Source organism: Melospiza georgiana, chromosome 5, assembly GCF_028018845.1.
Source record: "Melospiza georgiana isolate bMelGeo1 chromosome 5, bMelGeo1.pri, whole genome shotgun sequence".
In the NCBI taxonomy this organism is placed as follows: Eukaryota; Metazoa; Chordata; class Aves; order Passeriformes; family Passerellidae; genus Melospiza; species Melospiza georgiana.
In genome coordinates, this window is record NC_080434.1 from 12,510,213 (window position 1) to 12,654,391 (window position 144,179).

The window sequence follows — 144,179 nt, forward strand, 5'->3', positions numbered from 1 at the left end:
TCTCCATATTGTTATTATTACTATTTAGCACATTAAATCTAAATTACTCTCCATAGAGGATTTAAAAACCTATTGTAAAATGGATTTCACTTCACATGCACAGACAGAAACTGACAGAAAAGGAAAGCTTGGGCTTGCAGCCCCCTGCAAACCAGCTTACTCATCCTTCACTGAAACATTACATAACTTGAGCTGTTGCTGCAGCAACTTTCCCCAGCCCCTGAACAGAGCCACAAAAGTGCTGCCATAATACAGATAAGTAGTTTCACTGCCTTTTTACATGGAACACATATTCAGTTAGAAACAAAAGAGAGTTTGTAGGGAAATATTAATTTAATTGTTTCAAAGTTTCTGGGAAATATTGATGTGTGTTATGAAACATGTAATTTTCAATAGTCTTTGGTGTTAAAAGCAAAGAGAATGGCCAGATGAGGAATGTCTTCTTTTAATCACCAAAATATAAATATCAAGTAATATGGAGAGAATTGGCTTGTGTGAAGGTGATAAGTACAGTCCTCTGTACTACTGTACATAAGTATCTTGTCAAATTTCCTAAAGCAAGGGTACACTACCTTTTCCCCCAGAAGAGCCTAAAAATGTACATACCTGTGAATGTTCAAACACTTGTTTAGAACCTGGTTTTGTTCCTCTTTTCAGTAAAGCTCTTAGCATTGGTAAATTGTATTTGTAAGTCTCCTGCACAGGACTCCATCCAGAGTCTAGCTGGAAATCCTTGTGTCCTTGATTTTCAATGGTGAAATCTGCCATGGGCCTTCCTGTTTGTTGGCTGCACTCTTGTCTTTAACTCGATGCAGATGTAGCTCACCTGGAACTCCATCCTACCCACATTAGGTGCAGACCAAAACCATTTTCTACATAAGAAAGACTGCAGTTGTCATAATTGATAATTCAGTACCTTTTGGTGGTAACTGTGATAAAAAGGCATTTACATGAAATTGCAATAATATCAGGACATACATTTGTATCAAAACTGGGGACAGAAATTTAGCAGCAAAACTGATAGCCTGCAATGCTGCAGCAGTGACCAGCAGCTAGCTGACATCTTGGGCCTTTCCTTGAAAGCCATGGCTTCCACTGTTATCAAGAAGTCACAGGCACCCTCTTCCATGCCTCCTCACATCCTAAGTTCCTAAGCACTAATCTGAATATTTGTGTCTAAAACATGTTTTAAGCAGACCAAAAATTTATAGCAAAAAAAGTCTGCTTATTCTTGCTTGGATCTTAACCATTTCTTCAGGGATCAGCATCTCTGAAAGTTAGTGACAAGTGAATGCATGACTTTATTTTCAGTTTCTGTCATGTCATCTCTGTGTGGAAAATTTTCTTTTTAAAACATCCTCAGACAAGAACATGTAGTTCTTTCATTGTTGAACACTGCATTTTTACTCAGCTTAGAGACATCTGCACTATTTAGTAACTGCTCAGAATCAGTTTAATCTGGGCCCTCTTTATTAAATTTTATGCAGAAAAAGACTTGGTGCAGGTGGGTAACAATAAACCTGATGGTGAAAAACCAGATTTATTTTTCCTGTCTCGTGTGTCTCTCATGAAGGTGACATGCTTGATGTGCCAGGTCACATGGGAATAGCACATGATGCACCCTGTGTGTCACAGGGCACAGGGAAGGCTGAGTGGCTGCTCTTTCACAGCCAGCAGTGAAAGCATCCTTTCCAAGAATGTTTGCATGTTGGGAGCTTCTTGATAGCTGTTCTGAAAAGCTGATGAGCTATGTGTTTGAGTTGCTTGTCAGATGGATCCCATCAGTACTGCACCACATTCTGAAGCTGCGGTTCAGTCCAATGAGAACCTCACATATGATTACTTCTGTACAAAGCAAAATGGCTTTTAATATCCTTAGACAAGGCAGTGCTGCACTGAGCCAAAACACTCACTTTCCAGTGGAATTAGCATATTTAAGCCTCTCTTTTCTTTACAGTGTCAAATACAGATTTAAAGGTGAAAAAAGCAAGAAAAACAAAAAGAAAAAAAATCCTAGTCTGTATGTGTGCACATTTGCCCATCTTAACACAATCTGCAACAACTATACATAATCTCTATTTTGCAGTTTATTCTTTCATGAATGCAAATTGACAGGCTAGAATAATTATGAAATAAAACCACTTATTGTGTATTCCATCAGAGTCCCAGTTTTAGAATTACATATGTATTTCTCTGCATTTATCAATGATTGCTTGGTTATTCAGTCAGTGAAGGATGAAGAGGTAAAACCAAAGATTTTATAACAGGCTGATCTTTGAGTGTAATTAGACTGGAGGGTCATACTCCAGCAAATATGATGTACTTGGTAGAAGGGGGACCTGTACTTGAAGCCATTTGCTTCAGGATTTTAGGGCTCACAGCTCATTTATCTATTGATAATACTCAGACTACTTTACTGGAAAAATAAATATGTGAATTAAAAAATTACCAGACAGTTCAGTTATAGTGAGTATTTTCAATGTACTGTTTTACATGCATTTACTACATAAACTATTGGAAGTATCAAAAGAAAAGAGGTATTTTGGTGATAGGAAATATTTTTAAATTACAAGATCACAAAGGATTAGAGGATCACGGGAGATTTTACTGCTTGAAAACAGATTTTAGAGGACTTCATAATGGAAGTTGGACTTTGTAAAAAGTTATTTGTATATAAGTTCAGTGTATAATTTAATATATGAATTTGAACATGAAATCACTCAGTAAGTTCTTGACAGAAGTCACATTATGCTTGTTTTTTACAATCTGTCAATGACTATAAATTAATGTGAAACTAATTGTGCTACTGCAGTGCTTGGGAGATATTAATTCAGCTCACATATTTTCCAGAATCTCCTACTGACACTGAGAAAATCACTTGATTTCTCTCTTGTTCAGCTCACATCTCCAAATTATCATGAGATGCGTCTTTCTTTGTACCGCTAAAGGATGTTTCATAGGGACTTCCAAGCAACTAGTGTAAAAAGAATTACTCATCTAGAATCTAGACTATTCCAACTTCACCAGCAAAAGACCCAGTAGGGACTGAATAAGTCTACTCCTGGAAGAATGAATCATTGCTTCTTCCTGAGAGGAAGCTGCCAACAGCTCTTGCGGGGGACACACACCAACAACACACACTTTACTCTGCTGTCTGCTACAGAAATCTCTTATAGACTCTACTCACTTGGCTAGCAACTGACTCACTGAGATCATAGAATATTTTAGGTTGGGAGGGACTTTTAAAGGTCTTCTAGTCCAACTCCCCTGCAATGAGCAAGGACATCTTCAATTAGTCTAGGTAGTGCAGACCTATTCAAGGCCCATCCTGGCCTTGAATGTTTCCAGGGATGATGTATCTGCCACTTCTTGGGGCAACCTTTTCCAGTCTTTCACCATCCTCACTGTAACACCTTTCTTTCTTTTATCTAATCTAAATTGACCCTTCCTCTGTTTAAAACCAATAGCCCCTGCCATATCACAACAGGCCCTACTAAAAAGTTTGTCCCTGTCTTTCTTATAGGCTCCCTCAAGTGCTGCTCCATTAAGTGCTCCCCCAGAGCCTTCTCTTCTCCAGGCTGAACAATCCCAGCTCCCTCATCCCTTCCTCCTAGAAGAGGTCCTCTAATCATCCCTTCATCCTTTACACGATCTTGGTGTCCTTCCTCTGGACTCTCTCTAACAGGCTGTCATCCTTCCTGTGCTGGGGACCCCAGAGGTGGGTGCAGCACTGCAGGTGGGGTCTCACAAGGGCAGGGCAGAAGGGCAGAACAGTCTCCCTGGCCCTGCTGGCCACACTGCTTTAAACGTAGCCCAGGACATGGTTGGCTTACAGGGTGGCAAGTGCACGTTGCTGGTGTGAGACCACACCACTGCACCTCATCTAGGCTACGCATAATGATAAAAATATCTCAGCCAGTGAACGTGGCCAAATGCCTCGTGAATTACAGATGACTCAAAGCTTTGGTGGCCTCTGACATCGTGGAGCATGTGAAATCCCTGACACAGCTGCATGACCTGGCTCAGAGAGAGAAATGCCTCAGTGTGGTTCCACTGATTTCTCACTAAGTGTTCCCAGATGGCAGCAGATGGCTTTTCCTTCTGTTAAGGGTTCCCAGATGCAATGTGTAACAGCACTCCGTGCCGATCACCTCTCCTACCCAACATCTGTACAGATGTGTGGGAAAGATTACAATGCAGTATATGGACTGCAGTGATTAATATAAATGCTACTTTATATTTTCTTTCAATCTGGGAATTACAACTGCCCTCTGACACATCCAATATTGAGAACATGCTGAGAGAGAGATGAAAACCAGCTTGATGAAGCTCAAGTCCAGACATATAGACATGAATTACAGGAGAAAGCCTTCAGAGAACACAACGAATCAAAGAATGAGAGGTTTCTAGGATGGATTAGAAGAGTCCAAGAAATAAAGAGGCTCATTTTGATCAGCAGCATTCCCAGAAGGACTATAACTTTGCAGAAGTCAGACCCCAGAACTCTTCTGCCCCTTCTGTTTTTGCCACAGGTACCTTGCCTCCATGATACCATTGAGTACAGGACACGGCCATGTTGCACCATTCATCTGCCTGGGAATCAAGGAGCACCCTGAGGAGCCCAAACCAAGTGTATTGATAGTATGTCCATTAGTCAACACAAATGTCCGAAAGAGATTGTTGGCCTTGGAGAAATTATTGTGACATTCATCCTTTGGGATGAAACATATTTTGTTTTCAGACCTTGGGAAGGCTGGATATTCTGCATTTCTAAATATTCATGGGATAATAGTCACTTCGGACAATTTGCCCATTTTACCACGGTTCACCACTTTCCACGCAGCCTGCCATTTCTCTCATAAAATATAAACCCAGGCAAAACCTAAAGTCTCTCTCCTTCCCCCTATTTCCAGGCCTCGTGCGTGTGTATAACCTCGAGAAAGCAATGGTCCTTCTCTGCAGATTATCCCCGAGTCACTTAAGGCCGCCGAGAGGCAGGCCCAGGGGCGGGCCAGCGCCGCAGCCATCGCGGGCTCCCGGGGCCCGGCCGCCCGCCCCCGCCGGTGGGCGGAGCGCCGAGCGGCCCCGACCCGCGGGCGGCCGGGATCGCGGGCGGCGCCACCGCGCCAGCGGGCAGCTGCGGCATGTCGCACCCGTCCCCTGTCGCCCGGCCCGGCAAGGCCAGCAACCCCCGCGCCTTCTTCGATGTGGACATCGGGGGCGAGCGAGGTGGGGAGGGGGCGCGACGGAGCCCGGGCGAGCGCCCCGGGCCGGGGCGCAGTGCGGGCCGCGCGGGGCCCGGGCCCGGCTGCAGGAGCGGCTCCGGGCCGGGCCGGGCCGCAGCGCTCAGGACGTGGGGGGACCCTGGGCCGGGCCGGGCCGGGCGCTGCCCTGCGGGCTGCGAGCGCACAGCCCCGGCAGCGGGAGGAGGAGGAGGGCGTCCCGCCGCGAACGGGCCTCCCCCGCCAGAGCGAACGGGCCCGAGGAACATGGCGAGAAAGGCAACATGGCAGCACAGGGCCCGGCCGGGGGCCCCGGTGGCGATGCCGGGGGTCGGGCACGGCGTTCCCATGGCAGCCGGCGCTGCCCGGCCTCGGCTCCCGGCGCTGCCCACGTGTGCGGCCGCTCTCCACGTGCTGCGCCGTGCCGAGCGCGGCCTCGCCCGCTCGGAGCCGCCCCCGCCCCCCGTGGCTGGGCCCCGCGGAGCTGCCGCGGCACGGCCAGCCTGGCCTGGGGCCGCGCCGGCAGCGGGGGCTGTGCGGGGAAAGCTCGGGGAAACCGCAGCCCTGGTTCTCTTGGCAGCGCCAGTGCTGCCAGAGGTCACTCAGAAATCTGGGCAAACGGTCAAAATCGAAAGAAGGAAACAACAGCAAGTTAGCTGGGGTACTACGTGAAAGGCTTAAAAATTTTACATGGAAAAAGATAGGGACTGCCTAAATCATGTCAGGATACTGCTTTTCACTTATTCATTCTGTTACTCAGAAGAATAGAAGAAGAAAGTATGAGATGATTTGCCTTTTATTGCCTTTCAGTTGTCTAATTTGTTTTCATTCCTGTATTAATTAGAATCAATATATTTACATTTAGCTACCGGTAGAGTGAAGTTATGTTAATTAATTGACTGTGAGGCTGATGAGAAAACAGGAGCGTCAACTGATGGAGGCTGCTAGGAGTGAGAAATAGTTCTGTGAGAAGCCAGTTAGTGAAGGAATGACAATTCAGCACAGAATCCATTTATCAGCATTTACGGGATCTGTTTGCTACTCAAGTTTAATTCCCTTCAGTTAAAACATGTACAGCAATTGTTAAACAATTGCTTGTGGTGTCTCCAATTGTAAATAGCCATTATTCATATGCATATAAAGTGTATCACTGTGTCTTAGTCAAATTCAGGTTTAAGAGAGTGAGGGGTAAGGGATGTGTTTAGCATGAGCTTTTTTATGGATTAAAAGTCTCCACAAAACAGTCATTGTATTGTATCTACTTATGATTGAACAAACTACATAAATCCTAAAATTGACATAAGTGTGCATATTAAAATTCATAATTTGGCTTTAATATATGTATGTGTGATTTCCCACACACCTTTTTTTTGTCAGAAAATGCGTTTGGCATTTTCATTAGTTTTTGGCAGAATCTGCCTTTATTCCTGCTACATTATTCTTGACAGGGGAATTCATTGTTGGTAATAATATTGCTAAAACCCCAATGTAACTCTGCAAGCAATTGCCACAGAGCAACTCCAAGATGGAAATTGAATAGTAATTGAAATAATAATAATAATAAAGCTTGAAACATTAATTTCTTTTGACATACAATGCTCAACGCGTCACCGTGCCTAGGACAAGACTTAAAAATGTCTTATTCTCTCTTTGTCGTTTCAGTTGGACGCATTGTCTTTGAATTATTTGCTGACGTTGTACCTAAAACTGCTGAGAATTTCCGTGCGCTGTGTACAGGAGAAAAAGGAACAGGACCTACCACTGGAAAACCTCTCCATTATAAAGGATGTCCTTTCCACAGGAGTAAGTTCTGGGAAATCCTCTGTGTTCCTATTGGTAACAAAAGTTGTCTACCATTGAAATAATATTAAAAAATATTTCAAGTACTTGTTAAAGAAACAACTTTACTGAAGGAAAGTTTTTCACTTTTTGATCCTCCAAATGATTATGTGTTCTTACCATGCACTGACAATAGTAAATTATAAATTTAGTAGGAATTTTGCAAAACTAGTTTACTCTGAGTTGTAAACAGGTTGAAATGAATTTCAGGTAAAGGTTTAAATATCAAGTGATAACCACATAACTGGAAAGGAGTACTTAGGTGACTTGGTAAATAAAAGACGGATTTTGGTTCCATTTAGGTGCTGGCGACAAGGATTGCTTTTCATCTTAGAGTTGTTTAGCTTTTGGGGTTTTTTCCTTGTGCCTTGCTGAGACATTTCATAACTATTTTCTTTTACAGTTATTAAGGAATTTATGGTTCAAGGTGGAGATTTCTCAAACCAAAATGGCACAGGTGGAGAAAGTATATATGGTGAAAAATTTGAAGATGAAAACTTTCATTATCAGGTACTCTGTTAAAAACACTGATTGTATTCAGTTGTTGTGTTTCAGTGATGTTACTCCTGCTGCAGTAATAACAATTGCCAGCATGGGCACTAACCATTTTCATGTCATGTTGTATGTGGTAGCACATGACAGACTCTAAACAACACTGACTAAAACCTTACACATATCACTGTCCCATGGTTAAAGCAAAGCCCTGAATGCAGTTGTACTTGCCCCCAGACAGTATTTTAGGAGAAGAAAATACAGCAATCCTCCACTAATCAGATAACAAAATCCTGTATCAGATTGACAAAATCACAGAGTCTGTTAGGTTGGAAAACACTTGTAGCATCAACGAGTCCAAGCCTTGACCAAACAGCACCTTGTCAAGTGGAGTATAGCACTAAGTGCCATATATAGACAGGTCTTGAACACCTCCAGGGATGATGACTCCACCACATCCCTGGGCAGCGCATTCCCTTCTGTCAAGAAATTCCTCACAAGGCCCAACCTTAACCTCTCCTTGTGCAACTTGAGGCCATTTCCTCCTATCCTGTTGCTGATTGCCTGGGAGAACAGACTGACCCCCCACCTTGCTTTCAGGTAGTTGTAGGGAGTGATAAGGTCACCCTTGAACATTCTTTTCTCAAAAACCTCAGCTCCCTCAGCCACGCCTCACAAGACTGAAAGGACTTAAGTTTGGAGCAGTAACTGGCAATGTTACTCCAGTGTTCATCATAAAGATAATTCCAGTTGTGTTCTCTGAAGTCTGACACTCTGGTGGTGCCCACAGCACTGCTGCTAACAGTGTCTGTCTGTTGGTACTGTCACAGGATCACATCCCTGAAGATGACTTTGTGTCATTATGTGTTTGGTTGTTTCTTGAGATCAAGAGGTAGTTGTGAATATGATACAAATGATTCCCGTTTCTGTACTTCTCAGCTCTAACAAATGTTGTCAGAGTGCCAGAGATATGTTGAAGAACGCATTTGGATCCTGTACAGAGTCTTAAGAGCATGATTCCTGTTATCTATTTGCCAAGTATGTTAGGATTTCACAGGGAATTTAAATGTCTCTGTTAGGTAGAAATTCACTAGCTCTTGCATTTAATCCAGCAGCCCTGCAGTGTTCTCACCCACTATCTCAGAAAACAGAGTTGTTTTTGTTGATATTTGAGGACACTGGAACTGTTTGTTCTTGTGCTGGTTGCATGGACTGTTGCAAATTGCAGTAAACTGCAAAACTTTTGTCAGTAGTCAGTTTATCATCTCAGATCAGTCCCACTAGGCTTTTCTTGATGCCACTTCTCCAGCTAATGGCTCTGCTGTTGGGGAACACCCAACTTACACAACCCCAAGCACTGTTACTATGGCATAGTTTTGCAAGCCTTGGATCTGTCAGAGAATCTGATTTTGTCCAGATTTTTTGCTTGCTTTATAAGCTTACAAAATGAACACAGAAGCCATAATGAGAAAGACACTCCATCTGTCTGCAGTGCTTTTCAAAACACAGCAAGAAAATTCATGAGTGACAAGAGTTTTCTTTATAGAGGCTCTGATAATTTGGGACTAAAGTTGATAGTTGGTCCCAGACAAAATGGGGTTGGGTATAAGTGGGGAGACTGAAGGCACCAGACTGCTCTCTGTAATTTCCAACTTGTGCCCCCACATCTTTACAGACAAAAGGTAAACCTGCAGGTTTAAGGCAACACCAGAACTTACTGTTACTTGTTGTTTTTGTTTACAAACTATTGCTGTCTAGCACTAGCTGTAACTGGGGAGAGGGGGAGGAAAAGCTAAGATTTACAGGGCTTAGGCAGTGAAGCAGTGACCAGCCTCAAATGGTATTTGCAAAAATCTGCTGTGGGGCAACCCTTCTGTTTAACTTGTTTGCCAGCAACTACAATGCAAAGTGTCAGATATTTGTTTTGGAGGCTGCAATCCTACCAGCTGCCTTCTCTTGCTCTGGGACACAGGCTCCTCTGTCATTTGCCATCTCTGACTCCCAGGGCAAGTTTCAAGGTTAGAACAGATAAAGCCAAGATTCCAGTAGCTTTCTGTTGGCTGGGTGTGATTCTGGCTCATAGCTGTGGAACCGTTTCCCAGAGTTCCTAAGCCAAATCCTGACTGAAAAGATTCAGACTTACTGTGCCTTAGGACCAGGTAAACAGTTCAGGCAAGGAGGTCTCCCTACCTACCACTATGGAAATCCAAACACTACGTGGGAAAACAGTTTTCAAAACAACAGGTTCTTGAAGTTGGTACAGAATGTAGGGAAAAAGCAGATGCTTAAATACACCAGGCTCAGACTGTTATCTCAAACTAATCAACCTCTCATTGAGCTCTGAAATCTGTTTCTATGTCCTCTGTGCTATCATCACTTTTTGTTCCTCCTCTCCTTCCCACAGTACCAAGTTTCTTAACAGTACCACAGCATGAATGCTTTAGATGTGTACCAGTGTCTAGGTATAACATCCTCACTTAGATTAAATGGAGTTCCTTGCACTTAGTAACCAGACCAACTTGGGGAGAGTAACAACTTCATGGCTGGGTTGTGCCACTTAAACAAGACATTCACAACATGTAATAAAACATACATTTTTGCAGTGCAGAATAATCTATGTGCTGGGACAAGAAAAGTCTTAGTTCAAAAAAGGAAAAAGTTCTTGCAAGAAACAGGATAAACAATATCTTCTTACATCAGGCTGTTTAACAATTTTCTTTTAGATTGAGGCCTGGTGGCCTAAGTGGCAGAACAATTATATGGTTAAAAATCCCAACAGACTAAAAACTGCATCTCTGGGAAAGGGAAGGAGATTAAAAATCCCCAAACAAAATGACCAAATCATGAATTTCAAAGACCACAGTCCTCTAAACTCCATAGTTCTACACCATACTTTGTGTGCATAATCCTTTTAAAATTCATATCACATACCCATCTTAGCAGCTCAACATTAAAGTTGGTTTCAGTGGTGTGTAGCCTCACTTCTTAAGGCCAGTGGTCTTAAATAATTCAGTGAGGAACTTCACTTCTTTCTCAGGTGATCTGCCTAAACTCATCAGCTGTGTAGGGGGTGGATTGTAGAAGCAGGAGACAGGTGTTACAACATTAAGTCACACGTGGCTGTGCTTGCTGGATTGGTAGGGGGCAGGTAAAGACCCTGAGCTGAGCATTTGCCCTCTTCAGTCAGGGTGGGTAAAATTAGTTGGCACCTGAATGCAATTGGTTTACGAAGTTGCTATGGCTGTCATGGCTATGTTTATGATCAGCCTTACAGAACCTTCCATATGATTTTATAACATATTTTAAATGCTGATGGTGATTTTTTCCCCCCCCAATGCAGCATGACAAACCAGGTCTGCTGAGCATGGCAAATGCAGGACCTGGTACTAATGGCTCTCAGTTCTTTATTACAACGGTGCCTACTCCTCACCTGGATGGGAAACATGTGGTGTTTGGCCAAGTGATCAAAGGAATGGGTGTAGTTAAAATACTAGAAAATGTTGAAGTGAAAGGAGAAAATCCTGCTAAGGTAAGCAAAAGGCAAAGCACTGAGGGATGATGTTTATTATTTCATTATATGATGTGTAATCATTTCTTCTAAATTCCTGGTGTAGTATTTAGAACTATTAAATGTTAGTTATTTTTGCTAACTGGTAATTTCCATTTTACTGTCCTTGTTAAGAGGCTTTTGTTCTTGCACTGTACATTTTCCTTGCACAAACCATTTATTGTTCAACATAGCTGTGAGGGTGGAAGCCTTTGCCAGAAGTGTAGGATGGGTGATGAAATGAAAAGGTGGAATTCACAATCCCACCTAAATGATACGTAATTCTTATAATTTTTATGTCAGAAGTCATGTTTCTGAAAAAGCAATTGGTCATAGCAGCTTGTGGGTGTTGGATGAATTAATACATCTAACTTTAAAAGTCTTGCCAGTTGAAGAAAGAACCATCTTCTCTAATGTAGAAGAGTTTCCATGTCTTGTTTTTTGCTGCACTTCAGCTTGCTGCCAGTTCCTCTCGCAGCCTCCCCGTGAAGCGTGGGTATGGTGTTTTAGGAATGCTGATCCTCTGAACACAACACTTGGTGTGATAAAAGCCTTTTGATGAGGATAGGCTAATGATGTGATGGGTTTCTGAAATAAATGCACCCAAACAACAGATGAAAAAGCCTTTTTATGGACTTTCAAAAATTTCAAAGAGCACTTGGAAGTTACTGCTTTTTTAAAAATTATCTTAATAAGCAATACTACTATTTACACTTCATTTTTTCAGTTGTGTGTCATAGCCGAATGTGGAGAGCTAAAGGAAGGAGATGACTGGGGAATTACTCCCCAGGATGGATCTGGAGATGCTCATCCAGATTTTCCTGAAGATTCAGATATAGACTTAAAAGATGTAAGTATTTTTCTTCTTGGGTATTTTACAGATAGCAAGACTTGTAGGTGATCTGAGTTACATGGTGTGTGTGATGATGTTAATTAAGCTTTTTTTCTTAAGAATGGAATGAGGCCCTGGTTAAATGGTGACATTCCATTTTAAGAAAGGGAAGGCTGTGTGGGAAGGGATTGTTACCTCTTTTTTTTTCAGTGCTAATTTTTTCCCCCCAGTAACTAAAACCTCACTTAAAATTGTCACACTTATTTTCTGTTCTTGATTTCTTTTTATTTCTGTTTGTGCTGTAATGTCAGGTTGCAATTACTAGAACTCCATCCTGCAGACAACTAACTTAATGTTGTTATCTACACACTTTTAAAAATACTCAGCCTTTAACAGACTCTGCCCCACTTATTAGAAATAAAGGATTGGCCTTTTTAAAAGGTTTTTAGTACATCAGAGGTAGTTGTTCATTATTCCCAGTAGTTGTTTACTTTTTAGATTGTTCAAACCTGCAGAAGATCTGTTGTTGGAAGTCAGGGAGCAGACTGGTGAAAGCAGCTCTTCTCCAGGGTTTTAATTTCTCATGTAGGCGAACTAGACAAACTGTGTAAGTCAAACAGTGATTTCTGAGAGGGGGAAGAAAAGGGGGCTGTATGAGTAGATTCCAAATAGAGAATTAGAATAGTAAAAATCCATTTGAGCTAGAAAACAAACTCCTTAGCTTTTGAGAAGCACTTCAACTTATGAAAATGCTTTTGGATAGCCTTTGATGTGGTGTAGAATTGAAGTTGGCAATTGCCTGTGCCCTTTAACTTAAAACTTGTTCATATAAACCAACTACAGAAACCATGGTAAGATTGGTCTCACACTGATCACTTTTTGCCAAGGTTACTGATTCTAGTAGGGTAAAATAGACAGCTGTAATGATAAACTATTTATAATTACCACTAGAGAAGTAACTTGAAGTGTATACAGTTGTGGAAGTAGAAATGATGGACTTGATAAAGACAGGCAGTTCTTTTCTCCTTCCATTGATAACGTTAAGTGTTCAGAGAGAAGGAGAATTGTGTTGACATGACTTCCACTTTGAGCGTGTGCAGGGTTCACGTGAGTGATACTGTTTTGAGAAGCAGAAGACATTTCGTCAGGAATAAGGCAGTCTTGGTTGAATACTTTGCTTGTAAATTTATCTTCTTTCCTTTGAATAATGGTCAACACCTTTATATATAGCTCTATGTGGGTAGCAGCATTTGGAGAAAAGAGTTGGACTACTCTGTCTTCTCTAGTATTTTCTCACCATTTATATTGTAGAAAAGCCACTAGGAATTTCATCTTTCAGATCTTTGTGTTACATAAAGTAGAGGATATTACAGAAGTAGTTTGAAGGTAGTATTTTGTTTGAAATTGGAGTATTTCTATTCTGAGGTCTTATAAACCTTAAAAGAGGATGGGCCTGGGATCGTACTGTTAAACATTAGTTAATTCATGACTTCTTTCATAAATACATTCATCCTTTATATTTCCCATCTATTTCAATAGGTTGACAAGATTGTGGCCATAGCAGAAGACACAAAGAATATAGGAAATACTTTCTTCAAATCGCAAAATTGGGCAATGGCAGCTAAAAAGTATAGTAAAAGTTTACGGTAAGGCTCTCATCCCTCAATCAGGTGGTTCCTGTAACCCAAATGAATCTCACTCTTAAGCAATCATTTGTGCCTTTAAAAGGTGCCTGGTGCAGTGCTCTTTTCTTTTCTTTTTTAAACAAAGATCCTTCTGAATCTTGAAAACATCTGGTTGATTTTTAGCTACCTAATCAAGTAAGTCTTCCGCTCTGTGCTAGGTAAGAAGTATTGCTGAGAACTGCCTAAATACTCTTTATAATACTGCCACTGTGCAGGTACATACCTGGGAAGAAAAGCATAGTAGTATCCAGGGTAGTTAATGGACAGCAAGGAAGGGAAATGATTTTCTATGATTTATAAAAAGCAGTAGCTTTAGGAAATTGAGAAGTTCAAAAGACCAATGTGGCCCTTACTCATTCATTATTGTTTTTTTTTTTTCTGTGGGTCCATACCATCATCCTGACTTCATTAATAATTCAGACTTGCCTTCAAAATCATAGTCTTTCTGCTTTTGCTTCCATACTGTTCCTTTCATATTTTTATGCTTTTTGTTTTAAGTATGTGAACATCTCTTAAAAATAAAGTTATACTTACTGACCTTTATCCAAACCTTCTTAATGAGCAGTGGTTAAGCAACAGTGACAAAAATGTAAGAAAAAAAAATCAGTAATATTTAATGCTTCAGCTGAGATTTTATCAGACTGGGTTTCAAATAAATGTCACCTTTCTGAACCATAAAATGAATCCTTTAATTGCAGATATTAACCCAAGATGCAGTGTCTCAACCTGCCCTTAAAAAGCCCATCACAGAAACAGAAACCCCAAAGTAAAAAGGATTTCTATGCAAACCTTTTGGAAACTGTACATAAAAAAGGCTGGAATGGATCTTGAAGGATCTTTGTTGTATCTGTCCATTTTTTCTCCCCATTCTTACGTAAATGCCAGGTATAATTACACCATCCCTTCCAGTTAGGTGTCTTGCTCACTTTTAAGCACATCCAGTGAAAGCTCTTCCTGTTTGAGCTGCTTTGGTGCTTATTTGTCCTTGTAGGTGGAAATCATAGTAATTTTCTAGACTAAATGAATCTGATCTTTCCAGCTTTTCCTTATAGGCCATACTTTTATGGACATGCCCTGTAAAATGTAGCTTAGAATCTAATATTTCATGTAGGATGGTGACCTTTAGCTGGCACTTCACTAGAACTGATAGGAAGAGAATAGCTCTTGCCAGGGTATCCCATGGCTTAGGTGCAATCTACCTGGCACACCATCTGAAAATGCTTTTTTCTTTTCACCTACAGTAACAATTCCAATCTTATGTTCTTTTTCTTGTTTTATTGCTTCTTAGCATTTTTAAAAAAATACATTTTACATGTTAGAATTGACACCTTTTTTTTTTTAAACAAAAAGAAAGTATTACTTCCTATTATCTCCCTTGATACTTACTCCACTGATTCTTTAACTTGGAAGCTCTAACCTTATGTCCAGAATGGTTGCAGTCTTTAATGTTTTGGTGTGATTTATAAATATTATACATGTGTTCCATTTGTTTTGAACATAATACTGATTTGTGTTATAACTCACCTTTTACATGTTTGCTCTTTCTTCTTGTTCTCATCTTCAGCAAGTGGAACAAGCACTAGGACTGCATCTAATTTAGAAGCACAAAGCTTCTAATTTACTTTTTAAGTATTGCTAATTTTTGTGATACAAAGGTTGCATATGAACAACAAAAAAGACAGGGCATGCAAAAAGTGAACTTCCATAGGCCCTGATCTGCAAAGACTACATTAATTCATACCATGCTTAAAATGTGAATGTATGCAAGCACAATTTTTGTTTTTTAAATAGAACTCAGAGAAGTTCTATCAAATAGACCATTAAGGAGTTAAAACTTTGTATCCACAGCAGACCTTTGCCACTGAAAATAAAAACCAGACAGTATTAGCACATTGTAAATTAAGAAATGTGCTTTCAAAACAGAGATGTAATAACTGCTGTGGCTCTATCCTGAACCAGTGTCAGTTTTGAAGTTCAGGAAAAGTCATGAAGGAGGACAGTGGGAAGAAGGTGATGTTACTAATGCTCATAAACCACACTCCTTTACAAAGTAAAGTTAGCTTCAGATTTTAGCTACAAATGCCTAACCTAATTAAAAGGTTATTGAGGGAACTCAAGAAGAGATGAAGCTTCTCATGAACATGGAAGGTGCAGTGGTGGTGTTGATTTTCTAGCACTGATGAGCAACGTGTTTTTTGAGAGTAAACTTGAGATAAAGTCTGATGTTTTCCTGCAGTAGAATAGTGCATTTGTCTAAGAAAAAGAGTGTGCTAATACAGTGGAGGACTAAGAGTTGCAGGTAAACATTCCTTAGTGAGAGTTGATTGGTTTTTTAGGGCAGGGTTTATGTATTTAGTTTAATAAGGATTTGTAACAGTTGAATTGAAGCTGCTTTAGAAGTAGTGTGGATTGGTTGGTTCAGACATATCTGTGGAGAGATAGCTAAGGGCAGGACAAAAACTGAAGTTGCAACACTAACCCATGTTGTGTATGAATCTGTTTTTCTGCAGGTATGTAGAAGCTTCTGAAGAAGTGGCAGAGGAGGCAGACAAGCCCAAGTTAAAGACTGTTGCTTTGACCTGTGTTCTAAACATTGGTGCTTGCAAACTAAAACTGTCAGATTGGCAGGGAGCCATTGACAGCTGTTCAGAGGTAAATGTAATGTTCAGTATCTTGGTCAAGAATTGGCCTGTGTAGACACAAGACCACAAAGCTTTTTAAAGTCTTTGGACAAGCTTATGATTTGAAAGTAAACAAGTAGAAGCTTATGGTGAAGTTAGTACTAACTTTCCAATATGTGGCTTTTTAAAAAGATTCTGAAATTGAAATGAATCATTAGAAACAAACAAAAGAGGGCTGTTGCTTACTGCCAGGAAAAAAGCACATCATTGTCAGTTTGGATTGTAGAGCTACTTCTTACATTACAAAGAGTTAAACTGTTTTTCCTCTTTTGAGTGAAAGAGGAGTACTTTTCTCTGGAAGACAAATATGAGCAAAATGTTTTACTTGCCTCTTGATTTGATGGCCTTGTATTTTATTCATGGCAGAGACTTTAACTAAATAACTAACCTTCCAGGTAGGCTTAATAGTAAAATAAAATGACTGAATAGCAAGAAAGAAACAAGATAATGATAAATCTGGAAAAAAAGAAAACCAGTAGAATTAAAGGAAAAAAAAAAAAAAAGGAACCATGACATGGGCAGAGTGAAAAAGTAAATTTGAGGAAACTAAATAATTCAGTAAAATTCCAATAATATGAAGAAAACAGAGGAAAGAATGCTCTTATCTGTTAGCAAAGGATCCTGAGCAGCATCTCCTAGGGCCTTGTGCTGAAAGCAGGAGTCTCACCTTATCTGTGTGTGAGGTCATTAGAATGCTGCCTTGCTTTCTAGCTTGCTGATGGTGGAAAACCTTCATAAACCTATATTTAGAATGGACAAATGGGGAAGGAGGAAAGAAGAAAATAGTAAAAATATTGTGTAATGTGATATCTGTCACCTAGAAAATGGTAAAAACTGAAACAGTGTTACAGGTAGAAATTACTATAACTAATAATACTTGCCATTGTGGGAAGAAAATTGCACTTCCTTTTTTAAGAGTAAACAATTGTTAGATGAACGCAACTCCACAGCTATAATAGACTTCTGTAAGTCATTCAGCTTATGTCTAATAACTGTGTCAGTGCTTTAATCAGAACACCAGTTTCCTAAAATTAGCTAGTAAAGTTCTAGGTAATTATTAATGAGAAACTGTACACTTTTACTTTTATGATTTCATAAGGCCAAAAGCAATTTAAATTAACAGCCTGGAATACATGCATTGTTTGGTGTAAATAATGAATTATGAACAGCTGAACCTGTTCAAACAAACTTTGCATTGAAATAGTTGTAAGCACAATGGTCAAAGTAAAACCAAAGAATGCTACTTCTCTGTATACAATCCAGACTAATTCTTAGCACAGAAGAGGCTGAAGGCTTTATACTAGGTAGATCAATAGGAGCACCCACAGTAACACTTCCTTTCTATTAACAGCCAATACCCAAGTGATTTAAAAAATATGGATGTGTTGTCTATTAATGACTTAAGGTTAGTAAATTAAATTATTAAAGCAACACATTGCTGTGAAGACATTTCCTCTAAACACTGAGAAGCTATATTCTTTAAATTAAAGACACACAATAGAACTAACTGCAGTAAAAATGTGATCTTCACAGGCAAGATAAGGTAACAGCTAGCTGACCAAATTATCTGAGGTATTCTGAAAAAATGATCAAAGTAATCAAATAGTGGAACAATCTTTTTGCCCAGCCATTGTATTTCCTATTTTGATATTGTCATATTAGAGCTGGCATATACACATTATTGAAAACATTCAGCTCAAAAAAGGCGTAATGACTGGAACTTGGCAAAGTTCCTGAAGCATGATGAGATGGATTGCTTGCATGTATTTTTCTAGCCCACAGTGAAAAAAATCTTTACAGGAAATCTCTTTATTTCTGATGCCATTTGAGGAGGTTTGGTGCGAAGGAAGGAGCTGCAATAGAGAGATGCCCTGTGAGACTCGAGGTTAGGATAATTTGAACTGCAGCAACTCCTCAGCCCTGACAGCTCTCTATATATACACACACACAGCAGCTGTTCCATTTGGGCCTCGTGTGTGCTCATCCTTCACAAAAGACCACTTTTGCTGCAGCGATACTGAAGCTGATTACTTGCTATTCAGTGTGCTGCATTATAGCATTCCTTTTTACACAGTTAATGTTTTGACAGCTTACCCTCAAACCAACTGTGAAGATTGTCTGCTGGTGTGAATTGTGCCATTTGTGGAGATGGGAGGCTGTGAAGTATAAGAAATGTTAATGTGACAATTTTATTAAATTTACAGGCTCTTAAAATAGATCCAGCAAATACTAAAGCTCTCTACAGACGGGCTCAAGGATGGCAGGGAATAAAAGATCTTGATCAAGCACTGGTAATGATCACTTCTTTTTGTCTTTTTAAATTTAAAGTTCTGTCAGATCATTAATTTATATTTTTCTTTTATTTAAGGCTGATCTTAAAAAGGCTCATGAAATAGCCCCTGAAGACAAAGGTAAAATAAGCTGTTTCTTTAAAAATTCCCTTAAGAATTTAGCAAAGTATCCAGGGTAGTATTCAGTTGGAATTAATACGAGTGTGATGCCTAAAATGCTAGCTTCTTAAACACTGATATTCTCTAAGCACAGAACCCACTGAAGTGGAAAACCTGATTTTATACAGCAGTGATGCTTCTGTTGCACTGGAAAACCTGCTTATGTAGGTCAGCAGCATTCCTCTTGAACTGTGTCTGTATCTCACAGGGCTCTAACTAGCTTAATTTCCTCCTCTAATTGGGTGAGATTTTTATCTCCTAAGTTCTGTATTGGCACCCACACCATCCTTGCTGCAGGCTCCTCGATGTGGTTGCCTTACTAGTTGAAAAGTCCCTTACACAAAGCAAGGGACAAGGCCTTTGGTGCTAGTATCTAACCTAATCAAAGATTAAATGCAGTTTTATGAAATACAACATAGGTAAATTCCAGCAGGTGTTAACCTATGAGGAGACCTAATTTAAAGAGATTACTGTAACTCTGTCATTTTCTTTTTGAGCAGCTATCCAGACGGAAACACTCAAAATCAAGCAGAAGATAAAAGCCCAAAGGGAGAAAGAGAAAGCAGCTTATGCTAAAATGTTTGCTTGATTTCTTTTTTCCCCTAAACATTTCAATCTATGCACTAATTCATGCAAAAGGATAAATGGAGTTGCTTCTTTCATTTGCCCTCTGCTGCAGTTTTCAGTGTTTACAACACAAAAGTCTAATAATAAAGACAAACTGTTCAAAGTTGATGTGGTTTTCTCCTTTTTAAGCTGTAGTAACTTGTGTTTTGCACCTCAGGTATTTTTCTGATGTATAAAGCAATGGTGGTTTTCACAGCTTAATGGTGCTTCCTGAGCAGCTTGGTTTCACATGAAGAGAATGTAGGCATTTTCACAGTTCCCATTAGAGCAGGTCTGATTTCTTGTCTACCAGCATTTTTATTCCTTACATAGAATGAAGATGCAGATTTATTTTTTTTTAGAACCACTTTACAAGAGGTATTCCCTATTATCATCATCAGAAAAAAATCCCCAAAACCCCACCCCAAACTGAAAATTTGATATAAAATATAACACTTTAAAGCAGTGACAATTTTCTAGACTGATTTATTTCCCTGACTGCCAGGTATGATTACATGTAAATCACTCCATCTAGAGAGAGAAAATATTTTTTTAAAGGTGGGTACTAAATTATTCCACCATAATACGCACAGTTCTGGATATGGCTCCTGCTATCACTGAACTTCAGCAGTACATCCAAGATCCAAAGCTCCTCTGTCAGTCCTGATAAGAACTTTTGCCTGCAATACAGCTCCTGTAAAGAAGTGCTATTAAATAAGGCTAGGGTTTAACCAGAAGGCACCAACTTTGTATTTAATGCAACAGTCAAATGTAAAATTCAGAATGGCACATTAGTCTCAAACTCTTTTAACATTCAAGTCAGTGCTGTACATTAATTATGCTGCAGCATAAATTACTCCAACATATTTGTTGGTGATCAGAAGTCACTGAATTGATCTGTTAGTTTACATTCCATTATAAGCTGGTCCTCCTCCACCTTCAGGTACTACCCAGTTAATGTTCTGACTTGGGTCTTTAATATCACATGTTTTGCAGTGGACACAGTTCTGAGCATTTATTTGCAGCCTTGATCCTTCTCCTGATTCCAGAGGAACATACTCATAGACTCCTGCAAAGACAAGAAGGGAGCTATCACTTTGCTGAACAGCTTCCCCCCTACATGTATATTCTACTTACCAGCAAGTGTAACAAGAGAAGAATATTACTAATGTGACTTAATTCCCTTCTAACACATTTAACAGTTATTTCATCACAAAAGTACTGCTAACATGTTTTAAGACTTTCAACTGAACCTCCTTCTTGGAGGAAAATTGGGATGGAATGCTTGAAGTATGTAGGAGGTCAGGTGGACCCTTCCTGAAGTACTTAGTCTTTCCTGTTGCAGAAACAGCTGACACACACATTTTTGTTACCTACCTGCAGGACAAAACCTTTGCTCCGGTCCATCGAATACAGCCAGGTTCCTGCTCACAGGGACGCTGTCATCTTTGAGAGTTAAGTGAGGGGGCTGGTCATCTTCATGGTTTGTACCACTTAAAGCCACAGATGACAGGAGATCAAAACTGATTTTTCCATCGGGCTTTGGGTATTCAATAGGGGTGCAGTCTTTGGCTGGCTTGAGCTGAGCATAATCTGGTCCTAAATACATTTTTAATAAATTTTAGTATAGAATTATTGTAATTTGCAGTTACTCAAGAACAATTTAACTAAACTGTTTTAACTTCCCTTGTCATCAGAATGAAGTACTTCATAGAAGACAGCCTTTTTCACGAGACAAATATCTATACCAAGTTATACTAAGCAATGTTTTAATGTCTTAATTTACATTGTATGGTAGCTGGTACGAGGGTCTACTTCAATTTTATCATCCATTTCTTTTGTACACTTTAAGGCCTCATGACTGGACCAGATGTGCACTAGCTGAAACAGACCAGAAAAGACTGACATATAAATTCAAAATCTTCTTCAGGAGATAATGAAATTACCTGGATGTTTTAATGTCCATGGTTCCATTCCTCTCAGTATCCAATAAAATATGCCTGTATATATCATTCCTCCATACACACCAAGTACAGTATGGCAGGATGGTCGGATGTTTCTCACTGCATACAGCTCTTTCCACACCCAGGACTTCTTCAGGTTCTCTTCATATTCTTGCACATCAAGTCCTAAGGCAGTACATTACTTGTTAGGTACCTACAGTGCATCAAGACTATCCTCGAAATAAAAGAATAAATGCTGAATAAAAGCAACTGCTAGCAATGAAATCAGCAACATGAGAATTTCAGAACTGTAAGCTAGGAATATACTAGACAACATGTTTCAGCTTCTCGAATCAAGAGATGTGTTTTGTTGGCAGACATGTACTGTTCCTTTGTAGCCTCTATTAAATGAGCCACAAGCAGCATTACATTGTCTCAAAACTCAGCAAAATATAATCAGGCAGGTGGCTCCATTGGCACCTCTGTGGGAAAGCAGCTACTCACAGAATTTGAGTGCTGACCAGGACAGTCCACCTGTGATCCAAACCCAGGTTTGCAATTCTAATGTCAAGTTCTAAAGCTTTTTCCAGAGAAGTTTTGCAACCAAAGTCCCATTTCAGTAACTATAGCTATGGCCCAACAGATAATGCCAATTCTAGATAATTTCTCCCTTTGTAATCAGCACATGAATGAGATGTATTTGACTGCAAACTTTTGATTTAAACTCTTTGTATTCTTTACAAATACTAGACATTTCACACTTGATACATCTACCACCGTGTAGTTAAAGTCAAGTAATTATATTTAAAAAAATCTTTCTTCAAATGAAGATTATTTGAGAGCTTTCTCTTCACCGCTCTCTATTACTACTGTATAGGAATAAATGTTCTAAATAATGAATTTTAAGTCCTGTCTACATAGGAAAAGCATGCTTCAGTCCATATTTCCCATAAAGTCCATTATCTCTGCAAAGAGAAGGAAGTGGGCTGTAGCAGTCCAGCCTTGACAAGACTGAAAAACAGCATATAAAACATGTCCATAATCAAACAGGAGTGGCACACTACCCACCAACAGTGTTTATAGCTTCAGATGGATTCTAAGCATTTTAGCATGTCTAGCTGAAGTTTTAATTGTTCAGCACACCTTCTGTGTATGGTGTGTTTCAGCTGAATGAGAGCTCATTAGGTCTCAATCCACCAGTACAGACAGAAAATTTCTAAAATAATCATCATGTGGCACCTGTGTATAGTCTTGGCTCCAGAGTGACCAAAACTCTAGTCTCTCTCCCTACAGATTTTATTAACAGATTTAAGAGGACAACCAAGGCTTAAACAAATCACTACAAGGTGGTCAGGACCAGGTAATTACTACAATGTGCTTGTATTATGTCTAAAATAAAATACACATAGTCTCAAACTGAGACAACTAAAAGATTAAAAGACAGAAAAAAGGACTGGATGAAAACAGGATCCTAACAACAGTAAGAGCATATTTGAAAAATCTCGTGCTGTTTTGCTTCATCTAATCTATTCCCTTTTTTTTTTCTGGTTTCAGCAGGCTTTCTGTAGCACTTTTGGAATCATTAAGCACTACTTTTTATTGTGTTTGTAGGAACAAAACTATTCTTGTTTACTTACACAGGAAGCATAAGCTTACTTTTCAGATGGTCATTAGAGCTTCTAGCAGTAGGATCAATACTTATGAATAACAGCAAATATTAATTTCTTTAATAAATAATTTGACATTATCAATAGTAAATAATAAAATATATTTTAAACACACTCATTTCATTATTGATTCACATTTCCAACTAATTTGTTCAGCCTAATTAATTACTGCTGTTGGTTGGTGGTGGTTCTAATTGAACACAAGGTAATTACAAATCAAAGTAAAATGATCTTACCTATTGTCTTTGATTGGAGATTTTCATTGGTTAGTCGACTAAAAATGGCTTCTGAAGCCAACATGCCACTTTTCATTGCAGTATGTGTTCCTTTGATCTTGGGAACATTCAAGAGTCCAGGACTGCAACCAATTAATAATCCACCTGGGAAGGTGAGTTTGGGTATTGACTGAAGGGAAAACAGAACGAAAGGTTTTGTTCTTGTTTGGTTTTGTTTGTTGAAGTGAAAATAACATTCTGAAATTAAACTGGCATAAGGCTTGAGTGTCCTTTCCATTTTCAGACCTGGCACATGTACTCTCTAAACATACACCAGTTACTCCACTTATTCATGGAATTTGAGCACAGTATGCACATAGGAATAGAGATAATTTACTTGTGCTGAGTAAGAAAGTGATATTTTCCTTATATCCTCTCCACAGCTGCCTTATCTGCAGCAAAACTCCAGTAGTCACCCACCGATATGGTGTTCCTCCTTCAAGCTCAAGTAAATTTTTAAAAATAAAAACCCCAAACTCCCATTTGTTTCCCTGATTTCCACACAGTAAGTTGTAGTCACCTCACCTCACAGTGCTTTTTTCCACAAATTTTTTTCTGTGAAACTGCACACTGCTATCATACCTGCCCCCCTCCTCCTTATTTTAGAAGTTGCTCACAGTCAGCAAATATATTTTGGTGCAAAATCACCATCTTACTCCCATTCTGTAAGCATAATGTCATAGAGTATGGTCAACTCACAAACCTAACACAGCCAAGATGATTTGGTCAGGTCAATAGTATTAATATACTACGTTATACACCTATATTGACTGAGGAATACCTCAGCTACCAAGGTGATTAAGATTTTACACTGGAAACAGCTTCAAAGTGCAGACTGACTGCAGAACTTTGAGCAGAGAGCTCTGATCAAAGCCTAAGTCACAAATTGCTGAAGTTTTGAACATACCCTTCCTCCTAACGTCTTTAGTGCTGAGCAGTACATCTTAATCTAGCATCCTGCTTTTATTAATACTGTCTGAAAGAATTAATTTTGCAGTAACCTAAATACTAAACAAGTAGTTGAATTTCATGAAAAATGTCAAAAAAATGTATCCCTTGGAATTTAGGGTAACCCAAATCAAAAGTTTTGTTTCTTCTGCTTGTTCAATTGTTACCTCTTTACTAGTCACCCAGGACTGCTTACTTTTGTATAGTCATATAGCAATCACTAAAAAGTTAAATTACACAGCATTTCCTCTGTGTTTTGTGCAGTTTGTTTAATCAGAGACCTAGCGATTTGGTTCACAGAAAAGGTAATTCAGGCTGAAAACGCAACTACAACTTACTTTTCTGGGAAAAGAAGTTTCAAGTTCAGCTACATAACACTATTTCAAAGAGATTAAGTATGTGGGATGTTCTCTCTTTTCTCAGAAAACAGCCATCCTATGTTATCTATTAGGATTCAATGGTGCAGCACTGACATAAGGATAGAAAGACTTCTTGACTGACTCCAAATTGCATAGGAAGATGGTGATCAAGTACTTTTCTTCTGCAAACACTGTTTCATGTAATATGCACAGTGACCCACCACACTGCTAAAGAATAAATGAGATTAAAGATGAGTCATGTAACACAAAAGGTAGCACATACTGCAGCTTTGGTAGTAATTCTCATTATTAGTACTATGGCACTTGGAGCCTGCTTTCATAGTCAGTGGAAGAAACACATCATGCCTCTGAGATACAGAAACAAAACAAGACTGCTTTAGGGAAGGGGAGACACCTGCTCCCTGCAGAGTCTTTCCTGCTGGCAGACAGGAAACCTCATGTTCTTCCTCCCCTTAGCTCCAGACCAGGGCTTACAATCTGTTAGGTGAGTCTAATGTTTGACACTTAAATGGGTTGTCAGGTTTTCCCTCCCGATATTCACAGCATACACTGCTCAATAACTGCAACACCTTTTTCTCCACAAAACTCTTAAACCTTTCAAAAGATTTTGATAAAATAGAGACCAAATAGAGGGTGCATGGGAATTTAGGTGCTTTGTTTTGTAGTTTTAATAAATATTATAAATAGTAGCTACAGAGATTAAGTTACTAAACTCTTATCTTTCCTTCCAGAGACATTAAAAAACACATGCACTCTCTCTCCCCCTTCACTCTGTGCTAAAGATTGAAGATCATGGTCATTTGGTTATCTATAACAAAAAAGCTGAAGTTGGTGGTAACTCTATACACCTATTTGATGCAATTCTGTTACCAAAATCAAAAAGTGGAGCTATGGAATGACTTACATAAGAAAATATTCCTGGACTACAGTGATACAAATGAGTCAGACTGCTACAGTTATTAATCAAAGCAACACATGCAAAAGAAGAGCTAATCTTAAAACTCTTCCTAAGTGAATCATCAATAAAGCTTTTTTTTACAGAAGGCATGTATTAAAAAAAGTCTTTTAGAAGAGTGACTTCATGATCACCTAATCAAATCTATCTACAGGAAATTAAAAAACCCCACCAAAAAACCAATGAAGCAAAACATGCTTTTATATTAGGAACAATGGAAAGTAAGAGACATATTGGTTTAAATCCAACAAAGATGTTCAAAGATGAGGCAGAGATGTGCAAGGTCTGTAGTTCTACTATGTAACTTAGCACAATGTCTGTAAGTGACTTAAAAATACTGTATTCTTTCAGCTATAGGTTTTGAGTATAAGGAGGATACAACTAGTCACACTCTGGCTACTTCACCAAAGCCAGAAATTCTATGTGAGAAACCAGGGCACAGGGTGGAAAAAGAAGCCCCTCTTGCATAAAAGTCCAGATTAGAGCATCTTGGTATTTTTCATGGTGTCTGTGCTAATAGTGGAGTGGCAATGGTTTTTGAAATAAGCTGTGTTACAATGTGATATGACACATTTCCACTGCAGAGTGGACAAAATCAACGCTCAGATTGATTAGATGTGCAGCATGGGTGTAATCAAGAAGCTGCTTCCCAAACTCACATGACTCACTGCCAGGAATGCACACTGGGGTCAAAGCCTAACTCCACATGACTGTGACAAGAGTGAAGCTGTGATGAAATTCTGCTTGTATTGCAAGAACCTCGTGAAGCCACGTTTATACTGAGAAGAGGTTCAAAAAGGAAAGGCAAAGTAGTCAGAGGGCAGAGTGGCATGGCCCCACACACAGGCTGCAGATCATGGACACTCAAGCTAGTTTTAAGGTCCAAACTGAAAGGAGCATCTGGAAGATGGATCTGGGAGTACAGAACATACTGCCACACTCTGTGTTTCAAGATGAGAAGCTAACAGGTTGGATGTACTTTAAAACTGTTAAATATAAACTCCAGACCATTTTTTTGCAAGCTTTTCCAGCCCTTTCAGCTGACCTTAGTCAGAAAGGTCAGCATTTGAAAGGAAATGTATCAATCAGACAGTCTTAAATAATACATATTCAAAATTTTACCTTTTGCACTACTTAAGTTAACAAAATGAACACCTCCCAAGAAAGCAGAAACTCAAAGTTGAGCATAAAAGAAACTCAAGGTATTCGTATTTGAAGAGGTAAAGATTTACCTGCCAAATTACATTACAGTTTCAGCACCATCAGTGACTTAAGGCTCAAGCACTGAAAAGGAGTTCTTTTTGCTGGGATAAATAAGTAATTTGGAAGACCCTAAAAGAACAGATCAGTGGTACTACCCCGTCTTCCCCAAGATTCCAGGCAAAGCAAAAGATATATGGCATCTTTGCTGCTGAACGTTCTTGACTGCAATATAAATTCCACTTCACTGGCTGCTCATAGCTTGGGCAAACACTCTGCTGGGTAAAAACTCTGGATGTCTGGGCTCAGAGAGTGTTGGTGAGTGTAGTTACATCCAGCTGGCAGCCAGCCACTAGTAGGATTCTGCAGGGCTCAGTACTGGGGCCAGACCTGGTCAATATCTTTATCAATGACCTGGACAAGGGGATTGAGTGAACCCTCAGTCAGTCTGCAGGCAGCACAAAGATGGGTGGGAATGCTGATCTGCTGCAGAGGGATCTGGACAGGATGGTTCTATGGACCAAGGCTGATTATACTGACATCAGTAAGGCAAAGTGCTGTGTCCTGTCCTTGGGTTAAAACAGCTCCATGCAGTGCCTTAGGCCAGGGCAGAGTGACTGGAAAACTGCCCAGCAAAAAGGACATGAGCCAGCATGTGCCCAGGTGGCCAAGAAGGCCAATGGCATCCTAGCTTGGATCACAAATAGTGCAGCCAGCAGGACCAGGGCAGTGATTATTTCCCTGTAGTCAGCACTGGTGATGCTGTATCTTGAATCCTTTGCCCAGTTCTGGGCCCCTCACAAGACACTGAAATGCTGGAGTGTGTCCAGGGAAGGGCAATGGAATTTATGAAGGGCCTGGAGCTCAGGTCTTATGAGGAGCAGCTGAGGGAGCTGGGGGTGTTTAACCTGGAGAAAAGGAGACTCAGGGGTGACCTGACTGCTCTCTACAACCACCTGAAAGGAGCGTGCACTGAGGTGAGGATCAGTCTCTTCTCACAAGTGGCAGGAAGAGAGGAAAGGGCTCAAGTTGTGCCAGAGGAGGTTTAGATTGGGTGTTAGGAAAAATATCTTCACAGGAAGGGTTGTCAAGCACTTGCACAAGCTGCCCAGTGAAGTGGTTGAGTTGCCATGCCTGGATAAGACATACAGATGTGGCACTTGGGGACATGGTTTAGTGGTGGACTTGGCAGTGGTGGACTAGTTATTGGACTAAATGATGTAAATGGTTTTTTCCAATCAAAATGTTTCTATGTTCTGTATTTCATTCAGAAAGTAAAGTGATCATGTCAGAAGATTTTCAGTACGACAGAGCCTAAGACTAGCTAATCTCAGCAGCCAGTACCCAGCAAGACAAGAAGCTTTTTCTGTCCAGCAAAACATTTGGTATGGCATGCAAACCAAATCTACAGCACTAAATATATGGCTATAGAAAACTCAAAGATTAAAGCTTTGCAAAAAAAAATTACCTGGATACCACCTTCATTTAATGCTCTGGCACCATAGGCTATCCTTGTTCCACCCTCCAAAATAGGCTGTACACTAGGATGATGCTTCCACCTCTGAAATTCTCTAAATGGATTCAAATAGGGATTTTGATAATCTAAACCAACCTTAAAAAAGGAAAAAAAGTGCACATCAATAAAAACAAGGTATGAAATTTCAACAAAAAATTGAAATCCAAGCAATTGCATATTACCACATCAAGTCTTTAAATGTATTTTATTCTAAAGCAACCTCAGGATCATTCTACTTAATCTACTGCCAAAAAAAAATATTTTATTAATGGTACAGCAGGAGCAAATCTAAAAATTTGTTGCTACAAGTCTGCTCTTGTCCCCACCTGAAATATGGAAAATATTTAATTGCATTGTAACCTCCTTTCACCTGTCTTTTGTATAAAAAGGATTAAATTAAGCATGATTTAATGGGTGGGACAAGCAGCAAAGCTTGTTTTAAATTTGCATTTCATACCTCTGCCCAAAAATAGCTGAAAAAAGAGGTAAACAATTATTTTTTGATTGTTATGTCCTTGAGCTCTCATACTTTAAACAGTTCTTCAAATTGTTTAGTAGTCAGTTATAATTTCCAATTAGGTGAACCATTGTAATAAAGCACAGGGGAGTGATGATGAAAGCAGAAAATAGGGTAAAATAGATTGCCAGTGGGCTGGATGCTCAGGATTCTTATACATTTGAGAATTTGACCAAATATATACTCTGCATTTCCCATCTTTAAGATATTCTTAAAAAGAATTCTCTTGTTGAATTTTTCTCTTTTGAGAAAGGGATTATTTCTGGTTCCTGTGAGCTTTATTGGAGATAAGTAACAAAATACATCATGAGTCAGCAGCAATCAAGACTTTGGTACCTGTGGCAGCTCTCTGCTTTTAGAGCAGTGCTTGCATCTGCGTTGCTGACAAGACAAAATTAATGAACAAGTTCCAAAATAAGGGTAAAATAAAATAACCCTACTACAAGAATCATCTGAGACTGAAATAGGTATAAAGTTCAAAGACAAAAAAGTGATTGTGTGTTCACACAGAAGTTGATTTTTTCCTCTCTGGAGAGAATATGAATGTTACTGATTACCTACCATTCTCTGCAAGAATCAGAGCTCTCAGCCCTTCTAAAATCAAACAGAAATTGAGTATCTACTGTATGTACTTATTAATTCCAATATTGGAAATCTTTACAGGTCAAGTATCCGTGTCTGAGAAAGCTAGTGAATTTTTTTCAATGCTTCTTACAAAGCAGTTAGACAAAAGTAGAATTTTTCCACACACTCTGTAATCCTTCTGAAATCTAGGAGACAGAATGTCAGCTCAGTCCCATGCTGCTGAAAGTCCCATTTGTATTCTTGACTTCTAGAACATCTGTGTTGAGGCATGTGAACAGGGTAAATAGTGAATTTTTCATTTTGAACTGTAGGCGACAGAGCATTTCCAATCCCTGCTCCTCCTTGCATCACCTGGCTGCCACAATGACACCAGACTATCTCTGGAGATCTCACACTTCTGATAAGTGGCAATAAGCAGGAAGAAGTTGCCTGCCCAATTCAGAAAGGCAGTTGCTAAAGAGGACAATGCCAGCAGGGGTGGAGAATACCAAAACCAAAGTGAAGAGCTCAGAAATGAAAGGGACATTGCTAGTAGCATTGCAGTGCTTCCATTTTAGACACTTCTCTCAAAAAGTGGAGTTACACACAGGTTTGACACATGGATTAGGAAACAGAACTGTAAAAAGTGCATGTGATTTAGATTTCCTAACTTACAAGAAATTTTTGAGCACAGTTTTGATTAGTCATTTGGTTTTGCCATTACCAAAATTTGCTTTGTTTGCAAAGAAATTATGAGGAAGTTTTCTAGTTGGTCTCAATAAAAGACATTGGATTAAAGACAGATTAATATGACAAATTAGCCTTCCCTAGTATGGGCATAACCACACTTAAGATTGAAAAAGGACTAAATTTGGTCAATTCCTATTCTTGTATTGACATTTTCTCATTAAAACAGAGAAAAGCAACTGCATAAAATGAAGATCAAACAACATCTAAGAATTAAAAAAACTAACTTCACTTACCACAAATCCAAGAGCAACTAAAGGCTCAGGCTCATTTAAGTGATAAAGAAAGGATCCTCCATATGTATGTCTGTCTAATGGCCAGCCTACAGTATGTTCCACTCTTCCTGGTTTCCATTTTGTTTTATCAATAGTCCATAACTGAAATGAGGATGACCAAAAAATCACTTCACATTGTAAAGTAATGGCTTTTCAATAATACATTAAGAGACAAACACACAATTACATATAGGAGAAACTTAATTTACTCCTATGAGCAATGCAAAAATTCATACAGCAAAATACCAACTGTTCAGTAAAGTTTTTTGGATTACTATTTGAGGTTTTCCCAATACCTCTCTTAAAATGCTGTCTATCAGAAAATGTGACTGAGACTCCAGTACTACACCCAAAATTTTCATTCCAAGATTCCTAATATTAGTGACTTTGACAGATACTTCTGCCACAGAATGCAATGCTTATGTTGACTTTTTTCTTTGAAAGTATGATTTTTTCATACAATTCTATGAATTATCTTGTGAGTTTTTCAAGGTCAGGACAAAGCAATATGCCTGAGTTGATCTAAATATTTTCTGCCAAACAAATTGTCTCATCTCTGCTGTCTTCTACACGTTTTCAGTGCTCCACTGACCCATGGTGAACTCAGAGAAGCATTTTCATGTTTTCAAGATTGAGTCAATTTTCTGCTCATTTCACAAAACATCTTTGCACCATGGAGGTACATCCTAGGCACAGTCTAATGGCAGAAGGGCAGTTGAGCACCACAGATCAGCCCAAGCATTGAGGGCACACCTACAATAATGCTGCAGTTTAGATTAAAGAGCACATTTTTGAGTGGGACTTCTGATTCCTCCCACTTACTGCGTTTTGACTCACATCATACAGCAGCCAAAGCATGAACTGGATTCCTTCAATGTGAAACTCAAAGACAGGGTCCTAAAAGTCCATCTAAAACATTCCAGTCATGCAAGGGCACTCAGTCCATGGGACCAGATGACAGCTAGTCCAAAGTAAAAATAAACCTGAGGCGTGCATAGTATGGACAACAGCTCCTCAGCACCAACTACTTCAGATCCACTCCTACTGGACTGCACTATTTGCTAAAGCAGACAGTCTCACCTGGAAGTAAGGGAACTCTACAGGAAAACCCTTCTTTAATGACAATTTCAGTATTAGAGACTGTAGCTAAGATTATGTCATATTTACAGAATGGTTATTCTCTACAGAGTGTAAACTAATAATTTAACTAGTACGTGCTTACAGCTACAAAATAGTTAAGTAATTCTGTTACAGTCAAAACTCTGAATATATTCTAAAATAATACAGCTCTTTTTCATGAGTGATATTTCCTGAGTATAGAATATTTTAAAAAGGAAACCTCATTCCTATCCCAATTTTATATGCCCAATGTAGGGAGTTTTTTTTTAAAGAAAGGCTCATCCAGAAGGTGCTTCAGAGACCACGATTCATCATCTGAAACAGCTCCCCTCTCTCCCTTTTACTAACATACAGAAAGCCCACAGTTTTCTTCCTTCTTCATGTACTAAAGGCCCCCCAAAATTAGGCAGCACAAATTCCTTCCTTGTTTAGCAGATATACGGAAAACAGGTATCACAAATGACTGTAATTTGAAAATGTTACAGAGCAGATTCACAGGCACCTCTAGTTAAAACAGATACAAGAGAAGCAGCAGCTGAAGTGGAACAGTCACAACATTCAGAGAGGATCTGCTCTGATCAGCCTCAGAACAGCAAAGATTCTGAATTTTCAAGGTGTAACTCAAATTCTTTAATTCTTATGTCTTACAAAAATTAGCTAGAAAGCAAACAGAATCTAACTTTAAGTCTTAAGCTATTTTCTTTAATTGTTAAAATTATGCAAGTGGTACCTCTTTCAATCCAATGCCGTAGCTCTGGGGTTGACAATTGTCCCTTAGATTGTATCTTTTGTACAGCTGTTTGGCTAGATGTCCATGACAACCTTCAGCAAAGACCGTGACTTTAGCATGGAGTTCCAAGCCTCTTTCAAAGGTAGCCTGCAAAAGTACAGCATTTCATCAGCAGTTAGGTCTGTGCCACACCAAACTCACAGCAAGAAAATGGAGAGTAATAAAGTGATTTTACACTACTTGGTGACACAGCTCAGACACTACAGACCATGGCAAATTATGGCTCTAGTTCAGTTGTCTTTTCCACCCAACCAGGATGCACCCCTGGCAAGTCTTGGAAGGGGATTCCAGTAGAGCAGCCCCACAGTGAACCGCTATTCATCACTGAAAGAGAGAATCTTTCCAGGTCAGAGAATGCTTACACCAAATCTGCTCCTTCACAAGGTGCAAAGGAGCTCTGACAAAGAATCTTTACCTGTAACATCACACTTTAATTTTTGCTCATGAAGTCACATTACATTGTAAGGTTTTGTGCCCCAACACAAATGTTACAGGCTAGACAGAGCTACCATATCTGAAAAACCTGAATCACCCCTGCTCCCAAAAGGACCCACCACATGACATTATCCCAATCTGGCACGTTAAAACATACAATAAAATTAAACTAAATAAAATACAACTATAAAAAATTCTCATTAAAAATTCCAACAAGGATTGAGAACCAGGTAAGGGTAATTGGGATACTGCTGTATGAGTACATCACCTGCATCTGTGAGCACACTGGACAAGAATATAGATTATGTTTACAAATTTTTCATAATGAAAAAACCTTGATTTCAGTCAGAAAGTTTGATGTTGAAAAAGACAAGGACAACAGTTTTGGATTGACCTCATCAACTGTACTCAATTAAACCATCTCAAGGTAAGCCAGCATAGGTTTAAAAGAAGTTTACTGCTTTGGTTTTTAATTGTGTCTCAGGTGCAATCTGCTTGTAACTCACAAATGAAAATGTTCCCTCTAGTTGAGAATTACATTTAAAGAGGAGTCACAGGATTTTGTGAAATTCTTGTACTCTTTGAATTTCTGATTGTCAATGTGAACTTGAATTAATTTTACAAAATTCTAAACAAGAGTTACCTCTTGAATATATAGTGTCCACTTTGAAAACTCAAAGCTTTATATAAAACAAACTACAGCTTTATATAAAACAAACAAACTACAACTCCACATTGTAAATATTAGAAATCCATTAATTTGAAACATTTCACCAATGTGACACAGCTGTATTTCACATTTAACAACCTTCTCCAGTATCTACACAAGAATTAACATGCAACTTACTACAATGTTTTTTGACCACTGTCATTTTTATTTGGTTGGTGCTGACTGCAAGGTATCTATTCATTCACCACAGTCTATTTGATTAGGCTCTGTATAAACATGTTGAAGATACTCTTGCCTTGGAGCTTATACAAACTACACCAATTTACCTGAGCCTTTATGCACTGGAGGTAATAGCAATTGACAAAACTGACAGCTAAAAAACTTGAATTGAGTGACAGTCCAGTAAAAAAAGCTGCAGTAGAGGCACACTCATATGTACATGAAAGAAGTTAAGAGATGCATTCTCCCAGAACAAATGGAGAAAAAAAATGAATCTATGTTTTGAGGATGTTAAGAAATACATCTAAAATGTTCCTTCCCATCTTAAAACAAACCCAAATTCCCAATGAAGCTGCACACGTTACTTGTGCCACCTTCTGGACAAAGCATGCACTGGAAAATGAGAGCTGTCTGTGTGCCTGTCCCCTACATTTCACATATGCCAAAACACCCTTACATAATCTTCTTCAAGACAACTTTTATGAAAAGGCTTTTTCTACTAATCTCAGAAGAATTTTATAATGTTCTGAGATGAGAACACAATCAATCAAATTAAATAGAGAGGGAAGACAGGTACTGAATTTTACAACTTTTCTTATGCTGCAGCTAGACTACTGATGGCAGTAGAAGCAGATGTACCACAATTTTCATAATCAGACTCCTAGCTATGGGGAAGATAGATACTCACTTTAGGTGCTCCATCCTTCTGAATGCCTACATCATTAGTTGCTATCCCTTTCACGCTACCATCTTCATGAAAAAGTACCTTTGGAAATATTTAAACAAACAAACAAAAAACATTGTAATGAAACTGTACTCTGAATCTATTAATTAAAAGTTCTAAAGCAGAACTTCGAAACACTATGACTTAAATGAAGATTATGTATTTATTCATGTATTGTGTGCACTTTGCTGGATCTGAGCCAGGGAATTGAGATAGAGAAATACAATTTTCACAATACATATCAGTTAAAATGAATGTTGCACATGTAAAAATGATCATGACTGCACTGAAGGGAGTTCCAAAGCCACTCTTCACAAACACACACTGATGTCATTAGTACCTCAGCTGCTGCATAGCCTGGATATATCTCAACACCCAAAGCTTCTGCTTGTTCACCTAGCCAGCTCACAAGGTGGCCCAGACGTACTATGTAATTTCCATGATTAACCATCGGGAGCCCTAGGCAGAAAAAGACACACACACAAATAACACATGGGACACTAAGCAAAATAACCAAAGCTGTCACCTCTACAGCTACTACCTTCAAGCTAGTCTCATGTGTTATCAGAGCCATCACCTACACAGAGTGTATCACTGTAACCTATTATAGTCTACATACACTTGCTGCACTACACCAACTCAAACTTCTTTTGATTCATGGAGAAGTTCAAAAAGACACAGAGGAAGCTGACTCTCTTCTCCCTCACTAAACTTTACCTGGAAGGATTGGCACTGGAATTCTAGATGTCTTTGTTAAAATTCCAAACTTGTCTTCAGTTACAGGAGTATTAAGTGGAGCCTACAAAAAATTAAATAGAAGAAGTAGAGGGTTATGTTTTCTCAGCCAATCCAACAGAAACAACAGAAACAACAAAATCGAACAAAATCAAACAAACTACAGGTTTAGTATAGCACCTCTTTAGGAAGGCACCACAAGAGAGAAGATAAAATACTTTATGAGGCAGTCATCAGGCAAGAATCAACACAACTACTGAGGTTTAAAAAAACAAAATTTGCAAATAACATCTATTGTACACAGGCCTGTTCTACATCAATAGTCTAGACCTTTTTAAAGAAGGCAGCTCAACCTGCAGATTTATCACCATAAAGCAAACTAAAGAGTTGACAGCTGACTTCTTGCAGCTCTCAGGTGATAGCAGGCAGCTGACTGCAGGTCAGACAGCTATTCTGGGACCTCTCTCCTAAAATCATCTTAGGCCTTTGCTACACCAGGGTGTCTGCACAGAATTCAGTATCAGTCATCTCCAGGAAGAGCAATTGTACAGATCCAGCACATCTGTCATTGGTAAGGACCAAACATCTTCCTGTTTGAACACAGGAGCTGGACTTTGCACACAGGCAGCAAGTGCAGGGCACCCCAGGCTGCAGCAGATATATTGTGTACGTGCAGTAGGACTACTGCAGAAAAGAGCAAAGGCCACAGCATATCTGTGTAGACAGAAAACATCCAGCATTGTTGAACTACAGGAAACAGACTTAAAAAGAAGGTGCCCATTTTTGTTTTGTTCCATCAATGTATTTTAAAATGGTGCTTATTACCAACGGTACCAGGGACTAACTCATACCAGAATGAGTCAGATATGAAGTTCCTTACACTCTAGCAATGAACTTTGGTGTTTACATGCTCATACATACCCCTCGCTCTTTCCAGTCTGGAAAGAGTTCTTCTAAGGCCCTTGGCTCGACACAAGCACCAGACAAGGTGTGTGCACCAATCTGAGAAGCCTTTTCCACCAGACACACACGCACTTCCCTGCTGTGCTCAGCAGCCAACTGCTTGAGTCGAATGGCTGCAGAAAGGCCTGCAGGGCCTGCTCCAACAACGACCACATCAGCTTCCTCTGCAAATCTTTCCATGTTTACCCCTTCAATAGAAAAAAATGATAATAACATAAGCCAATCTCCAATTTCTTCCAGCCTCTCTCTCACTAAAACCAAACCCTCATGGTAAGAACATCTGAAAAAATCAAGCAGATACATACTGAACAGAACTAAATCTTGTTGTGATAATCACTAAACCAAAAGCTGCTTGTATATCTTCTTTATTAAAACAAGCATAAAGTTTCCTCTGATATTATATTATAGCACTAAAGACACTCATTGTGAGATAGCAAGCAAAAATTTCATTTGAAATATTAGTACTGTATGTAAGCACAGAGAATTTCCATAATGAGAAAAAACCAGCAACACATTTTAATGTCTTTAAGACTCAGCAATGAAAATTGTAATAACAATGATAATAACAATAAAGCAGCTTTTAAAGAAGGCAGTGCTTGTACCTTGCCATCGTTTGTCTTTGTCCCGAGGATGAATGGTGTAGTGTGTGGTTATGCGAGGCACAGCAGCAGTAGAGGCACATCGTGAGACACGCAGCGATTGAAGGCAATCCTTCTTCATCAACTTCAGAGCATGAAAGCACTGACGTGCTGCAAAAACCAGAAACAACAACATCAAATCTGTAGTTTCTCAAATTTTTCAAAGTTTCAGAGATGCTAGAAGCACAACAAATATGACAGCTTCCCCCTCCCAAAGGCTACCAGGTGATGTGAAGATGAGAAACCATAAACACAGATTTTAAAATTTTCAAGTAAGGAGGATGCTGTGTAATTTTTTTATTAGTAGCTTCCCCTTTAAGCATTCTTTACTCAGTACACAGGCCAGCCATGCATAGCTGACACAGGATAATATACACAGGTGCCAAACACACTTTAAGTTCTGATTTAATTTTGAACTTCAAAAGGTTTATTTCAAACTGCATTAAAAGTGACTAAACAATGGTAGAAACGGGACATGCAAGTTTAGCTCTGACGTCTCAACACGTGTTGAGACACAGAGCTTGAGGCTACTAACACAAGGCAGTTCACCTAAAGTACATGCCATGGTCTGCAGTAAAAGCACAGACCTGAACCCAAGTGTGCTTAGCCAAAGCTAGGAACAGTAGATACAGGTAACCATTACCTTTGCTGCAGATACAGCAATTGTTGTGAAAACAAATTAGAATTTCTGCGTAATCAAACGGACGGAAAATAAAGTTTCAAATTATCAAACCTATCAGGACTCTTTTCAGAGAGTTATTACATGTCATATTTTCCCTTCTTTAGAAACAAATAATAAATGTGTGTGATTTATATTAGAAAACCTAGTATCATTAGTATGAAAGTGAGTTAGTTAAAAGGTCTGTGAACTAAAATGTGCCTTCCTTAATAATATTCCTTCCTTAAAGAATTTGTTTTGTTCAGGGATGAAGAATACCATATTTAAAGGGGAGTATTTCTGCAAAATGATATAAATAAAATCACCAGTGTGCTTTGACTGAAATGTTTAGTTGAGAATGGCAATTGGCAAGGCCAGCACAAGCATCCTGTGTCACAACCCTGCCCGGTGACAATTAGGCCAGAGGTCACTACATGCAAGGTAGCAAGTACAATCCATGTTGGTTCCTTAACAGGAATTCTATACCTAAACAAGGTGGTACAGAATAATAATACCACATAAAAGGTGGTATTATCATACCACCTTATGATTCTTAGTTATCCTTTACCTGCAACCAGGCAGGATCTGAGAACAGGTACTGTATAAGGTTGATAATAACTACATATATATATATATATATATATATATATATATATATATATATATATAATGAAACTTTAACTTAACTTTCAGGATTTGATAATAACAGAGGGCAGATTCTTGCCCAGCGAGCGCACAGGGCCTGGGCCACGACTATTGAGAGCTCAGGGACTCGGAAAGCGATGGGAAACGCCGGCACGACCCAGGCAAGCCCCAAGGAGAAACTTCGCGGCAGCTCTTCAGTAACAGCTGTCGGGATGCTGTCTCCACAACTACTTCCCAAGTTTGGACACTCGTTCCGCTGCTTTATTTCACCCTTTAAAGCAGGTGACACCTAGCGTCCCGCCCATGTTTTTAGGCACCCGGCTGCAGGTGAATAACCCACGTCAATATCACGGAGCCGGGCCGCGGGCACCGCTCACGCACAGCGCTGTCCTCCGGCCCTCGGGCGCACAGAGGCCCCGGGCAGGGCGAGCCCCGGGCAGGGCGAGCCCCGGGTTCCCGCCCGCCGGCCCCGCGCCCGCCCGGACACCGGCGCGACCCAGCCGCGACCTTTGCTCCGCCTCGGCGCCGCGCCAGCCGCCGGCCCCACCCGCCGAGCCCAGCCCAGCCCAGCCCGCCCCAGCCCGGGCCGAGGCCCCGGGCGCTCCCGCCGGGCACGGCGCGTTACCTCGGCCGGCGGCCGGGCAGCGGTGGAACAGCATCGCAGCGGGCCCGGCACCGTCCGCTTCCCGCGACCGCCCCGCGCTCACCCCGCCGGCCTCGCCCCGCCGCGCCTGCGCGCCCGGCCACGGCCCCGCCCCGGCGGGCGGCAGGACTACAGCTCCCAGGGCCGCCCGCCGGGACGGTGACCGCGGCCGCCGCCCGCCCATCCGCGGCCGGGGCGGTGCTCGGCGGGAGGGGCCTGGGCGGGCCGTGGGCGGTGCTCGGCGGGAGGGGCCTGGGCGGGCCGTGGGCGGCGCTCGGCGGGAGCGGGGCCTGGGCGGGCCGTGGGCGGCGCTCGGGCGGGAGGAGCTCCCGGCGCGGGAGAGCCGAGCGGGACATGGCCGAGGCGGGGCCGCTGCCGCCCGCCGCGGTGCCCGAGGGATCGCCCGGCGCCCGACCCCGGAGGGTCCGCGGCGGGAGCGAGGGGTCGGGGTCGCCGGAGCTGCCCGGCGGCGACACGCGGGAGCTGCTGGAGGAGGTGGAGATGCAGATCGGCGACGTGAGTGCGGCGCGCTGCCCCCGGGCGGGCTCCGGGGCCCCCTCGGGGACGCTGCCGGGCGCCGGTGACCCCCAACCTCTCTGCCGTCCCTCCAGGCCGCCTTCTCGCTGGCGAAGATCCTGGAGGCGACGTCGGCCGTGTCGGCCCAGGTGGAGGAGCTGGCCACCAAGTGCTCGGAGAACGCCCGGTTCCTCAGGACGTGGCGGGACCTGCTCAGGGAGGGCTACGAGTCGCTGAAGCCCAGCGGGTGAGGCCGGCCCGGCCCGCGCTGCGGCGGGGCGCTCCTCGACCGCCGCCTCAGGGACCTCACGTGGAGCTTTGTTTTCCCCCAGAGGGCTCTCGTATGGATGTTTTATGGTCGTCTACCGAATAAAAAAACTTAGTTTAGGGAATCAGTTTTGACTTTTAGATTCTTCGTTGAAGCTCAAGCGATCTCTGACTCCCCTATTTTTTCCTCTCTCTTTTGTGCTAGCGTGGTAGATACAAAGTCAGTATGTGTGCTACGTTCAGAACTCCTTACTGGTAGGGAGGTGGTGTCCTATGATAAAGAATTGTCAGCCCTCCTCTTTAAGACCCGTCACCAGCAGAAACCCTGCCAACCCCAGAGAAACTTCAACTTCAGTTTTTTGTTACACACTTTTTTATTTTAATGTTAAGTATGGGATAATGCGACAAGTTGTGGCTTATTTATGAGCTGTAGAAAAACCCTATATCCCAAACCTTACTATTTTCAGCAGTATCGCAATGTATGTCTATAAAGCTGCAGATTATTTTTTGCAAGATGTTTTATTACTGCAAACAATTTTACCCAACCTTTTGTTGTAATAAAGTGCCTTATGATGAACCCTGTATCTCTGTAGGGTAGACATTTAGCAGCATTGTTTAATGATAGGCTGGATTATTTTGAACTGTAAGTAAAAGCTTCTGTTAGTTAGAATAGAATCTGTGACATTTATTCTCCTATCCCTGGGGAAGCACCTCAGAGCTTTTTCAGTGTTTGGTTTTTTATCTTTGCCTTAAGCAGTGGCTAGTTTGATAGTCTAGAGCTTACTGTTAATACAACCTTTTGGTCTGAAGGGTGGCTGATCTGTAATAAATAGCTTCCCTGACACTCCTTTACCTTAACCAGGCGCTGTGGAAAAAAGGAATACTGAGGTGCAAGGGCAGGCTGCAGGAGAATGTGACTCTGCCATAACTTATTAGCAGGCCTTATTTTTACTTATAGGACTTTGAGAAAGACCCACTGTAGCTTGCTTACCAAAACAATAAAGAAGTTGCAAAATTATGAAGTATTGACTGTTATTGTGTTATTGATAGAAACAAAGGTGACAGTGAATATAACCATAATCCTGTGTAGTGAAAAACAGGTAGTGGTAAGGTCAGGCATCCTTGCACATCTCACCAAAGGCAGTTGCAGCCCTTGAGAGAGCTTGACCCATGAGTAAGGAACTTCCATTGAATTAAGTTCTAATTGTCCTAGTTAAAGACAATCCATGTGGCAGGATTTTGCTCAGGTGTTTTTAACCCCAACAACCCAAAATGTTGCTGAACAGCTTGGAAAAGAAGTCATTTTGTTTAGCAGATTAAATTTTATTTCAGTAGAACATACAGTAGTGGAAACAAGATGCTTAACAATCTTCAGTTTCCAATCAAAAGATAATCCAAAGTTCTGTAAACAGTTGAAGTGTGAGCCACACTTTTTCAAAATTTTACTTCTTATACCGCTAAGAAGTTAAGTGCAAACATTGGAAGTATCTTTTAACTTAATTTTAAATAGTTTCAAATCAATACAAAAAAGAAGCTGTTTTTACCTTTTTGGGCTTCTAGGCCATCAGACTGAATACGGTACTGAAAGAAGAAGGGAAGTTGTAATAATTCATAATAGAAAACATTCTCTTCATTAAGAATGTGTGAAGGAACTGCCTCTAGGGGATTGATTCAGATGGGATATTTTTTATTTTACCCTGTAATTCTGGGAAGTAAAATAATGCTTCAAAAAGTGCTGAATGGCTGTGGTCTTTAAATTACTTCAACTGTAATGCATCCAGTCATGTACAAAGTGATTAAAATGTACATGTCATGACACCTATTAAGACTGATAATTTTCTATTTGACCATCTCCCTTGCACATAGAGAGACATCTAAAGACTGGTATTTGTTGAAGTCTGCAAGCTGTGGTGAGCTACTTTTGGTAGCCTGTTAAGAAAAGTGAGGGAAAGAGCAGCAGCAAGGTGCTGGGATACTCAGTCCAGTCTTTCCAGAGTAAGAAGGGAGAAACTGCCACTAGTTAAAGCTGGGGGACTCACTTGGGGAAAAAGAAAAACCAACCAAACAAACCAAATCCCTTATTTTTATTTTTTTCTTCACCACAGTTCTGGTTCTGCTTGAATTAGAATCTTAAAGATCATCTAGTCCCAGCCTCTCCCTGCCATGGCCAGGGACACCTCCCAGTAGACCAGGCTGATCAAGGCCTTGTCCAACCTGGCAACTGCCTTAGAACTATCATTACCACTTCACTATTGCCTTTACATGAGTTAAATAGTCGGTAAATTTATAAAAGGAATATAATTTTCATTTGTTTGGCTTTGACAAAAATAGTTAACTGACCTAATTATGAAACTTGAATGTTTTTCTTACAGCTATTGCTCCTTAAAGCTTTTAAGAGATGATGCAGCCTAAATAGAGCCAGTCAGAAACTTTGAGAAGAGAATACATTTCTTAATGAGGAAACTTTTAACTGTTAAAAAATCACCTGTTGAAATGGGAACTTACAAAAAGAAAAAAAGAAAACACACACACACACACACACACACACACACACACTTCCCCATAAATAGATGATTTTCAAACAATCTGCTTTCAGGGTGAGATGTTTCAAATGACAATTCATGCTTTTTCCACACTCTTGGCTTCTGGAAGAAAAAAAATCCCCAAATATCTGATTTCTCATTCTGATCTAGGATGAGCTGTCGAAATGTCAGGTGCTGCTGTGAGATGGTGAAATGCCAGTTCTACCTGCAAACAGACACCCGGCTCCCTCTCCTTCCCGCAGTGGTTCAGGTGAGTGCTGATGTCACACCTCCCCATTTCCCTCGTGGCGGTAAAGCAGCAAGCCCTCGGATGTGACACTAACAGTGCCCATGTCACCGTGAGGACTCAAACGTCATTACGTGCAGGAATTCAGTCTTGTTGACTGCGTAGTCACTGAAGCATCAGAAGAGTCTGTACAAAGCACAGGCTTTGTAACCTTTGGCGTGATTTCATGCATCGGCCACATCTCTACCCAAATGAATGATGGACCATACGGTTTCTGGCTGCCTTTACCTCTTTTGGATCTTCTCTGTCTGTAGTTGTACCAAACCTGGTGAATCATTTCTTTGAAAGGTCGTGTAGTCAAAGTGTAGAGAAGAGGATTCAGAGCACTATTTATTGGCAGTATAAAAATCACCACCCAAGAAGTTATGGTACCTTAGGGAGGGAAAAAGAGAGGCAGCTGTAATATGCACCCCAGTGTTTGCATTCTTTAGTTAGCATAAGCACTTGATGCCAATGCAGCATAGCTTGTTGGTGAGAGGGGGAGATCATGTGCTCTTAGGCTCAGCTCCTGGCACAACAGGTGCTTTGCTTTTTCTTCTTTCTGTTACACTTGCACTGCTTCTTATCTCCCTCTGTTTTCAGTACTCCCTGCAAAAGCTGACATTTATTATTCTCCCAGTAGTTCCATTTATCCCTCTTTTCTATCCCACAGCTCCCTATCTGCCCTGACAGACTTCTTGTTCTGGCTGAGCCCCTTTTTTTTGCCCCAAAGCCTTTTATCTCTGCTTTGCTCCTTATCTCTTCCTGTGATCTCCATTCCCCGTCCTCTTCCCAGGACTGATAACATGCAGTCCGAATCATGCCCCTGATGTTCTGTCCTGCAAAGCTATCCTCCATTCCCTGTATCCCCTCAGAGCCTGGTTTTCTCTTCTGCACCAGGACTTCTCCATTCCTCTTCCTGAAAAAGAGCGTTGTATACATCTTCCTGATTTCCTTCTTTTCCTGTTGGTAAGAGTTTCTGTGTTCACTGTCTGCCTATGTCAGTCTGTGCACCTTTACAACATCCCTTTGTCGTCCTTTAGTGTTTGGGAGATAAGTTACCTGAGGAGCAGGTGGAGAAGGGACAGGATTAAAGTGCTGAAAGATGTCAGTGGGCGCCCTCCCTTGTGTAGTTTGATTTATAAAATTGTTACAGAACTGTTCCAAGAGGCATAAAAACCTTAATTGACTCTCTCCTTCCCGGACTCCTCTCCATGCCCCTCTCCACATTTACAACTTTGTTGCAATATCGAGACATTCCTGTTGACACCCATCAGATTGGCTACAATTTTGGACACAAGCAGGTGCTTAGTTCTAAAACTGTCACATTGTATCACCAACACAAAGCAAATGCTGTCAAAGGAGGTTTACAATTTGTGTCAATTTGAACAGCTAGCTGTCACGTCTTTAGTCTCACAAATTGAGTAATCTTTAATCTGGTTCATCTATCACAGGACACCAATTTGCTGAACCCAAGATCACCCTGTAGTTCAGCAAGATTTCTTCAAGGTTTCTTGACTTATAGTACACCTGCTTCTACTTTTGAAAATATTTTCTTTCAAATATCATAGGTGGTTTGAGAGCTTCTTGAAGAACAATTTAAAAATATTTGAAATAACTGAATATTTAACATAATCAGTGTAACTTCCAGACATTTGAGATGCAAGCCCAAACTTTGAAAATTTCAACTCCCAACCCTCCTGGTCAGCACATAAGGCAAAATCATCTGAGCTAAAACATTTTCTTGCCAATGTAATATTGTGACATACATCTGTACACTGAGTCTGAATCCGCTGCTGCTGATTGTTCTGTTCATGCTCACATGTCCTTTCTAACAGGGTTAACAAGCCCCACACGAAGAGGCTTTTTTCTGGCATCTACTGGTATTGCAAAGAGAAGGAAAAAATTAAAGTGCAATTTTAGTCTTTTAGGTTACACTATTTTTACATGGGAATATATTCACAGCATGAAGAAGATAAGCAGGTCTTTATATGACTTAATGATTTGAGCTATAAATACTAGTTTGTAAAATAAAATAATTTTTTCAGAATAAGTTATGTTATTAAATCAAGATAGAAAACACTATATTGTCCTAAGACATTTAGGCAACAGAAACAGCAAAAGTCCTAAGATGAGAAAAGCCAATGGAACTCAGTCTTGATTTTCAAATATATTTGTACACTTTATAGATATTATATGCAGATAGACTTGAATGATTTGAATTTTGGAGATTTTTATGTAACTCAAAGGGGGCTAATCTTTCATTATTATAGTAATAGAGTTTAATCAAATAACAAAACTATATTGTTCATTATATTGTGTGTAAATATATATATATATATATAGATAGAGAACATTAAGTTAATTTCAGCAACATAGTTCTTTCATTAAATTATTTTTCTTCTGAAGTAGAAGGAACATTTCATGCAGGCACTGTTGAAACAGCCTCATAAAAGAAAGGACATACCTGGTATTTCTACTCGAAGTAAAGAAAGGAGTTTCAAAATAAAAATAGGTATCCAACATAGTGCATCAGTAAATACAATGAAGAAAAAACGTTTAGCAAGGATCATCTCTTTTTTAATATGATTCCGAATTTCAGTAGCCATAATAGCTGTCTGGTGAACACTGTAGAACATACTCCCATAGGAAAACACAATGATGACAAAAGCTGCCAAGTTTACACCTGTTTAAAAGTTAAAATTAATTATACCTTAAAAGAATAATTGCAATTCTACATCACCTATTTGCATTCTGGATAATAAAGAAGAATATTTCATCTAAACTGCTAGTCCCATGGAATTAAGTGGCCAGAAAATCTGAGTCTGTTCTCATCCTGAAGAGTGAATTTTTGTCTCTACTCAGGTATTCATTTTATTCACTGATAACTGGCAAAAGATTGCCATCTGATTAAAACTAAATAGTTCTTCTCTAGCCTTACCATTGCTCTACTTCCCTAACATAGTCTATTAATTCAAGAACATAATGAACAATAATTTCTTTCTACTTTCTCATCCCTTCATGCATTTTAAGATAAGTAGGCACACATCTAACACAGTAAAGTATTTATATTGGAAATAGTCTTTAAATGCTTGCTGAAGCATCTAAATCCAAGGAGGTGTGAACATCACAGCTATCTTAATTGTTTGAAAACTTGGTTCCTTTGCAGCTCTAGTAATACATAAAGAAGAAAAGCAACTTACCTAAGAAAATCACAACAGAATAAATCTGACTTCCTGAACTTTCTGATTGTTCTGAGTGAAGAGGAAAACAGACGCCATTGGTGCCATAGTAGTTCCTGAAAAATTCCTTATTGCTCAGTGGGATAAAAGCAACAGCAAACCCGATTATCCAGATAAGAACCAAAATGGAAATTGTCCTGCATTTTCTGGGCTTCAAACACCTAAAAGGATAAACTATGCAGATGTATTTTTCCAAAGTCAGATAAGTCAACAGTAAGACTGACACCTCTGTAGACAGAATAGCCAGCGATCCAACCAATTGACAGTGGATACTGTCCATCCACAACTGAGCGTGCTTGTTGTATTCTCCACGATATTTAAGATCAAAAGCTCCAATCACAAATAAATATATCCCCATCAGACAGTCAGCACCTGTGGGCACAGTGCTTAACATCATTATTTACACATCTGAATTTCCCATTCTCTCTGCACATGTATCTTGGAAAGCAGACACACACACATACACACATAAATAAATATATAAGTATCTACTTACAAGTAAGCTACTACACAGTTATAGATATAAAATAGATATTAGATATCAAATCAATATTACATCTGGAATAGTACTATAAATTACAATTATATAATGAATTACAATGAATTAATTGTAATTACTTAATTATAGTAATTACTTAGTAATTAAGTAATTATGTTACTTTTTCCTTTTTTTGTTTTCCTTTTGATTTGGTCTGACAGTTCATGTTTCATACTTGTTTCCATTTTTTAAAGCTCTGGTAAAATTGTTTTGCAGATAGAAAAATATACAGCTTTATTTATAGAAATATTCTTGCAACCCTTTTTTATTAGGTGTTATTTCTTTATTTATTTCTATATTAACATTTGGCTTAAGAGATAATTTTCTTTCAGTAGGCCATCTCTGCTGAATTCAAGGTTATTTTTTCCACCTTTTGCTAGTTCAAAGTTCATGTGCATAGTCTTCTAAGACTAGTAAGGGGAGATGACCTGTCAACACAGCTGAAGTCTTCGTGGGTATTTTGCTAAAAATTTTGCATAGTATTCAGATTGTTTCATGGGAAAAACAAAGTTTCAAAATCACCAGCATGCTGCATTTAGAAATGTTGCAATAATTTTAGACAATGTTGACAGCTACCTCTCAAAATGCATCTAATTGCATTTGTGCAATACTTATCAACTCTTCTGTGTTGAGAGACTCAGGATTGTAGTGATTGTATTGCCAAGTACTTAATCAATAAACTTGTCGTGCTTTCAGGATTAAAATAAAAAAAAATCACCCCAATTCCTAATATTGGGGTGTAAGGACAAATTAATTTTCTATATTTGCATAAGCAACCTTTTGTTTGTGCAAAGAATAGAATATTTGAACACAGTAATTACATGCAGAAATCACTACTTACTGAGAAATGCATAGTAAAATATAGGGGTTTGGGCATTTGAAATATTGGAATTTTATTTCTTCTTGCTGAAAAAAGTGGGAATTTGACAGAATTCCCACGGCATGAAAATCAAACATGAAACCTTCGGAATGTCCCAGCTGGCAAAGGCAGCATTTAACGAGACTTCTTGGTATATAAACCACAACATTTTGTGTTTTCATTTGCAAGGTCACAAAAGCAGAGTTAACCTAATGCTGGAAATACATCACTTTACCATAATAACAAATATCATACACACTACAAGCAGACTAAAAATATATTGTAGATATGGAGTACTCACAGCAGAGAGACATGATGGAGATGGCATGCAGCTTGTTCTCTGATCTGATGTAAGGCCTCATGCAGATAACAAAAATGTTCCCAAAGCAGGTAATGGCAGATACAACCCAGACAAACACTCTCTGTATGATGCTAGCTAAAAGATTCTCGAGGGAGGAAATGCCATCAGTGTTGGGCTTGCAGCTGCGCACGTGAGGAGCATACCCACAGTACTGGAATTTCTTAAAATATCTGGTTGTGAGAAACAGATGAGAGATCATTCTGGATTGGTTGTCAGAATACCAAAATTATCTAGTAACTACTCAGAAAACATATTCTGAAAGAAGAAAAGTAAATAAAAAAAGGTCAAAATTTGACAACTGCTAACGTGCTGCTTTTCAAACATCTTTTGAAAAGATGTTTTCAATTATCCAGTATTCTGTAATTGTAAAATTCAGGCCAAAGAAAGCAAACTTTCTAAAATAATCTACTTACATGTGGGAAAGGTTTCTCAAGGGACTGAACATTCTCCTCTGGATGTTTGCAATTTCAATGCCCTCCAAGCTGCTGTAAAAATACATTCTCAGTAAAAGGCCATAGAAACTCAGTGGCAAAACTCCAAATTTTATGAGCATTGAGTTGTGATTTTATGATAATAGGAAACTAAAGAAGAACTTTACTCCATCTAATCTGTCAACCCTTTGTAACCTGACCAAAAATTCCTTGTAAAATCTGGAGTGGACCAAGAAGGAATTGCAAATAATTTTAATAAACTCACTGTTCTTCCAGATTCATGAAGAAAACTCTTAGTGCTGCACTTAGTCATGAGAATTAATGAATGTCTGATTAATATGTCGCCCTTTCAAAGTACTATTCTACTGATGTTCTTTCATTATCTCTGGGGAAATAAAAACTTGTTCTAGTAATATTTTTACACACCTCTTCTCTCTTTTGTCCCAGGGACTGCTTTACTAGACAAACAAACCAACCCGAGAACTCAGTCTCTTCTTTTTGTCAAAACCAGCAGGAAGCTGGGACACAGAACACAGCATGTAAGAAAAAATGCTGGCTTTTTTGTGACACACAGGTGGGACTCCTTATTTTAAATTTTATACCTATATATATGAAAGCAGTAATATTTTTTCCCCTGCAGTGCTAGATCAATAAAATTTAACTCTGTAAGATGTTCTTTTAGAACTTCAGGTTCTGTATCCTTCCAGTCCCTCCTATTCCCTGGTTAGATGTGCACCTGATCAAGGGTCTTTGGTTCTCCTTGTGGGGAGCCTTAATTGGATTTATTGTTCAAAGATTTGAATGTAATATTCCTGCGCGTTCTGAATTCATCTGGGCAAAAATGGAGAACTGGTTAGTTGATGTGCCTTGGTGGGCAGTTTTGCTGGCAGATGTGAGAAAGTCCCAACAAGGAATTGTGCCACTTTTATTTAAGTGCTGCAATGAATCCTCGGGAGTGCTTTCCCCAACTATTTCCACTATTTCAAACAGATAAAGAGGGAACTGGTATCCTATAAACTGCCAAAACACAGTTGTCTGTTGATCTATCTCAAGATTTAATAGTTTTTTTTTAACTAAAACAGGATGAAGGCCATGATCACTGATTTGTATGAGTTCTTTGGTGTTAAATAATAGATAAAATGATAAAATCATGCTGTAGCTTGACTGTTAGGGAGATAATTGCTTATTATGTTCTGTGCTCAGCTCCTTATTTTCATAACACTTATAGATTTAGTATTTTCAGTTCATTAGCCTTTTACCAAATTTAGTTGAATTTGGCCAGGGGATTCCAGTCACTGTGAGGAAGCTGGTTTGATCAAAAAAGGTATGTGCAGTGCTGGCTACAGCTCACACATAATCACATCAGGCCAAACCATAAACTCCTACTGCACTGCTGTCCAAGAAAACCTCTGGTTTTTAATCTCCACAACCATTGCTAGTAGGGTCTGTTGCAATAGGACAAGGGGTAATGGTTTTAAATTAAAAAAGGTTGATTTAGACCCGATATTAGGAAAAAAATTCTTTATGAATAGGTGGTGAAACACTGGAGTAAGTGGCCTAGAAAGGTGGGAGATACCCCCTGCCTGGGAACATCCCTGGTCAGGCTGGACAGAGCTCTGAGCAACCTGACCTAGTTGAAGGTGTCCCTGCTCATTGCAGGGGAGTTGAACTAGAGGACGTTTAATGGTCACTTCCAGAACAAACTTTTCTATGATTTTGAAGTGATGTCTGACAAGAACCAATGCTGTGCTACATACCAAGTTGGTTCCTTCAGAGCTGAAGTGACCAGTGAAGAGGCACTTAAATCTACTGCAGGATCACTTCAGAGCTGCAAGATTGTTGCTGCACTCTCTCAGAGTTTTAGGAAGAGCTCTGCTGGCAGAATTCAAGTTAGAGCTACTGTATTAGTGCACCTGCAAAACTCCTCCTAAACTCTTCAGGGACAATTTCTTACAAAACATATTCTGGATCATGTTTGACTGAGGGAGATGTGCAAATCACAAAGAAAATATAGCTAAAATATAAAAACTTGATACTTACAGGGATTTGAGTTTAATTAGAAAATCAAACTGGTCTATTTGTATTTTCTTGATGGGGTTGTAAGAAAGGTTCCTGTAAACACAACAAAAATAATTTTGGCCACATTCCTTACAGCTTGTTCTAAAAATAAAGTCAATCTACTTTTAAATTCTGATATCATGTTAAGTGTTTCCATGAAATTATTAATTTCTTATGATGTAGCTAGCATAGCTCATCTTGTATGGACTAACAAGATCTAGAAAAAGGTAGAATTTGAACATGCTGTCTTTTGGGACATGAAAATGCACATCTTTGACAAAATTATTCTGGACAAAATGCTATATAAAATTGCTTTTGGTCTGTTTTTTAGGCAGAGCTTAAATGATGCATACAAACAAATGTACTCTTTTTTGACACATATGACTGAAAGCATCATATCAAATGAGGAATGTACAGTTATGTATAATAATAAACAAGAATCCTTACAGTTGTGAAAGCTCCTTTAGTTCCTTAAATATATATGGAGGAAGTGATTCAATCTTGTTGCTACCCAAATCTCTGCAGAAACACACAGATCACAGTAAGTTCTTACTACACACAGTAATTTTACTGAATAGTTTTGCAGTTTCATTATACACAATTTTATTTGTCATATAGGATATAATTTATTCTATAGGTTATCTGAAATCTGGACTATAAAAGAATGATGTTAAAACACGGTGGGAAGCTAGAGCTATCAGATCTTGCTTTGTCTCATTAGTTCAGATATACTGTTAGATGCATAATTTATTGTTATGTTATTTCCATTGAAAAGAAAGTAAAATACCATTAATTTGACTTGCAGAAGCTTACAAATTAATTAAACATATTGTTTCATGATGGGAATGTATCCACATGGGCTAAACTGCATTTATTTCTACCTTTTATCTTACTTTCGCTGTGCAGAAATCCTAATAAAAGAGGAATAAAGGTCTCAGTCCAACCAAAACTGTCAAACTGGCCTAAAAGACACTGAAGGCACACATGCACCTAGATTGTAATGATAAAAGGATAATTAATATTATTATATTCAGGGAACATAATGTGAGAAAAGCCCCAATATGATTGGTACAGATGATGTATTTTATTGATTATTTCTTTCCTGTTAAATATATCTTTAAAATATAGTCTAAGGAAGGATGCCATCTCCAGAGCATATAGGAAATAGAATTTATGATGAATGATATTTATATTATAAATCACAAAACTGTGTGATTTATACAAATATGAGAAGAAATCTACTCACAATTCATCTAACATCTGGAGAGAAGAAAAGCTGTTTTCATTTAGGGAACTGATTTTATTTCGTCTCATCACCCTGAAAGAATAAAACAAACTTTTGTTTCTTCTTCTTGGTGTCTATTTAATTTTGAATATAAGATTTTATAAACTTTAAAAGTTCTCTGTTCTCTGCATCTTCAAATATTTGCTCAATTCAGTTAACAAGCTAATTGCATCTAGAAGTTTGCCATTTTATCATTTGGTAAATAACTTTTTTTTTTTTTTTGCCTATACATGCATGTACTTCTACATATATATATGTACACATACACACACGTGCATCCATGGAAGGCTGATGCAAACTGCCTGAGGGCAGGAGGAAGATTAAGTGGGCTGAAAGACTTGTGACCTAATCCTGTCTCAGACACAGGTACACGGCTGTGAAATTTTTCATTCACCCTTGTTTCATCTGCCACTGAGCTTAGAAAGCCAAGAACATGGGTACTGGGGAAGGGCTAAGAATTGAAAGTGACAGCATGGAGCCTACTGATCTACCAAAAAGTAGAAGGGATTTTCTGAAGATGGTTACATCATCACTGAAGAAACTTTGGAGAAAATTCTAAAATTGACAAGGCAGTCAACCCACCAGCCAATCAAAATAACCAACAAGCTATGTATTTTTTCTGTTTGCTAGTTCTCATTATGAGATCTTTGACTCCAATACAAAGGATATAATGAAAATTTCTGAATTTTAGTATCACCTAAAGTCTCTTCAATGAAATCTTTTTATATATTTCAATGCTGAACTTCGCTGTAAAATATAAACAGTGGATATTCTGTGTGGTGCTCACTTCAAACCAAACATTTTAATTTAATATCCTCAAGAGATGAATAACCACCATACTCAGGAAACTTTTCTATTAGCTGTAATGAACCACTTGACTGTTCAGCATAAGCACATCTCACTCTGGCTAGCCAGCATATGCAATTACTTACAGTACAGTTAGAGTGCTGCAGGACATGAAAGTGGCGTTTTTCACGTGATGGATATGGTTGCCTTCAAGGTCTCTGGGATACAAAATAACCCCATCAGTCACTGAAAATAAACTCAGGCACTTATTCTAAGGTAATTGAAGAAAACTACTACCAGAATTTGACTACACAGAAGAGAGTGGGAGGCAGACATGTAACACTTCTGCACACTCAGCTGATGACTTCAGGCCATCAGCCCTGCAGTGACCCAGCGGGCGCTCTGCAAGATCCAGCTCCCCATAAGAAAAAGTGGTGTGGAACTGCCCTACAAAGACAACAAAATATTATTTTCCCACTGAAATTAGGTAGACTTACAGCCAGTTTAATCTTGGCATATATTGGCATAGAGGTTTGTCAGGCAAACGAGCTAGGGAATTATTCATCATCTCTCTGAAAAAAAAAAAAAAAAAAAAAAAGAGGATTAGTACAGCTGGTTATATTTGCACAGTTACATCATAGAAAAATGCATGTCTCTTGTGCACTTCTGAAAAAAAAAATACAATTTTGAATAATTTTGAAATTTCTTTAATGTTCACGTATTTTCTCTGTGGCGTTCTGTGCAGCAATATTTTATCCTTAGCTTGCTAACGTCCAGGTAAAGGAAAGATGTTCACTCCACATCACTGCTATTGAAATGAAATATAGAAACCCCGTACAAAGTCAGTCAGAACATGTAACTTCTATGGGTGATGGAGGAAGTGGGATGTGGGGGGAGGTAGACATTCCATGTCCCCTGCTGCCAAAATCCTCCCACTCTAGCACATTTTGCCTGGGGTAAGGGAAAGCTGCAGGGGTACTGCCAGCACCCTGAGGTGAGCAAGCATAGTTGGTCTAAAAAGGTTTTTACATCTGTATGCCCTTCTTATTCTGTTCTTTTAAATAGCACCTTTTGTCTCTTGTTTCATACTTACAGAAGAATAAGGGATTTGAGTCCGTAGAATGTTAATGGATAGATCCGATTTATCCTGTTGTTTTCAATTATCCTATAAATTACAGCAAAATATGTATCAGATTGATAATTGACTGCAGTCTTAAATTGAAGAGATAATAAAAGTTAACAAGCTTTGTAGTGAATTTCTTCAAAAGTCCAGTCAAACTACTTATAAAAATGAGCACACTATTCCTTGATGGTTTAAGATATTAATTTCCTTTCAGAAAAAATTAATAAAAAAAGGTAACTTGGGGAAAATAATTTCTTTCAACTTAGAAAAATGTGTTTTCTTTTGAGGCTTTTAAATCCTTTGATCAAGACACTTTGATAGTATTCTCTGTAAAAACAAAGCAGCCCAACTTAACATTATTCTGTGGCAATCCAACAGTCGCCAAACAGGCAGGAGAATGTAAGACAGTATTTGCTTATTTTTAATAAATTATTCAAAATCTCTCTGAAAAGCAGTAATGAGCCAATATTTCAGGTTATGACAGTAATTTTGTGTGGACATTTTAAGCACTATTTACAGGAAAGGACCTGCCCAAAAAATATCTGTCTACTGTTTTATAGTACCTAGGTTACTTACTACATTCTTTTGTAACGAGCAATTACTAATAAACATTTTTTGCCATTGTTGAAAGTTATCAGTCATTGAAGTCATTAAGGCTCAAGAGCTATTTTCTGCTCTCACCAAAGCCAATTGCATTTTTACCTTGCACAGTGTAACAGGAGTTCCTTAGTTATTAGCTAGTCCAAAGTAATGCTATGCACAAAAATGAAAGCAATAAAAATATTTAACTGTGTATAAAAATTAATTGGTTATTGAGTAAATAAATATACAAATAGAAAAACAACATACAGCCATTCAAGTCTGTGAAGGTCTGCAAAGACAAAAGGCTCCAAACTCGTTAACTTGTTGTTGCTCAGATATCTAAAACAAGACCAACCAAAGATGAATGAATAGAATGATTATTTAGCAGCAAACACATGAAAATGAATTTTAAGATTATTTTTCCTTGATAATATGCCAGAATACTCCTATTTTTAAAATATTTTTTATTTTACCTTGGTAATTTTCATGCCATTGCTTGAGAGCAAAACAGGACTCTCTCTAGTGAGGATTTTAAGAGCAACTGTGTACAGCACTTTGTCTTATCTATAAGAAAGTACAGCCAGCTAAATATTTTCATATTTTAGACCCTTTCCAGTTTCCTTCTGTGGAGTGATTTGTTCCATGAAAGTTTCCAGGATCCCATTCAGTCTTTGCTAAGGATATTAGTCATAAATGTAGATACCAGAATAATGGAAAAAGAAAAGCTGAAAATGAACGGGGAGGGGTACTATAAATGGTCTGGGAAGATAATAACAGCAGCTGTAATAACAGATATTCAGCCTCACTTGTGTGATGGAAACAATAAGAGGTACAGCTTTGTAAAACTTTCCTTCTGAAAACATTGCAGTAAAAGTTCTGAACCAAACAGTGCAATTTATGTGTTGTATCTTTCACTGAGCATTTCCCTTAAAAGTTAGAAACACCTTTCAACAAGTTGTTGCAAAATAAAGAAAAAAAAATGTTCCTTTCATCACCTATACTGGTTACTTTGAATTGCATTTGTAAACCAAAACACTGTGTTAAAGAATTTTCACCCATCACAAGCTCTCACCTTCATTTTACTCTTTCTTCATTCTCTTTGGCTTTCTGCAGTGTAACTACCATACTGTCTCCTTCTTCCATCCTGAGGATTTGGGGAATGGAATCAAACTATGGAGCCAGCTTTTCTTTTCAAAATACTGTCCTGCCAGATAAACTCGCACAGTGACCTCCTTATCTGTCTTTGCTTTCTCAATTCAATCATTGGATTAAAGTTTTGGACCACTTTGCAAGTTCCTAATATGTAATCAGGGAGAGAGAGAATCTCAGAACTCTGCCTGCCACTTTTTACTTCAGTATTCTAAAAGCAATACTTACAGTTTTGTCAAGTTGTATAAGCCTTTGAAAGCACGTTCAGATATGGCTCTGATTTTATTATTCTGAAGATACCTAAGAAGATACAAACCCAAAACAATTTATTCTCTAAACAAGTGAAGTTAAAGCGAACATAAGTAACCAATTAAAATCTATCAGCTAAACTGAATGCAGATTTGATAATTTAAAAGAAGCTGTTATATTTGTTACACCTTGAATTTGTCAATGCCCATTTCATAGCTATAGCTGGAAAGATTGCAAGGTTCTTTTTAAAGAAATTCACACAAGGAGCAAAATTACAAAAACCATTCCAATGGATGCTTGCTTTGCTAAAATGAACAGTGTAGTGGTGTTTTGAAATCTGCTTGATTGGGTTCTAGCCTGGCAGGGCTCACCTGTGTGATCTCTGTAGTTACCAAGATCTCTGCTGAAACCAAAATTTTGCACAGTAAATGTAAAAAAAAGATTTTTTTGAATTTTTTTGTGGTATTAGAGAATTCTCAAAATATTGTGTTAGTAAGATAATATATTTAAAAATATCCAGCAAAATTTGTTGATCTCCTGTAAACTAAAGATACTATTAAAAAATCTGTATTTCTTTATCTGCTTTGATGAAGTAATGAATTGAAAAATATCAACTGCAAATGCCAATTTTTTTCAAATAATTTAAAGGCATTATAACATTATTCTCTGAATAATATTTAAACATAGGTACTTTAAATAAAATTCCACCTAATGAAGCATGTAGATGCATTTCTGCTGGAAAGCAGTAAGGAATCGGACATTTGTTTTACAAAATGGGTTTCTGCCAAACACTGCTCAAGATCTATTGGAAAATGTAAAATTATCAATCAGAAGGGTGTGAAGTTGATATTAGAATCAATTTTTTTATGCATATATAGATAGGTATGGATTTATTTATTTATTTTAGCGAAAACTTTCCTTTCAGGAATTTAAGGGACATAATGGGACTTAACTTTCAGAACACAAGATGGTGCTGCAGTGTAGCACAGTTCCCATGAAAGAACACTTCGAGTAGGCTACATAGAAGCCCTACTCCAGACTTCTGCATTTAATTTTTATTTCACTACTTCTATATAAAGAAAAATTGTTTAAGGCTATGATTTTTGAACGGTATGCATGTTACACACTGGAAAACATAACACAGTATTATATTGCCATAATAATTTGAATTTTTGGGCATTATCAAATCAATACCAGACATAATTAGGAGTGAAACCATGTGCCATGGGAATGAACCTTCCATGATAATGGGAAGTTTTGTTTCCAAACTTTTTGCCAGAATAAATCAATCAACTTACTTTAATTTGATTTGGTATATTTATTATAAATGTAGCATCCTTCTGACAAAATTAAAGTTTAGTATTTTTCTGGTATAAACCAGTCTATAAACATAAACCATTGAATATGCAGAAATTATGGCCTTGCAAAAAGACAGATGTCAAATCAAGGTACTTGAGCCAAACAGGATACATGTGAGGTACCAAAAGGTGAGACAAACCAGACTTTTCATACTTAAATGTTAAGCTCCATGTGTGTTCATATGGAAGGAAAGGAGGAATATTTAAGACACTAGATAGGTATTTTATGTTATAGCACTCCCTTACAGATTTTTAAGATCTTGGTATTTCTTGAAAACATCAGCAGAAAGTTTCCTCAGCAGATTCCTCTGAAGAGACCTGTAGGAATGAATGCATACAGTAAAAGTATTGTCCCAGGTTCCTACAGCACTTTTGTTATTTAATAAGGGCAGCTCTCACTCTGGCAAACAACAAAAGCAACATGAAACCATCTGAACATGCTAATTCTGTTTTTCTGTATGCTTGTATCTATTTAAACAGTAAGAAAAATATATTATAATAATAAAAAAGTCCACGTCCCCAGGAAAAACTGGCAAAATAATAGTTAAATCTAAGAATGAAAAAGATTTGAATATAAACTACAGATTTATTTCAAACCTCAAATGCATACAGAATGTATTACCCAGTTCATGCATCCCTATGTCCCGTCTCCACTGGGGACACTTAAGTGTCCTGTCAAGAATAAAATTCCTATAGAATGTGATTTGATTAGAAGAGAATTTAGCCTGAAAGCCAGCTGAACTCTGCTGTTTCTACAGCTAGAACTGGGTCAGTATTTTTGAACTCTTTTTCGACCCTGAGCCAGAAGCCAGTTTAAAGAGACGTTTGACATTCCACATCAGTTTTTGTTATGAATGGTTGCAGTGTTTGGACGTGGACCCAACAAGGAGAACTTGAGCACAGGCTGGTACCAAAAGGAAAGATCCATGACCTGGATCTCTTGGGGAGCTCCTCAGGTGAGGATATGGGATGCTGCTCCCTGCTCACCACACCTAAAACTGCTTCTCAAACAGCAATGTGCAAATCAAGAGCACATCAGCCCTATTCTGGTCTGTTAAAGAACAGTTTGGCTTACAAATACATATCTGCATGATGAGTCAGACCAATTAAATCCTTTTAAATAACAGCATATTCAGAAACATCAAATGAGATCTAAATAGATTTGCTCCAGCAGGGACTTCCACCAAGTTCAAGGTTATTGACTTTATTGACAGGAACACAGACTAGGAATATTGGCATGATCACAGAAAAAGAAACAGGTTCTAAGCATTTTGTCTTAAGAGGAAGAATTTCTTTTGTAGATTTTCCTTTATCCTGAAATTGTTTGTAGCTCAAGTCACTGTTGCAAACATGAAATTATCAGTTCACAGAGTTTTTTTGTTCCTTAGTTTCTTTTCTCCCCTTTTGTGTAAGGAAAATCTGTACTTAAAATATTAAGGTACTTGTCAACAGAGAGACACAGTGCTTCCCAAGCATCAGCTGATGATAATTTTAAGGCTGTAGTTGTGAAAAACTTGTAGGATTGACAGTCAAACCTGAACAGAGCAAGAGACCAGGTGACTTCTCTACTTACAGTATGGTTATGTTTGCAGAGACAGATGGGACAGCACGTAGTTTGGCAGCATCACAGAAAACGTCCAGGCCCTGGCAGGTGCACTCTGCTGGCACATCTCCAGCCACTGCAGGAGAGCAAGAACATGGTCAGGGCAAAGCGTGGCATGTGAGATGTGATGGCATGTGGAGAAAAGAAATAGGGTACAAAAGAACAACAAACACAAGGACAGACATAGCAGGCTCTTTTAAACACAATTAAGGCACATGTTTTTTACAAAATCGATTTAGACTTTGGAGGAATCTAACAATAAATATAAAGGGACACAAAAATTATATTACTGCTGTGAAAGAGCTTGTAAAAGCTCTTGAACCTTAGGCATGATATACAGGAATCTGGAATACGATTTTTTCAACAATTCTTTAGATTATTCAGTAATCTTATTGCTAGAAGGAACACAATTTCCATGGGTGAAAATAGGCCAAAAATGGGTCAGGAAGTGTTTGCTCATCATAGTAGACAGAAGAATCAAAAAGTCTGTGCAAAGAGCTGTGTAAATGGAGGAGATTTGCAAATTTCATTTGATGTACAAAGAATGAACTGGGAGCAATGTTGCCTTCATTTCACTCTGAAATGTATGCCAGTTCTATGGTCTCTCCAGCAGTATCAGCATATTTAGATAAACATTTATATTGTCCTCCTAATTGGCATATGCTAATTAAAATATGTTTGACACTTTTCTTGGAGAAAATGAATCATCCTTAATGGAACTGAAATTAGCTTCAAATTAGTATTTGTCCATTTGAGATATTATGCCGTTTAACTAAATTGAAACAGCACTAAATTTCCTGCTAAGAATATATTTGCTCTGTATTTCTTTCTAGGAATAAGCAGTAATAAAATAATATTTGTAATTTACTTACAGCACTCAGGTGTCTTTGTCTGAAATGCATACAGAGACTTCAGTTTATTGTATTTGTCCTTTGTATAATGTTTATCAAATTGCAGAGACCATCCATTGTTGTCCTCTAATGAAAAAAAACAAACAAAGAAACACACAACATCAACAGACCACAAATAGAAGATACCAAAATATAAATGGAAGGTAGAAATATCTTCACTTAATGTAATTGCATCAATTTTTGTCTAATTAATACACGTCTTTATTCCAGAGTGTTTCACACACCATTAGAAAACTTTATACAGCTGCTTAGTCTTACATGTCAAATGATATGAGCTGCATAGAAGTGACAGCTTATTATACCTTCAACAACATTTGCTGTGACAGTCACATTGAAAAAACATAGCTGTGACTTCAGAAATTTATTTATGTAGGAGCCTAAAAATGAGAGAGAACAATATTTTCATACTTCCTTAAACATGCAGGTTTGCCACTTTGTCCAGGAAAGTTGAAATGATTACTATGACTCTGACTAGTCTGTACAGAAAGTCTTCTGCACTATCACAGCCTATAATTTCTTTCCTGAAAATCTAGAAGAAGGCCAAAGGAGCACTGCTTTTCAGGAGAAGAAGGGACTGGGTGTAACGCATTCAAGTCAGAATGTTCACGTTAAACTTAATATGCATCTTAAACAAAGCATGATTCCATATTACCCCTTTGGTCACTGTGCACAGGTGTACTGGAAATGAGTAGTTTATGGCTGTAAGAGTTAAGTGTAAGAGCAAACCTTTTAGTTCCCTCCAAAGAATGGACATTTCAAGATATAGTGGTGCTAGAAATAGCTACAGATCTGTTAGTTACTTGTTTCTTGGAAATCTATTGTGTATCTGAGACCTGTAAATTGACTGATCAGGTAGCTACTTTCCAAACAGGCTGGGAAGGGAACTTGCCTTTAAAAGCTGTGATTGGATTTTAGTTTTCTTACTTTGAGTCTGACTTTAGTTTTCTTAATTTGAGTCTGACTTCTCTTCAGCTTTTAAAGCGTCTCCTTTAATGAACACACAGCAGTAGCAGAAAAGCGCCTTGGGATGGCACTCACTAGCTGGTGAGCCAAAGCATCCATGACAATTGAAAGCAGCACACTTTAAGGATATCTACTGCAAAACAACATTTCTATGAGAACACTTAGGATGACTCTGCTTTGTTAGTAGAGTCTTAGATTTACCTTTATGATGTATTGGCAATAGTCTTTACCCCTGCAATTTCACAGGTTAATAGTTTAGTTATACTTAAATACAATTCCTCGTGGACATTTCTCTATAAATCTTTATATTTAACTAAGCATTATTATAATATATATAGGCTTCAAAATAGGCAGGGAGAAATAAAAAATATTTACTTCCTTGCAAATTTTCCTACTCTGAAATGGCTTCTCATTTTTCATGCCACATTACAACTCAGTTGTTTTCTCAGGCAGGCAGGGAAACGACCTTGAAAGCATCTCCTGACATCTGCCTACAGATGAAGCTGGTTTTGAGAGATGCTTACCTCTTTGCTGTCTAAGCTGAAAAGGTGTGTTATAGGTACTGATTAATGATAATATGGAATATTAAGTAACTTCAGGCAAAATAGCCTTCATCTAGTTATTTGTTTGTTATGCATAAATTAAAAAGATGAAAGATTCAAAGCAAACATAAGTGCCTGTCTTCAGGAATTGCTCCAGTGAGAGAAAAGACAGACCTGATAAGACATTTAAGAACATTTTATTAACTTCCTCAAGAGCACCTTGCATCCATTAGCAGTTTTGCTATTCTAGATCATTAAGCTAATATTCAGAAACAGCCTAATGCATTTTGGACAAAATGAAAGGTATTGGCCAACCTGCTCCTGCCTGCTTTAAATGCTCAAAAGAGGATCAGTTTTAGGACTGCCTGCAGCACGGAATCTATAATTGATGAAGTGATGAGAATAGATCCTTTGTCAAGTGGCAAGTGCATTAAAACCTACTGCCCTGTAGATGGGACCACAATGAGGTTTTCTCTACCACTGTTCCTGAATATTTAACTGGAGCACATCCATTGACTTTCATTTGTATGACTGGACTCAGCAATATGTGGGAATTCAACTTACACAGAGAAAGTAGGATTTTTAAATAGAAACTTGGGAAAAAGGTTTAAAAATGGGATTATTCTTGAAGGATAAATTATTCCAAATGAATGCTTTGCAATCAGGGATATAGTATGAAAGTACTCTTGGATTTTCTAATTCATTATTATGTTCATAGAAAGTGGATATATGAGATTCTATTCCACATTTTTGTACTTTTAAAATGCCTTGTCATGTGACAAGAGGTGACCATCACTGCATTTCACATTTGCAGAGAAAAAGGATGAGAAGTGCCTCCCACACTAACAGGAATGATGGAGCAGTTTGCTACAAAAGGGAAGTTCCTCAGCATTTTTGAGGAAGTCTAGAGGCAGCTGTGTATTTTTGGGTGGCCATAAGAGAGAAGGGGAAAGACTCACAGAGAAGATGGATAATTTTGTACTAGAATCATTCCAGCTGTTTGGTGTTTCTAGTGAGTTCATTTTAAATAACGGGCTTTTCATATGGCATGCTTTCTACTAGAAATAAAAAGACATATCTGAATATAACAAAACAAGTTACTAAACATCGCTTGACCTCCAGAAATACATGCTTTGAGCCAAAATTTGTGTCCAAACATGGGACAGTCTCTATTTTATTCAAGTTGTTTTGTCAAATCCTGAAAGAATGTATTGTGCAAATAACTATGTTTAGTATGACCATGTGGTGCAACACTCAGTGGCAGAACTGCAAATCACTTTTTGGTCATTTAGAGTTTAGATGAAGGTTTGTGGCCTGTTTTTACCTCTTTCGAGGTGAAATTCTCCAAACACTTGAAGAAATGACTGGTGATAGTACTGGTCTTGAAATCCCAAATCTATCATTTGAGGCAGCGCAGCTCAGATGAGAAATTACTTTTACCCTGAGCCAGTTCTAAAATAGATTATGTTGGCTGTGGTTCTGATAAAAAAAAAGAGATCTGAGAAAATAAAGCATCATCAAATCTTCCTCTACATGGAATAAGTGAAATAAGTGGTGGTAAACTGGACTTATCTGACTGGAGATTAATATGCTCTTTCTTACTGAAAATTTCCAATTACCATTTCTGATGGGAATGAGAAAGAGCATGTTAATCCTGACAAACTACAGATTTGAGTAATCATTTCAGTGTCAGATCCAAGAAAGTATCATCTTTTCTCAATTAAAGACATATCTCTTACTTAGTCTGGAGTTTATGATGAGGATGCTATCTGTATGACTTCCCCTTTCTCTCAGCCATGTCTTCATGGGTATTATACAGAGAAATGCTATCAGCTAAAAGCATAAACACTCTAAAGAGACACTGTGTCACCCTTTGAGTTTGCTGTTGGTGGTCATAACCTTTGGACAGATTTCTTTTTGTCAGTTGTTCAAATAAACTTTTTCTCGCTGCAAAGAATTATTTCAGGCTTTTCACAAAAGTATCTTTTGGTACAAGGGAGACCCATGCCCTTCAGACAAGAAGCATTTCCTTTAAAAATATTTACCAATTAAGGAATATAATTGCCCTTTCCCACAGTGTTGAGGCATCCTGGTACAGCCTCATAACTTACAGCAAGACCAAAACCACACAGAGATTTCACAAAATCAAGGGCTGTGGTGCCTGGAGGGAGGGCAAAGCTGGGATGGAATTTCACTGTCTCAGTTTAAGTATCCAAGCAGAAAAAAATGAGAGCTTAGAGCTGGACACCTTACCAGTCAATTCAAAGGTAAATTACCCCAGAGCAATCTGCATGTCACTGCACACATACTGTGTCCTCTACCTGCTGATTAATTGAAATCACCTTTAGCTTGTCTGCTTATATGTCACAATGCAATCATAGTAAACCAGACAGTAAACACATTAATTTGCATAAGGTTTACAGTTCTCTGGATGAACTAGATTACATACTTAATAATAAAAAGTTTTTTTTTATGATTTTAGGGCAACTTAATTAAGCTAGTGCAACTTTTAAGAAAACAGGCAGGTTAAAATTTCCAGAAGATGAACATCTTCTCAATGTTTAATCTTTATTCCTATGAAACATGTGCATAGATTTCTAGTTTTATAACAATACTTTTAATCTATATAAATTTTTCTGATTTTATATTCCATTTTTCTTGAAATGTATTACATTTTTAAAATTAAAATAATCTAACAGCATGAATATATCTATAGAACCTTCAGTTGCTTAAAAGTTCCTTTGACAGTAAGCCACTACAGTGGAGACCGGGAGAGACATAAGTCTAATGAAATGCAAGTTCCTCTTAATTACCAACAATATTTGAAAATCACAGCAGCAAAACTGATTAAAAACCCTCAAAATTTCAGCAAAGCTATTCCATGTGCTGATACTTGCACATCAGAGTAAACTTTATTGTTTTGGTGCCACGTACTGTGGATGGATGGCAATGAAAATAAAATTTGGCCGTTACAAAAACTTTTCCTGTGAAGCTTGAAAATTCTACGTTTTGCCAGGCATTTGATACATTTTGAGTATACTATTGACTGTCAAATATTTACTTTATGCTTCACAAACAGAATTTGCTATCTAGGCTCAAAACTGAATAGTACCTCATACATTCAATCCTGTATTTTAAGTATGATGGGGAAAATGCCATGCCAGGAAAACACAAGAACAACTATAACATTATTCATTACTAGTATTAATTTGGAATATAAAAACATCAAGGTCTTCTGCAATGTGCTGAGACGAAACTGAAATTTCTCATCCCTTATGGGCAATCTTGTAATATTAAAACATATATCTTTTGTGCAGATGTTTTTAAATACCCCATAGAAATTCAGATTTCTGCTATGGAAATCTAGAAGATGATTAATTGAACCTACAGAACTGGAATAATTCTGTGTACAATTACAGACCTTCAAAGAAGCACATAGAAATCAGCATTACACTATACAGGTTGTTAGTCCTTTTGAGTTTTTGTTGTTTGTCCTTTTGAGTTTTTATTGGTCCCTTTAAAAAAAAGAGCTGCTCTGTAGTAACTTATTTCTTTAGGCAACCTGGTGACTGTGTGGCACACAGTAACAGATGAGGTCTGTGTTTTTAGAGGCAAATAGGTGCAAGACTTCAAACAGCCACTCCCTGCCCCAGTTCTTTAGGAAACCTCTGTGTGTGATGAACGTCTAAAAGTGAATTTACAGCTGGGGAGCGGAACGTTGTCCTTTGTTCAGGGAACTCTTGGGGCTGAGAGCAACACAATAGTAAATACATTTAGCCAGCAAAAAACTCCTCTGGAGTCAGAAACAAATTAAATCTGCATGCCTGTTCTTGCTTCACTAGACTGGAAAAATGTGGCTATGACACTGTGATTAAAAAACAAATGCAGACACACTGCAACCATTGCCTAGCTGCCAAAAACACAGTTTTACAGAACTATCAGCAAAATTGTCCAGAAGCCAAATTTTTAACCACTGAGGAAATTTGTGCTCTCAAAATAGCTCAGGCTACTTTGTTCCATTAACTGCTCTACATAATTAAAGATACTGCTCACAAAAAAGATAGATTTAAACACTAGTGCATTTTTTCTTCCATTCTCCCTTTTATTATTGCTTTTATGTAAAGAGTAGCCAAATGTGTAATAATAATTGCTGTTTTATAAGGTCTTATTCATGGCAAAACAGTCTGGTTTGCAGAGGGGCAAGGGATTAGGGCCAATATGTGTGATTTTTATTTTGAAAATAATAAGAATGCTGGTGCTTGCATTTTTTACAATTCTTACATCAAAATACTTTTTACTATAAGTAGGACTTATACCTGTGTTACTTGCACATAAGGACTTCCTCTAGAGATTTATTAGTAATAAATGAAGAGCCTATATTAACAACCAGTTCTGAGATGGAGCATAAGAGCTATTCACTAGTGTGATAGGACAGTAACACTAATTTTAAACGAAGAATAATCTGTACTTCCTCAACCAATTAATTTTGAGATAAAAAGGATTGAGGCCTTTATTCATGGAATCTATATATCACAGACTGCATGGGAAGAGACTGTATATTATACCTGTATAATATAATAATCTATATTATAATAATATAGATTATAATCTTTATTATAATAATTATATATATGTATAATAATATATAAAGGTATATAATAATATACCTATATTATTTCTGTGACAGGTTGCACAACCTAGATTTCTTCATCTAAAGGAAAAAACCCCACTGCTATCACAGTGCTTCTAATCTTTCCCAGATCTATTGAGGAAGGCTTGCATATGAATAACAAAGACTGGGTTTTCCATACATATGAGCATTTTATTAGTTTCCTAATTTAGGTAAGTTATGATTCTTTGCTCACTGAAGACAGTGGGAATCTCTCTGTTGATTTCAGTGGAGTCAGTCCAGGCCAGTTCTCCCTGGGCTTGGCTTTGCTTCATCGGCCAGGTGTTGTGAATGAAGATATCACATCAGTCATACTGTTTGCATCTTAAATTAGAACAGAACATAACAAATCCAATAACTGTATAGATTTAAACTGCATGTTTGTGTGCTACCAAACCCTAATGGAAGTTAGGAAAAAAACTTTTAAATCTGAAAGTAGGATTAATTATAAAGGAATGAGTCCAGCTTTACTTTACATACAAGGGATTTTCAGAACCTGTAGCTACAGGATGCTGACACATAGTATTAATTATATTAGTGACAGAGCAATAGGGATTAATCTCAATATTCCAGACATATAAAATATGTTTTCAAATTGACCAGGTAGGATGTAAAGTCCAGAGGAAAGCCCAGTAACTTTTGAACTCTGATTTTGTTTCTATAATTTCCCCAAACTAAATTTGACAGTCGATGGGTGGTTTTGAAACAAGAAACTGAAGGTAACGTTTACTGCAATTTACTGGGAGGCTTCTCCCCCAAAACTGGCATCATATTAACAGCAGAGCTAATTTACAGTTCTGAAGATCAAATTGCGCTGACCACCAAGCAGAATATATGTAATGTGAGAAAAAATATTGCAACAAATTTCTTAGAAAATCAGGCAGGAAAAGCATCTATTCAGTCTTTCACTGGTTCAAAATTTACCTGCATTTAGAATTTTTGCATACTAATTTTTAATTAGTATGTTATGACTACAAAATGGCAACTGACCCAGTGTTGTATCCAGCAGAGATAATTACACAAAAGTTGTTTGATTGAGAACTTCACTCTTTTATCACTGCAATCAATAGTAGGACAATTTTAGTCAGGGAAAGCTGACTCTTATCTAGGAAAAAAACATCAGAGAATTAAAAAAAAAAGAAAAAAGTGTAAGATTTAAAATTTAAATATTTAATTAGGAGCATATGAAAGAACGTTTTTGTGTCTAAAGCTATTCTAGATATTTTGAAAACAGAAATATCCATGGATCATTACTGGCAGGGTTAGCTGTCTTCTTCCAAATGCATGGAGTACATCTATGTTATGATTAACTTTTCTTTTTTTTCCCAATATTTTGTGTGTCAAGATTGTTCATCAAAAGAAGCACACATCTTGTAATGAGAAAAAACACTTAGGCTCACTGCAAATCTGCATCATAAGTATCGTTGTTCTGTTATTTTTGCTTTGTATTAATCAACTGTTACTTTTATCTATTGTTAGCTTTGTTTTTGTTTCATCATTAAACATCACTGTGAAGGCAGAGATCTCAAAACTCTTCTTTCCATGAATTTGTGCTTGGGAATACATATCTGGCATGTTTAACATGCCACTGGACATCACAGAGTTTGCCTAGAGATTGTTTAGACTGCATTAACAGTCATATTGCAGCAGTAGTGTCTTCAGTGCAAGAAGTATTTGTTACTTATTTTAGGAACAATTTCCATGTCAACACTGCCACGGCATGATGTGAGCAGAATTTGTGATTATACCTATTTATCCTTGCCCAGGTTTAAAAAGCAATGCAGTCAACAGAACTTCTAACCCCCGTCTATAAATGCCAAGTAGCCACAGATTCAAACCTCCCAGCTGTAAATAAATGGGAAAAGCTCTGCCCTGTAAAATCAGGCTGAAGCCATTATGTTTGAAATCAAAGATACTAGATCTAAACAATATCTGCTCTGCTTTGCCAACTTCATCTTTAAACAAGCTTGGGCGCAGAAGGATGCTGAAATTGCTATCCCTTATTTCCCTACACATTTTGAATTTTGCAAATAGATGCAAAAATGACTCCAAATGAAACATGATAGAGGCTAAATTGCCTCACAATGTCCTCAGCCTAATTAAGAACTGGGTACTTCAGCAAGGATGAGCATGGAGCAGGACAGCAGAGTAAAATTTACTGCTCTCTCGAGCCTATAAAAGGAAATTCCTCAAAACCATAAGTTTTATGACAAATTACAAAACTTTAAACTATTTTTATTTAAAAATATTATTTTCATGACAGATCTGCTGAGATGCTTGCTTCCTCTTGGTGGACTATGTTTTCGAGTTCAAAAGGTGACATTACATTTTCCATGCACATTTAAGGTTATCTAGCCATAGTTCAAGCAGAGCCTCCCATCACTGCAGGGATAAATTGCCAGCTGCCTCCTCTTATTGCAGTTTACTACATTGCCTCAAGCTCTTCCCCATTAGGGTATAGCACACAGTATCTTATTGATTTTGGAAAGCATGCTAAGTGGCAAAGGCATGAATTTTCAAAGATAAGTGGCTTCACTCTAGTGTGAAATATCAGCTATAATTCATTCCTTTCCAGAAGTGGAAGAAATGCTGAAGAAGAGCTAGGATATCCACACCCTGAGGTTAAGCACTAACACAGCACTCTGAGTCTGTTCCCAACTCTACCTTTGATCCTAATTTGAGATCTTCACTACTCTGGACCTTATTTTAATGTTTACTATTTGGAAGTGGAAAGGAGGGTGGAAGTGAAAGAGGAAGCAGAATTGAAGGAGGCACCACAAAGCCAATCTTTGTGTGCCTAAACTGGATAATGAGCAGTGATCACAGCACATTTGAAAACACATGTCTCAGCGTGGATTTGGTTTAGTTTGAAATATTCATAATCATGTTTTGCTGTTACGAGGCACACAGTGCCTGAAACAAGACTGATACTGCAAATAATCTCAGGGACTACAGCAGCAATTTCTTACAACAATAATTTCTTACAAATATAATCTTACAAAGATTTACAACTATAATTTCCTTATAGAAATAAAATGGGGAATGAGACAAATTTGTTCACTAACAGAAGAAAGGAACCACTACAAGACAGTTGGAGTGAAACACCTAATGACAAATTTTGCTTTGTGTTTCCATGCTATACAGCTGCTTTTACTATAGACTTAAGATAGTGCTTTACCATTGCTGTTAGTGAAATGGTTTACCTAGCTTTGTTTGAAATATATGCACTAAGAATGAAAAATGAAAAAAAAGAGGGGCGTTTTTGAACTGCTTTGAGGGTCTTCATAGATTTTTTTGCCTCCCACACTTGTTGGGTTGAATCCTGTAGACTGGTCACCTCCAAGTTCCCCACATTGATGCAAAAGTGCTCAGGAATTGAGAAGCTGAGTTATTTAATTAGAATACCTCATACATAAGATTAAAATTTCTATGGCACTGAATGAAACAATTGCTACACTGGCATAATTTTAGTTTTAATTTCTTTTCTGTAACCGAGACCAATGACTTTAACTGAAAACAAGTTGTAAATTTAAAAAAAAATGGGGAGAGAAGCCAGATATAACTGCTGGCATGAGACAGGCATCCTGAAGTGATCCTAGGAATGGCAGGGGACAAAGAAAAGACATCTGGTTTTTCTGTCTCAGGAACATTGAGGCCTCTTTTCTTGTATTTTAAGCGAGATGAATAATCAAAACCAGAGTTACCCCAAAAAGATCTCCCCACTTCCCATGTGTGGAGTCATTGCAGAAAATCTCCTCAGAACATTCCCTATACTCAGAGAAGGAAGAGACTTTTTAACTGTACAACAAAGTATGACTGCAATATCAATTTTTGAGAAAACATTCCTGCTGCATATTACACTAATGCATTTCTAAATGAGAAGAGGAGGTCAAGATATGAGAAAAACATGAGCAGCATAGTTTTTCCCTGTAGATCCAAACAATGACTCCTCATCTTTTGTAATTTAGGTTTTCAAAAATCAAGGCTAGCTCATTCTTGAATTACAATACACAGAAGAGGATTCAATATCACAGCTGAATTATTTTGTATGTTCATTTCTATAGAAGAACACTAAGGCACTACTAAGGACTTTTTTATGCATTGCTTCAGGGTTCAGTATTAAATCACTCGCAGCACTCTCCCTGCTCACTGACAACCCATGTTACTTCTAATTGAATTTTTGAAATTGGTTATTCATAATCTAAGAATACCTCAGTTCTGTGTTAGTAATAAGATGAGATGCAAAGAGCTCTTTGATTAATGGTCTCAATGATCTTAAATTTCTTTTCCTACCTAAAAAATTCTATGATCCTATACTGTCTTGTAACTCCCATTACAAAACTGTATATATCCTAATTATTATCATATTAAGCTGTATCTTTCAGCAAGTCCTTGTACAATAGAGTTTGTGGTATTATACAGAAAAGAAATATGGATAAAGCAACTGTTTATCGTCCTTGGACCTCTTAAACATGAGAGGGCATCATCATTGGCAATTCCTGCTGCTGTAGGTCAAGATGACTAAAGAAAAAACAGAGCAAGCAATTTTCGTTCAGGACTTTGATTATTTACAACAGAAACTAGGTATATAGCACCAACGAATGGTATAAAACTACAAAATGGTGCAGGTTCATTATATGGGATTAGAATTTAAAATAATTTTCATATGGAGTAAGACCCTGAAATTGCATAGGTATAATGAAAAGATACTTCACATAGGTACACAAATCAGCTTCACATGCAATGACAACAACTACTTTCAAAACCTCATTGACTTTACTGAGAGTGCTGGTGAAAGATACTTTTACCATATTTTGTTTGAAATTTCTTTCACAAAATTTCTTTCAGTATAGATAGCATGGAATTTTCACTTAATATTTTAATTCTTTGCAGTCCTCCCTCCCAGATCTGATGGCCTGGATGCCAGACATGCCTGTCTGAGACAGACAAACAGTTCAGCTGCTCGGCCCTGGGGGCTGGAAGCAGAGTGTGGGGCAGGGCATGGTGCACCTGGCTGTCCTCCATGGCTACAGGAAAACTACCAAGGAGTAGCAAGCCTGCTTCCCCCATCTGCCATGGATCAGCAGCTCTGGAGAGCACCTCTGAAATATCCAGGCTGTAAGTAAGGTGACAGTAGCAGTAAATAAAATGTGCTAGGGTCCATTTTCTCTCCCTGTGGTCTTAGCTCACAACCAAATGGTGAAGCTCTCTCCTCACACAACACAGAGGCCCCTTTCCAGACTATCCCAGGGCTGTGCCACCTCTGAGCTGTGTCCAAACACGGCATGGGAGATGCTGCTCAGCATGGACAAGAGCTATGCCAGGACCATGCTCACAAAGAAGCAGCGTGGAAAGATGAGTGCCCATGCAAAGCCCTTCCTGGTTTGCAGTAGAGGTAAAGCCAGAGCCCACAAGCCAAGGCAAGATCACAGCTACCATCCAGAGGGGCGAGGAGTGACAAGGATCAAAACAGCAAGCACAAGAGACCTGACTATGTGTACACCCTGGGATTTTCACATTCCCAACCACCAAAGCCTGCTGGTAGTGCAGCGTGCACAATACACTTACAGAAGCACATGTTTCTCCCAAATTAGGGCATAAATAATTACTGTAAAACCTTGAAAATTCTTCTAAATTCTATTTCCTTCATTAAGTCACATAAAGCTTTTCATATATTCTGTTGGAGCACACATCTAACACTCCTCATCTAACACTCTTTGAGAGATCACATACATCCATTTGTAGACATCAAAATGACATGTACAAAGAAGCTCAAAGCAGGGAAAAAATTGGATACTGATAACTGATACCATATACAAAGAAAAATGTGGCTCACTCTTCTTTCCCTAGCAAATGGTTTGCTAGAGAAGGAGGGTGGCTTTATCAGCTAAGGCAGACCTGCTGCACCCTCTGCAAAGCATGTAACTTTCCTACTGCTGGCCCTGCACAGGCTCCTGTTGGGTGTGAGCACTGCCTGGGTTTCAGTGACTACAGGCGCCAGGGACAAGGCACAGCCACAGCCACTCACCGCAGTTGTCTTCGTCAGCCCGATTCCCGCAGTCATCCTCACCATTACAGTGCAGCTGCTGGGGCAAGCACTTTGTGATATTGCCACATGGAAAGTAGCCCAGGGGGCACCTGGTGCCAGCTCCAGAAACATGGTCTTCCAAAGAGTCACAGATGACTAAATAGGAACAGAAAAAATACGTTTATTTTGTGGTGTGTTTAAAGGTATTTGATACTACGCCTTTCTAAGTACTCATTTACATTTGAATGTGAATATAAAGCAACAAAAGTGTATTAATTTGTTGGACATGAAATTAAAACCAGGATATGAAGTACTTGTTAAACTTGGCAAAAATCTTCTATATTGTTAGCTAATTAAAATTCCATTTGATATAAAGCAAACAGGTAATTTCTCCCTATTCTTCCTCAGAATAAGATCAAAATGTTAATTATACAAGACTAATGACCTAAGGCTACCATTTTAAAGGATTTTTTCACTATTTACTATAACGATATTCAAGATAAGCTACAGCTATTCCTGCCTTTGGAAGGGTGGTTGGAGTTAGATAATCTTTAGAGTCTCTTCCAACCCAAACCATTCTATGACATTGATTTGTGCTGAAATTTTAGATCCAGATAGATAAGCTCCTTTATACTAAGTCATATCTATATATGTTTGATTATATTCCAATTTTAAAGAAACTACTTGGTGTAAATGGATCAAGGATCAAAAAACAAGGAAACTAAGATGAAATCCATGACAGAGTTTTGCTGAAAACTTAGTAAGACATCATGAAGGGGCCAGTTATGAATCCTTCAGAAGAGCTGTCAGTCTGATCCAAAAAACTGTGGAGATATTGGCCAGAATATATCAGTGTGAAGTTTAGACACACAGGCGCTGTTCTGCTGAGCCTGTGCTCTGTAGGAAGGAATTTCAGAGAACACAGGACTTCATTAAAGCAGTGCTGAGGGGAAAGGTAGAGAGATGCTGATGAGAGACAGCCAGAGTGGCTGGAGGACTCTGCCTGCCCTCTGTTATTCAGTTCCCTGTGCTGCAGAAGCTGCAATCACCCACATCTGCAGATGCACGATGCCTAACCAGTCCCACCAGTGCACCTGAGGGACAAATTCTGCCATCACCATTTTTTTCCAAAAAAGAGTGACTTAACTACTGCTTCTGTAATGGATTGCAGGATGCCAAGTCAGATTTCTTCTTGTACAAGACCAACTTCCCAAGAGCATACTATGGAGAGGGTTTAAAATTACACTAGAATTAAATTTGTTCAGCCCACAATACGTTGGAAATGGAGAAAAGCATCATCAGGACAGAACACTTTCCAGTGTTTTTCACTTCCAAAGCTTCTCTAAACCTACCTAGTACCCTTCTGCAAGGCCCTGCTAATTTAATTTCTGAAGTACTTTCAAAAAGGAGTATAACTTTTTCTTAGAGCTACCATTTGACTTAATGCATACTGTTACAAAAAACTCCAAAAATCAAATACAGATTTTATTTAAAATTTCATTGCGATCTTAGAGCACTTCAGATACTCTCTAAAAACTTTATTAACTGTGATCTGATGCTCGTTCAGACAGTAAACTGCTAATTCTGAAACATGCAATTATTTTTCCAGGCTATTTGCAAAGACAAAGTATAAATCTTTCACACAACTTTCCCAGATTAACAAGGAATCTTCTTGGAAAATGTCTAATTTTTTGCACTCATTTTTCTCTTGAACTAAGAGAAATCACCTGAAATTCAATCAATTACTTCAGATTCACAAAAAATCCCTTCCAGAAGAACTTCCAGTTAAGCCCTTGACAATGTTTAAAACTCTGAAAAATTGGAATGTAAGAGCTGTAGCTGCAGAAAACGGAGATAAGTATCCTCTGTATGTACAGAATTATCCTTGCTGACAGAAGCATCCTGCATAGAAATTCTTATATTCCACCTAATCACCACTGAATGATTTAGAAAAGTTGATTTTCTTTTATCCACAAGTACATAACCCATGCAATTACTCAAAGATCATCAGCTCCTTAAGGCTTTTATGTATGGGTACCAAAAATAAAGCTACATCCTAATCACAGGGTGAATTCACACTTGCATGTCGTTCATAAATTTCTCTGCTGCTCTCTGCTTGTATTGAGAACATTATGGTTAACTTGTTCCACCCAAAAAGAAGTAGCAAGAAAAGCTTATGTAGGCATACTGTTAAGCAAACAGTGTATATGTACTACTTGGTGTCTTGAGTGTCTTTTTTAGCACAAAGCTGAGCAGGCAACTGAGGCTCCCTTAAGAGCAATAATTACCTGTTACAATCTGGGTACCTACCAAACCATTGGTAAGAGACATCTGCATGGAAAAAACCACCATAAATGAAAACATCCCAAAGAGACCATCAAAAAACCTCTCACATTTTGTCAAGCTTTTTATCCTACATGCTAGAGACATATTTAGACTGATCTGAACCTTGTGCTTAAAGGGGCTGATCTCCATGCAATTTGAATTTCAAATGAAAGAATTTATCTTCTCACACTAGCATTCAATGGAATTTCACAGCATGTTCCAAAAATTATTAATTATTCAAATAATATTAATCCCTGAACTAATAATGAATTTGCTGCTGCATTTTAGAAATCTGTACTTTACCACAAAGAATAAGTGCCTCATGATGTTCAATGTTTTGAATTCTCAGTACATTTATAGCCTCAATGATATCTATTCTGAATCTCTGCATTATTCATTTGTGCTATGTTGGATTACCCTGGCGTGTAAATATCTGCCTGGGAAAGGAGACAACACAGCTTCAAAACTCAACAACTTCATCCCAGTTATAAAATCAGTGAAAGCACTGGTCTTTGTCCACTGACTTGTTAACATCACTTTGTTTATGCAAAAAAAGACAGAAGTTTGGACTCTGCTGATTGCAGGAGATTTATGTCTGGAAAAGCCCCCAGTTCTCTGGGGAAATATTTGGTAAAGCTGATGAAGGTAAGACAGAAGATAAGACAGTAAAAATTGTTGTAAAATGCGACAGTAAAAATTGTTGTAAAATGCTAGATAATATTCAAACAATTATTTTCAGATTGAGGAAATTAAACTTTGGTCTTTTATGTGAGGAAAATAAAGATAGCAATGCAACAACAGCAATTAAAAATTATGATTATTGTTTTGCAAATACAGACTTTACTGACATTGGAGTTCACCATGACAAGATAATGATCTATCACTCTATCTTTGTGATGTGGTATTAAAGTTGTTGGCTTTTCTACATTTGATTGATTTTCCACTATGAAAAAATTGAACCACTCTTCTTGTATCATGATTTTCTTTTTTTTTGGCAGCTGAAAGATGAAAAGTGATAAACCCATGACAGACTTGCTTATCAGGTTTGCTTTTACAGATACCAAGTAAAAGAGCCTCTTCTTTATATACCTCGTAGAGAAAATCATCTCCCGCTTCCTGTGACATAGAGATAATTGCAGACATTTCAGCTATTCTGCTCCAGAAAATTTCTTCTCATAACATTAAGCATAAATATTAAAATATTTGCAATGTTTTAAGAGAAAGAGGAAAGAAATAGGTGAGCTGGTATCAGTACAGACAGCAAAACGGCAAAGAACTTCTTTCTGACACTTGTCTCAATACAGAAAAATGTTCTACTTAGCAGCATGTTAATGATACTGCAAATTAAATATTTCTGACTATTGTGTATTTAGGGTTCCCTGAAATCCCCCAGATTAATCTCAAATTTTCAAAAATAAAAGAAGAATTTCTGTTGTGCACTTTTTAAGCTTGTCCGGACTGGCTGCTTTGAGATGCTTATTGCTGTAAGTCGCGTGCAGTGAGGAAGAAGGTGGAAAATTTTCACTGTTTGTCTTTAAATACCTGACTGAGTTAACCCTGCTTCCCTTTGCTAAAGGAATAAGCATGAGTTGGGTTGTCATCTAGTATATATGATAAGGCTTTTAACTCTGTAGCATGGATGCAGAATCACTGGGAAGAGAACATGACAGCCCCTCTTTAAACAGTCATAAAATGAAATCGAAAGAAGGAACGCATTTGGGAAAGCCAAGAACAAGATGTTCCCAGGACAACATGGCTTGGCTTCCAACTGAATTGATTAATTAGGCTTGCTAGTTTTGTGCATTCTTTGAAATACAGGGGTTGGGTCACAAGTGCTGTTTGAGAAACCAAACAAGGCACACGCGCACTATAAGAACACAGACTTAACACTTGGAGGTTCCGTAAAAGAAGTGAGGATGACTCCGTAAAGGGAACAGCTCTGGGCTGATGGGACTGAGCCATGAGCACTGAAACCATCCAAAGGCATTACTCACTGCTTGGTACCCCCTAGTCACACCAGTCTCAACTGTGCCTCATATAGGTTTAAATAAAGGCATATCGTAATACCAGGAAAATATTTATGTGTTTTCAAGAATTTGAATAGCATGAAGTCCAGTGTCATGAATCCAAAATGACTCGTGAGTTCCATCAGCCAAATAAGCTAACTTGTTTTTCCTCACTTTAAGTGAGTTAGCACTTCAAAAGTGTTGAGGAAATCCAATTGCTTTTTTAAAAGGCTCCTTAGATGCCAAGAACTGAGGAGTGATTATGGTACTGAAGAATCCATCCTGTATTTTTCCATTTTTCTGATGGAAAATTATTTTACCTACAGAAGCCCAAGTTCTTCAAATGCACTCATGCAAAACCAGTGGCACTTTTACACTCTTACATAACTTTTTTTAGTTGCTGTACTTCTAGACACAGTGGAAGATAGACTGGGGAAACAAAACACTGAAAATATTCTTGCTTTGATACAGAACGTTCTGTTCTAATAAAACAGAATCAACTCAGAAAATATTGAAGTTAAAATCAATTTCACCTGTAATTTTTGTGCTAGCTTGAATACTTCAAGCTGACAGTTGATTAAAAAATATCCTGTTCTGCTGAATGGTGTATTAAGGGCATGTGAAATGGTTTTGAAAAACCTTTAACATAACATAGAACAGGTCTCATAGGCCTCTTACCTTCATTTGTAAAGATGAATCATCAGAACAAGGTTATAAAAGTTTACAACTATGAATTATTTAACCTTACATGATGTTTAATTAATTATTAAGAAAGAATAGAAGTGACTAGTGAGTGATCAGCTTTGATCAGATGTATCTGAATTACCAAATGACAAAAAAGAAGATACAACCTAAAAAGATATTTTTTAAAAAAAATTTGTTGTCTGAATTTGACCATTACAACAATATGTAGAAGTGAATGAAGAGATGGAGTTAATTCTTAGATTAATTTTCCTGGTTTTGTTCAGAATTTTCAGCTTTTTTCCCACTAAATATGGCATTTTTGAGTAATATATTACCGAGACAAGGATGAAGTTAGTCCATCATGTTTAAGGATAGAAATAAAAATTAACTTCTGCATAATTTCATTTATCATATTATGGATTTATTGGTGAGAGTGCTTTTTTTCTTCAAGTAATTTTATAAAGACTCTCCTAAAATTTTCTTTTAGGAAAAGCTTTCTAGTGATATCTGGGAAAATGTAACAGGATTCTCATATTATTAAATGTCAATAAAACTAAAATTTAAACTTTCCATAAATAGCATATTGAAAATAGATTCCAGATTCATACAAGAACAAAACAGAGTTTATACACTTGTACTTTAGTGCTGTTAATGTACACACACTTGGGGTAACACCCTGGGCAAAATTTGTATATCAAAATAAACCTTGGTCTAGTGGCAATAGATTCTTTGGCATTAATCCTTGAGACAAAGTGTCTGTGGCTTAAAGGATTTAAATATATGTACAGGGCGCTCAGAGAAGTGCAATCAAACTGCTATCACTGCAATGCCTTTTCTGTAATTTGTGCCTCTGCTTTGGTAGTTTTCCAGCCCTGAAGTCCATAACATTTTCTAAATGTATGTATTTATTGCATATGCATTGTGTTTTTAATTCTAGGTTTGACTGGGTGCAAGTGACACCGTGTCATTTATTATCAGTATGACAGATTCATTTCTAAAACACTAGAAATTGTTTTGAATATTTAGCTATTACCTTTGCAACCAGAAATACACTTTCAGTTTTATTGCATGACATTTATCTTTAGCAAACTACATTAGATGTCACTCTAGGAATGTGTAGTACTTGAACTACACAACTAAGTTTATATTTGCTTCCATTAAATACAATATAGTGAAATGGATTTTAGCAAAAATGATGCATATATAATGACTCTTGCACACCAATCTGGTAATTATCCTGGATTTTAATTTCATAAAGTACCTTCATGCCTTGCTGTGGATTACACAATGCTTTAATTTCAGAAGCATTTTCCAAACCAGAAAATTTGTGCTATCTTTTTTGAAAATAGCACCTCCAATCTCACAACAACATCACTAGTTATCAGTTATGCCACAGATAATTCAGTCTAATGAATGCAGTTATAGGGTTGGAGGGTCCTTGCTGTCTAACTGCCAGATAAATCCACTCCAGGGCTGTAAACTGCCAGTAGAACAACTCAGACTGGTGACATGGCACATTGCCACAGCAGTTGGCTTTTATACCTTTCAGTAACGTGTTGTTTTGTTCTGATTGCACAGAACTTAGAATAAGTGCATAAAGAACTGAAAGAGATAATACCTCTAAAAGCCTCAATATTAAGTAAAATAAGTTCAATCCAAACTCTCAAATTTTTTAGGGCTTTTCCAAAGGATGAGAGTTCAGTATAATACCTAACAAAGACACAAATTAATGAACAGGGCCAAACCTTTTTATTGCTCCACTTCCCCTCTTCTTTCTCTCCCCAAATAAACAGAATTTAAACGATATCTGACTATTATTTCTTTTTAGAAAAAAGTTCTAGCTCCATATTCTGACATGATTTTCCAACAGAAAATACATCAAAGTAAGCTTCCTTTTGCCCCTGTGATTTTTGCCTCAGCGTTACTCCTCAATTTCACCAATTTCTCTTTCACAGCAGGGCAATATTGGGTTGAAAGCTGGCCATGGAAACACTGGGGTTTTGTTCAAATGGTGCCAGGTATTGAGTAGAACTGAAGGACCCAATCCAAATGTGTTAAATACACTGTACTTGTGAGTAGCATCCCACCTGGAAGGCCAGGAAAGGGAAGGGTTAGCCATCAAAATAAAGGAAACTGCTCTCCCAGGAGATAATTCTTTCTCACGACCACTATTGAGTGTGTTTGGCCTGGTTCTTTGAGCTCCAAAGAGAAAAGAAGTTTGTTGTAAGTAGTTTTTTCCCTCTCATTTGAAAAGCAGCATTTATGAGGTAACAATTTAAACACATGTAATAAAAAAAACAAAATTACAAAAGTTTCATACCTGGAATGGCATTTCTGAAATTTTGTAATCCTAGGGTAAAAGGTTTCTTCTACTGCAGTATTTGCCAGGTAACTTAAAATTATTTTTGTATGTTATAACATAGTAGTATGCTAATGACTGTTCTTTATATTTTAAAATCTGAGCAATCTAATAATCCAAAATATACTTTATCAAAAAAAATTAAGGACAGATGTTTATCAATAAATTAGTGTCCCTCAAGCAACAATCATTCACCTCATCTAGATAATTCTGAATTTCAGTATGTAAGGACAGTAGTTAGAGATTACTACAAGGAAATTAATTTCTGACTTGCTGCTTTCAGCGAGTTAATCCAGTCAACCATGCGTAAAGTAAGCAAAAGTGAAAGACTGACTAGTGAAAACTAAATTATTTAAATTACAAACAACAGACATTTGTAATATTTCTCTTAAGTTTCCATAAACAAAAGGCAGATTTAAGTGACTTCATGACACAATGTCATATACAGGAGGAAGTTTGTGTACATGTGCATTCATGCATGGAAGTAAAAAGAAATCCAGCAGATCAGACAGAAAGTACTTGCAGCAAAGCCTTAAGAGAGAGCTGCAATGAGAAAGGGGAATGAAACTAGAGAGGCAATGAACATGAAATTACTTGCTGATATTCAGATTGTAGGAATACATTATTTTGCAAAAGAACAGAACAGAAAAGAATTATCTGGGTATCATTAACTTGTCCTCAAGGCAGAAACCACCTAAAAGATCATAAACAATTGCCTAACTTTTCTTCTGTCAAAAAGGGCAAGCCTGTCCTCCATTTTTTTCCTGTGAAGTATTTACACTCTCACCTCCACCCCAAAACAGAGGTTATAGCTAAGTTATGCAATTTATTCCAACTTTGGTATGTTCTTGTGGTGGGGGAAAAACCCCACAAAACCCCAAAAACATGGTAGAATGAGTGTCTTGCAGTGCTGATGATAGAAAAATGGCTTTGAGAACAGCCAGCCCAAACAGTCTGAGGAAAAGAACCTGAAGGGTGGCAGTGGGAGATTCTATTATTTTTGTCTTCTTTTGCTCTCTAGTCTCTTATTTTGCTACAGAGGCACTAGAGCTAAGCAAGCTGGACATCAGCCACAATTTCAGATTCCACTATTTTTCCTCTTCTTCCAAGTAACACAATCCAAACAAGTCTTTAAAAAAATAATCTCAGTTATGCTTTTTCTAAGACTCCAGACAGAGAAAAAGTGTTTGGGGAGCCCTAATGCTGTATTTGAAATATGAAACATAATCTGGGTTTTTTTATCTTTTTCTTTTTTCTCCCTTTATTGTGGCTTTAGTAAAGACTAAAAGGATTGCAATAATAGTTCTTCCAGTGGAACTAAGCCAGCATAATTTGAAGTGAAGCTCTGAAGCATGCTCAAGATTAATCTTGTAACAATGAAAATACATTATTTCTTGGTCAGCCGGAGACAGGACTGTCTGATATATTTTATTAATTCACATACCTTTGTTACTAAGAACCATTTATAACTATTAAGAATTTAAATAGAATATAGAACTACAAGTTCAGATTTGGGAAGTGGCTCTGCCCTGTGCCCTATGAGATTCCACCCTCCTTAAGTGTTATAAAATATGGAACCCTTTGTTGTTCTGTTTTTAAGTTAAGTATTTTAGAAAATCTGTTTCTAAAACCTCACAGAGCTATTTTGCAAAAATCAATTTGCAGAATGTGCTTAAATAAATGCATTATTGTTAGATTCTGACTCATTAATCTTTGCTTCGATTTAAATATGACACGTTTTCCAATCTCTGCTGTATTCCACTGTGAGTACACATAACTCACCACTAAAAGTTGTGACACTCCAGTTAAGTGCATAAAACAGAAATTATCTCAAGTTAATAGGATTTCTGACCTTCATGAAGTGAATAATGTGAGCTGGTTAAACCACAGAACTGGGGACTCATTTAGGCTGGAAAAAGCCTCTGAGATCATGGCATCCAGCTGTTGGACCCCATGACCACAGACATCTGACTTATTCCTTCTTCTGCAGGTTGTATCAAAATGTGCATGCAGATTAAGGGCAATAGATCTTTAAAATATATCTTGTAGATTTTATGTATTTATTAATGTACATAAAGAAATGTCACATTAGCAGCACATATTTAGAAGTTTGTATATCCAAATTAGAAAATATAACAGGAAACAACATTCAGAAATGTGGCTCTGTTTTGGATGCACTTTGGCTAAGCAATATTTTTGTGTGGATTGTTGTGGATTCAACCTTCACACAGTCTATTCTATGTGAAGGTTAAATCACATAGAATTGTTCCTGTTCCTGCTTCTCTTCATTTCATGCCACTTCATCCAACCTAAAAGAGGATTGTGTCTGCCCCTGATACTGTTTTCTCATTGCCAGCAGTGGAGTGCTCTGTGCCCTGTGGAGCCAATCTAGAGACCAAGAAACCAATCTAGTTAAATGATAGTGTGAAACAGTGCATATGAAAATGAAAGATTTTATAAGAAAAAATGAAAATTTAGCCAAATAGCGATAGAACTGAAAGATGTAAAAGATGTTTTATTTTTGCTAAACCAATTTAAGAAAGACATCATGTGACATTTAAATCTTAGGGGTGCAGAAAAACCAGCTATTTAATACCTGTTTCTGATATGTTTTTGGAAAAAGTAGAAAGTGACTGTACTCTCTCTGCATGGTGCTGAGAATCCATACTGAAGAAAAAGCAGGATTTACGGATGCATGTTTGCAGCATTACTTGATTACCAGAAAAGAATTCCTGTCTGAAAAGCAGTGTCTATAATTTCTAGTTAAGACTACATAACAGTTGATTCACATGTTTTACATGGAATTGGAGTCCAAAAAATGAGGTCAAGAAGCCTATTTTTATGGTAGATGGGCCTTCGTAAATAAAACTTCTAAAAATGCAGATTATCTTTGTCAACTGTATTGCTATTAAGTACTCCAGACTAATCAAGGTATTCAATCATGTGGCTTTTAAATTCAATAGTTTAATCATTTTCTTCCCCATACACACAAATTTTGGCTTAACTATGATGTGGGCAGTTTCATTAATGGATTCTGCTCTTAGCCTACTCCAAAGAAGAGCTGATCTCTTCCTATCTATTAAAAACAAATCAAAACTAAAAAAACAGGGCAAAAATATATTTCTAAGTTCAAAAACACCACTTCTACCCTCCCAAGCACTATGCCTTCTTCCCTACGTTGAGCATAACATTGACAATCAGGTCTGTGATGGGAAAGTCTCTTCTCCCAGGTCAAGCCAGTTATTTCTTTTGCAGAACAGAGGAGAAAGAGGGAATGTTCACCTGCTTTGACAGACTTGTGCATGCCTTTGAGCCTCAGTGACTGCACAGTCTCTCCCACTCCCAGGGCCATACTGACACTTTCTTTTCTCTGGAGGCAGCACTGACTTGACTGAGACAAACCCTTGTGACCAAATAAAGCCTCGGGATTGATACAGAACAGCTGGGTGGAACACAACGAGCTGTGCTACAGGGGATGGGTGATTTACCATCCTCTCTGGATGTGCTCTGCTAAGTCATCTCTCATGCACAGATCCCCCAGGGTCAGGGTCACTGCTCTGGGCTCTTCCTCCCACTGCCAGCTCACCCTCACACCAGGACATGAACGCAACCTGCGCTCCCAGGGCTGGGTGTCCCCATCAGGCCACCTTAGACTCATTCAATCCCTTATTTTCCCGTCAGTCTTTCTTCCTGCTGTCTTTCTCTTGCCCTGTCACACCAGTCAGCTGCATGCTGGATCCCTCAAGAGCATTGGGGGAGACACAGCAGGGAGTGAGCACAAGACTCTGCAAGACTTTGCTTATCCACAGCCACTTTATGTACAACATCCATTTATTAACAACATACAATCCACACCTGAATTCAAACTCCAGACCTTTTTATTTCATACATTTGTGATAACACACCTCCATATATTGCTAAAGGCATTTTATCTATGCTTTGATTAGTTTTCTAGTGTATTACTGGCATCATGCTCTTTAGTCTACAGTTTAACCACTTAGAAGCTATAATATTAAATTCATAATTAGTTCCTTATACTGCTACAATAATTATACTTCCCATTTTTAAGTCTTCAGAGATTACTTAGATCACAGTTTAGAATATGAAATTATTGCTCAGATGGGGAGCTGAGACATTAACATATGTATGGCAAGGGTTTCTGCTAATTTGAGGTTTTTACTTTCTGAATCAGTCAGTTTCACAGAGTACTTAGAGCACAGCTTCTACAGATGTCAGTGGCAGCCATGCAATGAACACTGCCACATCAGGATGATCAAACCAAAACCGCCAGAAAAATCTGCTATATAATTATTATCCAATTGTAAGGCTTTTAGAGCAAAAAACAGGAAAAGTTTTCCACAGCGGAGTTCAGTTGCTTTCATGAAATGGCCTTCATTTTGTAATCCCCGGCCTCATCCACATTTTATCTTAATCTTCTACAGCAAATGAAGGAGGGATCACGCAGCCAGCATAACTTACCATAATTTTTGATTCATCCTTTTAATGCAGGACACAAAGCATGTGTTTTTGTGCAGTTATAATATGAAGAAAATTCAGCATGGGCACATAGCACAAATTAAGATTGTGTCTCTTGCCTAAATTCCTAAGCACTGAGTTTACAAAATTAATAACGTTCTCTGACATAGGTAACATTTACTATTAGAAGAGGAAATCCCCTCCAGCATTTTATAACAGGACAGCATGCTGCATCACTAGTTCAGGTCCTTTAGCTCTCCAGACCTTTGTTTTTGGGAGGGTAGAGTGATCTGACAGCGCTGATTACCAACCTCTGGGCAGAGGTGCTACTCAGGAGGAGACATTTTGAAAGAAGTCAATAAGTCACAGGACAATTTTGGGCTTCGTTCTGGCTTTGTAATACAGAGCTCACCCTACCAAGCACAGCTTCTTTTTCTGCTCAGGCTCAACCCAGCTGCTTCACTCCCATCCTTTTTTGTCTGCTTCCCATCATCTCATCCCCTTCTTTCTGTACAGAATCCTAGCTCTGATCTCACCATCCTCTGACTTCATTCTTCAGATGCTCACTCCCTTCTCTCAGAACTCCCTGTCCCTCTCCTTTAATTAACTTTCTGTTCCCTGCTGGCTCCCTCTCTTACATCCCTTTCCTCAGTCTCTGCTCTCCTGGACTAATAATCCTCCTGATTTCCATTTCCCCTTTCTAAGTAGCATTAGTCTTTCCCCTCAATTCTGTGTTCCATTGTCCCATCTACCTGTCCCTTTTGTCCCTGCTTTTGTTGTCCTTTTCCAGTCCTTCCCAATACATTGTCACCTCCTCTGTCTTTCAGACGCAACAGTTATGAGTTCCTGATCCTCTCCGCTCCCTGTGCCTCCCAGCCTTGCACCAGCCATTTCAAAGTCTGATTTGATGGCTTCAAAGTCATGGCACTCAGGAGAAAACTCATGCTGAGATGGCTGGTGACAGATCCTCTGAGTGTCACACTGGTCTCTAGCAGCAAGTAACATCTATTAGAAAAGGTTATTTTTGCTTTACTGCAGCCAGGCTTGAGCAGCCTCATCAGCTCTAGTGGGATGGCTGTCAGAGGATTGTCTCTCAGCACAGTGATATTGTAGAGAGATACTTCAAAAGAGCTGTTTAAGAAAATGCTTTGCTTAATACAAGATTATCCAAATTGATCAACGTAGGCAAAGTACCAATTCCTCATATTCAGAAAAAATTTTGGAAAAGTTTCGCTTGTCTCCTTGCTCAAGGTCCACAGATTGCACATAAAATTTCAGAGCAAATGGTTCAAGTCTGGTAGAGTTGCTATAAACACGGAATTTTTCAACTTGAGTAGTTCCTGGAGCTGTTAACAAAGAGGTGAAAACACTCTTGCCCAAGCAGCAGCTACAGGATCTAAGATCTAACTTTCAAAGCTTCATTTTACCATTTTGTATATTTTAATTACCCTCTAACTGATACTAGAGTAAATTTTCCTCAGGAAATCTAGCTTGAATCCCTGATTTTCTGTAAATGTACTGATTTTCATGTTATGCACACGTAGATTCACAAGAAGCGCATTGTTCTTCTAACTACAGGAAAGCCAGACAGACTAATGCCCAAGTTAAATTAAAGAAATAACCAAATATTATTATTACACAATGATTATTTGAGCTTGTGCAAAGGCTGAAGTAATTTCACTTTCCTATTTACAAATCTGGAAGGAATCTTAAAATATGTTACAAACTATGTAAACAGGAGCACAATCATAAACTTGCAATTTTCTGAAGGATTCAGGATTGTCTCTTTCCCACATTTGACAGAAAGCATTTGGTGTAAAAGATCTTGGCCTTGAAAACAGCTGTCACCTGCATGAAGTACCAGAACAAGTAATGAGATTCAGATGGTTTAAAGAAAGTTGTCCTTGGCACTTTAAAGTGAGGGTAAAGGATGGAAAAAACACGAGGGAAGAACAGAAGGAGGAGGCTAAAGGAGCTGGAGGTACAAACAGAAATAGGATTGGAAGCATCAGGTAGAGGTACAGAGCATAAAGGGTTAAAATTGTAAGAGTTGTAATTGTTTTTCACAAGGAGCCTGCCAAAACCCTTTTGGAACTCACTTTGAATACTTTTCAATACTAATACTCCCCTGTTTTGCTTAATGATTGATAAATGAATTGTTTGAGGTCCTGTCACTTAGCCAAGGTCCAGGAGGATAAAATAGCTTTTGTCCCCAGAAAGAAAATCAAAGGCACTCTGGGGGCACAGCAGTGCACTGCAGAGGTTGCAGCAGCTCCAGCTGAGTGTCTTGCTAAGAGAAAAGATGCAGCAGCAGCCAGAGCAATGCCAGCCACCCACCTGAAGTGACCTGCCAGCTTTGCAAGGGGGGTGGTGACCCACCCAGGCAGAAGTTCATCCTTGGCTACACATCCAGTGTTGCCAGTTCCACAGCTGGAGTCTGAATTTATTTATCTCCATGTTGTAACCACTGCTGTTGTGTGGACAAAAACCATGATGCAGATGCGTTTTTTTTTCAGAGAAAGCTCTACCTGGGACAGTGTATTCCACTGGGGAACATACTCAGGTGGTTGCCAGTACGTACAAAGCTCGATTGCTTGAATTAATTTGATTATCTAGATTTTGGAGGGAAAGGTTTTTCATACATAAAATAAAAAATTTAATGAAGACTCTCAAGGAAGAGAGTAAAAACTTCAGCTGCTGAATGGAAAACTAAAGGGACACAGCTTGAATGGATTCAGGTAAATCAAACTAGTAGCTTTTGTACAATATGTACTCCTTATTTTATTTTCAAGAGAATTAGAAGGATATGTAACTTTGTAGAAATGAAAAAAAATACCAGCACCAAACATAAAAACCTCCACAACAAGACACAGCTGAACTTGCAGCCATCCACCGAAAAAGTAACAAAAAATTCTAATTTCTAAGGACAGCTATCCTTACTCCAGGAATGTTTAATACCAGCTAGCCTAAAGGCTTGAGCAGAACTGATGTCTATTGAGAAGATGAAATCAGTCAGCTTCTAGGTGCGGTTATAATTTGCATTGTTGACTAAAACTCTGAAAGGCAGTGAAGCTGTGAACAGTGCACTGAGCAAGGTGAGGAGATGTGACAGCAACAGGAGCTGATTTTGGTGCAACACAGAGCACTAACAGGTGCCAGAGACTCTGGGCATGGATGTGCTTTAATCATGTGGTTTTCTTATAATACCCTATACATGATGTGTAAACCCAAAAAGGTAATGGCCATCATAATTAGTAGGCTTGTAGTCATTTACAGTCCTCACTCGCTACCCTATTTTGCAGTATGCTTAAACATATTCCAATATGTTTAATAAACTCCATAGCAGAGATGAATTTAACAGCAGAAATTATAGCAACAATTGGCACATATTTTATGTTTTAATGTTTGGGCATAGAAAACAATAATGTGAAAGGCTTAATTTGTTGAAAACACTTAGCCTTTATTCTGCATAACTGGAAGTACTACTTTAAATATTGAATTATAGCTCACGGAAAATGCAGGTGCATATGAAAGCAGACCTTGCTCACAGGTTTGATACTACATCATTATTGTTGCTTTCTTAATTCCAAATACATTAATATCACTGCTTTTTTCATGCATGCAGCTTGCAATTATGTATTCCTCTAAACCATACAGGAACTGCTTAGTGTTTTTCCACTGATTTAACTGAGTTTTGCAACTGGAAAACTAGCTGTGGATGGAGCTCTATTTCCCAAACTCCTAGTGGGGGCAAAACCCCTTACAAATGTTATCTTAAGCAGCATCCTATGAACACATGAACACAAAATTATTTCATTTAAAAACAGGAAAGAGAACAAGCTGTTGCACAATACAAAAGATTACAGAATTCTACCTTTTGCTCCTATTATTTTAACAAAACTGTTCATATTATAAAGAGTAGCTATTTTCATCTACACAATTAATGAAACACTATTTTAATATTGGCGTTGTGCAATAGAAAGCAGTTAATAATAATTACAACTAAAGAAAATTATAATCATTAGGAACTTTCAGCATATAGATCAGCACCAGCAGCTTCACAGGGACAGCTTTACCAAGTCCTGAGAAGCACTAACAAACAGGGCACTCGAATGAAATGAAGAAAACACAGCTAAAGTAAGCAGTGTCTTGTGTAACTCTCATCACACTGAAGTGATTTGCATCTGAAGGAAAACTAAAATTGAATTCAGTCTCCCTCTTGCATGTTATACTGCCTATCATGCTAAAAATTCCCATTACCTGAACACGTTCTGCTCTCTGAGAACTACCTATTCTAGTAGCACTTGCACAGTCTCACTTCAGACTACTGAACTGAGTCTAAAATGCGGATTTCATGGCATCTGAGTAAAGTCCGTTCTGCAGGTACCTTCAATAAATATTTACAGCAAGTATTTATGCAATGTTTAAGCTCTCTCTCATTTTAAAATTTCAGCTCATAACTATTAATAGTAACACTCAAGGCATTAAGTGCAAAAAACATCTGATCCTGACATGTAGCTAGTAACCTTGAGAGACTGCATTGCACTTTGATTCTATTGAAAAATAATTGACACGAAGAAATGTAAAATAACATGAGATGCCACGAGATACCACAGTTTTTAAAAGAAATCCGCTCCTGAAGTTTATCAGCTCTCTGCTTTGCAATGTTCAAAACAAGAAAGGAAGCCAGGGGCACTTACCCTTGGTACCAAAAAGCAGGAGCATGTAGAAGCAGCGGTTGGGTGTCATATCTGTCCTTCAGGGATTCAGTGGATAAAGTCAGGGAGTGCTGTCCTTCTGAGCGCACGCCAGCCGGAGAGCTGCACGCACAGCCTGCCTCTGGGAGCCCTGAGCAGAGTGTCAGGAGAGCTCCTGCTCTCCCTGCCTTCCTCCCTGCTCGCCTTGGCTCTCCCTCTCTCCCCCTCTCTGGCACACAGGCACATGAAAGTTTCCAGGATCACACTCAGCGCTGCCTTGCAGGCTGGGATGTGCTCTGTGGCAGGCAAAGGCTGGGCTGTGTGCATGGACACGGCTCTGCCCCAAGCAAAGCTGCTGCTGCTGCTGCTGCACAAAACACTGCCAGGTCCCCAGAGCTGTCATCAATAGCCCAATCATTCTTCCTTCTCTTTTTTTTTCTCTTCCTAAAATTTCATTCCTGCAAGAGGTCTGAGAAACACAGTTTTATTTCGTCTAATCTGTTTGAAACCAAATGTTTTCTGTAGTTTAGATAAAAACTGGAGGTTTTTCAACTAAGGGGAAGTGAAATTTATAAATATAGTCCCTTTGTAGCAATCCAGACACTCAGTGAAATATAGAAAAATGCACAATTTATTTCCAATATCAGCATGTCACTACTTTTACACACTAACCACTCTTCGTGACTAATGCTAAGGAAAGCAATCTGAAAGAACAAAGAGGAGTGTTCAAAAATGGATTCTTTATGAGGAAAAGTTTTTTCACAGATTTTTGTCTTACTTGAACAGTTTGAGACATTCCTATCTGGCCCCTGATTTTACTGTCACCAGTAGATCATGGTATCCCCCATTACATAAACAGTCACAAGTTAAAATCTGTTTTGTGATGTGAAGGCTAACATTTAGCAGCACAGCAAGACGTGCTTCAAAACAAGTTGGGCAGTTGAGATGAACTTGAGCGTGGAGTTAAATTTTATGTGGACTCAAAGAATTTCAGACTTTTAAGTTTTTTTTCTTTTTTTCAAAAAACCCAGCTTGTCAGGATACCAATGAGTCAGAAATCTCTGGTAACCTGTGAGCAGTTATGTCAGGTACTGAAGGAAAAGAGCTTCTCTGACTAAGGAAACGTGCGTACAAGAACACATCCCCAAAATGGTGAATTTAGAAAATTACAAAAACCTTTATCACAGTCAAAATCTAAGCCCACATTGTTGCTATGGCAAAGTTGTCTACAAAATAGGCATTATGAACTGCCAGCCTCTTGATTTCTGGTATAAAAGAATACAGAACAGAGAGGGGTTTACAGAAAGGTTGTCGTCTATGGAAACCTCAAGAAATACTTTGACATCTACTGTAACAAACAGCCCCAGTAACAGGCAATGTACAGGCAAAAATGGATCAAAAGGATTAGACATAAAATAATTCTTTTATAAGGTGGGGACTAGCTTTTGAGCATATCAGTTAAGATCACGCTTGCTTCAAACAGCTGTTTAAGAGTTAATCTAACTCCTACATACTCTAGGGCTAATGTCTCAGCTGAAAACTCTTCTAAGGTGATAAAATAGAAGAAGAAACTGAACCAAGAAAGTAATAAAAAGTGAAATACTCTTTCAATGAAAAGTAAAATAAAAGCTTTACCTCTTCAGTGCAGGGTGAGAGAGAACTCACATTATAAAGAAAGAATTTTCTTTCTTGTATAGATTCCTCTGTAGCTTTCTGCTCCTGATCTAGTCATAATTACTTGAGAAGTGTAAGAACCATACACGTGTTTGGAATAGATCCTTTCACGCGATAACATAATAAATCAAACAAGCTGCTTTTTTAAAAAGCAGTCTGACCCACTACAAAAGTTGAAGATATTCTACTCAGAGTAAACAGGGAAAACCCCCAAATGTGGTACATACCACTCACACATATTTTCTGAAGCTCAGCCCCAGTGGGAGTTGTCATTGTTCAGCCTACCTCTTTTTTAAGGACCTTTAGCGAGGATACTCATTAAAGTTAATTTTGCTGCAAATAAACACTTGCTCTATGGAAAATCCACTGAGATCTTCCCTCTTCTAAACTTCTTCCACATTCATGATATCACAAACAGAAGCAGCAGCAGTTTCCAGCCCATTCTCAGTATAATTATATTTAAATCAAGAAGCTAGAGTTACAAACACATGCATTGTTGAACTGTGGAATGCAGGGCAGGAAAAGGAGGAGAGACCAGCTTTTGAAAAGCAGTTTTGGCCTACCTTAGTGGAATGCATTTTTGCTTCTTAGAAGAAACATGTCTGTGTATTAGAAAGTCAATAAGTGTTTCCCTCCTGACTAAAATGTAAAAAGTTATGGTATGTTGGCATTTGAGAACTCTTTCCAAGAAAACAATAGGCTTGATAGACTAATTCCTTACACAGCAAAGAAATAAATCATCGGAATTGCATGTTTTCAAACAGCTTTGAGAAGACATTGGACTTAATTGGGATGGTCAGTATTTGCTTTTATTTCTACTTACAGGACTTCTAAAATTGAAATTCAGTCTAAAGAGTATCTAAACTGAAGGAACTTAATTGTCATATCTGTGGGGGACAATCCCCTCCCAAACATTCAACAATCATTGTGCCACCAAACCACAAATTATCAGGATGCATTAATGTTTCACTAAATCCAAATAATTGCCATTTGCCACCAAGAAGAGTCACCTCACCTGTCTATGACAAAGTGTTCATAATCAAATTTTGAACTAAGAGTTAAATAACTGCAAGTATCAGACACTTTCAAATAAGTTGCTAGTGAAGTTCCAGCACCTTGTAGTCTTTTTTCTATTGTTCACCTAAGGTGCTAGGTAGAAGTAGCTTCACAAAGGTAAAGAAATCATAGCTGCATGCATCATCATTGTCATTTTCATTATTTAAAATAAAAATACACTAAGCTGTAAATCTGCTACAAAGGAAATAAGTTAGAATTCCTTTTCAGCTAAAAGAAAAAAGGTTTACTTATCTGCAGGCTGCAGCTACTCCTTTGAAGGTTAACAAACACTGTACACCAAACTGGCTCAATGCTACAACTGATAAGCTCCAGGCAGATGCAGTACAGGTAGGAGGAAAGTTGTATCTCTAAGGTTTGGCCTTAATGAGGCAAATTGATTCAGCCAAAGTCTGCCTGATGCCTTGCTTCTCCAAGTAGTGAGTAGTATGGATCTCACTGTATGGATACACTTCTGCTCTTTCCTGATGCTGGTATTCTCCTTGGTTTAGTTAGGAGTGCTTTCAAAGATGCTTTATGTCACGCATCAAATCGAAGCCCCACCAGACAATTGCTATGCCAATGGTGGATTTATTACCAAGAGTTGCTCATTAGGCAAAGCAAATTTTCAGCTGAAAATGCTGATTAACTTGTCAGCTGTTTTGCTGTGTTCCTAGTGAAACACAAAACAGTACAGGATGAAGCACTGAAAGTAAAACAGGGCCCGTGTTGCCACCTGCATCATGAAGGTTATATATTACAGCAGTTCATACTTAAAAATGACAGCCCCAGAAATGACCCTCTTGTTTCCTCAGCCATTTGATGACCAAAATCTAGGGTTTGTATTATAGTTATGTGAATAACTAATGGGCAGATAAGGCTCCAGAACACAGCATTTAAAATCTAAATCCTTCATTATGTCCATCAATCCCACAATCCAAAAGACTTAGCTGTGAAAATGAACATAATTGGCTTAATTATATTTAATTTTCACTGCATTCAAAGCTCTGTCAGTGTAATTTTCAGACAGTACAACTGAGAATAAGACATTCGTATTTTGCAGGGCAACTCTTGCCTTCTGAGGATTTATTCCTCATTTAACACCCACATCCATGTTCCCTGAGTTCAGAGCAAAGCAAACTAAAGGACCTCTTAAGAGAAGCACAAGAATGTCTAAGCTCAGAAAGAAAGGACCTCATTTATAGCAGCTCTTTCCAAACATTAAGCTGCACCACAGTATCTTTATCTACCTCTCTATCTCATACACTTGTGCCTCAAGCAGTGCTGTAAAAATGGACTACTTTTTTTGTAAAGATTACTCTTCCCATTTCACAATTACAGAGATTTAATAGGGTCTATCTCTCAAAACCTGAAGAGCCTGGGACACCTGACCTAATGGGCCAGGCTGACTGTGCAGGCACCTCTGCTGCAGGACCTCCTGACTTCTCACTTCCTTCTCCAGACCCTGTTTATCAGCACAGCTGCAGCTAAACTGGGATTTCTGACATTGCATTGGAGGAAAGGGAGAGATATTCCTCTCCTGGAAAAATTGAGCTAGATATTCTCACCTGGAAGGCTTTTTCTTCAGTGGAAATGTATATCCACCAAAAGCCTTAACCCAGAAATCAGTTCTGCCAAGTTATCTTAAGCTATTGCACAAAATTTGCCTCTAGTGGCAGCTCCTAGCTGCAGGCTGATCATAACTCCCTTGCTAGGTCTCAGGCTGCAGCTACAGAGGGCAACACAGACAATGGGTTTCAGTTTTCCACAAGAAACAGGCAGACAGAAGAGGAAACATTACTGGATGACTGTTTTTTCTTTTTCTAAGACAGCCTTACCTGTCTTTTATTTGTGGATGGGACAGTGTATTGCCTGAAGACAATGGTGTACAAGCAGCAGTAATTTAGATGTACAAGCAGCAGTAATTTAGATGTACAAGCAGCATCAATTTAGCTCTGAGCTCACTGAAACACTTTCCTCTCTTCTACAAAAGTACCCTCAGCCACTGGGTGTTTTGGTGGCCCTGCCCAGCTGTTCTGCTACAGCTGCTGTGGAAGAAGGCCACAGTCAGAGCAAACTTGCTCATTCCCTCCCTCATTCCCCAGTTTCCTCCAGCTGTTTCTTCCAACTGGGTGTTTTGACTAAATCAAATGCCCGACTCAAAGCTGCAACTGAAATGTTGAAAGTACATTTCTAAAAACAACCAAACATATAAATTTTACTAATGATACTCTTCCTAACGAGCCATTTCCAGTCTTTTGACTGATTAAAGATTGCAACAGTATTTTTATGACTGTATGATTACAGGTATGATGTTAATGGCTTTGGTAAATCATTATACCATCTGGGAACATTATAGTAACTGCCTATGACTGAAAGATGCAAGATTAACTGTATTTTAATTTTTCAAAACGGCTCTTTCCAAGTTACCTCTGTCCTTCATATTTGAGGCAGTGCAATTTTGTTTTACAGACTTAAGATTCTAGAAGAAAAGGCAGACCTCCCAAGTATGAATAGCTGAATATCAAAATTGCAAAGTTCACAAAATGTTCACTTGGAATTTATTTATACATTTGAACATGAGATGGTACCAGACATAAACACTGATAATTAAGTCCCACTTTGATAAAGTGTACTCTAAAGTGATATAGTACATTAAATTTTGAGAACTGCAGGTCTTTCAGTAACTCAGCTATGAAACCTTTGTGTTAGAGAATTATCAAAGTCAACTTTGAAGTCAGAGAGAAATTGATGTGTGGTAGCAGAATGGCAGTACATTTGGGATATCTCCCAGATTAAGAAATTGTCCTCAGAGGACACCAGGAGCCTTCTGAACTGTTTACACTTTGCTTACTCATCAATGCCTTTACATGTGAATCCACAATGCTCCCTTTAAGGAAATAGCTGAACTGAGGAAATATTTAACCTAAAATCAAGAAAAGGAACAACTAGACACGTGGGACAAACATATGTTGAAGTGAACACTCCCCTCCCCCTGCTAAAAAAGGTGAGCACCCTGCTCCCCTCGCTCCAAAAAAAAAAAAAACAAACCCCTAAATCCAAAAAAACCCCAATAGCATCTCCCAAAATGCAAAAGAAGTGAGGAGGAAGAGGATAAAAGTTACAGTATGAGGAAGCAGGGCTTATTAGAGGGCAAATATGTAATATAAGAAGACATTTACAAAAGTTGGAGTCATTGAAATGAAGAATGATTTTGAAACATTAAATGTAAGACTATCCATATCCACAGCTCGCCACTGCACTGTTGTGAAGAAAATTGATTCTCTAACACGAACCCATATTTTGGGAAGTAGGTACGGTTCCCAATCCAGTGCCTTTATATAATGCCTTAATTTACAATTCTAGTTTTGTATTTCCAAAACAGCCTGAAAAAAACCACCAAAAACAAAAACCAAAAACCCCCAAACAAACAAACAAAACAACAGAGACAGCAGAAGGAGCTGTGAAATTCAGAAATCCCACGGTCATTGCTAGGTAATTGCAAGTGATCAGTATCATAGCATTCTCCTAATGCCGGTAAATATTTAGGACCTAAATTCACTGGGGCTTTGAGTTCGTTGCTTGGGGTACTATTTAGATTGTTCTTTTACACAGATACACATTGGAAGCAATCAGCAAATAAGTATAACATTTATCCATATCTAATATTGCAGCTTTTGAGAAGTATGAAATGAAAATTCCTTGAAAGAGCTAGCAAAAATGTCTGGTTTGGGAACAGCTGATACTCTGCCATGAAGGAGCTTAAATTAGCACAAGTTTTTTTTTTTTAGGTGAGCTTTGCTTCCTTTCCTTCAAAGAAATAGTGCATTAAAAAAAAAAAATCAATATTTCTGTGAGCAGCTTGAACTAGAATGAGAATTGATTTCAATATTAAGCATACAGTTCTAAAGCCCTGGGATATTACAAGTAGAGAAAACCTTTTCAAAGTAACCATGCAGAATGTATGATTAAACCATAGGAAGCTACGACCTATGGTCCAGGTTTTTTTTTTTCTTATTTTGTTTTCTTATTTTGTTTTGAAACATAGCATAGCAGAAGTTTACAGGTTTGCAAGACTAAGTAACAGTTTTACATTTCAAGTAAAAATATTTGAGGTTTTTGCCAAGTGTCTGGCTGACTAACACTATAAAAATATTTTTTTTCCAATTGATGGCATTTATTTCCAATATTCTTGAATTTTCTAATGTCTTTGAGAATATAAAGTATAATCTAATGAGGAGTAAGATAACATCAAAGAATGCATTTAGCCTAGCTTTGTATTTTATCCCAGGAGGATTTCTATGTTAATTATAGGGAATATTTTTATAATAGGGATAATATAACAAAAATTCTAGACAAGTGCATGAGCAGCTAGAATTTTAGTGGCACACTGTGTTTTGTGCTCTCTTTCTGGCTGAGTCTGGGATTATTTTTTGTTCAGGAAAGTAGATTCGTTAAAAGAAACAGCTCATTCTGCTACCCTTGCTCCCTTGTGTACTCCTCTCAGACATGAGAGCATTGAATGAAATTTTTCTCACCTGGCTCAAAAGCCTTAAATGCTGGGCTCTGCCATGAAAGGAGGCAACACAATCACTTCTGCTTGGTGCTGACACACGCTCATATTAGAGCAAACAGCAGGGGCCATCATTATGTTTTGTATGGAGTTTGAGTTCATTTTGTCCTACAGGTGTGCTCTGAAATTGTCTGCAGAGGGCTCAGGCTGATGAATACCTAGCTTCTGCATTCTGTTGAAGTAAAATGAAATAAAACTTGCAGATAATTAGCTGTATCTCCAGTGGCCTGAAAGCAGCAATTTAGCAATGAATTTTACTTGTATAAATGCTCTGGGATTTCAAAAAGCTGATACCGTTTTTAGCCTTTATTGCTTGCTTAAAAGATGTGGTCTATGTCTAAAGGTCTTGATCTCACACAATTTAATGTATGTGTTTTGATTATCTACATTTCTAGCCATCAGCTTTAATCATCAGGTCTCTGAGGAAAATCAGATATAATAATAAATAATAATAATAACAACAATAATTTGTTATTATTGTTATTGTTATTATTAATTATTATTACTTTTCTGACTTTGTAATTGCCCAAAATGTTAAAACAAATAAATAGGAACTGATGGGTAGAATTCTGAGAAGCAGCAATTATCATTCAAATGCCTAGTAGTGTTGTCTTCTTTTAGGTCTCTATTTCTCTATAAATATTTAAAGCCTTTGAATTTTCTTTTATAAAAGATGAATCAATAACTGTGTGCCGAATTAGTTTTAGCTCAAATAGTTGCGTTCCAATAATCCCACCCACACTGAGCACAGCTGGAGGTACTCTGGTGTCCTTACAGAACAAGGTGGGAAATCTGTACCTTTTTAAAGAAACATTTGTAACCTGCAATCTAAACCCATGGTGGGAATCCATGCAACATCTACCTGGCTTTAAAATCAGATAGCCAGATTTTAATACTGCTGCAACTAACAGCAGTCACACTTTGAGCTATGTGCTTGTTCTCTTTCTGTGGAATCCCTGTCACTGACAAGTGTTACAGGACAAATCCTTCCTAGGGCATCTCACCATCAAGCAAGATATTAGTGTGGGTAATTTTTACTAAAAGTAAGTAAGTCACAAGATTTTCTTCAGGTCTTTTCTTCATGGCTGGATCATAGAAGCTATGGAAAATCAAAGTGAGGCAGGCAATTTTCCAAACATTTTTGAAATAATTCTTTTGTTTTGCTTTAAATCAGTTTGGGTGTTTCTTTTGGCATAAGATTTCCATTTTGGTCATGTAGTTTTAGCTGTGTGTTACTGCATGCGCTTTAAAAAAGTTGCATCTTCACTGCAATGATGCATAAATTTTTCCTTTGGGGAAAGCTTTCCTCATGAGATGAAATAAAAAGTAGCACAAAATCCTTTGACAAGCTGCCACCTTTAGGCAGTCATTATTCCCTGCATGCTTATTGCATGTACATAATTTTTATTTCTTCTTTATAGCACCTGGATGTGGTTCAACAAACCCTCAAATGGTCTGAAACTTGTGACATGTTTGGACAAAATACAGCTGTGAGAAAGCTTTGGCTTGAAAAGTTGGTGCAGTACAAAAAAATAAAAATAGCAGGCTTCAAAAAGCAGACCTCATAAATCAGAGGTTTCATAGGTGAAGTCTTCTGGGATGCTGATCTAAAAAAAGCTCCTGAGGAAATCTGGCAGTTCCCTAGCAATGCAGTATTTAGAACTGAAGTGTAAACAATACTATTCTGGGGGGAAGAAAGGCAGAGAAGTGAAAAAATCAGATAGGTTCAACCAGAAATTTTTAATTCTCTAGTGCAGGAAAGAGCCATACTGGAAATTCAAATGAAATCAGATTGTTGAAAATGATCTATACTTACAAAGGTATAGATCAGGCATGCTGGCCAAAATCAAATAATCAAAGGACAAAACCAAGGTGCAAAACCAAGTTGTCCCTTAGCAAGGGACATCAAGAGGAACAAGAAATTGCTGGACACATAATTTAAAAGAAAGGACAAAATTGGGCTTTAAGTGTCCTGTGAAGGCTCTGTATGTAATAGCGTTTAAGAGTTTTTAATGCTCTTTATATGGATGTTTTCACTCAAAACTTCAGGATGATCAGCTGGCCAACATAAGAGCAACAAACAGAGGCAAGCAGGTAAATAACATTTTGGGATACATGTAAACAAGTCCAACATCTTTCTACTGCTTTGGCCCAATAAGCTTCACCCTAGAGTGCCTCAAACCTCTGGCTAAGTCAATTACAGCATTTAATGATTATCTTTGCACACAGTCAGGTTCATGAATAGTTGACCTACTTTGCTGACAGTTTCTATAAATTTAAATTAGTGAAAAGGGAAGTTAAAAACTAGGAAAAAATGCTGAGAACATGCTACAAAATAACACAATATCTTTAGTGAGTTGCTTGCTCTACTTTCCCAAAATAGAGTTCAAAAGGTAATTTGATTATAGGTTATAAGCACTTTCCTGCAGAGTTACTTCTGCTGGGTACTAATGGGATCTTTAATATAGCAGAGAAAGATGTAATATGAAGCAGCAATGAGGAGTTGAAAGCCAGATAAGCACAAACCAGAAATAATGCGTGACTTTCTAATAATGGGGATAGTTAGTCAGTAGAATAAATGACCAGAGGAAACACTATATACACTATGCTTTACCTATAAACAGTTTGGGCTCATTCAGGGGAAATATCTGTAGAATTATGTGTGCTATATTCCTTCTCTCTTCTCTTCAGATATTGTTTGAAGACCTAAATTCAGAAAATTCTTCTCATTTATCCACATGGCCAAAAATGACATAATACACCTTCCATTTGGAGGCATGATGGCACACAGAAGCCCTAGGCTACAACTCAGAACAGAGACTATATATTTATTACTTATTGCCTGGTCAGAATTTGAATGCTTTACAGCTAAGACATGCATACCTTTTTGATTAGAACGAGTTTATAAAAGCCAGAAATGTCATTTTTCATGTAAACAGATATCGTTAGTGGCACAGCAAACACTGAAATGCAGAATTGCATCCATTCACAGGTGCTGCATAGATGCCACAGAGAATTTGGGAAAACTCTGCTCCTTTATTTTAAAGACTGAAAACATCATAATACTCCCCCCAAAAATCATGGTCTTTTACAGTGTGGAATTTAAAAGTCCTTTTCAGCAAAAGTCCAATCAGTACATGAAACTGCAAGCTAAAGTTTAGCACAGCCCACCGAGCAACTTCGTGGCTATTGCTACTCAATAGTTCAAAAGCTGTCAATTAAAAGTGTGAACAAGAGATCAAGAAAAGATAAGGGCATCTTCAGGTGTGAATGTGCAATATATTTGGAACCAGCAGGCAAGGCTGCTGTAAAAATAGAACAGATTTAATCAAGTCAAAATAGAGCTATTGAAAGTTTATTTTGAAGCAGAGTTTGCCATTACAAGAGCTCTGATAATGCCTATTAACCAGACCACTGAGGCAGAAAGAAGTCTTTTTTCCCTTGTATATACCTCCAAGACTTAAATATAAAGGTTTTGCTATGCAGCATGATGAAGGAGTTACTGAACACTAGCAAAGCTTGTGCCTTCATGGGAGTGGTTCCTTCCCTTGGAAACAGTCAACAAACCCTGCTTGTTTCAGCTGTGTATTGCAGCTTTTGCTAAGATAAACCAGCAGCAATAGTCAGATCAGTCAGGTTTTGTTTCTCTTCTTCATCCAAAGTTTTGAGATTGAAACCAAAGGAAGTCCAAGTCAAGCAGTGTTTATTTCATTTGTTTTATGCTTGGGATTTTTTTCACCCCACTTTGACAGGTGCTATTTGCAAAATATTTAATTCCTTCATAAACTGGCAAGGCAATTTTTACTTGAGCACCACACTAACAACGGTCTGCGGGTTTAAAAACATTTATGTAAATAGAGGAACTAATTTACTTGTCTTTGATCCTGTAAAGTATCTTTGTAAATGCTTAACTACCTGTAAGGGATATTGCAGACTTCCATTCCAGTAGTGCTGCACTACTCCTACCCCTGTTCAAAACCATTTGTATTTCCTTGGGACACAGATTAAGAGCTACATATAGAAGAAACAGTAATGCTTTTCTGTCAGTCTCCACCTTTTACTTTTGTTGAGATTCCACTTTTGTGTATAGTTAAAAAAAACAGCAAATCTTGGAGATTATAGATGTGCTTTTCATAAATTGATATATTCCTAAATGGAAAATTTGAATACAATTGCCAGTAGCAACCTCTCTTTCCATTTAAGTGAAGGCTACAGTTTTGCCAAAACATAGCATTAACACTAATAAGCAGTTTCAAACGATCAATGCAAGCCAATTAAATGTGACTCCACATCTCCAGACAACAAGCAGGGAGTTACATTTAAGTTGAAATTTTATTCAGCAAGGACACGTGCCCCTCTTCCACGTGTCCTATAAAATTAACTGGGTACAATTTGCCCCATGCAGATTGGCAGTTCCCTCTCTGTAGGGGCACAATAAAATACAATCAGCAGGCACTTAGAAAGCTCCAAAGTGTGTTAGAACAATGTACTCTGCCATATTCCCAGATTAGGAAAATTGCACGTGACATAGGAGCTGATCATTCAAAATCTCCCCATGTGGTGTGGCCAGTGATTATGTGCTGCATATCCCATTTCCTCTGCCACCGAGACTCCCTTGTGGCTGGAACAAGGACACTGGGAGAGGCAGCACGCCGCAGGCACGGAGAAAACATTTGCCATTTCTCACGGGCTTTGTTTCCTCACGCTCCTGCTGTTGTGTGCTGCCCAGTGATTTCCATGAAAGCTCATGGACTCTCCATGGCATGTGCATGAAGCTGCTCCCAAAGGTGTTTGTTGGTCCTGTTAGGGGGGTTGTTTAGTCAGCTGATGTGTGCCACCTCAAACAGAGCCAGGCCTTCCCCCTCAGCAGGGGAATATACACAAGTTTTGTATTTGCTTGCAGCAGCAAAACTGACCTGTGAGCAGCTCTGAGGCTGCTAAGCCTGGTGTGGTTTCCTAATAAACCCTAATTGGGTTTATCTTGTGGGCCACAGAGGGTGAGAATTCGTGATCTGTGAGATGACAGGGCAGCCATTAGGCTTGTGTTAATGAAGAATTGCCACTTTATACATGGAGTTAAAGTAGAAATCCCTACTCTCAGCATTCCTTTGTATGTTTCATGTCAGCATCCTTGCCATCTATTTGGTTGGTAAATTCCACAAACAACAGGCACAAAAAGCTGGGCTGCTCTCACATGACCCTTCTGAAGAGATCTGAGGATTTGTCATAAAGACTCTGCACACCAGCAGTGCCTCTGAAGCTCGCATGTGACCCTCCCGTATCTTCTTCACTAAAGCCATCAAGGGATGCTCATTTGCTCTGTAATGATTGAGAGAGCAACACTTAGAGGGGTTCCTATCACTTGTGCAAGACTAGAGGTGAAACTGAGTCACATAATCCTCACTGGGCTCTAAATGCTTTTCCTTTTCTAGAGAGTACAGGTACTGGATCGATTTAGATGTTTCATCCAGGCAATTTGAGTAGAAAACAAACACAGCTGAACCAAAAAATGTGGGTAGGAGGCTTCCTAATGTCCCTGATTACTCATGTACAGAAACAATGAGAAGATTTCTTCTTTGTACTGCCTTAAAAAAAAAAAGGCAAATTAATGAAACAGAAAAACCTAATTCATATATTCTATATTTAGGCATCTAATCTAGATGTCTGTAATAGGAAAATAAGAAGTTTATGTTCCTGTGTTTCCAGTGAAACTTACAAGGATTATTCTAAATTTCCCCATTCTATTGAAGAGCTCTACTGACAAGAGGGAGCTGTGATAGGGTATTTGGAGTTAGCCTCTATAGATGCACTCCCAGAAGTTCTAAACAGCCTTTATAAAATGTTGGAGACTGCTGAAGACTGATGTTTACATTTTTTCTCATAGTCACCAAATATTCTTGCTAGCATCCTGTTTTTTAAATCTGCTTTCAATTTGGCTTGAGATAATCTGTTTGATGAAAACAACCATCTCAGCATTCCTGTGATGTTTCTTCTTTTTGCTTCTCTCCACTTATGGCCTCCTTTATTACATGCCACATGTATTTTCCTAGAGACAGAATTGCAGTCTCCTTGTGTTGGAAACCATACAAGTTCTTCCACAGAATTACATTTAAATCAAGTAGATTGCTTAAAAAAGATCAATTGAGTTAACTTTGAAGTTCTTTTTAAAATACATTTTGAGTAATAGGACTTATTGAAGTTTAGGTTTTAAAATATTTGAGTGCACATAATTATTTTAATGCAAGTAATAAAAGAGTGTAAGAATAACAGTGCAGTAATTTATATTTTAAGAATAATTGGTTTCTGGGGGCATTTGGACCAGGAGCAGGTGTCTTATGCTAGTTTGTTGTTCAGTTCCTTGTTGGGTCCCTCTGTGAAAATTTAGAGTAGGAAATAATAGGGAAAAAAGGAATGATTCATAAGTAGCAATTGCTTCCCTAAAGACACAGCAACAGTATTAGGGTTTTCTTGAAATTATATTGGGATCTGCAAGTGAAAAATGCCATGAGCTGCTCTGACTTAGCTGAAGAAATTTTTGAGTTTCAGTGAGTTCCCTGGAGATTTGATTTTTTTAAAAAAAATTTCTTACTTTTGCAGAACACGCCATTTCAGTACAAGGGATCGATGAACGAAGAAGATTACATCTTGTGCAATACTTCTCCTCTGGGGAAGGTTATACAATTATGACTTTGACTCTACAATCAGATTTGACAGCATGAAATTCTAGCTAGCACACAGATGGACAACAATACAAATCAGTAGAAGAGGAAAATAGATTTGTTTTGGACTCTTCTTTAAAAAGCACAGCACTCTCCTGCACAGACATTTTCATCAGCCAATTTATCCTAAGACTAAAGAAAAACCATCGAGAAAAATCCCTGTGTGTTCTGTCTTTCACTGTGCTGGACAGCCAACACTGCTAGAGATGGACCATCAGGGTTTACTGATCACTCTTCCAGATTTAATGGCTCAAGATTCAAATCCTAAATATATTTTGGTTCTGGCAGAGGTCTGAAATACTTTGATTTTTTTTTTGCTTCCTTTCCAGAATATACCCTTCCAATATTACAAGGAGTTAATGGAATTTACTTTTGTTTCATATTCTTTTAAATATGACATAGTATAAATTATCCTAAGGAAGCATAAAAGGCTCCTTGCTACAGGAATTTCAGAGATCAGCTTTATGGACTCAGGGAACATTGATTTTTATTGCATTATTTCAGCAGAACGATAGCAAGTATGTTGTCCTGATGTACAAGACTAAGTGAAAATGGTGCCCACACTACTCTTATTTCATTACCATCTCAAGGAAGAGGTAGTAGTACTGTTACTCTTTTTTTCTCTTTTATTGTTATTTGCACGTCTTTTCCACAAAATCTTCTTTTCTTGCCTTCACAAATTCTATAGGTTTTCTTAGTGATCAAAAATGAACTCACCATGACTCAATCTTGATGTGTTTGGTTAAAATCCTTTACTGTGATCCAGCTGCTGGGTTTAGTGGTTGCAGCTTCAACTGGAACCCCATGACTACTCTGTTCACCTTAACAGAAGTAAGAAGAGAAAAAAAGAAAGCACTTAAGATTGTTTCAGCATTTTAGCATTTGTCTGCTTAAAATCTTCCTGTACTCATGCTGTTTTTAATAGAGAATCACAAAACATTTAGTTGTTTCATAAATGCAGAATACAATGTGTCTCAGCCTGATATTACAACAAAACTGCTGACAATGGGGTTTATGAATAACTATACTGAATTGCTAACAGCAAAAAGATTCAGCATCCATGCTGAATACTAATAACTTTTAAAATGCAAGCAATTTAAATTTCACAGGACACCAGATATAAATATCTCTCTCACACTAATTAACAAATACTTTGAGGAAAATATAATTTACTGCAATTTATGTTCCAAATGAATACAACACCATTTTTTGTTTAGCTTTACTCGAATTTCACAGATAATCCTATTCCTTTTACATTCTAAAGTTTTCAATACTTGTGGCAAGGTAGAATGGTTATTAAAAACTCTCTTATTTTTATTGTAATTTTGAGTAATAGTGCATGTCATTACCCACATTTAACATTTCTTTAGTCTGGGCAGTGAGGCAACACCTGGAAAGAAGACACCTACATTAAGAATTGCTTACGTATATTTACTATTACCCAGATCTAAAATAAAAACTGTTTTCTTGTGCTTAGTTAAAACTGAAATCTAAATAGCACCAACTTGACATGCAAGTGATTAAATTATCGCAGACCACAGAGGAAACATGAAACAAAGGGTACAAAATCCAAATCCATGTGGGTCATCAGTTCAAAGTTGGAGAGCCATGAAAAAGCAAAGCTTTTTGAAACCACTTCTTGCACAACTTTTGAGTACATTAACATGTAGAGCCATTGGATAAGAATAATTACATTTGCAACTCTTACAGAAAAAGGTCTGAAGGAAATAATTTTATGATCAGTATTTCCTTCAATAACATTTCCCTTGTATTTTCTGGACAATTGCTGCTTCAAGTCACTGACAGTTCATATCATTTAGTGGCTATCCTGCAGTTCTAGATCTCTAATAACTGTTTAATGCACAGTGTCTGACATCAGAATGCACTTTAAACAGAGCAACTTCCAGTAATGGAGATAATTAAAATGAAAGATCATGAACCAGGAATACTGAGCATCTGATAATTGCACACTTTGTCTGAATATTGTTAAACATAAAGTAGTTATGTTATTTTTAATTAACTTTCCTTTGACTGATATGCAAATAAAGGCTGTTGCTTTGAAGAGTGTCTTTTTTCACCTGTAGTAGACAGCTTTTGATATCACCCAACATTTTAGGGAGCAATGCAAGCACTTCTCCAAGCAGTCTGTTCCTGTAACATTACTCATCCACATTAGGCTGAAAAATGGGGAATACTGACATGAGTCCTTATTAAAAATGTGTTTGTTGTTCTCATGGTGGAAAGCAGCAGCTATTTCTGATGAAGTTAAGATGATCAATCTCCCACCCTACTCCCTAAAATCTTGCATGACCTGCACAGAGAGACAACAGGAGCTAAACATGCATTTTGCAGAACAGCCACTGGGATCAGAGAAAAAAAAAATCAGCCTAAAGCCTTGTGCTTGTGGTTGATGGCCACACCAACTGTTTTTCTGCCATCTGCTTAGGGAAAGAGAAATTCAAGCTCTGTGTAAAAATCCTATTCAAAGTTACTCATAAATTCACATTTTGCTGCACAAATTTAGATAGGGTAGAACTTAAGTGCCTCTGGGTATAAGAAGTGCCTAATAATGTAGTACAGTTTCTTTGCCAATATTTAAAATAAAAAAAATAAAAGTAGCAGACATTTTCCAGAGGAATAAATTTTCACATACACCTACACAATAGTACAAACAGATGTTTGTGATAGTACCAGAAGTAGCTATCAAATCCACATTTATTACTTCATTTAGCTGAGGTGCTGCAGTTTCCTTCAGTTTACTGGTGAATAGCAGTGATGACTATCTCTTCCAGAAAAATGACATCTTTACCTTTCAAAAGAATGGTCAGAATTATCCCAAATTAGTTATTTGTATGGCAAGAATATGTATGTTTTATGTATTTAGACTGGTAAATTTTGTTTGCAATCTACTTAGTAGCATATTGGTAACTGGAAAGGGCTCATAATTCAGTACCTGAACATGGCTTCAAAGGGAAAGAAGAAAAGATGATTGATTTCCTATATTCTGACTCAGGCATGGGCAGATATGCATATAGACAGTATATGATCAAAACTTGTTATCATAACTGATGAACAGAAAGAATTCTAGTTTGGATATGTGAACTACCCATCTCTGTGTTAGCCATGCTAGGCTTGCCAGATTTCACTTACAATTTCACTTATATAAAGGAATAGGAGGTGAAAGTTGTGATTTACACAGGAATTTTAATTTCAGCTTCTCCTTTAAATCCCTTCATTGAAGTAGTGTATAGGAAATATACTGATACACAGTGCTACAGAATGTGTCAATACATCATTAAAAGCTAAGGGAAAAAAATATAGTTCAATGATTTGATAAGTCAGACTTGAAAAGCTCTTCTTGAACTGCTTTTTTATTTCCTTCCCATCATAACCTTTCCACTAAACCATACACAGATTTGCAATCCCCAAAGTTTATCTTATAATTAATGTGAACTTTTGCCAGGAGCAATAATGCTTCTTTCCCTTGCTCATCCAAGAAATTCTGCTTAAAGTCTCTGAAATTTTTCCAACTAAGTCAAGGGACTGAAATCAGACAAGATAAAAACCTTGTTCTTTTCATTTTCCTCTGAATTTCTAGCTACCTGCTAAAAGTTTATTGCACTCAGAAGCCTCATTTAATTGAGAAAGGGGTTTCATTGTCTAAGGGAAAGTTTGAGGTAATTAAAAGATGTTAATATGCACTGAAAATGCTCTTAAGTCTTCTCTTGTTTCCTTCTGGGACACACCATCATATTCACTGCATATTAACATCTTTTAATTACCTCAAGCTTCCCCTTAGACGATGAAACCTCTCTCCCAATTACTCAATTACTATAAGCATACCTAATATGATTAGCTTACACAGACACCTTTTAAATATTTTTTGCAGCTTGTTCCACCTTTCCATGGTACTTCAACTTATGACGGGCTTGTTTTCTGGTTCCTTGTCACCTGCACAAGTGGAGTACCATATTGCCAGTCCTTAGCTGAGCAGGACCCTTCCCTGATTTCAGTGATCTCTCTGTCTACCACACCAGCTATGTAAGAGAGCAACTTTCAGGCAAGAATGCCTTCTATCTACACTAAGCCTCGAACCCTTTACATTTCCAAACCTTATTTTCCCTTCTCCTTTGTTCACAGAGAGAAAAAAAAAAGTGCTCTAAAGGTGGTATGATGCAGTTCATAGTCCTGGGACTGAAAAAGGCAAAAAAATGCATTAAGAAAAGGCTTGTGCATTAAAATGACAAAGACTCTCAGCTTTGGTAATTTACTATAATGACGGTCAGGTGTCTGTATAAGTCTGTGAAGTGAATAAAGATATTTTAGTGTGACATTCATCCTATTGTCTCTGCAAGGTGTGTTGATAATAATTTGAATGCCATTTAGCAATTACAGCTCTTTCATTTTGAAAGAAAATGGAGGTAGTGGATGTAGGTGATGAAGACTTCTGGTATATGCAGATAGTTGTGATTTATGCTTTATTTTGGTGCAAGAGTGAACAGAATAGCAAGAACCTCAGGTAGAAATACTCAGGCACATTCAAGGCATTCTTAGAATGAAAGACTTCATCTGAATGAACTCATCTGACTCCAGGGAAAATGTAGAATCATATTTTGTAGAATTAAATTATAACCTCACTGATTGCTATCCTATGGTTAGGACATAAAAGAACATTTTTCTCTCCTAGAATTCAATTTCTTTCAGAGTCTGAATCTAGTCTGACTGCACTTAACAGCATGTTTCTGCTAACAAAGGTGAAGAGTTGCAACAAACATTTGTCTGAAAATATTTTTACATAATTTGCATTCTAATGTTTACTTGGTTCCTAATGTCCTGAGTTCTTCAAACAACACAGAGCTGTCCACATGTTTCAAGCCAGACATATACCCCAGTATACAAAGCTGTGCATAATTCTATGCTTTGAGATCATACAACAATGTTATGAAAATGCACTTATTGCACCATCTGCCTACATAACAATGCTACTATAACATTCTTTATTTGCATATATTTAATTTAGTAATTCATTTAACTTTACCATAAGAAATAATATAAGCAACTCTCATCCTTTTTATTCACCAACTTCCCCAAAGCAGGCTTCAGGTCACATATTGGCTCTATGCAAGGTGGGCTTTGAAGATAACTATTTAATTTTCTCTTACCTTTCTCTTGACCCCCTTGAAATACAAAAAAAGCTTAGCATTAAAAACTGTGTAGCTCAGCGGCTGCATGTTAATACAATGTTTTGAAATATGGTGTAACATTAGTACAGCAAGAATAAATGAATTAAGAGTCTATACTTTTTGACACCCCTGCCCTCCCACATATGGAATATTAAATGTGGAATTTATGCCTGTTCAAATATTCACTCCAAAACACATCCTAGGTCTCAAGGTGAAACAAAAACCCGTTTCTAACAAACTGTCTTGCTGTTTTTTGGATGTCTAGGGGCACAGGACACTTAGCAGAGGGGCCAGAATATTATTGAACTATTCTCAGAAGACATTGACCGTCTGCATCACCTACTGAATATTCTCAGAAGGAATGGAAACTAATGAGGAGGTGTGAAACTGTGGTCTCCGTAAATAAATCCTTCTGCTGTGCCTACTTGCTGTGCGATTTCTAATCTTAAAAAGCCTGGGGAGAAGGGTGGGAGAAAGCAAAAAGAGCAGGCATAGTTGCCATTTGGCCAGCTTGCAATTTATAATGTCAGCAGCTGAGCTTTGCACAGCCCATTGGCACCGACACGGTACATGAGGCTGGTCTCCTATTCCCTTCTCAATATTACCTCAGTCAAAAGTTAATGACAGCTTAACAAAATGGTTTCTACATAAAGACTTGTGCCAGCCATAAATGCACAAGATATCTAGTGACCAATGTGACTATTTATTACAATTCTATGCTTTGAATAAAGTATTTGTTTTTCATGAATGATTAATTTTTCCCTTTATTCAGCTCTGACTCCTGAACACCAGATCACAGACTGTTCTTCTTACCTCTCTTACAGTTCTCAGAAAATTTACAGCAGTGGTACACTTTACCATTGAAACCTTTTTCCTTTCCATTTGCTCTTTTTCTTATTCCACGTCCTTATATTTTAATCCTTTTTTCTCTTTCCCTCAGATTTTTGCCAGTGCCTAAACATTCTCCTCTGTTGCCCCTTTTCCCAGGCTATCTTGCTTTTATGCCCCTGCCTTTCTTATATTTTCCCCTCTTGTGTCCTTTTACTCTCTGTGGAGGGGCTTGTATTACCACACAGAAAACCAAGCTGCCAGAGCCCTCCTCAGGTCTGCAAGCTCTTGGCCTTTGAGCTTTCCATCCCAGAAAGCTTCAGGACCTGGGCTCTCCCCATCTCTGAGACATATGCCCAGAGTTATAGGAGATGGATAGCCAATTTATAAGTGGATAAAAGCTACACGTTAATTATAGTGTGATTTTAAGATGAAGATGAGAGTAAAAAAGTAAAGAAGTAAATAAAATATCTGACAGTTCTTGAAAGCAACTTTAACTTTGAGTCTTAAAAGAAAATCAACTACAAATTTGATACTGAACAAACTAGTAGTTCCCATTTCCACTATGAAACTCCCAGGTTTTATGTTACTTTATAAAAGCCTCTTCTGTCAGAAAACAACATTACATAGCATCAGTAGATTTTTTTTTTGAATAGCACTGCTAACTTATTTTGTATCAAGGCTTTGTAGAAAAAAAAATTACAGCAGAGAGTGACTCCCATCAGCTTCAGATCTCTGCTGCCATTTTTTTTTCAGGCCCTTCTTCCTAGGTTTTCTTCTGCTCTGTAGTATTATAGCAGTTTTTCAAAGGAAAATTAGTGAAAACCCACTACCTTATACAAGACATAAGGCTTGAGGGGACATGGAATTTCGTGCAGTTTTTTGGTTGCTACCACTTAAGAGTGCCCTCTTTTGATTGCTTATAGAGGATGAAAATATATAATGGAGTAGTTAATAGAGAGAAATGGTATGCATATGCAAACAACATTATAAAAAGGAATGCAGGAGCAGTACCCACTTGGCAATAGCCACATTAAGTAGTACAGGCTGCTTCTTACTATTGTCAGAAGAAATACAATAGAGTAATATTTAAAATATTATAAAAATGCTTTTTTGAAAGTTGATCTTGAACTGCAAACAAGATTCTTTTTCTCCTTCAGTGTCTCAGTGGAAGGGGTTGATTCTTAATGTCCTTTCCAAATTGAACCATTCTATAATTCCATGATACTCCTTCTGAGTGTCATGAGATTTTGAGGTCACGTACAGAGGCTGACAAATTAAATTTGTTTTTCAGATTCCCTATCTATGAATTAAAGGATTTGACCAAGAATCTTTTCCTGAAATTTCACCAACGCCTGAAAGTGAAAGGGATGCTGCCCTCATAACTGTGTCTAAAGTAGCTGTATCTTTCCAGACACTGTTGAAATAGGCATTAGCTAATAATTCTGTAGCTGTGAACTCCCTGAGAGCTGGTCCATTCAGAGCAGGAAAATACTATTCTGACAGGAAGAGGAGACACACCATTTGGCCTCTGATGGCAAAATGAAAAGGCATTGAATACGACAAAACAGAAGGCAGAGTCTTGGGGACAGAAAAATAAGCTATTAGTCAATTATTACATCAAAGTTCTTCACAGGACTTGTGATAAATGGGTGATTTTTTTATTCTCAGGTTTTCTATAGCATGTGTCTCAGGTATAGATGACCTCATTTTTTTGAAGTAGCACTTAGGTGCAAAGAATGATTTTTCACATTACTGCAATGCAGATGTATTTGTAGGATTGCCAGGATTCTGCAGGTCTAGTCTTAGAAGGAATTCTAAACGTTTCAGGTCAGTTAGCATCTTTGTGACATCCCAGAACAAATTGAATTTGAAAAGTTGAGGTGAGTGTCACAGAGGGGTCTCTTTTAAATATTTTTAATGTGTAACCTGAATACTCAGATATAATCAAGATCATAAATCATTTATTGCATCAAGTTCTAACACAAGATATTCCAAACATGCTTTCCTGGATGGGCATATGGAAATAAAGGGTGCTTTTTCTACTCTTTTTCAAGTCCAGTAGTCACCTGTATGTTGCAAAAATGCCCTTAGATGTAAAGAGAAACAGAGAGTCCCTCCACACCCACTAAATCATGCTGCTAACACTGTTAAGAGTCTTGTGCTGAAGCTGAGTTATTCAGGTACTGAATTTAGATAGTGAGATATTGAAATTACTCTCTACTAACAGATGTGCCACAATATTTCATGATAATAGCCCAGAGCTAAATCCATTTTCCTTGTGCATATTTAAGCCTATTAATGAATGTAAATTCATATACATTGACTAACAGAATATTTGAAAGGGATTTTTATCTAGACCTTATGAACCTCTGCTACTTGATGTGCTTTGGCTTTGATGGATTTGGAGCTAGACTGATTAACACATTTATATCTACCCATTAAAGACTGCAGACATGATCTTTTTTTGGTTTTTTTCTGCAGGGAATTAGAATTGCCGATTGTCTTATCTCTTCTAAGATAACTCACTGTAAAATAAGGTTAAACACAGAAAAAAATAAAATTAAACATTTTTTCTTTTCCTCACAATAACAAGATACTATTTAAAAAAAACTGAAAAGGTAACATACTGGGGTTGTCAGCTAAAAAAGAATCACCTGTGTGCACTTTATTAGCTCTGGTGGAGGATATTAAACTGCTAAATTTTTGAGTACATTATTTATTAATACAATCAAGCAAAGCCATGGTTGTCACGTCTCTTTCACCATTGGAAACCAGGCAAAGAGAAAGCTCACCAAAACTCTGGCACTTGTCAAAAGGATTTACATGAGCAATGGAATGGTAGGGATTAGGGAAAACTGTCCAGCCTACTCCAGTTCTAGAAAATGGTGGTATTTCCTTGGAAGGAGAACAAAGGGGACACCTGCCAAATCAGGACTTCAAGAATTCTTATTTCAAGGCTCTCAAGTTTTGAGACAGTCGGGAAGGTGTCTCTAGTGCTTGGGGAGAGAATGAAAGAGTGAGGTGCAAGTTTCATAACAGAAGTCTGTAAAACCAGACTGTGACACAACTGCAGAAAGAGACAGGAATTTCTGTGAGCTCACAGAGGTGAGAGGAGGGAAGATGACTGACCTGTCTGAAATGATCTGAACAGATAAGGGAAATTACATGGGGACCATATACAGATATTTTGCATTTCTTTTGGGATTTTTCCTTTTGCGTGAGGCATGTTTATTTAGAGATTTAATCATATAATTCTCAGAAATAGTAAAAAAAAGAATTATTCTTAAAACCTTGAATTATTTGCTTCACCTGATTTGTCCTGTAGAACTGATTTGTGAGCCCCAAGTGACCATAAGGTGGTAGCAGTGAAAAATGCTGCACTCACTGTTAGCAGTGACCCTTAGGATGTACAGGAGCAGGGTAACAAAACCACAGTTTTGGGAAGCAGTAATGTCCAGAAATAGAAGGAAATTTTTTTATTTAGACACATATTCACAACATAAAAGTCATGATGAGGGGAGCTCAACTTAGATTTGTAGTAGTGTTATTACTTAATTTTAAAGCCAGTGGCAAACTGACCTTGAAGCATAGCCTGATTTTTCTTTTTGTTTAATTTTTAGTTTCTGCTATCTAAAATCATCCTCACTTTATATTTCATACTTCTCACTCAAGGCTTGCAAGGTTCACAGTAAAAACCAAGACAGTCAACAAAAGTTATCAACAAAAGAGTTGATGTCCCTTAGTTGAAAACAATTGCAGTGACAGAATGGCTGAGACAGAAAACCTTTTGTGGACCATAAAAGATTTGAGCTTTGGTAGTGTATGTTTTAAGACAGATGGAAATTGAAAAGAGGGGCAAACAGCTTATTCTTGTGATAGACATGTAAAAGAAAAATGAATTTCAGTCACAAATAAGAATGAAGCAGGATGATGGCTGTACTTCCTTCATGGCAACCTACAGAGAAAGCAAACAGCACTGAGATAAATAGGCTGGTGTCTTCCAAAGAACAGAACAACTTGTGGAACCTCATAATTGCAAGGAAGTTAGAGTGTATTTTTCTTGAGATAATTCTCTGCACAACGCACAATATTTTAGAGGAGATTCTCCCCTGCCCCCAAAAAATTCTTTGGGAACTCTTACCTCACAATATGGAAAAAAATTGGCTAGCAGGTAAAAAAAAAATTAGCACAATTATATTCAGAGTTATGATCTTCAAATTAATCTGAGATCTATGTAAAAAAAAAATTTATTAGTTTTACTGTAAAGACACTGCCCTCCTGTACAGCTTGGGATCAAGCTGTCTCCTTGAGCCATACCATGTGGTGAGGAATTGCTTGAGAAGGTTTTCATCTTCTAACAACATCCTCATTCAGTTGTTTACCCAAAGGCATGACAAAAAAAGCTGAGCAGAGTGTGATTTGCTGGGAAGAGTAAATCCTTCAGAAGACTTTTTTTCCAGCGAACTGTCTAAGATCCTTGAATAACTACTGAAATAAACAAAAATTGCTTAATATTTCCTCCATTTCAAGCATAAAAGAGCTATAAGAAGGGAATTGTGCAGCATGTTGGTTTTGCAGAAACTGATAAAGCGAGTACCGTTTAAGAGCACATAACATTCTGTAGAAACTCTGTTGCTACCAATTAATCCCAGTGGAATGAAATTCATTGTTTTATTTCATGAAACAGGATAGGCAAAGGGTTCAAGAACTACATTCTCCATCTTGGACAAGTGAGCTATGCAATATGTAGAAGTGCAGTAAAATTCTGAATATCATTCACAAGAGTGGGATCAAGTTTCTGTCAGAGGTAATAGAAAACCATCACCATTAGCCATAATGTAGGTCAAATTAGACTTTGACATTCACAAGCTAAAACTGCATATCATTTTCCCAGGAAACTGTCCTCTGTTCTAAAACCCCATAAAATGATGTTGATACAAAGCAGATGACAGCACTTTCATGGTTTAAGATTCTTGAAATTGTAGTGGTGTTGCTCTGAGATGTTTGACAAAGTACAAGAAAACACACAGCCCTATTAGTCCATAAAAAATGGAAAGTTTTCAAGCTAGGACATTAAGTACAAGAATTCTGATGGGGCTATTTTAGTTTTTAAATCCCCAACAACACAGAATTGATAAAGAGCATTAAATTGTCTGAATATAATTCATTATCAGATTCAGCATATTGAGTGTGAAACTTACAATTAAGGATCTTGAGAAAAAGATTACTTGTACATGACTGATGATTAGCAAACAAGCTAAACTAAAAACTCCTGCTTATTAGTTCAGCTGAGGGAGGAATACAATTTCCAGAAAGATGGAAATATCATTAACCCTAAAGTAGAAATGGATAAGTAAAATATGTGAGCTAGTTTTCTTCCTTTTTCAATAAAAACTAGACCATGTAAAAATTACACCAGTTTGTTTGATGGACTTTGAGCAGTTGAGAGTGAGTATTTGGAATTACTTGAGTAACTGTAGTTTTCTATGCCAAAAAAAATTCAACATGATAATCCACACTTTGGTGAAATGCAAGTTTTAGTTTTTGATTTCAGTCACAATCACTCCAGAAATATAGAATCAAAACTACATTTTCCCCTCAACTAGAATCTTAGAAATTGTATGTGATCTAGTACAAACTCCTATAGAAAAGTAATAAAAAAATGCATAAATAGGAGCCTTACAGAAGGTTATCTCAATCCCATTCATCACTGCAGTGAATATTGTTAATGCCAATTATTGAGGGATCACAACAAAACAGCCTTAGATACACAGCTGAGGACTCCATTATAAACTCAGTAAGGTCCCCTCAATTATTAATATCCCAAAGTAGCAGGAATCTGTTCAGATAAGAATTCTCAGTAAAGCACTGTAAAATTGCTTTTTATATCTCTAACCAGAAAATAAGTGTAATGTCCAGAAATTCCTTGAAAAGTGATTCCTGTACAGAGAACAAGAAGCATTGCTTTTTGAAACCTCTCTGCTGCAAACATGTCCTTATGTACTATCATTATTCACAGACTTTACTGGCAAATCTAGAAAAAAAAGAGATATTTAATATTGAAGTACTAACAGGTTTGCATAGAGAGTTATAAAGAGTAAGTTATCCACAATAATCTGATTTTCTTTCATGATTTCTTCATTACTTGAAGCATCACATATCCTAACTCTTAAAAAAATCAACCAACCAAAAGCCACAACAAAAAAAAGCCAAGATAAAGTTTGAATATTGATACATCTTGAATTGTGCCTCTGATTAACTGCTACCAGAATTTATTTTTGTTTCTGTAATTTTTATGTGTTAATGAAATCTCATACCTCTTCCTTAAAAGGATCTACCTCAAACTCAGAATGATCAGATGTGCAACTTCACTATACTCTGTGTGGAGAGACTTTATAACAACATCATGGAGAATTGTATAAACAAGTAGAAAGATTTGCACAAAGTCACTGGATGTGTCTCATCCTAAAGGAAAACAAACATCCCTAAGATGTCCCATGGGAGCAAGACAGGTTCACATGTGTACCGTTATTAAATATTTTATATAATGAAAGAGACGAACATATCGAGAGCAAGCTGGCAAGGTTTGTGAAGTAGCTTAAAAGATGTTCAACATGGTGTTGACATCTAGGACAAATTCTGGTGTTACAATGAACAAAAAAACTTCAAAGCAGATTATGGATTGTTATTATAGATTGTTGCAAAGTTCACCAAATCTCGATGTGACACTGATGCATATTAATGAGTGTATGAGGAAGGGGTTATTCTTTTATTCCAGTCGATACTGTTGGGATCTCGCTGGGCCAAAAATCTGGGTGTGTTTGAAACATGGTCTCAAAGGAAATGGCCAATAGTGAGTCCAGAAGAAAAAGAGTGAGAATGATGAGAGGTTTATAATATAAGAAGTCAGCTTATTTTCTTTGGAAAAAAAGAAGACAGATTCTTGGAAAAGAAGTATTTAGATGAGAGAAGAAGCATTTGTTGTTAGCTCTTCAGAAACGAAAAGCAGAAAAGGTCAAAATATTAGAGCTGTTAGTGTTCTCACATCTCCAACAGCAGTGTGGGTAGAGAAGAATCAGCAGCCAGCACGATCCCAAAGGTAAGCATCAGAAAATAATCCTGATGCCTACTCCACAGCAACACTCAGTATGAACAGACTGGAGCAGATTTTTAGTTGGTGGTTTGGTTTTTTCTACTTTTATAGCAACTGGAGCTGAGACTGTCAGGCACACACTGCATCCAATGCTGTCAGAGAGGAGGAGCCAGCATTCCACAGATGCCTGCATGGCTCAGGGGCAGGTCCAGCAGCTGCCAGAATTCAGCCAACACAAGGCCTGAGCTACACTTTCATCCTGTTTCTTTCCAGGCTTCCAGAGACATTACACTGCTGTAATTTGCTCTCAAACTGCATGTAACTAATGTCACACAATATCTATCCAGAATGCCTTTGCAGAACCCCAAGCTGCACCTTCAACTGTGGTGCCAGGAAATTCTGAATCTGAAGATCTCCTCCCAGAGGTGGGAGGAGTGGCTGGAGGAGAGAAAGAGGCACTGATAAGCTCATTTCCTGATACTTGACCCAATTTCTGTTCATTTATTATCTCTTGTGAGGATTAAAAATTTGTCTACATGAAGTCCTTTTAGATTACAATTCTTTTTTTGCTCCAGGTAACAAAACTTGCCTAGAGTCACTAAGAAGAGCTAAATTAAGATGAAGGCCCAACTATGCTAGTTGCCTTATAAAAGGCCAAGAAAGTTCAGTATAATTTCCATGAATGGAGAGTTGTTAATTATGGATTCAGGTCAGTACAGCCAGTTTTTCTTCTTTGTATTTCAAGACTTATAAGAACTCTGTCTCCTATTAAGCCGAATAAAAACACAAGTACACAAAGCTGGATTTTGTGTCTGTTAGAACTCCAGATCTCATTTTCAGCAGTCTAGATTCAGTTTACAAGCAGCAGCTCTGACAATTATGAGAGCTAGTTGTTTCTACTACAAATGCTTTGTGGCATTCTTTTCAGAATTATTCTTAGGGAAAGTATTTGCAACATACTTTGGCTTCTAAAAAGAGATGACCAAGCAATTATTTACATTCAGTTCAAGTTCTCTTTCCCACCAGGCATCCTCTGAGATGTGTCGTTTTTTTCCAGGATCACAATTTAGGAGAAAGCTCGATTGCCCTTGTTCACTTACAGCCTTACAAAAGCAAAGTACTTTGAAACAACATCTGTTTGTTCCTTACTCAGCTTCTAGAGACCTGCTCTGTCCCCTCCCCAAACCCTCTCAGGTCTGACTCCTTGATCAGAGCAACGAGTCTGGTTTAGGATTGCTCCTTCTTTGCCATCCACTTCTCAGTTCACACATCCCCCCAAAAATTCACTTACATCATGAACACAAAACAAAAATATTAACCAGAAAACTCCATCTCTCTTTCAATGAAATAGTTTTTAAAGCAATGTCTGTTGTAAGTGGGAAGGGCTGCTGTTATGACACCTGTCAGGAGGGATCCACAGTTTGTTCTTATGATAGGAAAGAAAAGAAAGTGGTAAAATTCAGCATGGAAAAAATGAAGGCCAAGGGACTAAACTTAATTCCTCTAGGTATAGCTGCTGGAGTAAACACTAATGAAGGGAAGGAGCTATAAAACAGGATTGCCTTGAGAATAAATGAACAAATGTTTTACCATGATGGGAAAAACAAGTGTATTGTAATTGCAGGGAATGCCCCAATGAAGGCAAGAATGATGGATCTGACTCCATGTTCTCAGAAGGTTAATTTATTATTTTATAATACTATATTATATTAAAGAATACTATACTATACTAACTAAAGAATACAGAAAGGATACTTACTGTAAATGCTAAATGATAATAAAGCTAAATGCCAAAAAGATAATAATGAAAACTTGTGACCCTTTCCAGAGTCTTGACACAGCTTAGCTCTGATTGGCCAGATTATCAAAACAATTCACACCAGAATTCAATGAAACAATTACCTGTGGGTAAACAATCTCCAAACACATTCCACATGAGCAGAACAGAGGAGAAGCAAATGAGGTAAGAATTGTTTTCCTTTTCTCTGAGGCTTCTCAGCTTCCCAGGAGAACAATCCTGGGCGAAAGGATTTTTCGGAGGATGTGAATGCCACAGGAGTGGAACCCTCTATCTTTTAGAAATGGCAGGGACGAGAAAACTAATTACGGTCAAGATGTAAGATGTACTTGTTACTTCTCTGGTTGTACTAATACGGCATTATTGCATGTGACAAGAGGACAGTGGAAAATGCCTATCCAAACCTACAAAGCTGCTTTACTACTAACAGTGCTCAAAAGAGAAATGGAGTCTCTTGTGAAGTGCATCCCACAAACCATACCCAAAAAGTATTCAAAGCTCTAAAAATGGGGACACCCTCTGCATCTCTGACAAACTGGATCCAAGTTATTTTATCCATCATAAACCTCAGCAGCACATTTGAATTCTTGCACCAAAAAGATTGTGTCCTTTGGTCTAAAGAAATTAATAATTTATGCGTATTTGGATATTTGTAACATTATCCTCACAATAAAATTTAGAAATATTATGCATATCTCTAAGAAGTAGCATTTGCTAGTTTAAAATGAAAGATATTTGGATATTCTTCATAAGATTATTATGCATCTTAAATGGAGATTTTTCTTCATTTAAGACCTTGATAAGGCCTTCAAATTCAAGGACATGGCTCTTTCAGTGTGATTTAATCAGGCACTTTTCATTGAAGATTGTGTTTGTACTGCTTCAAAATTCTCATGGTCTTCATTGTAGAACCCTTGCCTCAAATTTCTTGACCAATTTATTTGAAGTCAGTTCTCTAGAATCCATTTTACTTGCCCATAGAAAAATGAAAGGAAGCATCTCCATGAGTAGTTTCTTATCTGTACAGAAACAAAGTTGTCTGACAAACTTTCACAGCCAGAATAGGTATAAGCATATTCATAGCAAGATCTCATTAAAACTGATGGTAAGAGGAGAAGATGCTACTCTAGATAAGAAAGGTACAAGAAGGACATATATATATATATACACACACACACACATGTACATATTTAGGAACATAATGAACAAACCATCATTTCACAGGTGCTAGATTAAGTTAACAAAGAAAAATTGACTCTATTAAAGTATATACACTTTCTGCTGCATGGATAAGTAAAGAAGACTATCATCTCCAGCTCTGCCAATATGAAACATTTTAAATACAGTTTAATTTTTAACAGGAATAAATTACTGAGAAGCGCCCATATCTGCTTTAAAAGCAGAACATATGCCTTAGGAGGATGAATAACATCTGATGAAAACATGACCCAAAGTAAGCCACAGAACTTCAAAGCTTAAAATGGTTTTAATATGTTAAATAAAAGAAACAGCTACACAGTGCAGAGAGAAAATAACTTTTGGTTAGCGTAGATAATTTCTTTGGGAGCCAGGATTGGACTCACTGCTGTTGTTACATTACACAGCATGTATGTAGTTTAATTAACTCTGGCTCTGATACATCTAAAATGTAGGACAGATCATTTAATGTATCCACAGAACACAGCGCCCTGGGAGATACAATCCTTCACAAAATTAACCAAATTGTGCCCAACCGTGAAAAAGGTCATTTAAGCAATAGATGTGTTTCAATCACAAAGTGCACTACGTGAAAAATGTTCTGTTTGAATGCCTTCACTGCCAGCCAAAGAGAAGTGAGCAGCCAAAGCCCCATTCCCTTTCTGCCTGCTTTGGGACTGCCTTGGATGGCAGGAACAACCTTAGCTTGTCTGCAGGGAGAGAGGGAATGAAAGCAGGCTACAACCTGGAGCAGGAAATGCCTTACAAAACTCCAAAAGACTGGAGTGTACAATCAGAACACGATTTAGAAGGTGTTTCATTGAAATTGTGTTTACCACCAAGGCAATCTCTTCCAATCACTTAATTGTAGATTATAAAGTGATAGAAGTTAGGGCAAATTTACACTTCCGCAAACCAGCTTCTACAAATTTGTATGCAATTTTGGGCACGGGAGTCATGAAGACAGAGAGCAACACAAAACAAATTAGCAAAAAGAAAATAGTTAGGAAGCAAGATAAAAAAAAAAAAAAAATCTCCAGACTTTCAATACCGAAAGCACTTATTGCAAATCAGAAGGCTTGACACTAACATATATACTGATTCTCTGACTCCAGTACTAAGACAAGCTTGAGCATCTACAGTGATCTACTGAAAGGGAAATGAGAGATTATATATAGAAATTTTATAACCTTGAAAAACTCTTCATTTGCCCCTTGCCACTAAGTTAAAGGTGAAATATTACAATTTAAATGTTTCTGGCTGATACACTTGCAGTGTTCAGAGGCAAACTCCCCTCAGAAATAGGGATTTCTGAGCAAGTTTTGAAAACCACTCATTTTAATGTCTTGAGAAAAACCTGCTATGGAGAAAACCAAGATTTTTTTGAAAACCGACTTCTATGTGCAATGATGCAGTTATTTTTCCTGCTTGGTAAGATGATTAGGAAAGGGGTGGTATAACACCCTTTGAATACACTCTACCATTAACTTTCTGAGTGTCTTTTCCTACAGAAGCCAGACTCGCAGCTTGGCAGTGCTGAAGAGAATTCAGCTGGTGCCTGCCTGTTGCTGGGCGTGCATGGGAATGTCCTTTCCAACAGCAGAGCAGTTCCTTGCCTGCTGTACTGATTCACTAAAAAGCTGAATACTGGTCACAGTCCTTCACCACTTCCAGACCGATTTTTTTCCTTGGCATCCATTGACAATTCCCCTTAAGCAGGAGGTAATGTTTTATTTAAAATAATATCTTTCCTTGTGTTAAAAAAAGTCACAATAGCTAGTGATTTGAAAAAACACAGAAATATTTGCTTTATCCCCAGGCATCTGACATTTTTAGCTCTTATTACTTAGATATTCTTCACATCCTTATTTTCCTGCAAGTGATTAACCTTTCAGAGCTCTAGAGAATAAATTGTTTGCTTCTGCTTAGAAGGAAGAGAATAAATAAAAAATAACCTAAAAAAATCTATTTCTCATTGCTTTATTCATTTTTTCTTGCCTTATTTCTCGAGAGATGAATATTTGCAATAATGTCAAACTTTTAGACTACTTTTTTTTTTAAACTGTTTTGGCATAGCTGTTCAAAAGCATATTTGTTTGCAGATCTATGCCGAAATCACATGCTGCAAAGCACTACTGTTTTAATTGAGGACTGAAACATTTTCTATAGATTTCCCCTTCCCTGCATCACAAAATTTTTCTATGGAAGCATTCAACAGTTCTTGATTTGTGGAATGCTAACTAATGAAGTTTTAAGTAAAGGACAGCAAATTTAAGCCTACTGTCAAGCAGTTACCTTTCAAATTTGTCTTTGAAGAAGTCTTCAGACTGAAAGCTTTTATCCACATCATATTGTGATTTCAGATCACAAAATACTATTTTTTTCCCTCCTAAAACTAATTCTTTATATACTGGCGTGTGGAAACCAGAAGATTTTTATTCTGTTTGCTGAGTTTTCCCACGGTTTAGAAGACTGCTAAAGAAGGTGGCAATCAGCACAGTCAGTGCTATGCCTTGGTCGTTCAGTGTTGCCTTGTGGAGACCCTCTGATGTGACTGTATCACAGAATTGTAGCTGTCCTCACTTTCAGAGCAGCCTTTCTGAAGCTTGTCATTGAATGAAGTAACTGGAATGGGATCAGAGCAGCCTTACGTCAGCCCTCATACCAAAGAAATGAAAATAAAATCTGTAATTTCTCTCCTGTGTGAATCTGACAAGAGGCTATTTATCTACCAAAAAATAAAATTCACTTGCAAAGAATAAAACTAGGTAGTCCCATAAAAAACCCCAAACATCATGCTATTTTCTAGGTACTGCCAGGCTTCCTTCAGGAGATATGGATTTTACTGTTGTGTTTGCAAAAAATAATTTGTCCTCTGCAACTAAGACCTTGAAATCAATAATGCTGCATGACTTTTTGTTGACATCCACAGAATTTGGGAATCAAAGCCCAGTACAATTAATTTTACAATTCTGATCAAATTAAAAAGCAATAAAAACCCCTTGCAGAAGGATTTCCTCTAATTTTGATGCCTTCTCCTCCTTTACTCATTTAGGCATAACATGTCCTAAGAATCTCAGTCTAAGACAAAACTGTGTTTCCCTTTCATTAAATGGTACATATCAAAAGTTGTTTAAAGAAGTCTTAGAAAGCACATTCTGGAAAACTCTGGCCCAACAGGAGCCAAAGCTTACTCTCAACCCACCCATGAATTTTAGATTTCATACTATGGGGTGAGCTGGACTAGTCCAGCACTGTTGCAAACAATGAAAACATCAGAATCATAGAACATCTGAGTTTTGAGGGACTCACACAAGGATCACTAAGTCCAACTCTTGGTCCTGAACAGGACAGCCCCAAAAACCAGACCATGTGCTGAGAATATTGTCTAAACACATCTGGAACTCCGCCAGGCTGGTGCTGCGACCACTTCCCTGGGGAGCTGTTCCAGTGTTCAACCAGCCCCTAGGTGAGGAACCTTTTGTGATATCCAACCTAAACCTCCCCTGACACAGCTTCAGGCCGTTCCCTCAGGTCCTGTCACCACAGAGAGAGATCAGTGCCTGCCCCTCCTGTGCCCCTCATGAGGAAGTTGTAACTGCACTGAGGTCTCCCCTCAGTCTCCTCCTCATATGGCTTCTCCCCAAGGCCCTTCACCACGGAGCTCTGAGGAACCTCACTGGTGACCACCCACCAGCCTGATGTTCACCCTGATAACAATCAAACAGGATTAGCATTCCCCACTTCTTTAAAACTATGAAAGAGCAATCTGGAAAAAAAATGTTGCATGACAAGCAGCACAAATGGAAATGGAAAGCATCTCTGATGACTTCTGCTTAATTCGTTCTTCTCAAAGACTGTCCTCTTTGAGATGAATTTTTTTCCCCACTATATCTTTCTCAGGATTTAAATTCAGCAGAATCATAAAAATCAAGATTTAGAGTAGCTTTATATTTAATGATTATTAACTGAATTCTCTTTAACTAGAATACAGGTGGTTTTTCATTTGTTTTGTTTCTGGTCTTAAGGAAACAGCATACCTGTCTAATAGCACTTAATTTCCCAACTTAAGTAGCCTTCATACTAAAATATTCTCAAGCTTGTATCTTAAAATATCTGATTTTTTCTCAAAAGAACAGTAGAAAGTCAATAATGGCATTAAAATTTTTTTCTTTATTGTAGGTGAACATGAAGCAGTTTTCAAATTCTTGGCACTATGTATGTAAAATATAGGAGATTTCTAGCTAAATTTTAGGCATGATGTTACAACTGAAATACCTCAGTCTTCCAATTAAGCAAAAGCAACAGTACACTATAACCCAAGTCATTGATAGGATACTCTAAATAATATCTACCAATCATCAGATGGCTCATGAAACCTCCAAGAGCTGAAGCTGAACAACCTGTTTGAAGGGGTATTTGTGAAGAACAACCTAAGAACAGCACTAGTCTTCAAAAAATGTCTTGGCAGGGCACAGGTGAGGAGAATCCTCACATCTGTTAGGTGCCTTATTTATAGCTCTTACCCTAATTGTCATTACATATCACAATGATGAGAATCTAATTGACTGTGTTCCAGCTGACAATGGAGACAAAGTTTTTTTTTCCATATGTTAAAGAAACAGCTGTGTTGAGAAATAATCCATATAAATAAGTCAATGTCTCCTCAGAATGAACATATCTTCTACAATCATGCATTTGTAATACAATGTCTATTAAAGGAAAACTTCAACACAGAAAAATTTTGCAATAGACTATTTATATTAAAAAAATGCTTAGCTACTACTTCACTTTGCTTGTTAGATTTTTCTTATTCATAGTATCTGGCAGTGATCCTAATTCAACAGCAATTACATCATACCCTCTTGCTATGGAAAATGTTATGAGGTTATTTCACTAAAATGCAGAGCAGTTTAAAGCTGACTTTTTATAAAGGAGGAGGTCACCAACCTCAAAGTAGAAAATTTGTGTTATTGAGTTAAAAGTGTCAGAGAAAATTGTTACTGGAAAAAAATGGTAGAGGGAAGGAAAGTACTTTGTAAGTGACATTTTAAAACAGTGACATGGTCTTAACCAAATTCAGAGTTCAGAAATTGCTTCTTTTAAAAAAAATATACTGACAGCATCTCTTTAAAATAGTTGAAAGATCATAAGAAGCAAAAAAAGATAAAGCATTAGTAGAAATGTCCCTGTTTAAAGCAAATGAATTTAGTTAATGGGTCTATCTGTAATGGACACCAAATTGAATGTACTTTGCTAAGAGGAATTGAATAGAGATATCTACCTTGAAATTTTCAAAGTTCCTTGAAAAGGTTGCTGTGCAAATTTTCAAAAAAATTCATAGTTTGTAGCTCTGAAAATGCATCCCAAGGAAAAGCAGCACACATTATCCTACCTGTGTGTCCTGCCCCTCTGTTAGTAGCTAGATCTTTGGCCTGTAGCCCCACTGCCCAGGTAAACTGGGCACTTGTGGCACTTGTGGCACTTGGTGGTAATTACTACCACCAATTAGTGTTAATTACTACCACCAGGTAGTGGTAATTACTACCCAGGGCCTTGCCAGCTGGGTGTGAGCTGTAACCAGTCACTCAGTGCAGCTGATGCAGAGCTGCTGTCAAGTAAAAATAATGCTCAGCAACACTGATCTGAAACAAACCCAGTCATCTGGAGGTTCAGCACTGTGGATCCCAAATTATATATTTTTAATGTAGTTTTGATTAAAATTCCTACTTTTCAAATGTTATATGTTCATTTCGCCTTTTCTTGAAAAGTAATGTCTTAGTACTTAATGCTTGAGCTATGCTGAAATGCATAGGATGTGTGACTAAATGCATTTGAGGGTTAATTAACTTTCTCTGAGGAATCAAATTGTGATTTAACAGTCTGCAACATTATCTTTAGTACAGTGATAAGAATTTTCAAAGCCAACTTTCTTTCAAAGGACCAAGAAAAAGAAGCATTCCTTCTGTCCTTATCCTTCTGTTGATAAAATCTCTTTCACAGGCATCTCCTTTAGAGAAACAAATTTGTCTTCAAAAATATAAATATCAACAAAATTAATGATAATAATGTTGGAAGGGAACTATCAGAAAAAAAAATTGTAAGCTAAGCTGAGGATAGCAAATAGAAAAAATCTATGGGGAAACGTGCCTCTTCTTAAATTGCTCATGATGGAACATATTGTTCTGCACAGGGGTTTTTAAGGTTGAGAAATAGTCTTCATTTCTATTCTTAAATGTTTTCAATTCAGTTGTGCTTTACCATGCCAGCAGTGTCAGGTATGGAAGAAGCAAAACATTCTTGGTATAAATGAGGGTATATTAAAAAGATCACACTGTACCAATGTGGTAAATCAGTTAAGTGAGCTCTACTGAGAAAAATGCAGTTTTACTGGTACAGCTTCTCAATTTTAAGGATTTCTGCTGATATAATTCAATTGAGCAAGCTCCACAACATTTTGAACCCCACAGTAGTCTAATGCTGCTGTACTGACTTAGCTGTCAGTAAAGGAGAAACTATTAAACTGATGCAGGTGGCAGTGGCTTGGACAAGCACCTCTGCCAACATTTGCTTTTTACCTCTATTTTCCATTAAAAAATATCTGCAAATGGACCCATTATAATTCTGAGTTTTGAATTTCTATCATATTCTGGAAAAGTAATCCAAAATTGTTGTTTGGTATGCATTTTGTTTTTTGGTTCTTGCTTTCTGTATTCCTTTGCACAATTAAATTAAAACGTTCATGAAATATTTATTTCTTCAATTTAATTTTAAACAAATAAAGGAAAGAGGAAACAGAAATGCAATGTGAATAATTGGGATCAAGAACAATCACTTTCCCTAGTAAACCACAACAAAACAATGATGTCACTGTGGTAACCATCAGGAAACACAGGGCCCACTGAGGCTTGACCCTTTCTCAATGGGATTCTCAGGGAAGTGTTCACAGCTACCCATTCCAGACCAGTCTCTCTGTCCCCTTCCACAGAAATAACCTTATCCTAATTAAATAATGCGAGACCTGCAAAGTCAGGCTCCTGATATGTTTCCTTTGCATTTTTCCTTTTTTTTTTTTTTTTTTTTTTAATTCCCTTGCATAGATTACTGCAGAGAGTGAACATAAAAGGTTTGGGAGGCCCCAGATCTCCCACACAGGAATGTCTGGTAGCACATTCCTGTGGTGTACAAGGGCTGGTAGCACAACATGTCTGGGTGGTACAAGGGCTGGCCAGGGCTTACCTTGGTATTCCAACACCTGCATCCAGAACTCTGCATATGGTTTCCCCTGCACTTGAACTTATTTCTCTCCTTTTGAAAACCTCTAAGATATTTCAGCCAATCAACCCTACAAAGTGTGTCAATGGCTTCATTTTATCCTTGTTGCCAAACACTCCTGCACATGTGCATTGTTCTACTGCATTTTGGCCAAACTGAGTTAATCCAAATTCTGCACTCGTGACAGTTCCATACTCTCATTTTCCTGGTGACTGCAGCAGAAAGCTCACTGAGGAGCATTTAGGGTAATCTAGGTTGGATCTAGAGGGTTAAAAATATGTGGTAACATAAGGAAATTGCATAAGGAATTTAGTTTACAAGAGGAAAGTCAGGAGAATGGTTTGAGAAGAATGAAGGATTTATGACAAGAAAGAAACTAGAAACAGGGTTGGTCAAGTTGCCAAAATATTTCATTTTAATTTGAGAAGAAAAAAAACAACAAATGAACATGCAGATTTTCCTACACCTGCCAAAATGCAGAAGTAGTCTGCTAATGTTATTAACTATTTCTGAATTTAATGCTAACACATTTTTGTTAATTCCCATTTTTAACAACTGAAGAGATTATCACGAATAAAATAATCTGCTGTTACAAAGATATGTGGTAATCCTCCTTCTCTCTGAGAAGGCCTCAGTTTTCAAGATCAATGAACTGATAATTGAAGAACATTGGAGCATAAATTCAATTTAAATCACCTGTTTGTTTTGGATCTTCTTGTCAGCCCTCTGTAATATTTAGATTTATTCAGCTTGTTTAGCACTTTATGTCCCCATTAAAGATCTCTGTTCAGTATCTCTGTTTTTTTCCTCTTCTCCTGTATGGTCCCAAAATGTCTGCTAGATAGAACCAGAGCTTCTGGTCCTGTTTTGTTTATTCATAGTGCATTAATTTATAGAAATATATTAGCAATGAATAGACTCATAATCAACATACAGAATTTATACAAAGTTTTCTCTGAAAAAGCTATAATCTCTATCTTTAGACTGAAGCATTATATTTTCACAGAACTGCAGTAAAGTCTTTAATATCTCTTGCAAGTTTACCTTCCCAGCAGGCTCCACTTTTTGGTGCAATGATTAAATAAAGTATTTTTCTGTCTCACAGAGTGAAATGAAATACTGTGTCCTTTAGTCTAGTAAGTTAAACAAACATTTTATTTAAACTGCCAATTCTATCAGCAGCATTTGAAACTAAATCATACATGCTTCCTAACTGCAACATATTTATAAAAATAGTGAAAAATCTCCTCTTTTTAATGTTTGAAAGGGTAGGATGGGTCAATTCAGTCTCCTGAAAATGCACCACATGGCTATGTAGTGGAAAAAGAGATCCCCAAGGCAGCAATTTAGGAATTACCTACAATGGCAATCTGGGCTCTGTTCCCCATCCTTTCATTATCATTTGTGGATGGATACATCCAAGAGGGTGAAAGAAGAATTATTTTGAGAGGACTCTTCAACTTCCTGAAGGGTGGCTGTGGAGAGCTGGGGGTCGGTCTCTTTCTCCGGGCGACAACAGATAGAACAAGAGGACACAGTCTCAAGCTGCGCCAAGGGAGATGCAAGCTAGAATTAAGAAGGAAGTATTTCACAGAAAGAGTGGTCAGATACTGGAATCATCTACCCAGTGAGGTGGTGGAGTCATCATCCCTCAAAGAGTTCAAAAAAAGACTGGATGTGGCACTTGCTGCCATGATCTAGTTGAATTGTTAGAACATGGGTTGGACTTGATGATCTTACAGGTCTCTTCCAACCTTGAATTTCTGTGATTCTGTGATTCTGTGACTCACTATCACTTCCTGCACATAAAATTTGTAGTTATTTAGAGAGAACAACTTTTAGAACAACTTAGAATATTCACCCAGTGAAAAACCATTTACAGGCCTAGGTTTTGCCAGTAGAAATAAGCAAGTCAGTGACATGCTGAAGAAAGAAAGTTCTCCAGAAAGGGTGAAATAACCTCCTGAGAGGGTTTTCCCCATTGCTAGCTCCTGCCAGATGAGCCACAGGGCCCCCTTGCAAACCCTGCCCCAGAGATGGAAGAGCTCAGAGCCCATCACGCTCCTCTTTGCACATCCTGATGCAGCACCACAAATAACCTTGTCTGCAAATCAACTTGTGTGACACGATATGGAATTTAAACAGATTGGAATCAGACTTGAAATTTACAATTAAAAACCTAGGCTTGAATTATTTTCCACATTAGTTTTATAAAGATTTTTTTTTCTTTATTATAGCTGCCCTATTTTTTTTCATTAGAAATTATTTTAGAGACCTAGGGGAAAAAATAGAAAGAAATTTGTGTAATACCAGTTTATGAATTTCTTAATATAACTTCAACTTAGCATCTGGCAGTTTTATAAGAATATCTTTCTATAGAAGACTAAAATCTAAGAAATTCCATCTATGACAAAGAGAATTTTCTAAAACTCTCAAAACTAATTAAGAAAATTCTACTGTATTTATGAAGCAGGAAAAAAATATCTTGTGTTTTACTGAAGTAAAAAAATCTAATCTAGTAATAGTTATAACATCTTCCATCTTAGAAAATCTCTATTTTGTTTTTTTTTCTTTTTCAATTTTCTGCTGATCCAAGGTACATCCAGAAAAATATTGTAAAAGAGGTGCAAAGATGTTGTGAGACAGACACATATAATGGTCTGGGAGTACAAGATTATTGGTTCATTACTTACCTAGCATAATGGAGACAAAATTATTTCCCAGTTACCTTCCAGATGATATTAAGCCTCTTTTTCTTAATAAATTCAATTGCATAAGCATATAAGCATTTCTAATTATTCGTGGATTCACATAAATGCCTCCAAACCTCAGCTCCTTGTGTTTGTACTGAAGTAACCCTAAAGTTTCAAGTCTCAAATTGTAATTATCTCAGCAGTTCTACTCACTGCAAGGCACACTTTAACGATATGGAGCCTTCCCAGAAGCAAGTGTGATTCAGAGCTTGTAATGAATCACTGTGTAGATCAACAAACAAATATTGTTCAGATGTTAATTTGCCTGAGCACAAGGTGTAACAGAATCCCAGTTTGTGAGCTGAATCCAAACAGCCGCAAACAAAAATTCATGGAAACAATTTCTGAAATGAATGTCTAAATAAAGTGCAGTTGTGAGACTGATGCATTGTGATGGGTGCTAGGGTAGAATGCAAAAGCTCATGCAGCTGGAAGACCTTAGAGTATATTCACAGGACTATGCAGTAATGATGCCTATGAATTAATTTTTAAATTTGAAGCCAAAGGCAATAATAATATCTAGCTATATAAATAACTTTAGCCATTTAAGCACAGCAATCAAACGTTGTTAAATGTCACATTAGAAAAGAATGTGATGTACTAGGAATTTCCTCTTTGTGTTGGGTATAAGTAATCCTCCCCCCATCATTTCACCTTAATAAATAAACTGTACAAAAAATTTTGGAATTATTCAGCCCTTCAAAATAAACACTTTGAAATTATGAAATTGCATAAAAGCAATAAAACACCTGGCTGCCTGGATTTCTGTGTCACTTCTATCTTTCTGGCCCACAGGTAAGGTAGATTTGCATTAACATAAAAATATTAGAGTTCTATTGTGAATTCTGTTTACCTCAGAGGAATTGTGACTGTTTAGTTTAGAAGGGTGGTGGGTGGTAAAATTAAAAATATTATATTAGATCTTGAATAAGACTAAAATGTGTGCCAAGAGCAAATCTTTAATTAGTTGTTGTTTTATATTGCAGATGATGTCTTATTTACTTTGTATTGGTAGTTTCAGTGACAGCAAAATCACTGAATATTCCTCAGTGTGCCCTCATTATCATGTTTAAGGACATGATGCTCAGCCATTAACAGAGAGAAGATCCTTTTAAAGGTGTATTCAAATTCACTAAGTTGTCCTTCCTTTTCTTTTACTTGAATGTTACCACTTTTACCATTATTTGCTAATACATAGAGTTATACACCTAGACCTGAATTTTGAAGTTGTTGTTTAGATTTACTGATTTGATTTTATTAATTAAATAAGAGAGGGATTAGATAAGAAGTCTGGTTCTTAGAGGACTTGTCCCCAATTTGCAGAAATTTAGAATTTTTAATCTATATATGTAATTCTATACTTTTTTTCAAGCCTTATAGCACAGCTATTCTATACCACAGTCAAAAATTCAATCATTCCTTTAAAAAGAAAAGAGTGAGACATATAATGTACTTTTCTTTGTAATAATCATTAGATAAATTATTCTAAGCAAATAATATTAGGGATACTGACCTTTATTCTCTTACCATAAAGACACAAGTAATTATATATTTTGCAATAAAGGAACTTTTCATGTAAGAAACATCTGAAAAGTATAAGGCAATAAGAAACTTTTGAATTTTGAGTGTTTATATATGTCTTCAATGATAGTCTAAAAATGGAACCTGATGTACTGTGTAAGTGAGAAAGTGAGGTAGGGCCAGAGGTAAAATAGAATCTGAAGGAGTGCCACCTAACAGGATGATTTATTTGAAGTCTTTGGAAGTCATTCATTTTATATCCCTTCATTTAATTGATTTAAACCATGAGAGGAGAGGAAAGTCACTTCTCAAAGATTGCACCCCAAATTGCTTTGGCCTCTGAGCCTGCAACATTTTAAATTTCCCCAGGAAATGTCTCCTTTCTCTTGAATCATATAAGAAGGCTTATTTCACACATTTCCTTCTTTGTTAAGACTTGCATTATGAGCTTTCATCTTTAAAATGCTGTTTCCTCAACAGATGGTTTTTCAATGCTTTCCTATCAAAAAAATTAGGTAGAAGCTCAACAAACAACACTGTGTTTTAAAAACCTTATTTGCACCTAAGTCAAATAAACCCCACGCACTTCTCCAGTGCATTTTTTTGTCCTCCTAAATGCCTACATCTTCTTAAATTATCTTAATCCAAACTCCATGCCTAGAAACAAAACCAAGCAAACAAAAAGCTCATGAGATAAGTGAACTTTGGGCGAAGACGAATGGAGGAGAAAATCAGCAATAGGGATGTTTAAGGCAGACTCTCAGCAAGAATGCTGTTGTTCTGATAATTGCTCACGTTCCATTCATGGGAATCTGCTGAAGTCAATGTTTTTCACTGTAAGAGCACTTTTAATTTACACACATTTAAAATTCATGTTTTATATGGAACTAAACAATTTGAAAGCTATTGAACTGGAAAATCCTGCAGAGGAACACACCTGGGAGTCTGCGACTTCAAAAAGTTTAGAAGCAAGAGCCAGCAGCTTAACATATACATTTCTCGAGATGTTTTTGGGTGAGAAAGGGCACCTATTAAAACTTAATAGTTAGACATCTTTCTTCTGATGGCATTTGAATTTTAGCTCATATTTTACCTGGGAATGCCTTTTCTTTTGCAGGTGCCTCTCTTTTCTAAAAAAATAAAAGTAAACAGTGTTCTCTTACATGTGTTAGCTTTCATTTGTTTCAGTTTCTTAGGTAGCCAATAGCAGCAACAACAATATTTTTTTCTATTGATTTTGAATATATTCTGTCTAAAAAATTTTGGAAGGTGGGTTTTTTCCCTTTTCTTTCCTTCTTCTTCCCTTTGTGTTTCCTATAAGGAAATCTTAAGACACACTCTCAGTTCTGTCCAGGCAGAAGGGATAAACACCTTACCAAGCCAACACTGTGGACTCCAAGGTGAATGGCAATTCACAGTTCTTCAGAGTTCTTTTTTCCCCACTAAGTCTTGTCAAGATTTACCTGAAGTACATCATGGTATATTGCTCAGCTTTCATAATGTCAGACCTATTCCTGTGTGTTCTGACACTTGACCCTTTTGCACTGCTGTGAACCAGTTCTACTTCAGGAAAAACCTCCAAGAAGCAGAAGCAGCCAACTTAAAATAACAAATATATATTATTTAGAAATCTGCAATAATATGGAAATATTGTACTCATCTGCTGCCTCTGTTATGCTTTGATGTAAGAATAATATTTGAATCCTCTGTGCTACAGTAACATTTTTTCTCCTATCACTATGACACTTTCCTAGTTGCAGCAGTATTTTGGAATAAGTTAAGCACAAAAATTTTTTATCTCAATAAACTGGTTTTTTTGGAGATATAATGGAAACAACTCTCTATATTTGCATTGAAGTTTAGGCATTTTAGGTGTTTTATGAAATCTTTGTAGCACGTGAGTTTCCTCCCTACTTCTTCCTTCATTTTGATTCTTTGCTGTAAGGAGATATGAAAAAAAAAACCAAAACCAAAACCAAATACAAAACCCAAAAAACCAAAAAAAGACCACCAAAAAAAAACCACTGAAAACCACATAAGTAACTTAAATTGGAGATTCCTTTATGGGTTAGAAGAGGTTTTATTCATACACATACCCCCACCTCCCCATGATGTCAAATGCATAAAACCTCCAACCCAAACTTATTTACTGTTTTCAAATTGAAGCTTCATAGCATGTTTGTATTTCTTTCCCAATATTTTTCAGATGTCATGAAACCATTACAGGGCAGGGATGCCTTGATTCAATCTGACTGAAAAGCAAAGCCATCCATGAGCAACACTCCTTTCTCTATTTGTTTGGCTTGCTTATTGATCACACTGCTGAAGAGGAGAAAGTTAAGATTAAGCAGGTCTTCTGGTGGGGTACACAAAACTCTTCTGCAGAAGTATTTTAAAAATGCATTCCTACATACAAAGTTTTTCTCTTCCTAGTACTGAACAGTCCAAGCATAACTTCTTTAGGTTGGTTTTCTATCTCACTAGCAAAGCCAGAATAATTTTTCTTCTCAGTGTGACAAGGCAATCCGGGATGTCAATCTGCAATGTTTGTTTGCCGTAAAACCTCTTTGATTTTGCTTTTATTTTTGAGAAGATTGCATTAGAAATCTCTGCTCCAGACAACTGACAGTCCTGGATTTGTAATGCTGCTATGCACATTTTCAGTGCTGTGAATTTTAATGTAGCAAAATAAGTTTGTCTTCTTTATACATGCATATTTATGCTTCAAGTCTACATAAACATCTATATTTTTTCTCAGATCTTATTCCATAAAAAGATTTTCCATAGATAAATAAAAATGGGAAATGTAAAAAAATGCAAAAAATACCAAACCAGAGAAACCCATGCTGATGTTTTGAATCATTCTTATTAAACAATTTGACAGCTCACCTCAGGTGCTGACAATTTCTCTGAATCTTCAGTATTTGAAATTGATAGGAAAATTTTTGTACTAAAAATATAGGGTAAGTGTTGCAGGAGATAATCCCATTTACTTGATCTTGCAAAATGTAGAAGTATAGAAGAATTAAAGGGGAGTATAAAAAAACAATGATGATGATATTGCTATGTAATCAATAAGTTTTTTTTCCTATCTATGTTTAAAAGGGAAAAATTGGTTTATTCTGATACCTGCTGCAATATGATAAAAAAAAATCTCTTTAATATTTATCCCAGAAACAGGCAGTGATTCTAGGAGTAGCTCACATTTTCTTCCCTCTCTTCTGTACAAGTCATTGCTGCATAAGGGTGTGGTTACAGAGAGAGACAGATCTCCCACCCTTTCTGGCCTGCAGCTGCTCATGTTTACAGACACCAGTATGGCCAAAATAAGAACATTTTACTGAAATGTTCTAAGCATCCTCGCTACTAAGAGATATTTTTTATCACTTCATGACCAAAGTACATTGTTACTCCTTAAAATTACCTTGCCCTTGCTTCTTGCCAGTGAAGACGTGTTTGAGAATATCCTATCTTAAAAAATTATTTTTCTTCCCCTTGCACTTCATTTCACAAGGAACAGGTTGGGCACACACATTTTGTCCACCTGACTCACTCTCCTGTCAAGGCTGGCACATCTTAGCTACCCTTATTAAAGGCTCTGTGGGCACACCATTGGACAGCTGCAATTCCACCCTCTGCTGAGCTCGTTACACAGCTCATCCAGAGCCTCTTGTGAAACTTCTCCAGCTGAAGGACATGCTCTCAAATCTCATTTTAAAGTGGAAGACAAGACAATGGAAAATAAAATAATCCCTCCAAACTGGCATCAATATGGTATACAGATGCATACTTCCTGTTTCCAGGCAGTGGCTCCGGGCCTGGGCTTAAATATTTAAAAAATATGAAAAACAGCTCAGTTGACATCACAAAACAAGCAGAAATATTTTCCTCCCTGAAGCTATTTTTTTTAGAATGATCAGATTAGGAGAACTGAGACACTGTCTTATCAATAAAATGACAGCATGATGTTCAGTTCAAGACTATTTGTTAAGAGCTATACTTTAAATTGAAAGATTATTTTCCTGGTACTAGAGCATTTATTTCCCTTATGAAACTGACAGAAATATGACCTAATTATGGATTCATATTTTTAGTTACATACAAAGACACTTTTTCTAAATGAATTTGCTTCTAATAGTCATTTAAGAAGCCACAAGAGGACTAAACCACTATTTTTCTTTTCTATTATGCCCTTTCTCTAATAGGTTCAAATATTATTAGCCAGCTTTACTGCCTACAGGCTTCAAAATGAAGACACAATGGAAACTTTTGCCAAGTCATGTTTATTTTGAGAACAAACACACAGAGAAATAATGGAATTATTACTCAAGTAACTAGGAAAATAAGTTATGCTGCTGACACATTGCAATGGTTGGGGAGAAATACTGAAAGCATTCCCTGATAAAATTGTACAAAGACTGCTCTTTTTAGCCTCCTTTACTTCACTGTGTAAGGCTGGAAGAGACAGATTCCAAATTTTTATCTGAACAAAGTTATGCTAAAACATACCACAGTCCCTAAATTAGAAGCATAATCAGTTCAATATGTCAGAGAGTTGCTGAAAGTCCCTTTAATTCAGATAATCAGAAACTGTTATTGTAACTTCATTGCTTCTTAATTTTATTACTGCAGTGGAAAGACAATCAGCTTCATCTTGGTTTGATCTGTCATCTGTACTTCTTGAATTTCTGCCTGTCTGCCACATCTTAATTAAAAGCTCATTGTCCTTCTAGTGGAAGTCCTACATCAATGTTCTGCTTATATTTCTCATCACATTAATTTCTACTAGCTTGTTCCTTCTGCTTTTCTCAATTATCTCTCTTCAACATTTTGTGTTTTACTATCTTCTGGAGTTTTGCCTTTTGACTTCCTTGTGCTTGTCATCACAATTAGCAGAAACCATGGTGACAAATTAGGACAGAAGCTGAAGAAAAAATACAATCACCACTAATCAAAAGTAGTCCCCACCTGTACCGATGATCACATGGTGATTCCATGGAGAAATTTCTTTGCTGGGCAGTGAGCAAAGGACAGAAGCCACAGCAGATAGAAACCAAACTAACAGTGTAACCTTTCACAGAGCTGCTAGGGTGAATGATACCTGCCAGAAACATCCTCTGCTTTGTGCAAAGTTCTGCATTAGGAGAACTATTTCAAAGTTCTTATTGAAGTTGTGAATTTAAATCTAATGGTCTTGGCCAACATAAACAGATTTTATATTATAAAGTTTAGGTCCTAATTTAAGCTTTGGATGTCAGTATTACCCAAAACATTTGCAGTGTTTGAGAATATCCCAATGATGAGAGTTGAAAAATTACACTTAAAAGGTGCTTTGTTCTTAACCTTGCCATGGAATTTATATCACCATTTTAATGAAATTATATCGTATGTTTTCTATATGTAGAAGTCTGCAAATATTGGACTTTGAATGATTATGTCCGGAACCAAAAGTTTTCTCTCATGAAATAGCTCTTTCTGGAAATCAAGTGGCTTAAAGGCTTGAGCCAGAGGTTCCATTCAGATCAGCAGTAGTGACTGATAGTCAGAAATGGCCTTATCTTTCACTAATTGCCTCAGAACCCATTTTTAATACTAATGGGTACTAAATCTTCTGAGAATAAGTTTCAAAATACTGATTTTGATTTCTTTGAAAAAGTCACTGTTGTCTTTCAAAACTCATTTCTAATAACTTTATTGTGTTCAGTTTTTCCTGCATAACCCACAGTCACTAATCAATCCCTATTAACGTGTTTCTTCTTGTTAATGTATGGACATGTTGTTAGCACATTTTGATAATGTTATCACATTCAGGCTGGGTCTTATGCTACTTAAAGTAGGAATTATTCTGTAAAAGGGAAGATCTATTGTTTCTGCATGACTTTTAAAAATCTATTAAACATGTATTTCAGTGATCAGTGACTTGAAACTACACACTGGCATAGTGATATTTCCCCACTTACTGTTTAATAATTTCAAACATGCTAGCATTTTTCAACTACTGTTAACCTGAGAATGTCACTGAATTGACATTCTCAGGTAGCTAGCTGCAAAAACTCCCAGATCTTTTTTTAACTAAAAGGACCTGATTTAGAGTGCATCTCTACATGTCTACACACATATATTGATATTTACACCTTATGTATTTGCAGATATACATAACTTGGTCATTTGAAACTGTGATGTTCTTTGAAATGTTTTGATGGTAGCCCTAAAATGCGATATTCTGACTAATTTTCCATCAGCAAGTTGCCATTAATGTGAAAGCTAACATTTCTAGCAACACATATATAGACATAACAAACATGTAAAACAGAGTGGAATGGTTTTGCTGAGGTACTTTATTCTTTTAAATTTTCAGAAGAAATTTCATTGCATGGCAGCTCTTTTGCCTTCTAGCCACTCAGAAATTCATGTGCTGGAGTCTAACCCTGCTCTTTTGGACCTTCCTCATGGAACAAATGCAAGAGATCTCCAAATATTGGTCAGGGCATATTTCATGGAGGCCCAGTAAAGAAGATACTTTATTGTGTTTTTAGTTGCAGTTATCAAAATGACACTTTATGAAGACCTAAAACTGAAAGAGACTATGCAACTTTGCACATCTCATCATTAAACAGTCCCAGCCATCAACAGCAGACAATATTTAAGATGCAATGTGTAAGGCATAGCTAATAAATAAATCATATTAAAAACTGTGTTTAGAGCAGCCAGGATTCTGAATTTTTAGTAAAATCAAGATGTTATCTGCAAGGCATGGAAATTATACCAAATAGGATAAGCAGCAAATAAATTTGCAAGCCTCGCAGGGCACAGTAAATTTACAGATGTTTGCAAAGTTCTTAGCTTCAGGTAAAAAAAAAAAAAAAAGAAGGTGAATCTTCTCACCTAAGTAAAACAAAGAGGAAAACAAAAGGTTTTAGGAAAGAGCAGTTCTGTCCCTACAATCAGATGAAAAGTAGCAGGGACATGCTCTTAATGTGCTAGGTTAAAGTGTTATTCCACACCCCCAGAATTTCCTTGGGTGACCTTGTCACTGTGAAGAAAATTTATGTAGCGGTTTTTTTGCCAAGAAGTTCACAACCTTCCTCACAATCCTATCCATTGGTTTCACTGCAAGGTGTCTGTTAGTAGCAAACAGCTGGGTAGTGGCATAATCTTTAATCAGCTTGACCCACATAAAGAGAACAATGAGTGAAATCCAGGTTCAATAGCAGAAGTCTATTAATTGGATCAGTCTAACTGAATTATCACAATTTCCTGTAAAAAAAGGACATGCTGGGGACATTGCCAAATAAAAGTATGAACAATTACCAAATAAAAGTATGAACAATTACCAAATAAAAGTATGAAAGGTGTGATCAGCCAAAGAATAGCATGGCATGACATCACCAATCCCTTACAGGAACATGTCTACATAGTGCAGCTTTTCCCCCTTTTTGTGAAATTCACTATTGCTTTATTGAATTGACTGTTGCCCACTAAGTTAAGAAAAAGTATCTATCTAAACTATAATCAATGTAACCAAGGAAAAAAAAGGACAAGCATTTTACTTCAATGTCTACAAAGTTAGAAGAGTATAAGCAGAATGTGGTGACTACCTCTTGAAAGTCAAGGAAACAAAATGGATGCTACAACTCACAAGCTGCAAGTGCTTAACCTATTTGTAATAAATATCTCGTTGTTCGCATAACGTAATGTGTTATGCTGCCAACTTCTAGAAACATCCAAACAAGGCTATTTTTTATTCACATAAAGCTTTAGTTAGATAGAAATGCTAGTTTTTGGATTTATGCACTAAATTTCAACTACTTCACTTGAAAATGCTAGACACAAACATCTGAAGTAGAAATTGATGATGAGGTCATGCATGCTCACTGCAAGTACATCTGGAAGTAAGACAAGCCAACAGTCTAAACCATTTCCTTTGAACTTGACAAGCACAGAATGCTTCAAGGAACACGAGCCATGATATGCTTTTATACAAGTTCCAACCTTTCAATTGCACACAAAATTAACTGGAAAATAACCTACAGAGTCAGAGCACCACCTGATGTGAAATATTGCCATCCAGTTAAGGACCAGATCAGCCCTTCTGCTAAGATGGATCTGCAAAGAGCCTGTGGCCTTAGTATTCCCAGGGCTCTTCCTTAGCTGGGATCAAAGCCCAGGTGTACAAATACAGATGGGGAGCAGTTATCACTCTGCAACTCCTGAACAAGTGCTCCTCTTCCCCAGCCTCTCTCCACAAACAGCAACATTTTTATTCTGATCCCTGAACGGTGTCAATGAACAATATCCTTTGAGGTTTGCCTACAGGCTCAGTGAGACTAGCTCAGAGAGATGTGACAGCTTCCTCACTGCAGCAAATCAAGGGGCACAGAAAAACTGCAGTTCTCTCATTTTATTAAGTAAGGTGAAAAACCTCTCCCTCTGCACCTCTTCCCTGCTTTGGCCCTGGAAGATGTGTGGTTTGTTTCCCAGTTCTGCAGGAAATGTTTTTAGAAGATCTACAACATGAAAAATGCTAAGACATGGGCAATAACTTTAGTATCTCTAGGTATGGTTTATGTCAGTACCAGTGAATTGGTCCCTATATGAACACCAAAACCTGAGGTCATGCCAAGTTACTTGCCCAAGGACTGCCTGAACTACTGATAGCAGCAGGACTAATGCAGGTCCTGTTTCCTTTATTTCCTCTCTCAGGTTAGGCTTTCACACAGGCCCTTCAGACAAGCAAGAGACACAAGAACTGCTTGGTATTTATAGTAAAAATTAAATATATTTTAGATTTTAAAAATATTTTATGGTAAGCATGAAGAATGTAAGAATCACCACTTCATCAATTAACATAATATACCTCATAGTCACTATCTATCAGCATTAAATATAGCTAAAGGAAAGTATAATCCATTAGTAATTCAGTAATTATGGAATAGGGCATTAAACATCAGTTTTATATTTGAAAACAAGGTCAAAATGAAAAGAAAAAAACCAGTAATTGCCAGCATGCATCATCTTAATTTTCATTTTATTTTTAGGCCATCTGCAAGAAAGCTCAAGATCAGGTCAGACAGTTGAAATAGCATTTAATCAACCTTGAATATCAGTTGAAAAAGAAAATTATGATGCAAAGAAAATACAAAATTTATCTAGGATTAAAAAAGCACCAGTTTTAGGAGCAATTGTATTTAAATTATTTTTCCACGTACAATAATTTTTATTAAGAATATAAAGGAATAAAACTCTGGAAGGGCAGTGAGCCTCAAAATATCCATTGATAATTAACATAGGTAAAGGAATAAAGAGGTAAAAGAAATCTAAAATAAGATGACACCGAGCTCCCCAGTTCACAAGACTGCACAAAAATATTCAAAAACTCCCAGTTTACCTATATTTTAAAGGCTACTTTGCCTCTAAGTATTACCAGAGAAAAATTCTTAAAGCAAGCTCAAATATGTTCTTAAAAGTTGCTGAACAGGCATAAACAAATATTTGAAAGCTTAGTTTTCTCCAAGAGATGTGATTCTTCCATTTATACAAAAACAAGTTGATATAAACAGAACCATGACAATTTATATTAGCTGTAGATTTTTCTCTTACTAAACTCAGTTACTTCCAGACCATTTTGTACAAATAACTCTGTAAACATGCTGTTAATCCAGCATCCTCACATGAAAGAAGTAACAGTGTTATTTCTAACTGGAAATGTCAAGACCAAGAAAAATCTCAGAAATGAGTGGAATATTTATACAACATATTCCAAGTGAACATCACAAAAATTATTTTGGAATGCCACAGGGGACTTTTCACAGAAAAGTGCTGGAAATGGTGGGATTTTTTTCTTGCAGTCAACAAGTCAAATCTAATAGGAAAGCTTGTAAAAAAATTTTAATAAAGGTCATACTTGAGCTGTCATAAGGAAGATTTTTAATTAACATCCTAGCAGTCAGCAATTAAGCCTGCAGATCTGATAGCTTTACAACATAGACTGGAGAACTGCATCAGACTACAAGCATTTATTTACATGGCAATTACTATGGACAGGAGCTCAGGTGTTTTTTTTTTTGTTGTTGTTTTTTTTTTTTGTGTTTGTTTGTTTGTTCCCCCCCCGCCTCCCCCATAAAAAGCAATGATCTTGTACAAAATCTAGGAAATGCAAAGGTGCTCCTGCCCTGGAAGATTTAGCTGTTTCCTGTAATCATATCCAGTAGATGAATGCTGTGCCTGTATTTCAAGTTAATTTAACAGCATCCCCCAAGAGAGACAGCAGAGGCTGTAAGACCATCTATCCCAGGGAATGTATAGAGGATGGGGGAAAGGAGAAAGGATGGAAGTTCTGTCTCTCATCATCATGGAAATAGCAGTAGCCATAGGAGCATGTATCTTCTCCATAGCTGAACTAGGTCTATGTCTATTTGTGAAGAAAACCCCCTTGGTTACTAGTTTGGTTGGGACTTTTTCCTGTAGTAAATATAATGTCCCAAGCCTTTAAAGTCATAGTTATTATGGAGATGACGAACAGAATGTACAGTTTGTAACATTTCCTGTACAGTTCAGCATGATATACTGCATCCAAGTTTCTTTTCTTCATCTAAAAGTGACATTTCTTTACCTAAAGTGATTATAATTCTAGACACCACGAAGCCCTTGAGTTTCAAAACTCCAATAGCATGCCTGCATTTGACTTGCTCCTGAGGTGGAGCAGGGACAGTCTTGTTGGAAGCATGGCTGGAAAACCAGCACACTCCGGCCATCCTCCATGCAGGGGCACTGGAACAGCCCAGAGCTCCTGCCTGAAGCAGGAGGGACATTTCCTGCAGAGTTCACTGCTCACTGAGAGCACAGCTTCCCCCTTGAAGAGGGGAGAAAGGGGAGAGGGTCTGGGGGGGAAACAGGGGCAGTGCAGGGCAGGCACCTGCCCCTCTGTCCCTGCTGCTGTCACCTGCTTGCCCAAGGCAGCTTGTCCTGCTGCTGCCTTGCACCTCCTAGGGAGCAGGACTGAGGCATTAATAATTTATTATATGTAAACCAGTGAAGTATATGCACCTCACTGACATACTAAAGCTCAGTTTTAAAGTCCTATCCTAAAGTCTATGTGTAAACCTGAGGAGCCTAAGGATATTGTGTTTTCATTTTTCCAATTCTTTGTTGATCAGCAACTTTCTGGCATGGAATAAATTCCTGGAATATTTAAGAAGGGAATCCTTAAGACTGTGAACTTTAAGAAATTAAACAGAACCAAGGAAATGAATAAATGTCCTGTTTAATACAAGTTATTTCAAAACCACAATGAATATAATACTTGTCCTTGTCTGAGTCAATAGAATAATGGCTAGGTAAGTAACAGTCGATGTCTGTCAAGGAGAAATTGTGCCTGACCCGGGTACTGGACAGAAAAAAAATACCACTTTTCAGTTCAATATCAGGTATTAGTAGAAAACATCATGTACCATGACTTTTCTACCTGATGTTATGTAAAAGCTCTGAGAACACAGTCTAAACAAAAGCACTGCAAGACAGGAAAATTGTACTCAAAGGTTAATCAATTGTTCCCTGAAAAGTAAAAAGAAGTATTAGATACCAAAATGTAAGTAAAGGCCAGTAACATGCAGCATTTTCATTAATTATTTATAGCAATTAGAGAGTACATTTATTAAATTTGCAGATGACATCTGGCTGAAAAATGCTGCCACCTTGTTGGAGAACAAGTTTGACATTAGAGAAATGCCTTAAAGGAGGAAAAAACTGTCAGACACCAAGTTCTGACACCTAGGTAGGAATAAACAACACAAGCCAGGAAAAAGCAAGCTGAGTAACTGTTCTAAAACCAAATCTGGTGCAGAGCAGACAAAGGTGGAAGGGAGAAAGGAGAAATTATGATTGCAATCTAAACATGTTAACAATATCAAGTCATGATAGCAAAAAGTTGTGATGCCTAACTATGAACAGAGCTTGCAAATGGGATGGGGAAAAACACCCATAGTCTTACTGCTGCTCTTCCTAGCTTTTGGCTACAAGATGTAGCCTGACTGCTATGTTTTGGTATTCTACACAGACCCAGTCCACTTTGTGAGAGATCAGCATGGAGAAAGCTTCAGGGAAACCTCACTGCAGCCTTCCAGAAGCTTAAGGTGGTGTACAAAAAGGAGGCAGAGGGACTTTTTATATGGGCAGACAGTGACAGGACAAGGGCCAATGGTTTTACACTGAAAGAGATTAGGTTTAGATTAGATGTTAGCATGAAATTCCTTACTCAGGTGGTGGTGAAAGACTTGAATAGGCTGTCCAGAGAAGCTGCTTCTGTCTTATCTCTGGAAGTGTTCAAGGTCTGGGGCCCTCAACAACATGGTCTAGTAAATTGCATCCCTGCCCTCAGCAAAGGGGTTGGGCCTAGATGATTTTGAAGTCCCTTCCAGCCAAACCATTCTATTGTCAGGAAAGACACATAGAAATTGCAAGCAAGTTACAGGCAAGAGAAGACTGAAGGAGCTGGGGGTGTCTAATGTACTGAAGAAAAGGCTAAGGGGAGATTCAAAAAACATGCTCTGCATACATGAAGGTTAGCTGCCACAAGTAAGAAAATAAACAGTTGTCCCTGTTAGGGTGGTTATGGAAAACATGAAACAAAAGTAATTTTGCAGCACCCTTTTTACTCGCAGCACCCTTTTTACTCAATCTTCTTCGCAAATCTGAAGTGACTGGAAGATAACATTTTCATGTACACTCATGAGTTTAAAGAACAACGCTTCTAAATAAAAGCTTTATTATTTTCATGGATATCAGTTTCATAAGGAATATTTCAAGATGTATCTTATATTTACATCAGTAAGAAAAATGTTTTAATAAAACAAATCAGCTTGCAAACACATAGAGTATTATAAACTAACATTAAAATCACTATCCACTATCACAACAATTTATCCAAAATTTATGATGACATGAAGTTTAGCACCTGAATGAAAAACCAAAAAATTAGTAACAATAAAATCATTTAGCTTTGATTAATAAAGTCCTTTGATTTTCTTACTATTACAAGAAAAACAGGAACAAATATTTCCAGATTTTCTTTCATGCCAAATGTTTTCATTTTCCACTTGGCTGAAGTAAGTTAGTGTAAATGTTGGATATGCATTTTGAAAATTATTATGCATTGAGATCTACCAACATGGTCTTTCTATTTGTGTTAAACGCTAGCACCATCTACTGGTCCAGAAGGTCCTTTCAAACTTTAGAAAAAGCTGTGGAAAGTGATCCAGCCAAAATGATGCAAAACGATACTGACAGTAGCATGTAATTTTTCAGTCCCTGTACAGGCAAAATAAGAGAAAAAGGAAAATATCATCTTGTCATTATTGATACCACTTGGAAAAAAAAAAAAGTAAAACAAAGTACTAAGCTTCATTTAGGCAGAGATTATATAAAAGAATGAAAGGCTTAGAGAGTTATAAAGACTTGGGTAAAGAACATTATGACCTTCTACAGTAGTACACTACTAATCTGCAGTGGGAGACAGAACTTTTAGTTCTAGATACAAGTTAGGTACCTATGGATCCTGGAGAGATTGGCAAAAAGAATCTGGTGTTACACTGCTACCATTCAGTGCTTCAGATTCCACTAGAAAACTAACTTCTGCCCTCTATGTTTAAATCCAGTAAATTAGCTTGTTGTACACAACCACTGCTGTATCAATTTAGAATCTTTACATTACACTGTAATTACAAAGGTCTTTACAACAATAACATCTCTAATAATAGTAATATTACAATGTAATAATAATTGTAATTACAATACCTGCTGCATTTTTACATCCTTTGTTGAACCTGACCCTAAAAATGTAATGTACTTGCTGATGCATTATTGGGACAACTGCTCATTCCCCTGCTCCACTGAAAAAACTGGCTCAAATGAAAACTGTCTTCAGGCAGTGCCTGGCATCCTGCTCCTGGCTGTGCTACAGTCTTCATTTACATCCACTGCTCCTCATACAGCCATGGAACTAAAATCCTCATTCCTGTAAAAATTGTTCACAGTTCTTCAGGTTTCTTGGAAAACTTAATATGGCACGATATCACTTTCAGTTTCATAATGTAATACTTGTAAGGAGCAGGAATCTGAGATACAGCTGTATACCAAGTCATGCTGTCTCTACAGGTAGAGGCAGACAAGAGTTATTAGGTGAGAGACCTAATTACATTACCTTGATTTCCTTAAATACAAGGACTCCCCACATTGCAGCAACAAGGCCAGGACCCTAAAGAATAAGATTAATTTGTACATTACAGCACTTCATTAATTTTTACTCTGTCTCATTACTGCTCTCAGGGTGGTTGAATTTTGTCTGCATAACACATTTAAGTCCTTCCATTCTGTATAAATAAGGCACTTATGACAAAAGCATAAACATCACTGAAATATTTACTAAGTAAGATACGGTAAAATCTTCAGGAAGGGCTAAAGAGTCAAGAAACTGTTGGTTTTTTTGGCATTTTTTTTTCAGTAGGCACTTCTTTCTACACTACACTGCAGAGTCTGCTCCAGCTGTTACATGTTCTTTCAGTGGACTCCAAATAACATGCCTCACTTAAGGCCAAATTAAGAGTCCACAATGTTTCCTAACATTTCCTTTATTAGCATGACTAACTACTGGACAAAGTTTGATTTTATCACTCAGTAGGTTAGCAAGAGACTGAAACATAGATGTATTTCCTGTATAGTTGGTATCTGGACAAAGCACAAAGCCAGCCAGGGAGACAGGTCAGGGAAACTCTTGATTTTCTGTGATGTTGTTGTAGCCAGATTTCCTGGCTAACAGCAAACAGTGACACACAACAGCAACTTCCAGGCAGTCTGGGTAATAGTTTTTCCCCTGAGGGAGAAAGGATCTGAATTTTCATCTCTGATGAGAAAATATCTGAACGTGAAGCAAAACTGGCTCTGTTAATGCTTTGCATTAGAGCTGTTCTGAGAAACACTTGACAGATGTTTGGCCAGTGACCTTCCTCTCTTCATCCTCAATGCAGCTGACAGACACAGATATATGCCGCAAATTGTGTC

General features: G+C 37.7%; 5 protein-coding genes across 5 annotated transcripts in view; 2 read left to right on the plus strand and 3 right to left on the minus strand.

The window, feature by feature from the left end:
* Positions 1-5,096: 5,096 nt before the first annotated feature.
* PPID (peptidylprolyl isomerase D) lies at positions 5,097-19,481 on the plus strand. Its single transcript, XM_058023858.1, has 10 exons — positions 5,097-5,229; positions 6,885-7,025; positions 7,465-7,571; positions 10,894-11,082; positions 11,828-11,950; positions 13,472-13,578; positions 16,128-16,269; positions 18,503-18,589; positions 18,667-18,709; positions 19,249-19,481. The coding sequence occupies exons 1-10, from the start codon at positions 5,145-5,147 to the stop codon at positions 19,335-19,337; spliced, it is 1,113 nt and encodes a 370-aa protein (XP_057879841.1). The 5' UTR covers positions 5,097-5,144; the 3' UTR covers positions 19,338-19,481.
* Positions 19,482-19,652: 171 nt separating this feature from the next.
* On the minus strand, positions 19,653-38,648 carry ETFDH (electron transfer flavoprotein dehydrogenase). Its single transcript, XM_058023857.1, has 13 exons — positions 38,563-38,648; positions 36,599-36,745; positions 35,955-36,184; positions 35,016-35,097; positions 34,639-34,757; positions 34,263-34,340; positions 32,191-32,337; positions 30,303-30,443; positions 28,191-28,334; positions 23,201-23,369; positions 21,301-21,483; positions 20,732-20,953; positions 19,653-20,423 (listed from the first exon to the last, which is right to left on the minus strand). Exons 1-13 carry the CDS (start codon positions 38,594-38,596, stop codon positions 20,260-20,262), a joined length of 1,860 nt encoding a protein of 619 aa, XP_057879840.1. The 5' UTR covers positions 38,597-38,648; the 3' UTR covers positions 19,653-20,259.
* Positions 38,649-38,934: 286 nt separating this feature from the next.
* Positions 38,935-39,422, plus strand: C5H4orf46 (chromosome 5 C4orf46 homolog). The gene is made up of 2 exons (XM_058024983.1): positions 38,935-39,096; positions 39,192-39,422. The coding sequence occupies exons 1-2, from the start codon at positions 38,935-38,937 to the stop codon at positions 39,345-39,347; spliced, it is 318 nt and encodes a 105-aa protein (XP_057880966.1). The 3' UTR covers positions 39,348-39,422.
* Positions 39,423-39,433: 11 nt separating this feature from the next.
* Positions 39,434-87,542, minus strand: RXFP1 (relaxin family peptide receptor 1). The gene is made up of 18 exons (XM_058024982.1): positions 87,459-87,542; positions 70,909-71,064; positions 58,668-58,772; positions 57,766-57,871; positions 56,439-56,510; positions 54,814-54,885; positions 53,704-53,775; positions 52,825-52,896; positions 52,229-52,303; positions 51,878-51,949; positions 50,907-50,978; positions 50,108-50,179; positions 49,643-49,714; positions 47,585-47,656; positions 47,112-47,341; positions 45,375-45,785; positions 44,639-44,857; positions 39,434-42,564 (listed from the first exon to the last, which is right to left on the minus strand). Exons 1-18 carry the CDS (start codon positions 87,505-87,507, stop codon positions 42,263-42,265), a joined length of 2,301 nt encoding a protein of 766 aa, XP_057880965.1. The 5' UTR covers positions 87,508-87,542; the 3' UTR covers positions 39,434-42,262.
* Positions 87,543-140,227: 52,685 nt separating this feature from the next.
* The window catches only part of TMEM144 (transmembrane protein 144), a 15,437-nt gene continuing 11,485 nt past the window's right edge, over positions 140,228-144,179 (minus strand). The window contains exons 11-12 of the mRNA XM_058025281.1: positions 143,323-143,376; positions 140,228-142,430 (exon numbers count right to left, since the gene is read on the minus strand). Of these exons, the coding sequence (XP_057881264.1) occupies positions 142,347-142,430; positions 143,323-143,376 (138 nt within the window). The 3' untranslated portion in view covers positions 140,228-142,346. The remainder of the gene's footprint in view (positions 142,431-143,322; positions 143,377-144,179) is intronic.

Excerpts from the sequence above, each read along its gene's own strand:
- PPID (XM_058023858.1), top strand. The coding sequence starts at position 5,145 with ATGTCGCACCCGTCCCCTGTCGCCCGGCCCGGCAAGGCCAGCAACCCC. Across the intron at positions 18,590-18,666 it reads AAGATCTTGATCAAGCACTG|GCTGATCTTAAAAAGGCTCA; the intron begins GTAATGATCACT and ends CTTTTATTTAAG. Across the intron at positions 18,710-19,248 it reads AATAGCCCCTGAAGACAAAG|CTATCCAGACGGAAACACTC; the intron begins GTAAAATAAGCT and ends CTTTTTGAGCAG.
- ETFDH (XM_058023857.1), bottom strand. The coding sequence starts at position 38,596 with ATGCTGTTCCACCGCTGCCCGGCCGCCGGCCGAG. Across the intron at positions 36,746-38,562 it reads CTGCCCGGCCGCCGGCCGAG|CACGTCAGTGCTTTCATGCT; the intron begins GTAACGCGCCGT and ends TGGTTTTTGCAG. Across the intron at positions 21,484-23,200 it reads TCTCCAATCAAAGACAATAG|GACTTGATGTGCAAGAATAT; the intron begins GTAAGATCATTT and ends GTACTGCCTTAG.
- C5H4orf46 (XM_058024983.1), top strand. The coding sequence starts at position 38,935 with ATGGCCGAGGCGGGGCCGCTGCCGCCCGCCGCGGTGCCCGAGGGATCG. Across the intron at positions 39,097-39,191 it reads TGGAGATGCAGATCGGCGAC|GCCGCCTTCTCGCTGGCGAA; the intron begins GTGAGTGCGGCG and ends CCGTCCCTCCAG.
- RXFP1 (XM_058024982.1), bottom strand. The coding sequence starts at position 87,507 with ATGACACCCAACCGCTGCTTCTACATGCTCCTGCTTTTTGGTACCAAG. Across the intron at positions 71,065-87,458 it reads CCTGCTTTTTGGTACCAAGG|TCATCTGTGACTCTTTGGAA; the intron begins GTAAGTGCCCCT and ends GTTCCTATTTAG. Across the intron at positions 56,511-57,765 it reads TCTGCAAACATAACCATACT|GTCTCTTCAGAGGAATCTGC; the intron begins GTAAGTAGAGAA and ends TCATTCCTACAG.